Genomic DNA, 144,179 nt, shown 5'->3' with positions numbered 1-144,179 from the left:
TCAAAATTGCGAACGAAAGATTTGCAATATTGCGAAAAGACTTCTCTGTGCAGTTTCTGAGTAGCTCGAGACTTACTCTTCCAGTGCGATCAGTTCAGTGCTTGTCGTTCCTGGTTTGACGTCACAAACACACCCAGTGTTCGCCCAGACACTCCTCCGTTTCTCCAGCCACTCCCGCGTTTTTCCCAGAAACGGTAGCGTTTTTTCACACACTCCCATAAAACGGCCAGTTTCCACCCAGAAACACCCACTTCCTGTCAATCACACTCCGATCTCCAGAACGAAGAAAAAACCTCGTAATGCCGTGAGTAAAATACCAATCTTCATAGCAAATTTACTTGGCGCAGTCACAGTGCGAACATTGATCATGCGCAATTAGCGGAAAATCGCTGCGATGCGAAGAAAATTACCGAGCGAACAACTCGGAATGACCACCCATATGCAGACATTTAAAATAGCACAGAGTCCCATGCTAGATTTTGGCCAGACATTCAATCCACTTGTGGAGGAAGGACCAGTATAATGGGTAGAGTCCCTGTATGGATAATATTGGGACTGGTTTTAAAAGAGACATGGTCATTTTGTAGCTTATTTCCATCAATGCCAATGAGACAAAAAGACAAAACAAGTACTAAGACTTGTAAAGATATAAAGTGGACTGAGACAAAATATCAGCCTACCAGCTCCTGTCATTTTTCAAACACTGTCTGTAACATGGCAGTTAGGAACTGATTGGCTAGTACTTTATATCCATCCACTTTCTCTCTATCCAAAGCTTAGTACATGGACCCGCTAGTATGATGTCCAAGGAAACGCTAATGAAATTCTGAGCTACAGTAATCTGGAATACAAAAATGCAGAGATTTCTTCAAGCTTGTATGCACTGTGGGCACAGGACCAGCCTGCAGCACCTGCAATATGCTTTTCCTTTAATGCACTACCCTGACGCCGCTAGCCGCAGTGCTGCACGCTGTCATACATTACCACACTGCCCGGGGCTCTACCTGCCGTAATGTGTAAAAGGGGACTCTACCTGCCGTAATGTGTAAAATTTAACTCTACCTGCCATAATGTGTAAAAGGGGACTCTACCTGCTGTAATGTGTAAAAGGGGACTTTGCCTGCCGTAATGTGTAAAAGGGAGCTCTGCCTGCCATAATGTGTAAAATGGGGCTCTGCCTGCCGTACTGTGTAAAAGGGAACTCTGCCAGCTGTAATGTATAAAATGGGGCTCTGCCTGCCATAATGTGTAAAATGGGGCTTTGCCTGCTGTAATGTGTAAAAGGGGAATCTGCCTGCCGTAATGTGTAATAGGTGACTCTGCCTACTGTAATTTGTTAAAGGGGACTCTACCTGCCGTGATGTGTAAAAGGGAACTTTGCCTGCCGTAATGTGTAAAAGGGGAATCTGCCTGCCGTAATGTGTAATAGGTGACTCTGCCTGCTGTAATTTGTAAAATGGACTCTGCCTGCCGTGATGTGTAAAAGGGGACTTTACCTGCCGTAATGTGTAAAAGGGGACTCTTCCTGCCATAATGTGTAAAAGGGGACTTTGCCTGCCGTAATGTGTAAAAGGGGAATCTGCCTGCCGTAATGTGTAATCGGTGATTCTGCCTGCTGTAATTTGTAAAATGGACTCTGCCTGCCGTGATGTGTAAAAGGGGACTCTACCTGCCGTAATGTGTAAAAGGGGACTCTTCCTGCCATAATGTGTAAAAGGGGACTTTACCTGCCATATTGTGTAAAAGGTGACTCTGCCTGCCATAATGTGTAAAGTAGGCCTCTGCCTGGTGTAATGTGTAAAAGGGGACTCTGCCTGCTGTAATGTGTAAAAGGGGACTCTACCTGCCGTATTGTGTAAAAGGAAACTCTACCTTCCATAATATGTAAAAGGGGACTCTACCTGCCGGAATGTGTAAAAGGGTACTTTGCCTGCCGTAATGTGTAAAAGGGAGCTCTGCCTGCCGTAATGTGTAAAATGTAGCTCTGCCTGCCGTAATGTGTAAAAGGGGACTCTGCCTGCAGTAATGTGTAAAAGGGGACTCTGCCTGCCATAAAAGGGGACTGCCTGCCATACTGTGTAAAAAGGGACTCTGCCTGCTGTAATGTTTAAAATGGGGCTCTGCCTGCCGTAATGTGCAAAAGAGGACTCTGCCTCCTGCTGTAATGTGTAAAATGGGGCTATGCCTGCCGTAATGTGGAAAATGAGGCTCTGCCTGCCATAATGTGTAAAGGGGGACTCTGCCTGCCGGAATATGTAAAAGGTGACTCTGGCTCCCGTAATGTGTAAAAGGTGACTCTGCCTGTCATAATGTGTAAAAGGGAGCTCTGCATGCTGTAATGTTTAAAATGGGACTCTGCCTGCCGTGATGTGTAAAGGGGACTCTACCTGCTGTAATGTGTAAAAGGGGACTCTTCCTGCCATAATGTGTAAAAGGGGACTCTACCTGCTGCATTGTGTAAAAGAGAGCTCTGCCTGCCGTAATGTGTAAAATGGGGCTCTGCCTGGTGTAATGTATAAAAGGGGACTCTGCCTGCAGTAATGTGTAAAAGGGGACTCTGCCTGCCGTACTGTGCAAAAAGGGACTCTGCCTGCTGTAATGTGTAAAATAGGGCTTTGCCTGCCATAATGTGTAAAGGGGACTCTGCCTGCCGTAATATGTAAAAGGTGACTCTGCCTGCCGTAATGTTTAAAAGGTGACTCTGCCTGCCGTAATGTGTAAAAGGTGACTCTGCCTGCTGTAATGTGTAAAAGGGAGCTCTGCGTGCTGTAATGTTTAAAATGGGACTCTGCCTGCCGTGATGTGTAAAAGGGGACTCTAACTGCTGTAATGTGTAAAAGGGGACTCTTCCTGCCATAATGTGTAAAAGGGGACTCTACCTGCTGTATTGTATAAAAGAGAGCTCTGCCTACCGTAATGTGTAAAATGGGGGTCTGCCTGGTGTAATGTATAAAAGGGGACTCTAACTGCAGTAATGTGTAAAAGGGGACTCTGCCTGCCGTACTGTGTAAAAGGGGACTCTACCTGACGTACTGTGCAAAATGGGACTCTGCCTGCCGTAATGTGTAAAAGGGAGCTCTGCGTGCCGTAATGTTTAAAATGGGGCTCTGCCTGCCGTAATGTGTAAAAGCGGACTCTGCCTGCCATAATGTATGATAGGGGCTCCACCTGGCGTAATGTGTAAAGGGGGCTATACCTGGCATAATGTATGATAGGAGCTCTACCTGGATTAATGTGCAGAAAGGGGCTTTACATGGCATAATGTGTGACAGGGGCTCTACCTGGTAAAATGTGTAAAAGGAGCTCTATGTGGCCTAATGTGTGTAAGTAACACTACTGTTAGTGTGCCTTGAAGACTGAGGTTGGGAATGCCTACTCTAATGTATTTATTTCCTTCTGGTGTTATGGCCTCAACAATGCACGACTAAAAATGCAACAGGTCCGGTCAGGAACTAGTGGAGTTAACACAGGTAGTGTAAAGCACACACATGCATATACAGTGGTGGCAGTGGAGTATATGCTCTTCCTAGCAGTTGTGACACAGCAGTGGTTTGTAGGTTCTCTAGAGCCATATATGCAGTCTTCGATCAGAAAACTCTCAGTGGCACATCCTATTACAATGGAGGATGGGGAAGGAAGATGCGCTGACATGCTGTGCATCTAAGGTACGGATTCTCAGGGATTCCAATGGCAACAGAGGAAACTGCACAGAGTGCTCTCCTCCAACAAAATCTACCCCCATGAGCTCCCTAATTCAGATTTACAAGAATTTATTTGAAATCCTAATACGTTTTTACCCATATGCTGTAAAATATTTATACTGTAACCTGTATTTTAGCTCTGCTCTTTATTGTCATAAAATTTCATCAAAACTTGAAAATAAAGCATACTAAATTAAAACCACATTTGGCAGAAAATTGTCAATGGCATTTAGGAGAAGAATACAAATGTAGTAAATGTATAATACACTATCAGAGCTGGATTAAGTTGGGGGCAAAAGCAGATTTATTGAGATACCCATTTATCTGTCACTCATTGCCCACTACCTGCTCAGAGGGTAGGGAGCAGGCAGGAAGCATGCTACTGTGGAGAGACATGAGTGAGGAACTTATGAACCTTTAAACCTTGAAAAATGTCAGTATATACAGTATATTGCTTGGCTCAACCAGGGTTTCAATAATTGGATCTCAAGTTGCTTGCAAGGTACCCGTGATTGGAGAATGACAGTTGTAACAAGTTTAATATCTTTGTGCTGTTATACACAATGTTTTTCAAATTGGTCCATTTACATCAATCACATTTTTCCATATTAGTCGGAGCATCAGGCATACTGATGTTAGGATAATTACTTATTCCAGCATCTTATAATGTTGTAGCAATTATTTTCATATTTACAAAGTATGACTGTCTCATATTAGATATAACTAATGAAGAACACAGAATAATTTGGCTCTCATTTGATTCACTCTTCTAAGAACATTTAGATCTTCACACATATGTTGTTTCTCTATGCGCTGGGTTACTTAGCCCTTCAAAAAGAGCGTGTTTCATATTGATCTATCTATTCGGGGTGTAGTAAGCATGCCGGTGTTTGGGATCCCGACGGTCAGGATGCCAGCGCCGGAATCCTGACACATAATGGAATGCCGACATTGGAATCCCAACTGTCGAAATCCCAAACGTAAGTATGCCGTGGAGGGATAGGGTTAGGCTGCGGGAGGAGGATTAGGCTGCGAGGGAAGGGTTAGGTATAGGCTTCGGGGAGGGGGGGTTAGGGTTCCTTTCGTGTAGTGTCCCTTTTGGGATTAAGACCAGCTGCGATGCCGGGGTCAGTATTCTGACTGCCGGCATATTAACTACTGGTCTCCCATACCCAACACTATTGTAGAACATATTTTCAAATATTTTAAATAGTTAGCAGGTTTTGTTGTGTTAGGAAATTACTGCACAACCCTTTCTACTCATTGGTGTGCACAGCAGCATGTTTCATCAGGGTGTGCATCTAGGGAAAGTTAGAAAGGGTTGCACTGCCCAAAGACCAAGACTAGCGCTGTTTACACATCGTCAATAACCCTTCTCATCATCATGTTTCCCCTAATATCTCCCAATATCATAATTTCCCCCATCATTTCCCCAACTACATGACCTCATTTATCTTCCATGACCATATTGTACCATATACTAGTGTATTTCATATACAGGGTAGTACGTGTACAACTACGTCCGTAACTAGGAGTGTGCGAGTGGTGCCATCTGGCACCACACAGAGAGCAGGCTTCTGTGGGCCCCACTGCTACTGCCACGTGGTTCTTGCTTCTGGCTAGCAGGGTGCCTGACACAGCCAGTAACACTCTGGCAGTACCCCGTAGATCATCCTCCAGGTAAGCACCCTGCAGTATGTACAGCAACTCAGGATGCTCCAAGCAGTTCTGCACATCCTGGTACTTGGCTACCCTGCCCCGTTTGCACGACATCATGCATTTAGGGGTAGAGGTTGGCACAGGGTGGCATAGAGCCCTGTTACAGCACTGTGAACAACTGACTGCAATGCTTCATCCTCAGCTCCTCCAAAGTAGGTGGACAATTGGGACATGAAGTGAAATGTCAGGTGCAGCTGCTTCTCGCAATTTACTGATAGCTCTTTAGAATGTGAGGACCAATAATTTTGGCACAGAGATACCAATACAAGGGTGTGCTGGGGACCCTATGTGCCTGTTTCTGAGTCACATGCAATCCGCATTCAATGTTCATGTAGTTGAGCAATTATTTGCAACTGCACATGTAGTCCCTACGATGCAAGTGTTACACAGAGTGTATACACAAAGGAGCTGTTGCAATTGATTCAGACAGTATCAGAAGTGGGGTGAAAAAGTGATGGACCTTCCTGGGCGTTGACTAGTAGTGCATGCAAACATGCTCTGTTCAATGAACATATTATGTGAGTGTTACTGGAGTGTCACTGGAGAGTAGCTGCATTCATAGACGCACAGACACAGCATGGGAGGAAATACAGTAGTCAGATAGAGAAACTGCACCTACTTTAGGGCAAGTACAAGTTTCCATGGTGCAGCTGATGGTGGTGTCTAAGGACGCACCAATCAATGCTGCTTCATACACAGCTGTGTATATCTCAGAATTAGGCCGTATGTGCGTGCACCTAGGAATCCATTGCCGCTGTATGACAATGGAGATTGCATGCCTGTATGCTTGATTTTATGTACCTGTTAGCAATGGATGTGAGAGAAATGGCCAAGCACTACAGTATTTAGAAGGGCTGTCCACATGCTTTTTGGCCATGTAGTGTATATACAGTATGTGTATGTATAGATTAGAATATTAAAAATATATATATTTATTGCACTATAGCATTTGGGTTCATGACATATATATATATATATATATATATATATACTGTATATCAGGGCTGGCCAAACCGGTCCTCGAGATCTACCAACAGTTCATGTTTTCCAGGCCTCCTGGAGATCTGTAGAATTGTCAGTTAGGAATGAATGCAGTACATCTTAATTAGTAATGACTACACCTGTGCACCAGCTAGGTGGTCTGGAAAATGTGTACTGTTGGTAGATCTCGAGGACTGGTTTGGCCAGCCCTGCTGTATATATAATACAATTATTCTGACTGCTCTGTTGATATATATCAACAACTTCTAAAGCTATCTCTCATGCATGATGACACTATGATCTAGGCATAGGGGATCCACCTGTCTTACGTGCCCAGGGCCCCTAGGGTCTTTTGCAGCATAAAATGTTATCTTCTGCTGTAAGGGGAGTTATGAATAAGGTAAGAAGATTGTGCTACAAGTAAAATCAATGATTTAATGATGGCTCCCACCAGAATAAATGACATGAATAGAATCAATCTCTAATATTATTGGTAAGGCAGATGTGCACAACTTTAGGCAATGCAGATATAGAGGAGGCAGAATGATCTCTTTTCCTGGAGGCAAATAGCGAGTCTGACGGATCTTTGCTGGATCTGGCTTTGTGTGAAACAAGACTTAGTGGGTGGCAAGGCAAGTGGGCAGCTTTCATGGGAGTGCACGTAGGAGGTCATCGGCATGTAGCGAGAGTTCTGTGCCACAGGCGTAACTAGAACTTTCTGGGCCCAATAGCAATATCTTGAAAGATCCTCCCCCGGTTGGCACCAAGAGGTACAAAAAACACACATTTGCCCCCACATAAAAAAACACATAGGTCCCCACATGAAAATATTAAATCGCATAGCGGTATATTTACTAAGATTCGTGTTTTAACCTCGGCTGACATGGCCGTTTAAGATTGCAACTTTTTGAGAAACAAAACGCGGTCATTTACTAAACTACCATGTTTTTTTCAATTCCAGTTCACCGATGTCGATGTAATTCGTATTGCCGGCAGTGTATTACGGGAGAGAATAGTAAAACACTGCCAGACTAAACACAGTGAAGCCTAGCTGGATCAGTGAGATCTGTGCAGGGCTTCATTGTGTAAAAGTATTGAAACAGTTAAAAGTTGTTGTTTTTTTAAATTGCGTGGGTTCCCCCCTCCTAAGCATAACCAGTTTCAGGCTCTTTGAGCAGTCCTGGTTGTTAAAATACCGTGAAAAAATTGCACAGGGGTTCTCCATATTTTAACAACCAGCACTAGGCTCTTGTGCCGGTCCTGGTTCCAAAAATATGGGGGACAAAAGACAGTAAATATATAATGCCACAGCGGGGGGACACATTTATATTGGTCCCTGTGGTCGTGGCATTACCCTCGTCCCAACTAGTCGCTCCTGGTTGGGGTTCCCTGGAGGAGTGGGGACCCCTTAAATCAAGGGGACTTGTAGTTCCACAGCAAAAAGACAACATTGTTTTTTTACACATTTTTGGCTATTTGCCCTACATCCACCGCCCACGGATGGGGTGGACAGCCTCGGGCTTCACCCCTGGCCCTTGTGTGCCTGGATGGAGAGACCCCTTGATTTAAGGGGTCCCCAGTCCCCCAGGGAACCTCGACCAGGGGTGACTAGTTGGAGGGGTAATGCAGCGGTCGCAGTGACCAATATAAATGTATCCCCTGGCTGTGGCATTATGGGGGTAATTCAGACCATATCGCTCGCTAGTCATTTATTGCAGCGCTGCGATCAGATAGTCGCCGCCTACAGGGGAGTGTATTTTACAGGGGAGTGTATTTTAGCTTTGCAAGTGTGCGATCGCATGTGCAGCCGAGTGGTACATAAAGAGTTTGTGCAGTTTCTGAGTAGCTCAGGACTTACTCAGCCGCTGCGATAACTTCAGCCCGTTCAGGACCGTAATTGACGTCAGACACCCACCCTGCAAACGCTTGGACACGTCTGTGTTTTTCCAAACACTCCCAGAAAATGGTCAGTTGCCACCAACAAATGCCTTTTTCCTGTCAATCTCCTTGCAATCGGCTGTGCGAATGTATTATTCGTTAAATCCATCGCACAGCAATGATCCGTTTTGTACCCGTACGACGCGCATGTGCATTGTGGTGCATGCGCAGTTCTAACCTGATCGCAGCACAGCAAAAAAAGGTTGCGATCAGGTCTGAATGACCCCCTATGTCCCTGACTAGTGGAGCCTTGTGTTGGTTTAAAAAATACGGGGGACCCCTACGTCTTTTGTCCCACATATTTTTGGAACTAGGACCGGCCCAAGAGCCTGGTGCTGGTTGTTAAAATACGGGGAACCCCTGTGTAATTATTCCCCAGTATTTTAACAACCAGGACTGGCTCAAAAAGCCCCGGGCTGGTTATGCTTAGGTGGGGGGTCCCCACGCAAGTTTTTTTTTTATTTTTAGCTACAGTATTTCACACACTTTTAAATAGAGAAGCATGCACGGATCTCACTGATCCATGCATGATTCTCCAAACACGCCAGCCAGAAGCTGGTCTATTTGAAAGTTCTGTTTCTGAACGAATTCCATGCTTTTCCGGCAGTGTTTGGCTATTGTCGGCAGTCATTGAGAATACAAATCTTTAGTAAATTAGTGTGTAGATTACCATATAAAATAACAGCCACGTTTGACCGATGGGCTATTGATTCGTATTTGTGTGGACAGCAGTGTATCTCAATACAAATAGCCCCAACACTGCCGAGATTTGTGTTTAGTAAATTACTGAGATGACACTTAGAAAAGAAACTCAAACTCGAATGGATTCGGAACCTTAATAACTTTCAACCATAGACTTTGCAAAAGAAAAAAATCCACACATCCACCCCCACATGAGGAAAAACACACACATACTGTAGGCTTTGTATGGAAAAAAAAAAAAAAAAACACACCAAAAGACAAATACAAAGGCCCCACAGAAAAATAATAAAACACATAAATAGGCTTTGCAGGGGAAAAACCCACACACATAGGCCCCCGCATGAGGAAAACACACACACACATAGGTCATCACATAAGAAAAACACACACACAGATCCCAACAAGAAAGGAATAAAACACACCGACTAGTGATAGCAGACCCAATCCATGCATGACTGGGTGCAGGGGGGAGCATTGGCACCTGGACATAGCCCAGGCCCCACAGCAGCCGCATCCCTTTCACCCATGGCAGTTACACCACTGGTTCTGTGCTACAGTATTATAACTCGTGTACAAAGAAGGTAATCCTGTTTCTGACGGATCTCTTGCACCTAGCATGTAGTGCAAATGCCAATACTAATGATGATGATTGTGTGTGTGGGCGGAAAAACAGTACGCGGAGTGAATTCTCGCATGTAGGCGCATGGATTATTGAACAAAAAAAGAAGAGAGAGGTCCACCAGCGCTGTATGTATGAAACTCTGTACAGATATTCCTCTGTCTGAGATGTCCTATACACTCAATGAAGCAGAAGAAGCGGGAGACTTGATCAGACACATAAGAATGGCATTTGTCTCTTCAAGGTTTATCCCTTGGATGTATCCAACTCACCTGAACTCAGTGAGATGAGTTCATCAAAAGGTATCTTTAAACTTTCGCTTTATCCTTACATCAGACAACATGATGGTCATATGAAAACACAATCACCAATATCACATACCGTAATGTGTAATAAGGGGACGCTGTCTGCCGTAATGTGTAAGAAGGGGACGCTGTCTGCGTAATGTGTAAAAAGGAGACACTGTCTGCCGTAATGTGTAATAAAGGGACGCTGGCTGTCGTAATGTGTAAAATGGGGGACGCTGGCTGCCGTAATGTGTAAAAAGGGGACGCTGTCTGCCATAATGTGTAAAAAGGGGGACGCTGTCTGCCGTAATGTGTAAAAAGGGGACGCTGTCTGCCGTAATGTGTAATAAAGGGACGCTGGCTGCCGTAATGTGTAAAAAGGGGATGCTGTCTGCCGTAATGTGTAAAAAGGGGGACTCTGCCATAATGTGTAAAAAGGGATCTCTGTCTGCCGTAATGTGTAAAAAGGGGAATCTATCCACTGTAATGTGTAAAAGGGGCTCTACATGGTGTAGTGGCGCTACTGTGTGGCGTAACTTGAATAATGGAGACTACTGTGCACTGTAATATGAATTGGTATTATTTTGTGGCCACACCCCTTCCCCATGAAACAACGCCCCTATATTGTTTTCACGCTCCTGCAGCGCAAACTGCCCTTATGTTACATAAGGGGGGCGCCAATTACGTTTTTTGCACACAGCGCCAAAATGTCTAGTTATGGCACTGCATGGTGCCATCATTTTAAAGCCTTTTTAACAGATAACACAATGTTGGTAAAGAGGTACTAGATTACGGATTAGTGTGCTAGCATACAAATATTGGTATCTCAGGATACACAGTAGTTTATGCTGAGCTCAACTGATGCAACCAATGGATACTTGAGATCTTTGGTATCTATCGGAATGTAGCATGTTGCAGCAGATGAATTCTGTGCCCCACTAGGTTCACCATACTATCCCTTCAAACCAGGACACTCATGAATTACACAGATTCTGTGGCTGATTAAAACCAGGTGAATGCAGGCTTGAATTTGGCCAGCCACCGAACCTATATAATTTATGAGTGTCCCAGTTTAAATGGATAGTATGGTAAGCCTAGGCATACAAGATGAGGAGTGAGTAATAGTAGAGCCAATGGAGCGAGTATAAGAATTATGTTATACTGTACAAAGCCAGGGGTCTGGAGCCAGAAAGTTTCTAAATACAAAGCCAGGGGTAAAGTAGGGATGGGCATCAGTATTTGATGTTCGGAAATTATAATTCTTTTTAGTCCAATGTGATATTTTTGGTGAAGTAATTACTAGAGATTTGTGGGCTTGGATTTCCGAGATCCGAGCCCACCCAAACTCTGCCGATCCAAAGTAATCCGAGCGGCGGCTCAGTGCTGCTGACGTGTCTGTCCAGTGTTCATCCTCTGGCCAGTGACCATACACACCAGTGCTGCTGACATATCTATCCAGTTTTCCTCCACTGCCCACTGTCCATCCCAAAAAGTAGAAAAAAGTTTCAAAAAGTACTGTAGTTGATTTTGTACAACTTTTGTGTGCATCTTCATCGATATGGATCATGACAATCAGTTGAGAGAAGAGCAGGAGCAGCAACCAAATACTAGTTCTGCAGCTGCTGCCAGTCATGATAGTACATCTACTAAAGGTGGTCCAGGGGGCAAAAAGTTTAGGAAAGGGAACGTGAAATCAAATTCTTTCACAATATTAAAAAAAAGGGGTAGAGGTGTCACCTTAAAAGCGACAAATCAGTGCCTAAAAAAAGAACATTAAGGCACAAACTGTGTGTTAAGATTCAAAAATCCATGAGGAGTGTCTAGGGGTGTCCCTGTTAGCTATGTATGAATCTGACATTCCTTACACTATCCTCATAGAGAAGCCGCTTTCCCCTCAGAGCCGTCCAATTAAAGATGGTGATGAGGACATAATAGAAATTGAGGATGCTTGTGTGGAAGTGGAAGAGGATGAAAGGGATATGTGTGTAGTACTGCTATCTGACACTGAGGATGAGGATGTTAATAATATTGTTTGTGTAAGTCAACCACCAGTGGCTGCAGTCTCTGCCCATGATAAAAAGAAAGTATTTGTGATGCCTGGGCATAAAACCAAAAACACCACCACTTGTGTGTGGGATTATTTTTACCCAAATCCTGGCAATGTTTGTGAAGGCATCTGCTCTATTTATGAAGTCAAAGTTAGTAGAGGTAGGGACGTTAACATCTAGGCACCTCTTCCATGTTACGTCATTTGCAGCGAGTTCATGAAATGTCTTTTACAAGATTATAATGTAATTAACACCCTCATCATCAACCGCCTTATTAGTGATTGTAGGTAGTTTTTTCAAATAATTGATTTGTGGGAGCCCAAACAAACCAAACACACCAGCCACAAAAGTGTCAGTCCATGTAGCTGAAGTGCTTGGTTAGTTAAACTGTGCATGTCGTAGTTTTTAATATTCAACAGAAAAGTGGATGGGAGGGCCTAAAGACAATTCCATCTTTTACCACTTTTCTATTTATAATGGCTGTATGTTTGAGGTGCATTGGTGATGGCCTATTTTGCATAGACAAACACCTCTAATAAAGGTAAGGTTTCCTGCTGAAAAATATAAAATTGCCAACACTGGAATCCACCATTATAGAAGGCTCTTTTCTTTGTTGCATTGGACAGCAAAAGTCTTCCACATAGAATTTGTAGTTAATTTTTTTGAGCAAGAGTCTTTTTCACATTTAATTTGTTGCTACTTCAAATGTTTTTTTTTTTTTTTTTTTCAGTTGCTTGCATAGAGCAGAGAGTATTCTCCAGTGTGCTGGAGTAAGGTATATTCTATTCCCCATGCTCTCCCTATGTTATAGCTTCTTCTTGTGTAGGTTTTGATGGCTTGTTGCTGTTCCTCCATTTGCTGAAGCACATAAAAGGTGCAATTCCACCTGGGCAGTACCTCTTGCTTCAGTTGGTAGCATGGTAAATCTAACTGCAGTTGCTGAATGAATGGTAAAAATATCCAGAAATTTTACGGGCCACACACAGCATCTCCTGCATGCAACTCATTTTAAAAAAAATTCTGAATCACCAAGTTTATCAAGTGGGCAAAACAAGGAATGTGTTCAAATTCACCCAGTTGTACTGCTCTCACGATATTACATGCAATATCTGAAATGAGAAATCATCAGGAGAGTCTTAGTGGTGTAAGCCATGTTGCTATTACATCCCTAAGTTTTTGTAACAGATTGACATTGGTATCCCTCTTAGTGAAGCTGGTGATATAGAGAGTAGCCTGCCTGTGATTGAGCTGGCATCTTATGTTACAGTACATGCAGTAGCGGATCTTGCCACGGGCAAGCAGGACTTTTGCCCGGGGTGCCGCCCTCCAGAGGGCGCCGCACCATGGCAAGATCCGCTACTGTGCCCCCCGCTGAGTCCCGCGCTGGTCCCCCGCTGTGAAGGGAACTAGACGCTACGCGTCTAGTTTCCCTTCGTGGAGAGGACCTTTGCTGTGCAGTGCGCAATTACGTCATTGCGCACCGCACAGCATTGTGGGACTGACAGAGATGCTAAGGGTCTTAATTGACCTCTAGTGTCTGTCTATGCTGTGCTATGGGAGAGACGTCATGACGTCTCTCCCATAGATCCGAGGAGAGGAGCGGTGTCGGCGGAGGTCTGCAGGGGTCGGGAATCAGGAGCGGGGATTGTTAGTATTATTTTTTTTCTTTTAGTTTTTCTTTCAGCGGTGCTACAGGGAGCACAAATGGGGGCGTAACTGACCATGCCCCCATATGAAGCCACGCCCCTATTTTTTGCCCGGTGCGCCACAAGGGCAAGAACCGGCCCTGAGTACATGCTGTACTGCTATTTCTGCTGCTGCTGAAGACAATACACCCACCCAGTGGACTTTCACAGTCATGTACTGTAATCTATAGTTTGACCACTACAGCTTGTCCACAAATTTGTGTTTAAGAGGATAGTGGATATAATGGCATTTTGTAGGCCAAGAATTTTTTTTTAATGTCCAGGTACAGGCAAGTAATTCATTTTCTGTTAAAATGAAATCGAGATAGAATTTTGTAGCAGGGACATAATTAAAGTAAATTACCACCACTCCTCCCTCATAAATTATCTTGGTCAATCAAACAATTACATTAACTAATCAATGCTTCTTTCTTTCTTTTACAAGAACTGGGGCAGTATGGATGATGTAATGGTTAACATTACAGATCTGAGGTCATGGATTCAATTCCTACCATGGCCCTAATGTTGTAGCGTTTGTATATTCTCCCTGTTCTTGTATGGGTTTCTTCTGGGTGATCCAGTTTCATCCTACAATCCAAAAACATACTGGTAGGTTGATTGCTGACAACAAAAAGATTAACTCTAGTGTGCATTAGATGGGCCAGGATGCTGTCAATTTACCTACAATCAAAATCTTGACGGTCAAAATACCAACAACCATTGACGGACAGTCAAAATACCGACAAGGTCAAAATTCCGACATGGTCAAAATACCGACATTTAAAATGTCGACAGGTCAAAAAGTCGACTTGAGAATTTCATGATTTTTTCATTGAAACTGACTTGTTCATACTTTATCATCCCAGTGGACCTGGAGTGTGAATATAATAATGTGCCAAGCGCAGCGAGGCACTGTGCCCGAAGCAAGGCGAGCGCAGCAAGCCATACGAGGGGACGCGGTACACATATACGGTGTCCATGTCAACCTATGTTGACATACACACCAAAAACCAATGAAAAACTTGTGTCAACTTTTTAACCTGTCGACATTTTAAATATCGCTATTTTGACCTTGGCGGTATTTTAAATGTTGGTATTTTGACCGTTGGAATTTTGATTCATACTAAACCCGATTGGCCAAGTGGTGCTTATATGCCATCAAATTCTATGCTAATCTTTATTTCTTTCTTTTACAGCAACTAAGAAGAGAAAAGGTGATGAAAGAAGAATGTTCGATCATTACCGTCCCTAAGGTACCCATTGATTAACATTTGTGGAATTAAAAAATTAAATAAACTTACGAATCAATCCTTCCTTCTGATCTAGTTCTTAATTAATTAAAACATTCTTGGTTACTGTCTAGTGGATCGTACAGTTCATTAAACTACCATCCTATCTGACAATGCAGTGCCACTCTGTTTCCTATATGTTCCATTTTTGAAGTTGAACTGCCATGTATTTTTGCTGCCCACTGCTGTTGCTTAAGCTGGATACACACTAGATCAGTGGTTCTCAACCTCGGTCCTCAAGTACCCCCAACAGTTCATGTTTTCCAGGTCACCTAGCAGATGAACAGGTGTATTCATTACTCACTGACACATTATAAAAGACCCACAGGTGTAGCAAATTATTTCATTTGCAATCCTATGAGGAGACCATGAACTGTTGGGGGTACTTGAGGACTGAGGTTGAGAACCACTGCACTAGATGATATGTCGTCCGATCCGGTGGATCGAACCGACATATCGCACAAATGGTCTACTGTGTACCCGATACGCGCTCCTGTATGCTGTCAGCATCATTCTCTGTCAGTCCTACACGCAGGTCCAACGGAAGACATCGCTAGTGAGGGCCATGCTGCCGAAAGCAGCGTGGCCACCGCTATTGCTGCCGGTGTTGTAAGATGCTGTACCCAGCTTTAGCTTAGTCAGGCAGCTATCTCTGTGCAATCTTTTAGCCTAAACTGGATGAAAACAGTATTGTGAGCAGTCAGTTGGTCGAAATTGAGTGGAAATGACTGTTATTGAGGTTATTAATGCTGTAGGAACAGCAAAAAGGCCAAATTTATAAGATTTTACCAGTTTTTATCATTTAAAAAAAAATACATGCCCAAACCACAAACCACAAATACAGATCCAAACCAAAGCACGAGGGTTGGCGCACATCTCTAATTATTACCACTAAATATGATGTAAATCAATTCTGCTGTAATGATAGAGTTTTTTCCAGCCACCCAGCTGTTTGGATAAGTATAGTGTGCTGCGCTTGTGAATTAAAGCTGCTCAGGTTAGTGTTTAACGTATGTGGAATTGATTTGGACCGAGCGCTTGTGTATGCTGTTGTGATGTACTGAATGAATAAATAAGAAATAAATTTAAATAACAAACAGAAGTAAATAAAAATAAAAATAAAAATAAAAACAAAAACAAAAATAAAAACAAAATAAAAACAAGGGGAAGGGTGGGATGGAAGGTAGGGGGAAGTGCAATGTTTACAGCTCCTCTTGTGTATTTTTTGGAGCTTATGGACACTTTAGATGAAAAAAGGGGCTCAGTCTGTTCGTTTGTAGCAGAAAAAACTTTCCCTGACTTACCCTACTATCCACTATGGATGTGGTTCTGGTGTTGCTCTGGCAGGGCAGGGGATGGCTTCTCCTGCCTATGCTGTTCAAACCGGCTCCACTCTTTCTGGCCACACTATAGCCGCTGCGTCGTTCGCAAACCGGAAGTTCGGGTTTTTACTTCCGGTGTTCGGGCGCTTGCGGCGGCGGGCTCCGTGTCCTGTGTTTAAGGCTTCTTCTTGTACTCCAACGCGTTTCGAATCCGCAGCAGGATTCTTTTTCAAGGAGATGATAAAACTGTATATGAAAAATGTCCGTTTTATATAGTATAACTTTATTAGTAAAACCGGATATGCCCGTGACCGGAAGTGGGTTATCCCGGCGGCATCCTCATGGTAAAAAGCTTCCATAGGGAAGTAAGTGAATATTTCGAATAAATGAATCTTTGCACTTCATAAAAGGGGAAAAAAAGGGGTAAGGTAGAGGGTAAAAATAACTAAAAATAAGAATAACAATAAAAATAAATAAAAATGAAAATAAAAATAAATATAAATATAAAAATAAAAATAAAATTAAAAAATAAATATAAAAATAAATATGGTTAAGGTAGCATTTGTGTTACAGGAAGACATTTAGTTCTATGTCAATATTCAGACCGTATGGTTCTAGACTCTTCATTTTATATATCCATTCGGTCTCTTTTTTCTTCAGTGTTTTTACAATGTCCTCTCCTCTCCAGTGAGCTTCAATCTTTTGAATTCCAATAAATTTCAGCCCAGTGGGGTCCTGGTTGTGTTTTGTTAGAAAATGTGCTGAGACGCTGTGTGTTTTCAAGCCTCTCTTTATGTTGTACACATGTTCTGCTATCCTGACTTTGAGTTTGCGTTTTGTTTGTCCTACGTATTGTTTTCCACATGTACATTCCAGGATGTACACGACTCCTTCTGTGTGGCAGGTTACATGATTCGGAATTTCGAATTCTTCTTTTGTTATGTTTGACTTAAAGGCGGTTACAGGTTTAGTAGATGTCTTCTGGTTTCTACAACCAATGCAGGTCATGCACTGGTGAAAACCTTTTGTTTTTATTTGATTTTGTACTTGTTGCATTGGTAAAAAGCTATGAGTCAGTTGTTGTTTTAAGTTATTAGCTTTCCTGTAGATTATTTTTGGTTTTCTAGGGATAGATGCTTTTAGATCTTCATCAAGAGAAAGGATATGCCAATGTTTTTCAAGTATTTGTTCAACATCTTTATGATTACTGGTGAATTGTGTTATAAAGGTGACCGGTAGTTCTTTTTTGTCTTTTTGTTTGAAAGTCAATAAATCTTTTCTGTCCATGTTTTTCACTTTTTCTAATTGTTGTGTTAAATGGCTTTCTTTATATCCCTTTTGAAGGAATTTTGTTTTCATTTCATTTGCTTGATGTTCAAATACTGTCTGATCTGTGCAATTTCGTTTTAGTCGACGAAATTGTCCGCCTGGGATATTGTTTATCCATTGTTTGTGATGGTTGCTGTTATGTGAAAGCATATTGTTACCGTTTACTTTTTTGAAATGAGTTCTTGTTAGGATGTGGTTTGTTTCTATGTAAATTTCCAAATCGAGGAAAATTACCATTTCTTCACTATGTATAGTGGTGAATTCGAGATTCATACTGTTACTGTTGATGTGTTCCTTGAATTGTGATAGGTCTTCTTGAGTTCCTTTCCAGATGAAGAACACGTCATCTATGTATCGATGCCAGCTTATGATATTTGACAGAAAAGGGTTGTTATTCCAGATGTTGAGGTCCTCCCAGTATGCAACAAATAAATTAGCATAACTGGGTGCGAATGACGTTCCCATCGCTGTCCCGCACTGTTGTAGGAAGAAATCGCCTTCATACCAGAAATAGTTGTTGTAGAGAATGAATTCAATGCTGTCCATGATGAAATTGATTTGGGAATTGGTGATTGTCGTCTGAGAGCAAAGGAAGTGTCGAGTTGCCTCACATCCTGCATGATGATTAATTGCAGTATACAGGGATTTGATGTCGCTTGTACATAATATGTACCCTTCTTGCCATTCTGTATTATTGATTACTTGCAGTATATTTGTGGTGTCTTTAAGGAAACTTCTTTGCTTTCCCACAATGTCCTGAAGATAATGATCGATGTATTTTGATAAATTCGCAGAAACTGAGCAGATTCCAGATACGATGGGTCTCCCCGGTGGATTGTCCAGATTTTTATGGATTTTTGGGAGGTAGTAGAAGGTTGGGATTTTTGGATCTTTTATACAGATGTAGTCGTATTCTTTTTTGTTGATAATTCCCAATTCTAAACCTTCTAACATTTGCTCTCTTAGTTTTGCTGTGATTTCCTGTGTTGGGTCTTTTGTCAATTTTTTGTATGTTGCTTGGTCTGAAAGGAGTCTTTCTGCTTCTTGTTTGTAAGTGTCTAGGTCTAAGATCACCACGCCCCCTCCTTTGTCCGCTGGTTTTATTACCACTGTTTTATCTTCTTTTAAGTTTTTTAATGCATTTCTTTCGTCTTTTGTGAAGTTGAAACCCTGCTTTGGTTTGGTTGTTAGGTTTTCTATTTCCTTTTCCACGAGATTTTGAAAAGTGGTGATATGAGGACCTTTTATATGAGTTGGAAAAAAAGTTGATGTTGGTTTTAAATCTGTGTGTAAAAATTCGTGATCCGTTATTGGTATTCTTTCTTTTGGTCGTTCCTGATTTTGTGAAAAAAATTTTTTGATACATAATTTTCTTACAAACTTATGTGTATCGATGAACAGGTTAAATTTATTCGTGCCTGAATGTGGGGCAAATTTCAAGCCTTTTCGTAGAACATTTTCCTCGTAGGTTGATAATGATCTCTTACTCAAATTGAATATCGTCTCTGATGTTGATGGTGTATCTATCACTTCTTTCCTTGTGGTCTTTTGTCTTTTTCCTCCTCTTGTCCCTCTTTTTCTAAAGTGGTGTTCCTCCTCTTTTTGGTTGCTGATAGCACGTAATCGGGTGGTTTCTCTGGTCCCCAAACGGTGTCTAAAAAATCCTGGTCATCATCGTCTTCTTCTTCACTTATTTGGTCATCTTCCAGATATCTTTTTTTCGTATTCCTCCCCTTTTGATCTTCTTTTTGTTCTATTTTCTTCATTAGGTCATTTAGATCATTAGCTTCTTCTTTTCTTGCTTGTTCTACCCCATTTCGGTATGACTGTTTAATTAGTGTATAGGGATTGTTTGGACGATGATTAACAGTTTGTTGTTTCTCCCGTGTTGAACTCGTCCCTGGTTTTGGATAAGGTGTTTTTTTCGGAGTATACGATCTCTGTGGTTTGGTTCTGGATGCTAGTTGATCCCTCTGTGGTTGTCTTCTTTGTTCCCAGTTCTTAATAGGCTGTTTAAAGGCTTGTCTTCTAGTGTTTTGTTGATACTGGTAGTGCTTTTTTTCTTCCTGATCTCTCTTATACTTTTTCTGTTTTTGTACTATGATGGTATCTTCTAGTTTCTCCATTTTTTGATGGGTCAAATTCATCAGGGTTTTATAGTCTTCCATTGTGTGAAGGGGTTCAAATTTCTTTTCTATTTCAATAATTGCATCTGTGATGTTTTTTAAGGATATTTTTCTTTCTTCTATGATTGCATTAATTAATTGCTTTGAACAGTTGTCTAGAATCATGTTCCATTTGTTGTGGAAGTTTGGATCTGCTGGGTCAAACGTGCATTGTTTTTGCATCCGTAGGCCTTTGGGGATCATTTCCTGTTCCAAATATTTTGTTAGTGTTGTTAATTCCCACCATTGTTTGATTTCTTTTATATAAAGTTTTTCTAATTTTAGAAATTGGCTGCAGAAACGCTCATCTTCTACCTGTATTTCTGCTATTGGCAAGATATTAGTTATAGAGAAGATGTCATCCAAATTTTGACGTTTCTGATTGTATGTTTTGTATGCCATGTGTAGCTGCAGCTGCTATTTAGAAGATATGAAAAATGGATAAGTATAGTGTGCTGCGCTTGTGAATTAAAGCTGCTCAGGTTAGTGTTTAACGTATGTGGAATTGATTTGGACCGAGCGCTTGTGTATGCTGTTGTGATGTACTGAATGAATAAATAAGAAATAAATTTAAATAACAAACAGAAGTAAATAAAAATAAAAATAAAAATAAAAATAAAAACAAAAATAAAAACAAAATAAAAACAAGGGGAAGGGTGGGATGGAAGGTAGGGGGAAGTGCAATGTTTACAGCTCCTCTTGTGTATTTTTTGGAGCTTATGGACACTTTAGATGAAAAAAGGGGCTCAGTCTGTTCGTTTGTAGCAGAAAAAACTTTCCCTGACTTACCCTACTATCCACTATGGATGTGGTTCTGGTGTTGCTCTGGCAGGGCAGGGGATGGCTTCTCCTGCCTATGCTGTTCAAACCGGCTCCACTCTTTCTGGCCACACTATAGCCGCTGCGTCGTTCGCAAACCGGAAGTTCGGGTTTTTACTTCCGGTGTTCGGGCGCTTGCGGCGGCGGGCTCCGTGTCCTGTGTTTAAGGCTTCTTCTTGTACTCCAACGCGTTTCGAATCCGCAGCAGGATTCTTTTTCAAGGAGATGATAAAACTGTATATGAAAAATGTCCGTTTTATATAGTATAACTTTATTAGTAAAACCGGATATGCCCGTGACCGGAAGTGGGTTATCCCGGCGGCATCCTCATGGTAAAAAGCTTCCATAGGGAAGTAAGTGAATATTTCGAATAAATGAATCTTTGCACTTCATAAAAGGGGAAAAAAAGGGGTAAGGTAGAGGGTAAAAATAACTAAAAATAAGAATAACAATAAAAATAAATAAAAATGAAAATAAAAATAAATATAAATATAAAAATAAAAATAAAAATAAAATTAAAAAATAAATATAAAAATAAATATGGTTAAGGTAGCATTTGTGTTACAGGAAGACATTTAGTTCTATGTCAATATTCAGACCGTATGGTTCTAGACTCTTCATTTTATATATCCATTCGGTCTCTTTTTTCTTCAGTGTTTTTACAATGTCCTCTCCTCTCCAGTGAGCTTCAATCTTTTGAATTCCAATAAATTTCAGCCCAGTGGGGTCCTGGTTGTGTTTTGTTAGAAAATGTGCTGAGACGCTGTGTGTTTTCAAGCCTCTCTTTATGTTGTACACATGTTCTGCTATCCTGACTTTGAGTTTGCGTTTTGTTTGTCCTACGTATTGTTTTCCACATGTACATTCCAGGATGTACACGACTCCTTCTGTGTGGCAGGTTACATGATTCGGAATTTCGAATTCTTCTTTTGTTATGTTTGACTTAAAGGCGGTTACAGGTTTAGTAGATGTCTTCTGGTTTCTACAACCAATGCAGGTCATGCACTGGTGAAAACCTTTTGTTTTTATTTGATTTTGTACTTGTTGCATTGGTAAAAAGCTATTTTGACCTTGGCGGTATTTTAAATGTTGGTATTTTGACCGTTGGAATTTTGATTCATACTAAACCCGATTGGCCAAGTGGTGCTTATATGCCATCAAATTCTATGCTAATCTTTATTTCTTTCTTTTACAGCAACTAAGAAGAGAAAAGGTGATGAAAGAAGAATGTTCGATCATTACCGTCCCTAAGGTACCCATTGATTAACATTTGTGGAGTTAAAAAATTAAATAAACTTACGAATCAATCCTTCCTTCTGATCTAGTTCTTAATTAATTAAAACATTCTTGGTTACTGTCTAGTGGATCGTACAGTTCATTAAACTACCATCCTATCTGACAATGCAGTGCCACTCTGTTTCCTATATGTTCCATTTTTGAAGTTGAACTGCCATGTATTTTTGCTGCCCACTGCTGTTGCTTAAGCTGGATACACACTAGATCAGTGGTTCTCAACCTCGGTCCTCAAGTACCCCCAACAGTTCATGTTTTCCAGGTCACCTAGCAGATGAACAGGTGTATTCATTACTCACTGACACATTATAAAAGACCCACAGGTGTAGCAAATTATTTCATTTGCAATCCTATGAGGAGACCATGAACTGTTGGGGGTACTTGAGGACTGAGGTTGAGAACCACTGCACTAGATGATATGTCGTCCGATCCGGTGGATCGAACCGACATATCGCACAAATGGTCTACTGTGTACCCGATACGCGCTCCTGTATGCTGTCAGCATCATTCTCTGTCAGTCCTACACGCAGGTCCAACGGAAGACATCGCTAGTGAGGGCCATGCTGCCGAAAGCAGCGTGGCCACCGCTATTGCTGCCGGTGTTGTAAGATGCTGTACCCAGCTTTAGCTTAGTCAGGCAGCTATCTCTGTGCAATCTTTTAGCCTAAACTGGATGAAAACAGTATTGTGAGCAGTCAGTTGGTCGAAATTGAGTGGAAATGACTGTTATTGAGGTTATTAATGCTGTAGGAACAGCAAAAAGGCCAAATTTATAAGATTTTACCAGTTTTTATCATTTAAAAAAAAATACATGCCCAAACCACAAACCACAAATACAGATCCAAACCAAAGCACGAGGGTTGGCGCACATCTCTAATTATTACCACTAAATATGATGTAAATCAATTCTGCTGTAATGATAGAGTTTTTTCCAGCCACCCAGCTGTTTGCCCAATCCCAACTCTCTCATGTATGCATTTGGGGCTTTGCAAGATCTTGTTATATTATGATAGGCTCTCACAGACTCTCAGAGAATCTCAGCCTTCCTCCAAAGCAGTGGTGGCTGCAGCCCCTGGGTTGCAGCTCACATCACATCATGCAGTGGGGAGCTGGATAGCACATATGAACATACATGTAGGGATGTAACATATGTGCTTGTTGCATGTGTCCGGGGATCATCAGTGCTGCTTGTGTTGCAGCCACCACTGAACCTGGCATGCTGCATTCGGCTCCACTCTCCTTCAAAGCCCGCCCCCAGACTCTTGTGAAAATGGGTCAATGGGATCCTGGTGGTGGGCTTAGCATGAGAGTGAAGGGGCGTTATGCTGATGCTGAATGCTGAGTCTTGGGTTCAGCGGCGGCTGTAAGACCACATGCAGCGATGCCGATTCCCGGAGACCTGCAGCCAGCACATACAGTAAGTTACATACATAACTGTATGTATGTTCATATGTGCTATCCCACTCCCCCCAGGGGCTGCAGCCGCCACTGCTCCCAAGGCATGATGCAGACTGCAACTGAACCTCTGCAGCATCGAGTAATGATATGTGAGAATATCAATATATTCTAAACCTCCCCCATATTAATACTCATACACCAATCCTGTATAGATACAAAATATTGAATATCAATACAGGATTAACAAAGTTGCCAAATACAAAAAACAGAGGTCAGGAATATAGAATAATACAGTCAGGAGAGTTCTGGAGCCCACAACCAGGAGTCCAGCACTGAACACTGGGCCCGATTCAGCATGGAACGCTGCTGTGACAATGTTTGCATGCTGGGGCTTTTTGAAGTGTGCATACATGTAGCAGCCGCACTGCTAAATGCCTCTGCGAATGACTGCCTGATTGACAGGCAGAAGCTTTGTGGGGCGGGAGGGGGCATCACGTCTGTGCTTAGGGGGCGTCGACTTGGCATTGGGGGGGAGCTCAGTCAGCAGATGCAGCCACTGCGACCCAAAAGATGGTAGGTAGCCATCTGCCTTTGTAGCTAGGCTGCATAGGCAGAGGGCTACCCTAAACATGCAAAAGTATCACCTCTGTGCTTTCGCATGTTTGGGGGGGGGGGTGGATCCGGCATGCGGGGCGGACTTGCCCTGTGCTGGTCGGAGTATTAGATCTTATATGTGCTTTTAAAGCACATGCGGGGCGGACTAGCCCTGTGCTGGGCATCCCTCCGCATGTCAGGATGGCTGATCGTAGCCGTGCAAAATTTTGCATGGCTACGATCAGGTCTGAATTAGGCCGATAGACGGGAGGGGTCTGCAATAGTGCAGCTCACCAGTCAGCTGCTCTGAGGGAAACACACCTGCACAGCAGCTCCAATCTGACAGCACAAGTGAAGAGATGAAAGATTTTGGCCTTCATAGGAGACACAACTGGACTGCAGCTCAGCACTAATTAAAGCCAGAACACAGCAAGCAGTAGCAGATAATCCAGAAGAGTCACACATATAACGCAAATAAAATTGGGATAAGTAAAAACCTGGATTGGAACTGGGAATTTTCAGAAAGAATGGGCAAAGTCAAAGAAGATCAGTGTTCATCTGTATCTGTGTTTTGTGCACCTAATAAAAACAGCTTTGCAAATGTCACCTATGTTTAACGTGTGAAATGTGCCATCGGCCAAGCCCCGTCTGTTTGGTTCAAGATTAACACTGTGATTGCGAAGGTCAAATAATGTAGCTTCAAAAAGTGTTAAACTCCTTCATTTGGGAAAAGAAACATTTTCTATCTTATCTGCAGTAACATAGACAATGGTAATTTTTGTTTTAGTTAGCAAGTGGGAAAAGATTGCTCAAGCCTCATAGAAAATAGTGCTTTAGATGTTCCACTTATGCAGAAAGATTAGCCTCTCGCTTCCGTGATTACGAAGAAGAGTGGAATACTTCATGTGAAGTTTGCTTTGTGTGCTTTCAAGTGAATTATAATGCTTGAGTATGTTCAGCAACAAGATTTGCCATCAAATGGGTAGAAAATAGAAATGAAACTGCTAGATTGTCCTCTAATATAGACAAGGAAACATGCTATGTATTTGCTTGAAATATTTTCATACTCTGAATGGATGAAAGGAATACAATCAAATTTAGCAGCTGTTCAACATCTGAATGTAAATATATGAATCAGGCACAGAGGATTCAGTGCAAATCTAAATGGCATGAAATCCCTAACCACCAGTAGTACTATTTACTCTGTATTCTGCACCCATGTCACTGAAAAGCTTAAGCTAAAAGTATTCAAATTAGATTTAGGTCTAATTTTTTCACTATTGTAATAAGTCATCACTACAAGTCTGTTTACCCTGGGACCTCCCTCAGTTATTATACAATGTCACGGTCAGTATATAATGCCTTTATAAACATGAAACTGTAAGTGATTGTACTATGATAAAGATAGTATAGTATTTATTGCATCCAACTTCAGTTAGTCTGTCATCTCTTGTATTATTCCTAATTGCTTCATTTTCACAGTCACGTATTTGGTGGCATTAGATAACATTACCAAGAGAACATAGAAAATGCTATACTGGTAATTTACAAAGGACTCTAAGTGCTCATTTTGAGGCAGATTTAATTACTGCAGATGGTAACTAGGTAGAATTGTCAGGACATAGCACAGCACCTTTGGGAGACCCTCCCACTGAAAAATTATGTATTTGGAGAACAGCAAAATATGGGCAATAAAGAGACTTCATTTTTTTATATACTCTACAAACAAATAAATGCATTTGAGTCCTCATACACCCTACCTGAATACACCATGTGGAGCGAGGAGCCTGGTTTGAGTAAGACTCCAGGTCTCATGCTACTCGGGTTCTTCTGAGCATCTATTTCATGTACTTCTTACCTGAATTTACCTCTTACTCGCAATATCATGTGACAAAACCATTTCACAAGACTGTACTGTTTAATTTGATATCTGACTCTTTTATATGTGTATGCTACTAAGTCAGATTCTGTATACATGTTAGCACCGGGAGGTGCATGTCCCGGCCATTGCACCAGGACGTCGCATTTCCCGCTGACCCCCGCCCGGTGCCTAGCAACAGGCGGATGCCAGGCGCAAGGTCTCCTGGTCCCCGCCCGGCACCTAGCAACAGGCTGACACCGGGCGCTGGGAGCCGCTGGACTCCTAGCAGTAGGGATGCCTCAGGCAGATGGCGTTCTCTGTTGTTTAGGATAGATACGTGCAGCAGGGCAGCTGCACTTACTTAGCCATCAGGATCCTGATTGGGTATAACCTGTATTTATGCACTTCCTGTTCACTCCCAAATCGCTGGTGATAGTTTCTGCTACGTGTGTGAACCTGTCAGCTCTGTGAACTCTTGAAATTCTGATACCTTGCCTTGTTCGTTACCCTATTGGAACCAGCTCTCCTAGAATTCAGGTTTTGTGTGCAGCTACATACAGTATCTTGCCTTTGCATTTATTCATTATTATTACCACCTTGTGCATTGTTGCATCTATATTCAGTTAAGTTGCTTATATCATCATCGTACATTGCTGCATTTACATACCATCTATGTTTATTAATATTCCATCCTATGCATTGTTGCATTTTGTATTCATTCAGTGTGTACCATTATATCACCCTGTGCATTGTTGCACCTACATAGTTTGTTAATTATCTCTGTCTGAGTATTTTGCAGGGTTATCAAGGTCATGTCTAGTGAATGTCTCACTGTACTGCATTTACTCTTGCCCAGCCTCCAATAGTTGCCTTGTCCTTACATAAGACCTGGGAGCATCTGAGTACAGGGTAGACCTAATTCACCCTGGAAAGGCGGTTGCTAAAGGCAAAGTCTAGCATTGAAGGAGGCTAAAAGACTGCTGAACAAGGGGTAATTGAGTGAGAGTCATCTGGTAAAACCTGGTAACCCAGATACCTTAGTAGTCCACGTAAGAATACGGAGCACAACAGAACTTGTATTGAAAAAAAAGCTGTGACTGCTACATTATAGCACTTCATATATAGATACAGACCCAGTCACACTAGGGGTGTAAATACAGGAGGCAAAGGACGGCAGTTGCCTCCGGGAGCCAGTACTGAAAGGGGCACCCTGACCTTCTCTATTGCTCCAGGTCATGTTTTATGCTCCTCAGAGCAGGAATAAGCAGGGAGCCCAGGGGACATGTGCTGTGGTTCTTCCTCTCCCACTCTGGGTGATGCTGGGGTGGTGAAAGAGAATTTGGAGGGTGAATGTGATCTGTAGGAGGTAGGGCCCCTCCCACAGCAGCCGTCATCTATGGGGATAGATTTCCTCTTGTGCACACTCCTCCCACCTTAACATACCATCTTCCTCGCAGCTGTACAGGGGGCACAGGCAGCCTCACAGGGGGACAATGTCCACCATAGCAGATGACCTGGGCTGGGTCCCTCTAACTAGCCTAGGCCCAGGTAATTAGTACCCACCCCCCTACCATCTCGGCACTCCTACAGAGAGTGTTTGTATGGGTACTGCTGGGACAGGGTGTTGGTCGTGAATTTAAGCAGAGGGTGTGGGTCACCAACAACTATCTCGCCTTCGGGCTCCTAGTATGGACTTATGCCCCGGAGTTGTACACAGACAAGTGTTGCATATCAAATTAATCAGTGCAGTTTTGTGAAGTACTTTTGTTGCATCACATTGCAACTAAGATGCAAATTCGTGCAAAAAAGATGCTCTGTGCAAGCCAGGTATCATGAGAGCTGGCATGCCGAGAAGGGCTGTTTGGCACAATTGCAACAAAAATGTACGAGGGCACATCTTTAATGATATGAGCCATTTATGCTGAGGAGTTGCAAGTGTTTTTTTTTTTTTTCTCACAAACATGTATAAAATCACTATAAAGTAGATACACTTTAATATACTGTACTCCAAGATACTCTAGACACAAATATTTCCTGATATACAGTACACTTGCTGGTTATCATTTTGACATCTTTTATAAAGGTTGTAAAAATCAACCATTTGATACAATTTAAATGCCTCCAATACTTTGCTTATAGCTACTAACAGCCTTCTACACAGTCATGCCATCTTATTTGACACTTTTTGGGGGTTCAGGATGATTTCACCACTCTTTTAGGAACTTAACGTACAGTAGGTTACACAGTACAGAGTTAACATGTGACATTGCTGCATTGCCTGCAACTTGACATTTCTAATTGAAATGTGTGGATATGTACTGATGAAAATACAGTATGTCACCAAGTGTGCATTACATTAAGATGGGACTTCAAACTGTAGAACTGCTGACTATTTAAATTGGGCCATTTGAGTGGATTAAAATCATCCAATCAGATAAAAGCATTTACTTAAAGACTCTGGAGGCTGCGAATGTTTGGACAGGTCCGGAACCATGCTCATAGGGATTAGAATTGAAACCCTCCAATCCGCTACATAATAAATCTAGCTGATCAGTGGAGGGGCAGTGCCAGGCATTTCTCATTCTCTAAGATCTTCCATCCAACCCATTTCATTAGGGAGTTTACAGGATGCAGGAGGGTCACCTACTTTACCGGGAGTCCATGTGATAAGTTGGGTATCACCTAGAAATTCTGTGAGAATAGGCAAGTATGATCTATCCCATGTACACACAATTGCAAAATCAACCTGCCACCACAAATAAGCAATATAAAATCTCATTTAGCAAATGTCTCTGGGTGTGATTCAGTAAGGATCACTGATTTACCCGAATGGTCGGGTCCTGTGTAGAACGACTCCTGCGATCTCAGCGCAGGAATGTGAACGCCTCTGCCTTATTGACAGGCAGAGGCATATGTCGAGAGAAATGGGGGCGTGGGCAGCCGGCGTTTGGGGAAAATGGGGGACATGTTGTCTTCATTTTCTGGGAGTGGCGAGGCCAAGGACTACATTGCAAAAGGCAGTTTCCTTGGCCTCGCAAGCTGCCCTGCAATGGCAAGTGCATCGCAAATGCAGGGAGTAGGTTGTATGCACCTCCTCTTGTATTTGCATTGCTAAGGATTGCAAACCTTTCTGAATTTTACCCTCTAACAGCAAAATGATGGGATAATTCCCAGGATAGGGAGACTTGTGATACAAATATACCAGTAGTGCAGTGGCGGACCTATATTGAAATTAATGAAGCTAAAGCTTCAGGGCCCCGGCCCCTAATCCCGGAGGGGCCTTGTTGCACTGGTGCATTTTAACACCAAAAATTAGATTTTCACCTCTTGATTTTATGTACTGTATGGTTATCACCAATAACATCATGACAACCAGGCTGTACTACTACAGCATAGCTGCTATTGCAACTGGGATGCACATTGTTTAGTACTGCAGGAGCTGCTGGGAGTTGTAGTCTAACTCTTTGATTTGTGCTTTGCAAATCACAGAGCTAGACTACAACTCCCAGCAGCTCCTGGAGCAATTTTGCCCTATTGTCGCTGGTGCAAAGGGGCCACCATAGCAGTTCAAGCTTAAAAAATATAGGTCTGCCACTGCAGTAGTGTAATATTAAATATTGTAAAGCACAAGGATGTTGAATAACAGGCAGAGTATCAGTCAAATACGAGATTAAAGAAAGAAACAAAAAAAACCCACTCCTAATGGAGTGACTTTGATGTGCTAAGATGTACTGTAGATTTCTTTTCTTTTTTTTTTCAATTTACTTAATCACATGAATAAAGTGTGCTGCAATGTTGTTTATTACCAGTCGCAAGAACAGTATTCACACTAATAACATAAAACTTTAATAACTGGGAGCTGAACATATAGACAACTAGTTGTCAACAGCAAACAGCATATTTGATTGCACCATGGATAGTGGCAATATGCGGTTACATTTATGGTGCAGAATATTAAAATTTTATCAGCACACAAAGACATGCTAAGACATGAAACTGGTGACATTGTGACAACATTAATATATCATGATAATTATATTCAATTGTTTTCTTCTACTAGAAGGAAGATTCATAACGCAACCTCGGATTACAGACTCAAGGTTACAGTAGCTTAAAGGCAGTGTATTTCTAGAAATCTCTGTGGTGGATAAGGACATTCTCTTTGATGTTTATCATTCTGATGTTAGATCAAACAAGTAGAATCTGCAACCAACAATCTGAAAATCTGCACATTACGCCGGATTCTCATTTGGAAGTAAGGGAAAGTAACTATTCACCAAGGCACAATCCAAGGACGTAGCTACCATAGGAGCCGGGAGTGCAGCTGCTATGGGGCACAGAGCTGAGATGGGCCCACCTTCCCTGTCACAGTTACATGTGTTATATACAGGGGCGTAGATACCATAGGTGCAGGGAGTGTAGCTGCTATGGGGCCCAGAGCTGAGAAGGGTCTACTTTCCCTGTCAAAATTACATGTGTTATATACATTTTTCACCATTGGGTAGTTCAAAGGGGCCCTTACAAACTTTTGCCCTGGGGCCTACAATATATAGTTATGACCTGGGACCAGCTCATTGTAATGTAGTATAAAATGAACTGGAGAGTATTTTAATGTTACATAATATGAATTGGGATATGTCACAAAATGGATGTTATTCGCTCTCCCCAGTCGCGCTCTGTCTTACCACCGACGCAAGCCTTAGTGCAATCGCTTATCTGTGAGCTCCCCTGATGTCCTGTGCTGCCAGCAGCAGCGCTTGGGACTCCATGTCTGCACCTCTCCGCCAAGTGGCCATAATGGTTATCCATGGCCGCACCATGCCATGGTTCCCGCCACTTAGTTCCATGGACAGCACCATGACAGACTCCAGTCAACTGATCTTCCTGGAGCAAATCTGGATTCACTTCCGTATCATGTGAGCCGCTCATCTAGACAACTGCAAGCCCAGAGTATAAATTCCAAGTCCCAGCACTGGCAAGCTGTCAGCGCTTTGTTGTCCTTCAGTCTGTGTACAGCTCCAGAATCTGCAGCTGTATTGACTCCTCCAATTCCACCTCATTACTAACTGACGACCTGGCTGGTCTTAAAGGGCTATACCGCTACTAACACCACAGCGTGTCCAGGTGCACTGAAGTGCTATTCCAGTGCATCCAGAGACTTTTTGAAAACCTGCTGGGCTATTCAGCGCACTTCAGCATTCGGAAAACCTGCTGCTGCTGATTCTACACTCCTCAGCATCTAGAGAACCTGTGTGCTGATTCACCACTCCTCAGCATCTGGAAACCAGCAGTGTTGGTACTTCATCTCTCAGCATCCGGAAAACCCACTGCGTTGTCACAGTATCGTCCAGCAATTGGAAAACCTGTATTGCTGACTCCATCAGCATTCTCTATAAACTACCCCACTGGTTCCATCCAGCAATTGGAAAACCTGTATTGCTGACTCCATCAGCATTCTCTGCAAACTACCCCGCTGGTTCCGTCCAGCTTCAGGAAAACCCGCTGCGCTGGTTCCGCCCAGCCTTCTACAAACTACCCCGCTGGTTACATCCAGCCTCTGGAAATCTGCTGTGCTGGCTTCGCCCAGCCTTTTGCCAACTACCTCGCTGGTTCCGTCCAGCATTTAGAAACCCGGCTGTGCTGGTTCCATCCAGCATTCCTCTTCCCTGCATTCTCCTCCCAGCATTCTGACGCCCACCAGTTTTCACAAGACTCCCAGTTTTGGTGACAACCCAACTATCTATTGCACTGGTGGCTCACACATCAGTGTTCCAGTTCCCCATAGCTGGTCACCTTCAACCCAGAGCCTCTCTGCCAACCTGCCACGTCTGTATGAGCAGATCATTTATTAAGCCTGCCCAGTTCTGCCCACAATGCTCAAGACCAGACCCAGTGTTCAGTTCTAGTCCAGGTTCACAACCAACTACAACCGTGATAGTAAGCACAGACCAAATGGGTCTGGCTAGCGGTACTGGGTTAAGTGCAGACCTGCTTCAAGCAATAGCAGCTCGTCTGGAAGGACTTGAGTTGGTACAGCAACAGATGGTTAAAGGTTTACAGGATCTCTCAGCCTGACAAGACGGGATCCAGGCATCCCTGGCTACTTCTGTTACTTCGTCTACAGTTTGTGATCCGCCACAGAAAATTTCTGAGGTAACTAAGACCCTTCATCTCCAAACACTGGGAAAGTTTGATGGAACCTCAAAATTATGTAGGGGTTCCTGAATCTCTGTGATGTACACTTTACTCTCCAGCCTGAGAACTTTCCTACCTCGAAAACCAAAGTGGCCTTCATAGTGTTCCTGTTGTCTGGGAAAGCCCTTGAGTTGGAATCTCCACTATGGCAAAGGTCAAACCCCATCCTCAGCAATTACTCTAAGTTCCTGGAGTCATTTCAGGGAATCTTAGATGAACCTGGTCACCCTACTTCTACCTCCAATGAGATCATGAGGGTCCGTCAAGGCTCCAGGTCCATCGGTCAATACATTATAGAGTTCTGAACTCCAGTGGAAGAGGAAGCTCTCACTGCGGTTTTCTGGCAGGGCCTCTCCGAGGAAACTCAAAGACGAATTAGTGTCCCGTGACTTGCCGACTACTCAAGGACATTATGCCTCTATGCAATAAAATAGATCTCCGCACCCGAGAAAGGTGTCACGAGAAGTCTCGCCTTGAACTGTCTAGGCCATGTCCTGCACCTTGCCCCAGTTCTCGAGCCTCGGACGTTGAACCCATGCAGGTGATTCATTCCAAGCTCTTTGCCAAGGAAAGACAGCGTTGCCAACAACAGAACTTGTGTGTACTGTGGGCGGTCATCTTGTAACTACCTGTACCAAGCGTCCGGGAAACAGACGGTCCTACGTTCGGAAGGAGGGCCGAAGCTAGGAACAAAAAAAATCTCTCCAAGCAAAAAGGATTCTGTTATCTCTGTGTCCCTGCAGGTCCCCACTGGCCTTAAAACCATTCCAGCCCTTTTAGATTCTGGTGCAGCAGGGAACTTTATTCCAGTGGATCTGGTGTGCCAACACCACATTGCTGTTCGAAAACTACCTCAAGCTATCACTCTCACAGCTGTAGATGGGAGTGTTATCCCTCATGGGACTATCACGCAAGAGACGTGTTCTATGACTCTCTTTGTAGGAGTCTTGCACTCTGAAGTCCTTTCTTTCTTTGTCCCAAGTCTTCACAGCCAATTGTCCTCGGTACTCCATGGCTCCAGCAGCATAATACACAAGTGGATTGGATCAATATGCAAATTCTTTCTTGGGGACCCGCATGTCATTCTCAGTGCCTGCAAAAGGTCATTCCTGTCCGGAAATCTGAAATTCCCATTCCAGAAACTCTACCGGAGCCATACTTTTGCAGACATCTTCAGCAAAGGTTGGACAGATAAACTACCACCACATCGGGAATGGGATTGCCCCATTAACCCCCTACCAGGCAAATCACCCCCCAGGGGAAGAACCTACCCTCTTTCTATTCCTGAAACAGCTGTGATGGCCAAGTATATTAAGGAGAATCTTGAGAAAGGCTTCATATGACCTTCATCTTCACCTGCTGGTGCGGGGTTCTTCTTTGTCAAGAAAATGGATGGGGGTCTCCATCTGTGCATAGACTACCAGGGGTTGAACGACATCATGATCAAGAATCGTTACCTGCTACCCCTAATTACAGAACTCTACGACCGGGTCAAGGGAGCAACCATTTTTTCTACATTGGACTTAAGAGGTGCAGACAACCTTATACACATCCGAGCAGGTGACGAATGGAAAACTGCTTTTAATACTTGGGATGGACACTACGAGTATCTACTTATGCCATTCAGACTCAGTAATGCACCTGCTGTGTTCCAGTATTTCGTCAATTAGATAGTCCGAGATCTACTGTACCAATCTGTTGTGGTGTATCTCGACGACATCTTAATATTCTTCCGAGATTTGCAGTCCCATCGACAGCAAGTTCAAGACGTCCTCCATTGCCTGAGAAGTCATCAACTCTTCTACAAACTTGAGAAATGCTTTTTTTAAGTCCCTTCTATAGCATTCTTGGGATATATCATTTCCGGCTCCAGTCTCCGGATGGACCCTGAAAAAGTCAAAGCTATGTTAATTTGGAAAGAACCCACATCCCTTAAGTCTACTCAATGTTTTCTAGGGTTCGCAAACTACTACCAGAAATTAATTTGTGCTTCTCCACTTCGGTTGTTCCCATCTCAGCTCTCACCTGTAAAGGTGCCAACACTAATTCCTTGTCTCCTGAAGCTAAACAAGCTTTTCTTTTATTAAAAGAAGCATTTACCTCTGCTCCAGTACTGCAGCAACCTGATATTTCTCGTCTATTCTGTCTGGAAGTTGATGCTTCCTCTGTGGGGGTTTGAGCAGTCCTGTCTCAATGCTACTCTGATGAAAAACGACATCCTCGTGCATATTTTTCCCGGAACATACAGTACATCTAGAACCCTACACACCTCCACCATGCGTGGAAAATTGACTGCCCTTTGCTCACCATTATAATCACTTATTTTTTTCAATCTCTAAGTATATAAACAATGACATACAGGTATTCCGCATTGTGGGGGTTATTCAGACCTGGACGCAGCTGCACGTTCGTACGCAGCAGCTGAAACCAGGTGGTCTGCTCACGTGCACACACTGTTGTGCGCGAGCATGACTTTACACATTGCGGCCGCATCCAGGAAGGACGCGGCCGCAGTGTGATTGACAGCTGAGGCCGTCGGGGGGGTGTATGCAGTGATCTGCGTTCATCTCTATATAAGGTACCGTGTCCTGTGCTCCTCACTATAACTTCCCGCTTCTTCCCTGAAGCCTTCATGGACAGTGTTTGCACATGCAGGCTTTCACATATCGCTGACTGCTCCCATCACAGTGGGCAGTCCATTCGGCGGTAGCATCTGAGAGAGGGGGGGGGCACATGCCCTATGTTTCTCCACTGCTTTATCATGCACTGATGGTGAGGCCTTTGCTTTGGGCTGCCTCAGATTGACTTTCACAAGACTAATAAAAAGGGGTATGTGGTCAGTCACTCTTGCTTGTCATCACCATTCTGAGTGGGATGTTAATGCAAAGAAAAGTACTGTGGATATAGGCCCTCATTCCGAGTTGTTCGCTCGCTAGCAGTTTTTAGCAGCTGTGCAAACGCTATGCCGCCTCTCACTGGGAGTGTACGTTAGCTTAGCAGAAGTGCGAACGAAAAGGATCGCAGAGCGGCTACAAAAAAATGTTGTGCAGTGTCAGAGTAGCTTCAGACCTACTCAGCACTTGCGATGACTTCAGACTGTTCAGTTCCTGTTTTGACGTCACGAACACGCCCTGCGTTCGCCCAGCCATGCCTGCGTTTTTCCTGGCACACCTGCATTTTTTCGAACACTCCCTGAAAACGGTCAGTTGACACCCAGAAATGCCCTCTTCCTGTCAATCACTCTGCAGCCAGCAGTGCGACTGAAAAGCTTTGTTAGACCTTGTGTGAAACTACATGGTTCGTTGTAATAGTACGACGCGCGTGCACATTGCGCCGCATGCGCAGAAGTGCCATTTTTTTGCCTGATCGCAGTGCAGCGTACGAAATCTGCTAGCGAACAACTCGGAATGACCACCATAGGACAGTATAACAATAGAAACTCTTACACTTAATTTAGTGAACCAAAATAATTAGAACTTGTTATTAAGTTATTAGTTATTTTGCTCACTGACTAGTAGCTTATATATTTATGAATTACATTGAGAATTCCTCTGTTCTGTTGCATTTACAAATTTTCTGTCACTAAACAATTGAGGAATGTCCGTGGTCAGCTGCTCATGCTGGTCATTATTCTTTGACTTGTTTCCAGCTTGGTACTTGCTTAGTGATTGGTTAGTTACCTTACACATTTGTTTGGATGTCTAATCTTATGGTCCAATTAAAATGACATCTTTAGTGTAATTGTACTGTGGAATCTTTTATGTCTATGATACTGCATATTGCTGAAATAATAATAATAATTTGATTCATGTAGCACTCTTTCTTGTAGTAGTCCAGGCATTAACAGATAGAATGAACATAATACAGTACAGAAACAATGAAGTACAGAAAAACTTTTTATAAAATACAGAGAGCAGGGACATTAAGGAAATGCTTGAAAAAACAGGAAAGTCTTGAACTCTCTAACTGTACAGGGAATTGAGTTCCATAGAGTCGTAGCCACATGGCTAAAATCTTGACCCCCAGAAAAATTTCCGGGGGATTCTACAGTATGTACTGCTAAAGGTTCTTCATCTATAGATCGCAGTAATCGAGCAGGGCAGTATGGAATCAGAAGCTGTTACACGTATCTTGGGCCCTGGTTATGTAGGACTTTAAAAGTCAGTAAGCCAATCTTGAAATAGATTACCATCTTGCAGGTAGCCAGTGGAGGGAGCAAAGAATGGGTGTTATGTGGCTGCAACGGAGCTGGTTGGTTAGCAGCCTGCCTGCTGTATTTTGCACATTCTGTAAGTGGTGCAATTCTTTTGCTGGGAGACCAAGGTAGAGGGCATTGCAGTAGTCTAATCAAAATGATACAAATGCATGGGTGTACTACAATTGGCTGACTGTTGGGATCCCTGCGCCAGGATCCCGACCACTGGAATGCCGGCAGTGGGGCAAGCGCAAAAGAGTCCCTTGCGGGCTCGCTGCGCTCACCACCCTTTGGGCACGGTGGTTATTCTCCCTCCAGGGGGGTGTCACTGACACCCCAAGAGGGAGAATAGTTTTCGGTATCCCGGCAGTCGGGATCCTGGCGGCAGTATGCTGAGTGCTGGGATCCCGACAGCTGGTATATCGAGTGCCTCCCCAAATGCATGTATGACTTTCGGCAGATCTTCAGCGGGAATTAAATGCTTGATTCTGACTATGTTCCTCAGATGAAAGAATGAGGATTTGAGTGTGGCTGATATCTGATGTTCAAGTGACAAGTTACCATCCAGGACAACGCAGAGATTCCACACATGATCAGTGTTTTGTAATTAAATAAATAAATAAGTGTAAGTCCAGTTGGTTGGCTATGCTGAGGTCTTAATCGTTGTGGTCCTATTATAAGGACCTCTATTTTATCAGGATTCAGTTGCAGCCAACTTGCAGTCATCAGCTCCTGGAGCTCAGACAAACTACAGTGGTTTAGATGCAGAGTAGAGGAGAACAATGCAGCAGGATGCTAAAACTAGTTTCATACTTCCCAACTGCCACGCGTTTGTTAGGACTGTCCCTACTACTGATGCCAATCACTAGCTGGTGCCATGTCTGGTACTGCCAAAGGTGGTGCCCACATGGAAAAGGTGCCCACCATAATATAACACATAAAACATGTTGCAGAACCTCTGCAGAAGCATCCTAAAATCTCCACGGGCCGGGAGGAAGGAAGTCCCGTGGTACCCTGACATTAGAGGGGGGGGGGGAGGTCACAGTTAATGCAAGGGGCAAAGACCAATAAGTAAAGGGACCCCTTTGAAGTGCCACACCACCTGAAGAGAAAGGGAATGCCCTGTATTATAGAGGCCCTCCTCCAGATGCCCCCAGATAGGAAAGGAATCCCATGAGAGAGGTATGATGTTGCCTCATGCAAGTGACTGCAGCTGTAGTAACAAAGCCTGCAGTTTGAGAGAGAATGACGCCTGGCAGAGGACAAGAGGGGGAGTGCTTTTGGCTGTTACGTGCCTGCAGTGAGAAGTGTGCAGTGGCGAGTGCACCTGTACAGTGTAATCCTGCAGCAGACCAATGAGTGCCACGGTGGAAGAAGAGAGATCTCCTGAAGAAGGTGTATGTGGGGTGATGGAAGGAGAGAGGGTCCCTGTGTATTGGGATGTTTCCGTACGTTAGAAGTCTCCTATGAGGATTGAGACAAGTGCGATTAACTTCGGATTTGGGTGGTCATTCCGAGTTGATCGCTCGCTAGTAGTTTTTAGCAGCCGTACAAATGCTATGCCGCCTCCCTTTGGGAGTGTATTTTAGCTTAGCAGAAGTGCAAACGAAAGGATCGCAGAGCGGCTACAAAATAATTTTGTGCAGTTTCAGAGTAGCTTCAGACTTACTCAGTGCTTGCAATCACTTCAGACCATTCAGTTCCGGATTTGACGTCACAAACACGCCCTGCGTTCACCCAGCCACGCCTGCGTTTTACTGGCACGCCGGCGTTTCATTGAACACACCCTGAAAACGGTCAGTTGACACCCAGAAATGCCCCCTTCATGTCAATCACTCTGCGGCAGCCAGTGCGACTGAAATGCATCGCTAGACCTTGTGTGAAACTACATCGGCCTTTGTGAAAGTTCGTTGCGCGTGCGCATTGCACCGCATACGCATGCGCAGAAGTGACTTTTTTTTGCATCATCACTGCGCAGCGAACATTTTCAGCTAGTGATCAACTCGGAATAACCCCCTTGGAGTCCCCTGTATGTCGTATGGTGTCATTATTGGAATAACATGCTGTAGAACTACTGTACCCAGTAACATCGGATATGTGCTGTCTTCACTGCTGTGTGATATGCATAAGACTGTGCTGGAGGTGTTCATTTGGAGTGGAAACTACTGCATATCTAACCTTTTGTAACCATCAAGATTTAAGTATACATCATTTACCATCTGCTAAAAGTATTCTGAAGGAAGTTGGCGAAGAAGAGCTTGTAACCATTACACTTACTGTACTGGAGGATATGGAGGAGTGTAAATAAAGTTTTCTTGTCCTTGCATTACGAGATGGTCTAGCGCCAAACATTTCTTTCTTGCACTGCACCTGTTGTCCATGTGTATTCTCTCCATCAGGTACTTTATGCTTAGCACCCGTGTATTCGGGGGCCCTGCTGGTCACGGATGCCATACCCACGGAGTAGGCAGAACAGAAGAGAGCAATCACATAGGGGTGAGACACTATATTCAGAAACCCCAAGTAAGTGTGCCACAGTACCAGTAGGGTTTCAAAACTGTGCAACCTTTTAAAACCACGTTGCACTTAAGGTGGAGTGGATGTAAAATGTGACAGATTTAGATTTGAGAAGGGCGTGGCCAAACTCAAATCTAAATTGCAACGTAAAAATAAAGCTATTAGTCATTGTAGGCTACCTTAAAAACAGCCAATCATTACCTTGCATGCAACAACAAAAAATGTATTTGCACCCCTTGCACTGCAACATGGTTTGTTCCAGATACAAAATGACTTGCATTTTTCGCTATGCTCCCAATTCAGAATCAACCCCCAGGACACAGTGATTCAGGATCTGTAAGCAAATAGAATACCAGGTCCTAATAACAACCATCCTTCCTTCCTTCCTGCTCTTGTTGTTTAGAAGTGTCCTGGATGTGTTTTGATACAAATGTGCTATGTTTTGCAGATATGGAGAAACTCTTTATATTTAAGTGTTGAATCATCCAATCAACTTACTCCAAAAAATCATCTGACAAATTCACTTGACACATCAAATTAAAAAAAAAACCTTTTATGCCACCCTTGCGACCAGGGGCATTTTAAGAGAGGACGGGGCAGGGTTAGTACATATGCGATAAGTATCAATGCGGAATGTGGCGGAATGTTACTGCCATCTTAGTACATCCCGCCCCTACTCTTAAAGAATGTGTGTAGACCCAAATATATCACTCCTCTCCCCCCAAAAAATAACACCAGACCTCACCTTGTATTGCTTTCCCAAAAATTACCTTTGAACGAATTTTCCAAATGCACACTTCCCCACTGTAATCCCAGAATATAATTTAAGTTTATAAATAGCAACAGTCACCCCCTATGTACAGTAACTCCCACTCCATAAATAGTACCAAATTACTAAAGCTATTAACATTCATCCCCAATCAACTCCACACTCAGCAAATACGCACATGCTGTTATACTAAACAGTATATAATTAAACGTAAGTAGTCAGTATTTGTTTTTAACATTTAATTATATAGCACCAGCACAGTCCATTGCGCTTCACAAATGGGATCAAAATAGTAATAGAACAGTAATATAAACAAGACTGGGTAATAACAGACTGACTAAGAGGGTCCTGCTTGGAAGCTTACAATCTGTGGTTCTACACAATGGCTCTGACTAATGGGCAGTTATACATTGGTGCTCTTTTGCAGCACTGTACTACCTGGGTATTACAGTAAGGTACTGTATAACAATTACATTACCTACCTGGGAATGACTTGAAATAGATCATCAATACTCTTAGGGTCGGATTCAATCAGCTGCAGTAATTATTGCTACTAATTGAAATCTGCATTAAGTGGGGCTTTGTGCACTTAATGCAGCCGCAGCAAGCATGTTAACCCATAGCTATAGACACTTAACCCAGAATCTGTGGGTTAATACGCGAGCAAATGGCATTGTGAGTGAAAAGTTCTGGGCGTTAAAGTCTACGGTAGAGGATTGGCTTCTACTTCTGTCATAATGCCTTCTACCCATTAAGATGCTCAGCAGACTATTTTATTGCAGTCTTTCAAATGCAACTCTAATGCGTCTTAATCTTAGAGCCCATCTCACTATGTAACGTTTGCTAATTCCCTGCAGAGTGCTGTACTTAAATTGAAGGCTCTGATAATGACTCTGGTTGCTAGTCCAACAATGTGAGGTACAGACCCATCGTTTCTGCTCCTATGTGGCAAATTGTAGAGCACACACTATCTAGCACCTGGGATAAGTAGCTGAATCTTATCCGCTCTGTGCTGTCCACCTCGGTTGTCTGGGCCTCGCTACCTCTCCCAATAGAATGCTCAAAGAAGATGATCACTATTGCCCTCACACTAGTGGTGCTGACGGACTGACGGATAAGGCAGACTCTTATATAGGTAAGAGTCAAAAGCCTAGTCTGGTTCCTGATCACCCACGAGACAGTTTCTTGATCATTTGGGGCTCAAGCTACTATTAAATGCCTAAACTAGTAGTGCGTGTCTTCAAACAGACAGACATCGTCCCATTGTAAGCAGTGATATTAACCCCTTAACTGCCAGTAGTAGGACATAGCAAGCAATGGGGATTATAAAAGCAAAATCACTTCATAGAGTCATCAACCTGGTCCTATTAGGGTTAGTAAAGAAAATATACCACTGAAATTATTTTTATCTTTCAAAACTAGAAGGGCTACACAATTCATGATACATTCACCAGACAAATATTGAAATAATCAGGTAAAGGAAGTATGTTTTTATTTGCCCAAAAATAAACTGTGTAAACCACACACCGTGGAGCCTGGCAGACATATGGGTCTCTGGCAGGCTTGGACTGGCCCACAGCGGTACAGGGGAAACCACCGGTGGGCCACACTGCCTGAGGGCCCACCTCCTGCTCTAAGGATCAGGTTTCAGACTGTGCACTTGAATTATACATTATACATATGTTACCTTATAGTGGACTATGGTGTATTTTCTACAGTGCGTTGCTGTTATTAATCTGGTACATTATTATGCATGAATACTGCTTTTAAGTTTGAGCTATCAACAAAACACCAAAGGTTTAAAGCTGAGTTAAACAAAAGCCTGTTTGTGCTGTGCATCATGCAGATCTTTGTGCTGCTCATACTCTGCAACTGTGCAATTGATGGAACTTATTTTCTCTTTCTTCACCTTTCCTTCCTGCTGACCCTGGTTCATCATTGCTGTGATGTGATATCATGCAGCCCACCTAGAACCTTTGCAATCCGGTGGACAACTATGCAATAGACAGCACCTAGCCTTATGTATCAATGCTTATTTCCCTATAGATTGTAAGCGAGCAGGGCCTTCCTACCTCTATGTTTGTTATTACCCAGTTTTGTTTTATCATTATGTCCAATGCTAAAAGAGGGCAGTGGAATCTGCTGCGCTATATAAGAAACTTTTAACAAATAATATACAAATAAACTGTGGCTGTAACGTGGTGTGTTTTCTGGAAATATGTGTGTACAGGCTTGAGGATGTAGCATAGCAGAGTTTCCATACACATCAGTGGATACCTTACAACAGCCCAATTACATAACCAGTGGAGTGGTTTAATAAAAAATAAGAATTTACTCACCGGTAATTCTATTTCTCGTAGTCCGTAGTGGATGCTGGGTACTCCGTAAGGACCATGGGGTATAGACGGGCTCCGCAGGAGACTGGGCACTCTTAAAAGAAAGATTAGGTACTATATCTGGTGTGCACTGGCTCCTCCCTCTATGCCCCTCCTCCAGACCTCAGTTAGGGAAACTGTGCCCGGAAGAGCTGACTTGGGACGGGCTCCCAGCATCCACTACGGACTACGAGAAATAGAATTACCGGTGAGTAAATTCTTATTTTTTCTGACGTCCTAAGGGGATGCTGGGTACTCCATAAGGACCATGGGGATTATACCAAAGCTCCCAAACGGGCGGGAGAGTGCGGATGACTCTGCAGCACCGAATGAGCAAACTCAAGGTCCTCCTCAGCCAGGGTATCAAACTTGTAGAATTTTGCAAAAGTGTTTGAACCCGACCAAGTAGCAGCTCGGCAAAGTTGTAAAGCCGAGACCCCTCGGGCAGCCACCCAAGAAGAGCCCACCTTCCTCGTGGAATGGGCTTTTACTAATTTAGGATGCGGCAGTCCAGCCGCAGAATGTGCAAGCTGAATCGTGCTACAGATCCAGCGAGCAATAGTCTGCTTTGAAGCAGGAGCACCCAGCTTGTTGGGTGCATGCAGGATAAATAGCGAGTCAGTTTTTCTGACTCTAGCCGTCCTGGAAACATAAAGTTTCAGGGCCCGGACTACGTCCAGCAACTTGGAATCCTCCAAGTCCCTAGTAGCCGCAGGCACCACAATAGGTTGGTTCAAATGAAACGATGATACCACCTTAGGGAGAAATTGGGGACGAGTCCTCCATTCTGCCCTTTCCATATGGAAGATCAGATATGGGCTTTTACATGACAAAGCCGCCAATTCTGACACACGCCTAGTCCAAGCTAAGGCCAAAAGCATGACCACTTTCCACGTGAGATATTTTAGCTCCACAGTCTTAAGTGGCTCAAACCAGTGGGATTTTAGGAATCCAACACACGTTAAGATCCCAAGGTGCCACTTGAGGCACAAAAGGGGCTGAATATGCAGCACCCCTGTAACAACGTCCTAACTTCAGGCAGTGAAGCCAGTTCTTTTTGAGAGAAAAAGGGATAGGGCCGAAATCTTGGCCTTTATGGATCCTAATTTTAGGCCCATAGTCACTCCTGACTGTAGGAAGTGCAGGAATCGACCCCCCTGGAATTCCTCTGTAGGGCCTTCCCGGCCACACACCAAGCAACCTATTTTCGCCATATACAGTGAAAAAGTCTTGCTGTCACGTCTTTCCTAGCCTTTATCAGCGTAGGAATAACTGCATCCGGAATGCCCTTTTCCGCTAGGATCCGGCGTTCAACCGCCATGCCGTCCAACGCAGCCGCGGTAAGTCTTGGATCAGACAGGGTCCCTGTTGCAACATGTCCTGACTGAGAGGCAGAGGCCATGGGTCCTCTAAGAGCATTTCTTGCAGTTCCGGGTACAGAGTCCTTCTTGGCCAATCCGGAGCAAAGAATATTGTTCACACTCCTCCGTTTATTACAATTCTCAGCCCTTGGGTCTGAGAGGAAGAGGAGGAAATATATAAACCGACTGGAACACCCACGGTGTTACTAGTGCGACCACAGCTATCGCCTGAGAGTCCCTTGACCCAGCGTAAAACCTTTTTTATCTTTTTTATTGAGGTGGGACGCCATGTAGTCCACCTGAGGCAGTTTCCATCAATTTGCAAAACTGCGTGAAGACTTCCTGATGAAGTCACCACTTTCCCGGGTGGAGGTCGTGTCCACTCCCGGAATGAACACTGCTGACAGTGCGCTTACTTGATTCTCCGCCCAGCGAAGAATTCTGGTGGCTTCTACCCTCGCCACCCTGCTCCTTGTGCCGCCCTGGCGGTTTACATGAGCCCCTGCGGTCTGACTGGATCAGAACCGGTTGGTCGCGAAGCAGGAACTTAGGGGCGTTGTATATGGCCCTTAGTTCCAGGATATTGATGTGAAGGCAAGTCTGTTGGCTTGACCACAAACCTTGGAATTTACTTCCCTGTGTAACTGCCCCCCACCCTCGGAGGCTTGCATCCGTGGTCACCAGGACCCAGTCCTGAATGCCGAATCTGCGGCCCTCGAGAAGGTGAGCACTCCGCAGCCACCACAGGAGAGACACCCTGGCCCTGGGGGATAGGGTGATTAACCGATGCATCTGAAGATGTGATCCGGACCACTTGTCCAGTAAGTTCCATTGTCCTTGCATGGAACCAGCCGAAGGGGATGGCCTCGTATGATGCCATCATCCTTCCCAGGACTCGAGTGCAGTGATGCACTGACACCTGTTTTGGTTTTCAATGGATTCCTGACCAGTGTCATGAGCTCCTGAGCTCTCTCTATCGGGAGATAAACCCTCTTCTGGTCTGTGTCTAGGATCATGCCTAGGCGAGGCAGATGAGCTGTAGGGACCAACTGCGACTTCGGAATATATAGAATCCAGTCGTGTTGCCGTTTCACTTCCAGAGAAGGTGATACGCTGTCCAGCAACTGCTCTCTTGATCTCGCTTTTATGAGGAGATCATCCAAGTATGTGATAATAGTGACACCTTGGTTCCTCAGGAGCACCATCATTTCCGCCATTACCTTGGTGAAATTGGTAATGACAATCCCGTATCGCAATTCTGAGGTACGCCTGATGAGGTGGATAAATGGGGACACGAAGGTATGCATCCCTTATGTCCCGATTCATTTCAGGCTTGCAATGACCGCTCTTAGCGATTCCATCTTGAACCTGAACCTTTTCAGGTATATGTTCAGGGATTTTAATACAATATGGGTCTAACCGAACCGTCTGGTTTCGGGATTATAACATGGTCGAATAATAACACCCTCTTGTTGAAGGAGGGGACCCTTGACCACCACCTGTTGAAGATACAATTTACGAATTGCAGTTAACACTGGCTCCCTCTCTTGGGGGGAAGCCCGCCGGGTCCTCGGTGAGGGGGCATCTTCTCACAGTCCAGCCTGTATCCCTGCGATACAATTTCTATTGCCCAGGGATCTAACAGGGAGTGAACCCACTTGTGGCTGAACTTACGAAGGCGTGTCCCCACCGGGCCTAGCTCCGCCTGTGGAGCCCCAGCGACATGCGGTGGATTTTTGTAGAGGCCGGGGAGGACTTCTGTTCCTGGGGACTAGCTGTGTTGTACAGCTTCTTTCCTCTGCCCCCGGCTCTGACAAGAAAGGACGCACCTCAGACTTTCTTGTTTCTTTATTCGAAAAAGCTGCATTTAATAATGTCGTGCTTTCCTAGGCTGTGCAGGAAAATAAGGCAAAATATCAGAATTACCAGCTATAGCTGTGGAGACCAGGCCCGAGAACCTTTCTCCACACAATCCTCAGCCTTCCATATGCCTCTTAAGTCGGCATCATCTGTCCAATGTATATTCTACAGGACACGTCAAGCAGAAATCGACATAGCTTTTCTCTAGGACCCAGTATACTCATGTCCCTTTGGGCATGCTTTATAATTATATATCTATCACTTAAGACAGCATCTTAAAATATTTATATGCATACTAGGGTCTCAATCTCTGCTGATAAGGTACCTGTCCACGCTGTCACAGCGCTATAAACCCATGCCGACACAATCGCCGGTCTGGGTAGTATACTAGAATGTGCACACTATCTGCAGGATCCCTGAGAATAGCTAGTGCAAACAGGACACCCAAGGGGAAGATTCTCAACACATCCTGGCCCTAGTGGGGAAAGGATACAGCCTGAGAATTCTCTTGTGGGAAGCTGCCGTCTCTTGTCTGGAGATTCCCGCTCTTTTTCCTCATGAGAGGAGGGAAATTTACCTCAGCATTCTTCCCCTTAACATGTGTACTCTCGTGTCAGGGACAGATGAGTCATCAGTGATATGCAAATCATCTTTTATTCCAATAATCATATATTGAATATCTTTTAGCCCTCTTGGCTGTAACTTTGCATTATCGTAGTCGACAGTGGAGTTAAACTCCGTGTCGATACTTTGTTATTTTGGATAGTGAACATAGAGAGACTCTGAAGGACTCTGTGACATAGGGACAGACCAGGGTAGATTTCCTTTCTGTTCCCTAACCTTTTGTGCAATCATTTTACCTCAGCACTTACACATATCCAAACAGGTGTCGGTGTTGTCGACGGAGACACCGTCCCACACACATATCCGCTCTATCACCTCCTTAGAGGAGCCTTTTACCTCAGACATGTCGACACACGCGTACCGACACACCACACACACAGGGGATGCTCTATTTGAAGACAGTTCCCCCACAAGGCCCTTTGGAGAGACAGAGAGAGAGTATGCCAGCACACACCACAGCGCTATATAATACAGGGATGTACACTATACTGAGTGATTTTTCCCCTATAGCAGCTTATATACACAGTTTTGCGCCTAAATTTATGTGCCCCCCCCCCCTCTCTTTTTTACCCTTTGTGTACCAGGATACTGCAGGGGAGAGCCTGGGGAGCTTTCTTCCAGCTGAGCTGTGAAGAGAAAATGGCGCCGGTGTGCTGAGGAAGAAGGCCCGGCCCCCTCAGCGGCGGGCTTCTGTCCTTTTATGTACTTTAATGGCGCGGGTTAATGCACATATACAGTTTATCAGACTGTATTATGTGCTTTTCGCCAAGTAAGGTAATCTAATTGCTGCCCAGGGCGCCCCCCCCCCCAGCGCCCTGCACCCATCAGTGACCGGAGTGTGTGGTGTGCTAAGGGAGCAATGGCGCACAGCTGCAGTGCTGTGCGCTACCTTAATGAAGACCGGAGTCTTCAGCCGCCGATTTTCAACTTCTCTTCGTTCTTCTGGCTCTGCAAGGGGGACGGCGGTGCGGCTACGGGACCGGACGACCGAGGACTGGGCCTGTGTTCGATCCATCTGGAGCTAATGGTGTCCAGTAGCCTTAGAAACCCAAGCTAGCTGCAAGCAGGTAGGTTCGCTTCTCTCCCCTCAGTCCCACGTAGCAGTGAGTCTGTTGCCAGCAGATCTCACCGAAAATAAAAAACCTAACAAATACTTTCTTTTCTAGGAAGCTCAGGAGAGCCCCTAGGGTGCATCCAGCTCTGGCCGGGCACAGATACTAACGGAGGTCTGGAGGAGGGGCATAGAGGGAGGAGCCAGTGCACACCAGATATAGTACCTAATCTTTCTTTTAAGAGTGCCCAGTTTCCTGCGGAGCCCGTCTATACCCCATGGTCCTTACGGAGTACCCAGCATCCACTAGGACATCAGAGAAATAATAAGAATTTACTTACCGATAATTCTATTTCTCGTAGTCCGTAGTGGATGCTGGGAACTCCGTAAGGACCATGGGGAATAGCGGCTCCGCAGGAGACTGGGCACAAAAGTAAAGCTTTAGGACTACCTGGTGTGCACTGGCTCCTCCCCCTATGACCCTCCTCCAAGCCTCAGTTAGGATACTGTGCCCGGGCGAGCGTACACAATAAGGAAGGATTTATGAATCCCGGGTAAGACTCATACCAGCCACACCAATCACACCGTACAACTTGTGATCTGAACCCAGTTAATAGCATGATAACAGAGGAGCCTCTGGATAGATGGCTCACAACAATAACCCGATTTAGTTAACAATAACTATGTACAAGTATTGCAGACAATCCGCACTTGGGATGGGCGCCCAGCATCCACTACGGACTACGAGAAATAGAATTATCGGTAAGTAAATTCTTATTTTCTCTGACGTCCTAGTGGATGCTGGGAACTCCGTAAGGACCATGGGGATTACACCAAAGCTCCCAAACGGGCGGGAGAGTGCGGATGACTCTGCAGCACCGAATGAGAGAACTCCAGGTCCTCCTCAGCCAGGGTATCAATTTTGTAGAATTTAGCAAACGTGTTTTCCCCTGACCAAGTAGCTGCTCGGCAAAGTTGTAAAGCCGAGACCCCTCGGGCAGCCGCCCAAGATGAGCCCACCTTCCTTGTGGAATGGGCTTTTACAGATTTTGGCTGTGGCAGGCCTGCCACAGAATGTGCAAGCTGAATTGTATTACAAATCCAACGAGCAATAGTCTGCTTAGAAGCAGGAGCACCCAGCTTGTTGGGTGCATACAGGATAAACAGCGAGTCAGATTTTCTGACTCCAGCCGTCCTGGAAACATATATTTTCAAGGCCCTGACTACGTCCAACAACTTGGAGTCCTCCAAGTCACTAGTAGCCGCAGGTACCACAATAGGTTGGTTCAGATGAAACACTGAAACCACCTTAGGGAGAAAATGAGGACGAGTCCTCAATTCCGCCCTGTCTGAATGGAAGATCAGATAAGGGCTTTTACAGGATAAAGCCCGCCAATTCTGACACGCGCCTGGCCGAGGCCAGGGCCAACAACATGACCACTTTCCATGTGAGATATTTTAACTCCACAGATTCAAGTGGTTCAAACCAATGTGACTTTAGGAACCCCAAAACTACATTGAGATCCCAAGGTGCCACTGGAGGCACAAAAGGAGGCTGTATATGCAGTACCCCTTTTACAAAGTCTGAACTTCAGGAACTGAAGCTAGTTCTTTCTGGAAGAAAATTGACAGGGCCGAAATTTGAACCTTAATGGACCCCAATTTTAGGCCCATAGACACTCCTGTTTACAGGAAATGCAGGAATCGACCTAGTTGAAATTCCTCCATCGGGGCCTTACTGGCCTCGCACCACGCAACATATTTTCGCCAAATGCGGTGATAATGCTTTGCGGTTACATCCTTCCTGGCTTGATCAGGGTAGGGATGAATTCATCCGGAATGCCTTTTTCCTTCAGGATCCGGCGTTCAACCGCCCTGCCGTCAAACGCAGCCGCGGTAAGTCTTGGAATAGACAGGGTCCTTGCTGGAGCAGGTCCCTTCTTAGAGGTAGAGGCCACGGGTCCTCCGTGAGCATCTCTTGAAGTTCCGGGTACCAAGTCCTTCTTGGCCAATCTGGAGCCACGAGTATAGTTCTTACTCCCCTCCGTCTTATAATTCTCAGTACTTTTGGTATGAGAGGAAGAGGAGGGAACACATACACTGACTGGTACACCCACGGTGTTACCAGAGCGTCCACAGCTATTGCCTGAGGGTCCCTTGACCTGGCGCAATCCAATTTTTTGTTTAGGCGGGACGCCATCATGTCCACCTTTGGTTTTTCCCAACGGTTTACAATCATGTGGCAGACTTCTGGGTGAAGTCCCCACTCTCCCGGGTGGAGGTCGTGCCTGCTGAGGAAGTCTGCTTCCCAGTTGTCCACCCCCGGAATGAACACTGCTGACAATGCTATCACATGATTTTCCGCCCAGCGAAAAATCCTTGCAGCTTCTGCCATTGCCCTCCTGCTTCTTGTGCCGCCCTGTCTGTTTACGTGGGCGACTGCCGTGATGTTGTCCGACTGGATCAGCACCGGCTGACCTTGAAGCAGAGGTCTTGCTTGGCTTAGGGCATTGTAAATGGCCCTTAGCTCCAAAATATTTATGTGAAGTGATGTCTCCAGGCTTGACAAGCCCTGGAAATTTCTTCCCTGTGTGACTGCTCCCCAGCCTCGCAGGCTGGCATCCATGGTCACCAGGACCCAGTCCTGAATGCCGAATCTGCGGCCCTCTAGAAGATGAGCACTCTGCAACCACCACAGGAGAGACACCCTTGTCTTTGGTGACAGGGTTATCCGCTGATGCATCTGAAGATGCGATCCGGACCATTTGTCCAGCAGGTCCCACTGGAAAGTTCTTGCGTGGAATCTGCCGAATGGAATTGCTTCGTAGGAAGCCACCATTTTTCCCAGGACCCTTGTGCACTGATGCACTGACACTTGGCCTGGTTTTAGGAGGTTTCTGACTAGTTCGGATAACTCCCTGGCTTTCTCCTCCGGGAGAAACACCTTTTTCTGGACTGTGTCCAGGATCATCCCTAGGAATAGAAGACGTGTCGTCGGGATCAGCTGCGATTTTGGAATATTGAGAATCCAACCGTGCTGCCGCAACACTACTTGAGATAGTGCTACCCCGACTACCAACTGTTCCCTGGATCTTGCCCTTATCAGGAGATCGTCCAAGTAAGGGATAACTAAAATTCCCTTCCTTCGAAGGAGTATCATCATTTCGGCCATTACTTTGGTAAAGACCCGGGGTGCCGTGGACAAACCAAACGGCAGCGTCTGAAACTGATAGTGACAGTTCTGTACCACAAACCTGAGGTACCCTTGGTGAGAAGGGTAAATTGGGACATGGAGATAAGCATCCTTGATGTCCAGAGACACCATATTCTCCCCTTCTTCCAGGTTCGCAATCACCGCTCTGAGTGACTCCATCTTGAATTTGAACCTTTGTATGTAAGTGTTCAAAGATTTCAGATTTAAAATAAGTCTCACCGAGCCGTCCAGCTTCGGTACCACAACACAGCGTGGAATAATACCCCTTTCCCTGTTGTAGGAGGGGTACCTTGATTATCATCTGCTGGGAATACAGCTTGTGAATGGCTTCTGCTGCAGCCTTTTTCCTCTCCCTCTGCCACGGGGCAGAAATGAGGAGTCTTTTGCCCGCTTGCCCTTATGGGGCCTAAAGGACTGCGCCTGATAATATGGCGTCTTCTTATGTTGAGAGGCTACCTGGGGTAAAAATGTGGATTTCCCAGCCGTTGCCGTGGCCACCAGGTCTGTTAGACCTACCCCAAATAACTCCTCCCTTTTATAAGGCGATACTTCCATATGCCTTTTGGAATCAGCATCACCTGACCACTGTCTTGTCCATAACCCTCTTCTGGCAGAAATGGACAGCGCACTTACTCTTGATGCCAGTCGGCAAATATCCCTCTGTGCATCACGCATATATAGAAATGCATCTTTTAAATGCTCTATAGTCAGTAATATACTGTCCCTATCTAGGGTATCAATATTGTCAGTCAGGGAATCCGACCAAGCCACCCCAGCACTGCACATCCAGGCTGAGGCGATTGCTGGTCGCAGTATCACACCCGTGTGAGTGTATATACATTTTTAGGATATTTTCCTGCTTTCTGTCAGCAGGTTCCTTAAGGGCGGCCGTATCCGGGGACGGTAGTGCCACCTGTTTAGACAAGCGTGTGAGCGCTTTATCCACCCTAGGGGGTGTTTCCCAACGTGCCCTATCCTCTGGCGGGAAGGGGTATGATGCTAATAACTTTTTAGGAATTAACAGTTTTTATCGGGGGAAACCCACGCATCATCACACACTTCATTTAATTCCTCAGATGCAGGAAAAACTACAGGCAGTTTTTTCTCACCCAACATAATACCCTTTTTAGTGGTACTGGTATTATCAGAAATATGTAAAACATTTTCCATAGCCTCAATCATGTAACGTGTGGCCCTACTGGAAGTCACATTCGTCTCTTAATCGTCGACACTGGAGTCAGTATCCGTGTCGGCGTCTGTATCTGCCATCTGAGGTAACGGGCGTTTTAGAGCCCCTGATGGCTTTTGAGACACCTGGACAGGCACAGGCTGAGTAGCCGGCTGTCTCATGTCATCAATCTTTTGTAAAGAGCTGACACTGTCACGTAATTCCTTCCATAAGCTCAGCCACTCAGGTGTCGACTCCCTAGGGGGTGACATCTCCATTACAGGCAATTGCTCCGCCTCCACACCATTTTCCTCCTCATACATGTCGACACAATCGTACCGACACACAGCACACACACAGGGAATGCTCTGATAGAGGACAGGACCCCACTAGCCCTTTGGGGAGACAGAGGAAGAGTATGCCAGCACACACCAGAGCGCTATATATATACAGGGATAACCTTATAGAAGTGTTTTTCCCCTTATAGCTGCTGTTTTATTAATACTGCGCCTAATTAGTGCCCCCCTCTCTTTTTTAACCCCTTTCTGTAGTGTAGTAACTGCAGGGGAGAGCCAGGGAGCTTCCCTCCAACGGAGCTGTGAGAGAAAATGGCGCCAGTGTGCTGAGGAGATAGGCTCCGCCCCTTTTTCGCGGACTTTTCTCCCGCATTTTTATGGATTCTGGCAGGGGTTAAAATACATCCATATAGCCCTGGGGGTTATATGTGATGTATGTTTGCCAGCCAAGGTGTTTTTATTGCTGCTCAGGGCGCCCCCCCCCCAGCGCCCTGCACCCTCAGTGACTGCAGTGTGAGGTGTGTATGAGGAGCAATGGCGCACAGCTGCAGTGCTGTGCGCTACCTTGGTGAAGACTGATGTCTTCTGCCGCCGATTTTCCGGACCTCTTCTTGCTTCTGGCTCTGTAAGGGGGCCGGCGGCGCGGCTCTGGGACCGGACTCCGAGGCTGGGCCTGTGTTCGGTCCCTCTGGAGCTAATGGTGTCCAGTAGCCAAGAAGCCCAAGCTGGCTGCAAGCAGGCAGGTTCGCTTCTTCTCCCCTTAGTCCCTCGATGCAGTGAGCCTGTTGCCAGCAGGTCTCACTGAAAATAAAAAACCTAAAACTAAACTTTCACTAAGAAGCTCAGGAGAGCCCCTAGTGTGCACCCTTCTCGGCCGGGCACAAAAATCTAACTGAGGCTTGGAGGAGGGTCATAGGGGGAGGAGCCAGTGCACACCAGGTAGTCCTAAAGCTTTACTTTTGTGCCCAGTCTCCTGCGGAGCGGCTATTCCCCATGGTCCTTACGGAGTTCCCAGCATCCACTAGGACGTCAGAGAAAAAGCAGGTACAGCTGCACTCACTGTTATACACACTGGTAGATTGAGCGAAGCACGGTGTCTCAAGTTGTTCAGTCGTAGCCTCGGCAACCAACTTGGTACAGGGAATGAAGCTTCCATTTGCAGAGTAGCACATGCAGTATGTGCAGTAGCACACTCCACTTTCAACAGTGCTCACATAAGAAGCTCAGGGGCAGATTTATTAAGCCTGGTGAAGTGATAAATTGCACGGTGATAAAGCACCAGCCAATCAGCTCCTAACTACAATGTCACAGGCTGGGTTTGAAAAATGAGAGTTAGGAGCTGACTAGCTGGTGCTTTATCACCTTCCACTTTATCACTTCACCAGGCTTAATAAATCTGCCCTCAGTGAGGCTGTGGTGAATGAACTGCAGGCTATGCAGAGTTAGACGTCAGCATACATACATCTGATTCCAGGCATATCTTTTGCACATAGTTTAGGGCTGGTGCAGTGTTGTACAGTGATGCAGGGCCGTAACTAGGTGTGTGCCAATGGTGCCTTGCCCACAGCGCATATGCACTGTAGGCGCACCATCTGGCATCACCACCCGCACGGCCGCTCAATAAGAATGAATCTACCAGGACCCAGGAGGCGCCCACTGCACCGCAGCTCCGCACGAGTGAAGAAACAGGAAATAAACTACAGCTCCCAGCAGCCCTTGCTGCAGGAAACTGTAGTTTATTTCCTGTTTCATCACTCAATCACAGTGGGTCCGGCATGTGATGCTGCCCCCGCGCTCTTACTATTGCCGACCCCACAGCGCAGCACTGCAGGAGAGGAGACAGAGGTACAGCCCTCACTGCTGGGAGCTGAGCTCTCTGGCTGTCAGGGGGCGGAGCCAAGCTCATGCAGACGTTATAGGCCCTACACACATGCCGATATTCTGAAAGATATGAACGATCTCGTTCATAAATGAACGAGAACTCGTTCATATCTTTCAGTGTGGAGACTCCAGCGATGAAAGATGCGCGGCCCCGCGCTCGTTCATCGCTGATCTCCCGTCGGCTGTGCATGCAGGCCAATATGGACGATCTCGTCCATATTTGCCTGCACTTCAATGCAGCCGGGTGACGGGGGGAGTGAAGAAACTTCACTCCCCCCGTCACTGCCCCCCCGCCGCCGGGTTGCTCGTCGGCCGTATCGGCCGTCGGGCTCCTCGGCGGCGCATCGCCGAGTGTGTAGGGCCCCTTACAGACAGAAGGCCCACACTCTGGAGGAGCAGAGGTGACAGGACGTGTGTAAGTCTGTCACTCTCTTCCAGCTCTCTCCTTCATCTCTACCTCTGATTAACACTCCCTCCTCTCTTTCTTATCTCTCCCCCTGTGTAACACTCTCCCCCTACCTTATCTCTCCCACTGTGTAACTCTCCTCCTACCTTATCTCTCCCACTGTGTAACTCTACCCCCTATCTTATCTCTCCCCCTGTGTAACACTTCCCCTACCTTATCTCTCTCCGTGTGTAACTCTCCCCACTACCTTATCTCTCCCCACGTGTAACCCTCCCCCTACCTTATCTCTCCCCCTGTGTAACTCCCCCCCTGTGTAATTCTCCCCCCTACCTTATCTCTCCCCCTGTAGGCGCACCATCTGGCATCACCACCCGCACGGCCGCTCAATAAGAATGAATCTACCAGGACCCAGGAGGCGCCCACCGCACCGCAGCTCCGCACGAGTGAAGAAACAGGAAATAAACTACAGCTCCCAGCAGCCCTTGCTGCAGGAAACTGTAGTTTATTTCCTGTTTCATCACTCAATCACAGTGGGTCCAGCATGTGATGCTGCCCCCGCGCTCTTACTATTGCCGACCCCACAGCGCAGCACTGCAGGAGAGGAGACAGAGGTACAGCCCTCACTGCTGGGAGCTGAGCTCTCTGGCTGTCAGGGGGCGGAGCCAAGCTCAGGCAGACGTTATAGGCCCTACACAGATGCCGATATTCTGAAAGATATGAACGATCTCGTTCATAAATGAACGAGAACTCGTTCATATCTTTCAGTGTGGAGACTCCAGCGATGAACGATGCGCGGCCCCGCGCTCGTTCATCGCTGATCTCCCGTCGGCTGTGCATGCAGGCCAATATGGACGATCTCGTCCATATTTGCCTGCACTTCAATGCAGCCGGGTGACGGGGGGAGTGAAGAAACTTCACTCCCCCCGTCACTGCCCCCCCGCCGCCGGGTTGCTCGTCGGCCGTATCGGCCGTCGGGCTCCTCGGCGGCGCATCGCCGAGTGTGTAGGGCCCCTTACAGACAGAAGGCCCACACTCTGGAGGAGCAGAGGTGACAGGACGTGTGTAAGTCTGTCACTCTCTTCCAGCTCTCTCCTTCATCTCTACCTCTGATTAACACTCCCTCCTCTCTCTTATCTTTCTTATCTCTCCCCCTGTGTAACACTCTCCCCTCTACCTTATCTCTCCCCCTGTGTATCTCTCCCCCTGTGTAACTCTCCCCCTACCTTATCTCTCCCACTGTGTAACTCTCCTCCTACCTTATCTCTCCCACTGTGTAACTCTACCCCCTATCTTATCTCTCCCCCTGTGTAACACTTCCCCTACCTTATCTCTCTCCGTGTGTAACTCTCCCCACTACCTTATCTCTCCCCACGTGTAACCCTCCCCCTACCTTATCTCTCCCCCTGTGTAACTCCCCCCCTGTGTAATTCTCCCCCTACCTTATCTCTCCCCCTGTGTAACTCTCCCCCCTATCTTATCTCTCCCCTCTATCTGATCTCTCCCCCTGTGTAACTCTCCCCTACCTTATCTCTCCCCCTACCTTATCTTTTCCCCGGTGTAACTCTGCCCTACCTTATCTCTCCCCCTGTGTAACACTTCCCCTACCTTATCTCTCCCCATGTGTAACTCTCTCCCTACCTTATCTCTCCCCTTGTGTAACTCTCCCCTATCTTATCTCTCCCCCTATCTTATCTCTCACCCTGTGTAACTCTCCCCTTATCTTATCTCTCTCCCTGTGTAACTCTCCCCTACCTTATCTATCCTCCTGTATAACACTCTCCCCTATCGTATCTCTCCCCCTGTATAACACTCTCCCCTACCTTATCTCTCCCCCTGTATAACACTCTCCCCTACCTTATCTCTCCACCTGTGTAACTCACCCCTACCTTCTTTCTCCTCCTGTATAACACACTCCCCTGCCTTATCTCTCACCCTATATAACACTATCCACTACCTTATCTCTCACCTTCTTGTATAACACTCTCCGCTATCTTATCTCCCCCCTGTATAATCTCCCCTATCGTATCTCTCCGCCTGTATAACACTCTCCCCATAAAATCTCTCCCGCCATATAACACTCTCCCCCACCTTATCTCTCCCCCTGTATAACTCTCCCCTACCTTATCTCTTACCCTGTATAACACTTCCCCAATCGTATCTCTCCCCCTGTATAACACCCTCTCCTTCCTCCTCGTTCCATCGGTATAACACTCTCTCCTTCCTCTTCTCTCCCTCTGTATAACACTCTCTCTCCTTCCTCCTCTCTCCCTCTGTATAACACCCTCTCCGCGCACCCTCCGTATAACACTCTCTCCTTCCTCTGCGCTCCCTCCGTATAACACACTCTTCCTCGTCTCTCTCTTTGTATAACACTCTCTCTCCTTCGTCTTCTCTCCCTCTTTATAACACCCTCTTCTTCCTCTTTTCTCCCTCTGTATAACACTCTCTTCTTCCTCCTCTCTCTCTCTGTATAACACTCTCTCCTTCCTCCACGCTCCCTCCGTATAACACTCTCTTCCTTGTCTCACCCACTGTATAACACTCTCTCATTCCTTCCCGCTCCCTCTGTATAACAGCGCCACCTTTCTCCTGGATCTGATGCTCCGCCCCCCTGCAGCGTCTCTTGGGAGAGACATGACGACAGGGGTTTGAGGAGGAGGCATTCCAGCTCACAGTGCAGCAGCAGCCCAGTGAGTCCGGAGTCAGACCTCCGGTGACCATTTCCCCACCTGCCGTCAGTCACAGAGCTTGGGGGGGTGAGTGATGTTTGAAACAAGAATGTTATTTTAGATTTCTCTACCTGGAGTAATGTGTAAAATGGGACTCTATCTGGTGCAAAGTGTGTAAGTGGCGCTACTGTGTGGTGTAATTTGAGTACTGGCGACTACTGTGCAGCGTAATATGAATTGGTATTACTTCGTGGTCACACCTCTTCCCCTAGAAGACATGCCCCTATAGTTTTGGCGCGCGCCTGTTTTAAATATTGGGGGGGGGGGGGGGGGGCGCCGATGCTATTTCTTGCACACAGCACTAAAATGTCTAGTTACGGCACTGCAGTGATGACAATGGCTAGTATAAAACCAAAATGTACACATAGGCGCACAGCAAGATGGAGTACGATGCTGCATACAGGCAAATGTATGCTTTTTCTTTATATATATTCAGTACAGGAGCACTTATATTGGGTTGCTGTCCTTATCTGCATAAGGCACCAAATGTCGATGTGTTGGGGATTCCAGTAGCATACCTCACAAACATAGGGAGATCTAAAAAAAAGGGACTCATTTAGTACGGCAAAGTCGTACGCCCCTGAATAGGGGGCGTGGTCTAAGGAAAGGGTGCATGGCTTCGCGGGAATGCTGCGATCATGAGTCACGTACCCGTTTTTCCATCACTGTTGGGGCATGGCCAGCGCTCTGTGAGCAGCTGGCATGCCCCCAGCACCTCTGTCTCCTATGAATAGACGCTGTGTGCATGCGCACAGTGTCTATTCACCGCTGCTCTCCTAAGCAAGGCAGTGAGTGACAGGAGCCTCCCAACTGCCCCCACCCCCCACCACGGGACACTGTGGCCCATGGGTGTGACAGCGAGACAGTCCCAAAATATGGGACTGTCCCGCTAAAATGAGGACAGTTGGGAGGTATGCAGTAGACACTATTCTCTACCTGCTTTTGAGTCCTTTGTGTAAAATTTTCGGGGAGATTTAGTAAATCTTCTTCAGAGGACAAGTAGAGGTGTTGGACATAGCAAGTAAACTAATTCTAGCTATCATTTTATAGAATGTACTAGAAAAGACAATAGCTTGAATCTGATTGGTTGCTATAGGCAACACCTCCACTTGTCCCCTTCAGAAGGTTTGATAAATCTCCCCCAAATGTTTTAATACTAGGCTAGTGCTAGAGGACTTATTTACTTTTCTGCACTTATGTTTCTTTTATCTTTATGATCCAACTGCCATACACAGCAAAGAAAAAACGTCCCCCCTACACAAACACAGGACTCTGCTGCTTCATTCACACGGAATTAAAAGGAAACAGATGATGAAGCTCTTACAGATCAAATTGGTGCATGAATCATTTTGTCATTTGTCTGCTGTCATATTGTCCATTAGCACACCCATTTTTTCATACGGATCAGTAATCCTTGTTTTTAGCCCACTGTGTAAATGGACTGGAATTTGCAAACTTACGAGTACTGATCTTCTCCCATCCAGTGGCCACAACACTGTTCACCTCTGAATCATGAAGGACAATAAACTGTGCAAACATGTATGTATTTATATGCAATGCACGCACACCGTTTTCTGCCACTGTTAAAAACGCATCATTAAGTGTTAGAAAAATTGCCAATTTTTCAGAGTCACTGACCAGAAAAAAACAAAAGAGCAAATTACAGAATCTAGACAGTAATATTGTAAAATAGATCTATTTTCTGTGTCTTTTCACTTCGCCGATATCTTCAGTAGAACTGCTCGGAGTTAATGTAGTTTATGACCCCAGAAAGCTTTCAAAATAGCATAATTTAAATGCTAAAGCTTTTTAGTGAGCATTAAGCATATTCAATGCAACACTAAAAGGCTTCGCTATTATTGAAAACCAGCTCAGTCATATTTCCTTTTACTTAGAAAAGTGAGAACGGCTTGCCTGCCTCATAGGGAATAAACTTTACTCAGAAGAACAATACCTTAACAGATTAAAGAGCCTCATAAATATGGATGTCTCCACTACTTGTGTGCCTGTGCTTCCTGCTTCAGATAAATCTGCCTTTTTATGCTTGAACCAAGGATATTTGTGCTCCTATCAGTCACATCACCTGGTAACCCTTTCTGTACCTGAGGGATTATTGCAGCAAGTTGTCATGCTGACATGCGCTGGCTTTCTGTCACCTCAGCATATATCTTGTGCTTTATGTTTCTAAATGTGGCTCACACGATTTAATAAAGGCAATTCCTGTGTTATATACCCTCTATAAAACACACTCTGTACCCCGTGCATCTCACTGAATTCTCTCTTTTTTAAGTGTAAAATGTAAACGTCTTTGCCAGTGCTGCATAACTGGGCAAGTAGTCAAAAGGTCAACAGTAATTTCGACATTCATAATGTTGACATAGCGAAGTCAACAGTTAGGATGTTGACACTGTTAAAATGTCAACAGGCAATATGTCAACATTCTCATCTAGTAATGTTGAAATTGTCAGAATTGCCACATTATGGTTAGGCTGTGGGTGGGAGTGTTAGGGTTAGGCTGAGAGTTGAGGTTAGGGTTGGCTGCGGGGGGAGGGGGTATGTGAGAGGCTCAAGAAGTAAGGTTTAAGGTTAGGGGCAGGTTGGACTGGTCCACAAGGGTATAGGGGAAATCCCCAGTGGGCTTTGCTCCCTGAGGGCCCACCCCTCCTCTAAGGATCAGGTTCCAGACTGTGCACTTGAATTATGCATTATACATATGTTACATTATACTGCACAGGACTGTGGTGTATTTTCTACAGTGCATTGCTATTACTCATACTTACCTACATTGTAAGTCTCCTCTCCGGGAGAAGCCCGGAGAAGAGACGCTGCATGTGACTGTCTTCCGGGGGCGGGGTCGGACTGTGACATCACTAAGCCCCGATTTGCGGGTCCGCTGGAAGGGGGCGGGGCTAAATTGACGCGATTTGCGTCATTTTAACCCCTTCTCCACCCGACGGACCCGCGGGAGGTTATCTCCCTATCCTGCTCGCATCACTAGGGTGCGAGCAGGATGCGGGAGACCTGCCCACTCTTCCGGGGTGCGGGGGGCTACCCCAAGAAACGGGAGCCTCCCGCAGCTTCCGGGAGAGTAGGTAAGTATGCTCTTACTACTCTGGTACATTATCATGCATGCACTAGCAGTATTTCTCTTACGTCCTAGAGGATGCTGGGGACTCCGTAAGGACCATGGGGAATAGATGGGCTCCGCAGGAGACATGGGCACTTTAAGAAAGACTTTAGATCTGGTGTGCACTGGCTCCTCCCTCTATGCCCCTCCTCCAGACCACAGTTTGATACTGTGCCCAGTGGAGACTGGGTGCTTTTCAGGGAGCTCTCCTGAGCTTCCTGACAGAAAGTATATTTGTTAGGTTTTTTATTTTCAGGGAGCCTGCTGGCAACAGACTTCCTGCATCAAGGGACTGAGGGGAGAGAAGCAAACCTACTTCTGTGAGTTTCAAGGCTCTGCTTCTTAGGCTACTGGACACCATTAGCTCCAGAGGGAGTCAGAACACAGGTCTCACCCTGGAGTTCATCCCGGAGCCACGCCGCCGTCCTCCTCACAGAGCCAGAAGATAGAAGCCGTGTGAGTATGAGAAGAAAAGAAGACTTCAGAGGCGGCAGAAGACTTCATGATCTTCACTGAGGTAACGCACAGCAGTGCAGCTGTGCGCCATTGCTCCCACACACCTCACACAATGCAGTCACTGTAAGGGTGCAGGGCGTAGGGGGGGCGCCCTGGGCAGCAATATAAACCTCATTTCTGGCAAAAGAGATATATATACAGCTAGGCACTGTATATATAAAGAGCCCCGCCAGTTTTTATTATATTTAAGCGTGACAGAAGCCCGCCGCCAAGGGGGTGGGGCTTCTCCCTCAGCACTCACCAGCGCCATTTTCTCCACAGCACAGCTGAGAGGAAGCTCCCCGGACTCTCCCCTGCTTATCCACGGTGAAAGGGGGTTTCAGAGAAGAGTGGGGGGGGGGCACATAATTGGCAGCAATTAATAGTATTACAGCGCTACTGGGTAAACACATTGTGTGTTTCCTGGGGTATTAGCGCTGGGTGTGTGCTGGCATACTCTCTCTCTGTCTCTCCAAAGGGCCTTGTGGGGGAACTGTCTTCAGATAAGAGGATTCCCTGAGTGTGTGGTGTGTCGGTACGTGTGTGTCGACATGTCTGAGGTAAAAGGCTCTTCTAAGGAGGAGATGAAGCAAATGTTTGTGTGTGTGTGTGGTGTCTCCGTCGACAACGCCGACACCTGACTGGATATGTGGAATTAAGTGCTGAGGTAAATTTATTGCACAAAAGATTAGAGAACAGACAGGGAATCTATCCATGTCTGTCCCTATGTCGCAGGGACCTTCAGAGTCTCAAAACGCCCACTATCCAAAATAATAGACACTGCATCATCGTAGTCGACACTGGAGTCAGACTCCGTGTCGGTATCAAAGTTACAGCCAAAACTGGCAGAAAAGTATTCAATATATGATTATTGTAATAAAAGATGTTTTGCATATCACTGATGACCCATCTGTCCCTGACACGAGGGTACACATGTTTAAGGGGAAGAAAGCTGAGATAACATTTCCCCCCTCTCATGAACCAAATGAATTGTGTGAAAAAGAGCGGGAATCTCCAGACAAGAAACTGCAGTTTCCCAAAAGAATTCTCATGGCGTATCCTTTCCCTGCTAGGGCCAGGATACGATGGGAATCCTACCCTAGGGTGGACAAGGCGTTGACACGTTTACCCAAAAGGTAGCGCTGACATACCAAGATACAGCTACTCTCAGGGATCCTGCATATAGCATGCAGAAAAGTACTTTGAAGTCCATTTACACACAATCTGGTACACTACTCAGACCGGCGATTGTGTCGGCAGGGGTTTATAGCGCTGTAGCAGCGTGGACAGATACCTTATCAGCGGAGATTGAAACCCTAGATAAGGATACCATGTAATTGACCCTAGGATATATAAAAGATGCCGTCTTATATATAAGACATGCTCAAAGAGACATTGGTCTACTGGGTTCTAGAGTCAACGCTATGTCGATTTCTGCTAGACGTGTCCTGTGGAACATGCAATGGACAGGTGATGCCGACTAAAAGAGGCATATGGAGGTCTTACCTTACAAGGGTGAGGAATTGTGTGGAGAAGGGCTCTCGGACCTGGTCTCCACAGCTATAGCTGGTAAATCTGATCTTTTGCCTTATATTCCCTCACAGCCTAAGAAAGCACGACATCAAATGCAGTCCTTTCGGTCGCAGAAAAACAAGAAAGTACGAGGAGCGTCCTTTATTACCAGAGGTAAGGGCGCAGGGCACAGCTAGTTCCCAGGAACAGAAGTCCTCCCCGGCCTCTACTAAATCCACGCATGACGCTGGGGCTCCGCTAAGGGAGTCCGCCCCAGTGGGAGCACGTCTTCGACTCTTCAGCCACATCTGAGTTCACTCACAGGTGGATCCCTGGGCAATAGAAACTGTTTCTCAGGGTTACAAGCTGGAATTCGAAGAGGTGCCTCCTCGCCGGTTTTCCTTATCGGCCCTACCGGCTTCTCCCCCAGAAAGGGAGATAATATTAAATACAATTCACACATTGTATCTCCAACAGGTGGTGTTCAAGGTTCCCCTCCTTCAACAAGGAAGGGGATATTACTCAACCCTGGCTGTAGTCCCGAAACTGGACGGTTCGGTCAGACCTATTTTAAAATTAAAATCTCTGAACCTATACTTGAAAAGGTTCAAATTCAAGGTGGAATCGCTCAAAGCGATCATCGCCAGCCTGGAAGGGGGGAAGGGATTTTATGGTGTATCTAGACATAAAGGCTGCATACCTTCATGTTCCCATTTATCCACCCGATCAGGCGTACCTGAGAATTACGGTACAGTATTGTCATTACCAATTTCAGGATAATTGGCGGAAATGATGGTGCTCCTACGCAAGCAAGGAGTCACAATTATCCCATACTTGGACGATCTCCTAATAAAGGCGAGATCAAAATAGCAGTTGTTGAACAGCGTGTCACTTTCGCTGAAGGTGTCACAGCAACTCGGCTGGATTCTCAATATCCCGAAGTCACAGTTGGTTCCTATGACTTGTCTGCCCTTCTTGGGTATGATTCTGAATACGGACCAGAAATGGGTTTATCTTCCGATAGAGAAGGCCCAGGAACTAATGACTCTGGTAAAAAACCTATTAAAGCCAAAACAGGTGTCAGTGCATCACTGCACTTGGGTCCTGGGAAAGATGGTGGCATCTTAGGGGGCCATTTCCTTCGGCAGGTTCCATGCGAGGACTTTCCAATGGGATCTACGTAACAAGTGGTCCGGATCACATCTACAGATGCATCAGTTAATCACCCTGTCCCCTAGGGCCGGGGTGTCTCTCCTATGGTGGCTGCAGAGTGCTCACCTTCTGCAGGGTTGCAGGTTCGCCATCCAGGACTGAATTCTGGTAGCCACGGACGCGAGCCTCCGAGGTGGGTGAGCAGTCACACAGGGAAGAAACTTCCAAGGTCTTTGGGTCAAGTCAAAAAACTTGTATTCAAATCAACATCCTGGAGCTGAGGGCCATATACAACGCCCTTCGGCAAGCAGAAACATTGCTTCGCGACCTACCGGTTCTGATCCAGTCAGACAACATCACCGCACTGGCTCATGTAAACCGCCAAGGCGGCACAAAGAGCAGAGTGGAAATGGCAAAAGCCACTAGGATTCTCCGCTGGGCAGAAAATCATGTAAGCGCATTTTCAGCAGTTCATTCCGGGAGTGGACAACTGAGAAGCAGACTTCCTCAGCAAACACGACCTGCATCCAAGAGAGGACTTCTTTAGGAAGCCTTCGCACAGATTGCAAGTCAGTGGGAACTGCCACAGATAGACATGATGGCGTCCCGCCTCAACAAGAAGCTACAGAGGTATTGCACCAGGTCAAGAGACCCTCAGGCAGTAGCTGTAGATGCCCCAGTGACACCGTGGGTGTTCCAGTCGGTCTATGTATTTCCCCCTCTTCCTCTCATACCCAAGGTGTTGAGAATGGTAGGAGGGAGAACAATCCTCATTGTTCCAGATTGGCCACGAAGGACCTGGTATCCGGATCTGCAGGAAATGCTCACAGAAGATCCATGGCCTCTTCCTCTAAGACAGGACCGGTTGCAACAGGGGCCATGTGTATTCCAAGACTTACCGCGGCTGCGTTGGACGGCATGGCGTTTGAACGCCGGATCCTAGCGGATAAGGGTATTACGGATGAGGTAATTCCTACGCTAATAATGGCTAGGAAGGACATGACATCTAAACATTATCACCGTATATCTTGGTGTGAGGCCAGGAATGCTCCTACGGAAGAATTCCATCTGGGCCGTTTCCTTCACTTCCTGCAAACTGGAGTGAATTTCGGCCTAAAATTATGATCTATTAAGGTTCAGATTTCGGCCTTATCCATTTTCTTTCAAAAGGAATTGGCCTCTCTCCCTGAAGTACAAACTTTTGTGAAGGGAGTACTGCATATTCAGCCTCCTTTTGTACCTCCGGTGACGCCTTGGGACCTTAACGTGGTGTTAAGTTTCATTAAGTCACACTGGTTTGAACCACTTAAAACGGTGGAGTTGAAAAATCTCACTTGGAAGGTGGTCATGTTGGAAGAAACATTTGTGATGATCCGCAACAAGATACCCCCTTGTTTGTGCCTGGATGACACAGTTACACACAAAATGAACACACGAGGGGGGTTAATTCTTTAAAGAAAACCAAATACCTATGATTACTCGGGTAGATTCACCATAATACAGGGTTGGTGTTGCTCCCCAGAGTCAGAAAACCAAATATTCTAGAAAGAGAAAAGAAGACTCTATCTTGGGGGCACTCTTTGAAATATAAATAGGGCCAGATATACCCTTAGGTATCATTAAAATATAACCTTTAATTGTACCTTTAAAATTAATAGGAATTTGAAAAGGAAAAATATATAAACACACACACAGGTTTATTCATATACACCTTGGGATCACTTGTCTATCACAAGGAGTTCAAAGAACACTGATTGCTCACTATGGAGCTTATTGGTTCAGAGAACACTGATTGCTCACCGAGGAGCTTGTTTTAATTATTTTTATTCAGATTTTTTTATAACCAATTATGATCTCTCACTGTTTAAACAACCATATCATGAATAGGTATTGATTTACCGAACGTCAGCTCCTATATTCTCAAACACATGTAAAATTATAAAAATTCAAAATTTGCCCAAATGGTATATACACAGTGTTGAGAGAAGCAGAATGCCCATCATATTTATATGGTATCTTATGCGCTCATTAGTAGCCCGACATAAATAGTTGGTATAGAGAGAAAAAAGGAAAGAGTAAAAAAGATGATCAGTATGCCATGGTACATTGCTTCTACTGTCTCACCGTCATCAGCTCAAGGTTTTTGTTAGCTCAGCGGCCGGTGGATGAGAGGGCAGCGACCTTGAAATTTCTGACCAGAAAGAGGATAAGTGGCCGTACTGCTTTCCCTGTTAGAGCGGATGGAATGTCTCGATATCCTAGGACATTGCAGGACACTGCACCGCAATCCAGGGATGAGTGTTAACCAAAATTGAGTACAATTCCTGCCTGTTTAATTTTCAGGTAATTGCAGGGAGATGATAGGGAGTGGTTCAATGTTAAACCAGTGCCGTGCACATTCTCACATAGAAATGCATTTATTCAAAAAAGCCGTTCTCCACACAGGCTATTAGCAAAGTACTTTCCCAAATTTATTTTCAGGTATACTTTATCGGTATACTAATATTGTTAGGCTCACTTAACATAATTCATTATTTTCTCTAACATTTGACCATAGGTCACTGAACAATATGTGTTGGGCTAAAAGGTAGCAGCAAACCCAGCTAGAATGAAAAGTTTTTATGACCGCAAACCCAGTCCAGCCGCTGAGATCTCTTTTCGTCATGTACTCTGGTCACTAGGACCGGTGCAGCGGACGGCAAATATGAAAACAGCAGCAAGGACGCTGCACCACAATCCGTGGATGAGAGCTAGCTGAAAATAGGAAGATTACCGTTCTAAAGGCAGCAGGACTTCTGGACGGAGCAGCGTATGTTGGTTGTAGGACCAGTGATTCTAACTTTCACAAGGCGACATTGCCATGCTGATTCCAGCCGTGCCAAAACGCGTTTTCACCCGTAGGCTTGCTCACTTCACTGCACTAGCTCTCATCCACGGATTGTGGTGCAGCGTCCTTGCTCTGTCCTATGATATCAAGGCGCTGCAACCGCTCTAACGTGGAAAGCAGCACAGCTACTAATCTTTTTTCCGGCCAGTAATACCCGAAGCGCTGCTGTTTTCATATTTGCCGTCCGCTGCACCGGTCCTAGTGACCAGAGTACATGACGAAAAGAGATCTCAGCGGCTGGACTGGGTTTGCGGTCATAAAAACTTTTCATTCTAGCTGGGTTTGCTGCTACCTTTTAGCCCAACACATATTGTTCAGTGACCTATGGTCAAATGTTAGAGAAAATAATGAATTATGTTAAGTGAGCCTAACAATATTAGTATACCGATAAAGTATACCTGAAAATAAATTTGGGAAAGTACTTTGCTAATAGCCTGTGTGGAGAACGGCTTTTTTGATAAATGCATTTCTATGTGAGAATGTGCACGGCACTGGTTTAACATTGAACCACTCCCTATCATCTCCCTGCAATTACCTGAAAATTAAACAGGCAGGAATTGTACTCAATTTCGGTTAACACTCATCCCTGGATTGCGGTGCAGTGTCCTGCAATGTCCTAGGATATCGAGACATTCCATCCGCTCTAACAGGGAAAGCAGTACGGCCACTTATCCTCTTTCTGGTCAGAAATTTCAAGGTCGCTGCCCTCTCATCCACCGGCCGCTGAGCTAACAAAAACCTTGAGCTCATGACGGTGAGACAGTAGAAGCAATGTACCATGGCATACTGATCATCTTTTTTACTCTTTCCTTTTTTCTCTCTATACCAACTATTTATGTCGGGCTACTAATGAGCGCATAAGATACCATATAAATATGATGGGCATTCTGCTTCTCTCAACACTGTGTATATACCATTTGGGCAAATTTTGAATTTTTATAATTATACATGTGTTTGAGAATATAGGAGCTGACGTTCGGTAAATCAATACCTATTCATGATATGGTTGTTTAAACAGTGAGAGATCATAATTGGTTATAAAAAAATCTGAATAAAAATAATTAAAACAAGCTCCTCGGTGAGCAATCAGTGTTCTCTGAACCAATAAGCTCCATAGTGAGCAATCAGTGTTCTTTGAACTCCTTGTGATAGACAAGTGATCCCAAGGTGTATATGAATAAACCTGTGTGTGTGTTTATATATTTTTCCTTTTCAAATTCCTATTAATTTTAAAGGTACAATATTATATTATATTTTAATGATACCTAAGGGTATATCTGGCCCTATTTATATTTCAAAGAGTGCCCCCAAGATAGAGTCTTCTTTTCTCTTTCTAGAAGGTGGTCATGTTATTAGCCTTGGCTTCGGCTAGGCGAGTGTCGGAATTAGCGGCTTTATCACATAAAAGCCCCTATCTGGTTTTCCATATGGATAGAGTGGAATTGCGGACCCGTCCTCAATTCCTGCCAAAAGTGGTTTCATTTTTTCATATGAACTATTGTGGTGCCTGTGGCTACGCGGGACTTGGAGGATCCCAAGTCCCTTGATGTGGTCAGGGCTTTGAAAATTTACGTGGCCAGATCGGCTACAGTCAGAAAAACAGAAGCATTGTTTGTCATGTATGCAACCAACAAGATTGGTGCCCCTGCTTCAAAGTAGACTATTGCTCGCTGGATCTGTAACACGATTCAGCAGGCGCATTCTACGGCGGGATTGCCGTTACCTAAATCGGTCAAGGCCCATTCCACTAGGAAGGTGGGCTCTTCTTGGGCGGCTGCCAGAGGGGTCTCGGCGCTACAGCTGTGCCGAGCTACTACTTGGTCGGGTTCAAACTCCTTTACAAGTTCTATAAGTTTGATACCCTGGCTGAGGAGGACCTCCTGTTTGCTCAATCGGTGCTGCCGAGTCATCCGCACTCTCCCGCCCGTTTGGGAGCTTTGGTATAATCCCCACGGTCCTTACGGAGTCCCCAGCATCCTCTAGGACGTAAGATAAAATAAGATTTTAAACCTACCGGTAAATCTTTTTCTCGTAGTCCGTAGAGGATGCTGGGCGCCCGTCCCAAGTGCGGACTACTTCTGCAAGACTTGTATATAGTTATTGCTTAAATAAGGGTTATGTTATAGTCTCATCGGTCTTGGACTGATGCTATGTCATTTTCATACTGTTAACTGGATAGTATATCACAAGTTATACGGTGTGATTGGTGTGGCTGGTATGAATCTTGCCCTTGGATTAACAAAAATCCTTTCCTCGTACTGTCCGTCTCCTCTGGGCACAGTTTCTCTAACTGAGGTCTGGAGGAGGGGCATAGAGGGAGGAGCCAGTGCACACCAGATCTAAAGTCTTTCTTAAAGTGCCCATGTCTCCTGCGGAGCCCGTCTATTCCCCATGGTCCTTACGGAGTCCCCAGCATCCTCTACGGACTACGAGAAAAAGATTTACCGGTAGGTTTAAAATCTTATTTTTCTATATCTACCCTCTGGGTACTGGGTACTGGTCACACCCCTAAGCATTGGGCCCCTTACACTGCATTTCACGGTGGGCCCTTAATGCCCCAGTCCAACACTGGTTAGGGAATAGGGTTAGAGATAATGGGGAAATACTTACCCGGATGCCGGAAGATCAGTGGTCTGTGCCAGAAGTGAGGGTAACATGTCTGCAGGTACACTGTAGATGCCACTGGAGCGGCTTTAGCCACCAGGAGCAGGTAGCAAGCAAGGGATGATATGCCAACATTCTAAAATGTCTACATGATGAATGTAGTCAATGTCAACCCACATAACTGTTATAGGTGTATTATACATGTGTAGCATTCACATGAATGATCTGTTTATCCATAGGGACACAATAAATAAACTGCGCCCAGTTAATATTTCATATGTTGATATATAGTTTTCATAGTGGTATACACAACACATTCTACAGTATACCATTTTGGCATGTAACAGTATTACATCATATATTGTATTTGTAACAGGCTTTATTGTGGTTGCTATCTGTTATACCAATATTCCAAATAAAGAGATATTACTGGCAAAAAAAGAAAGAAAAAGATTATTAATTTCTCAAATAGCGCTGAGTCTGACCTTAGTTTGAAGGTGACACGGGCAGCCTTGTTTTAGCCAAATGGAAAATTCATACTATAAATGAAAAGGATGTAAATACTTATACCTGCACTTCCTCACTTATTCCCATCACTTACAGTATGTGCAAACAAACATAGCAAATATAGAAAACTTCTATCAAGCGACAAAACTAATTTATGTGCTGTAAGTCACAACCACATGTATACTGTATATAGATGTAGCCACACTCATCCATGCTGCCGATGTGTACACATCACAGCATGGATGACACAACTAGTGTGCCCGTGAATGAGATGTGCGCATGCATACACTCTCGCACGCAATTTCTATGGGCGGCAGAATGCCGCGTTGCGTATGGCTACATCTGTAAACGTTATATGTGCACATTACAGTACCATAAAAAATATGATAATATATGCTGTCCCAGAGCACAGGATCCCGAATGCAGACAGCAGCATCCCAATGTTCAAAATACCAATGTATTCTGGTATTTTAATTTTTAACCCTAACCATCCTCCCCCCAACAGCCTAACCCTATCCCTATTGCCTGACCTAAACCCTAACTCTAACCTCTAAGCAGTATCCACGTACAGGTTGAGTATCCCATATCCAAATATTCCGAAATACGGAATATTCCGAAATACGGACTTTTTTGAGTGAGACTGAGATAGTGAAACCTTTGTTTTCTGATGGCTCAATGTACACAAACTTTGTTTAATACACAAAGTTATTAAAAATATTTTATTAAATGACCTGCAGGCTGTGTGTATAAGTTGTATATGAAAAATAAATGATTTGTGTGAATGTAGACACACTTTGTTTAATGCACAAAGTTATAAAAAATATTGGCTAAAATGACCTTCAAGCTTTGTGTATAAGGTGTATATGAAACATAAATGCATTCTGTGCTTAGACTTGGGTCCCATCGCCATGATATCTCATTATGGTATGCAATTATTCCAAAATACGGAAAAATCCCATATCCAAAATACCTCCGGTCCCAAGCATTTTGGATAAGGGATACTCAACCTGTATTAATAAACACAGAAGATGACTAGACTCGGACCTGCGTAACACAGCCACCGAGAGCGGCAGTAGTATCAATAGTAATTGGGGTCTTGGGAATGTTTCGTACCACAGTGAACCATGGAAATTTTTCCATAGTTGTTCCCTAAGTAGTGGGGATAATTTACAATTTCAACAATCGTGTTTTCGGCGCACGACACACCGGTGTCAGAATCCTGACACACAACAGAATGCCGACACTGGAATCCCGAAAGAACCCAGAACACTGATAGCGGAATCCTGACCGTTGGGATCCCGATTGTCCAGACAGCGGGGTGGGTAAGTACTATCCTGGAGATGGTGGGGTTAGGTTTAGGTGACCCCCAGGGGACTTAGGGTTATGTTGCGCAGGGGGGGCAGATGGAAATAAGTTTAGGGTGCAGGGTAGGTGTGTAGGGTTAGGCACCACCAGGGGGTGGGTGGGGGTTAGGCTGCAGGGTTAGGATTAGGGTGTGGGGAGGACGGGTTAGGTTTAGGTGCCACCCGGGGGTGTTAGGGTTAGGCACCTTTAAGGGAGGGTAAAGGGTAGGGTAGGAGAAGGGTTAGACTACTTACCGCCCCTTGTCTGGCTTTTGATTGTCGAGATTTCATACCCAACCCGGGATAGAGGGGAGGAGGAGCACAGGTTACTTACTGTAGTGTGAGGCCAGCTGATGGTCTTGAATGGAGGGGCCCTGTCATCATCCACTGTCCCTCCATGTTGGGGGCAGAGCTAAAGGTGACGAGCACAATGCATCACTGCATCTGTCCCCAACTCCCCATCAGCACTGGTGTCTTTGTCCACACCCACACCACGACCCCCTCGCCTAAAAGCAGCAATGTTAGCTTGTTTCAATGGGTGATTCCCTCGCACCCCATGCACCCACCCACCCACCCACCCACCCAGATGCTGTTCAGCAGCTGTGGACTAACTGCAGGCAGGAGGAAATGGCAACTGTAAATTAAAATTAAAACTTTTTACATATTTTACTGATGGGAAGAGGCTCTAGACGGTTGTCTATACAGCAATGTGGTAAATCCAGCCATGAGCACCAGTGTACATGGATATCTACACTTGATCTTAGCCAAAAGGCCATGAATTTAGCACTTGATTCTCCTGAACTCCCTTTCAGATAAGGATCTTATGCAAATGTTTTACTTCAACTGCACAACCCTTCTCCATCTTTATAAGCATACTAGTTACCAGCCTGTGAAAATGACAGAACAACATAACAGTAATGTCAGCGCTGGCGATTGTGCGCCTGGACAGAGCAACACATGAATTGCTCCATTAGGCACCATCTCTTTGCTGCTGGGGAGCAAAACACTTGAATTCCCCCCACAGAGGTGAGGAACAGTGTTAGCCTTTTATTATATTGGATGAGACATGATTGATTATTATTATTTATTTATATAGTTCCACCAATTTATGCAGTGACTTAAATGAATAGGTTATTCATATAAGTCCTTGCACCATTGGAGCTTACAGCCTAAATTTACCTACATACATACAAGTGTGTAAACACACATGCACACTAGTGCACACTAGCATTGCTTACTAGATTGGGTTTCTGACGGTTCACAGTTCACTGGTTGCCGTCTGTCACCCCAGCACTGCGAGCACCTGCATAGTGAAACTGCAGGCTGCGGCTCTTGTGGGTACGGTCTCAGTGTGCTTCCATGTGCAAAGTGCTTGATCACTGCCCCACCAATGGCACACACTCTCCAGGGCACCTAAAGCAAACGGCCAATCAGCAACCAGTGGCATATATAAAAGGACTTGCTTGGTGGCTGGCTGATTGCCACTACAATGTCGCTACCTGCCTGAAGAGTGTGACTAGATTGTGCTCCACAGTGTCCTAACACTGTTTCTGATCCAGCATTCTCGGCCCCAGTCCAGTATACAACTCAGCCAGTCCAACTCCATTATCCAGCACAGCTGATCCGAGCCTTGCATCCAGCTCAGTCTGTCCCATCCTGGTATCCAGCCAGTACGATATTCAGCACAGCTGCTTCCATATTGTACTGGTCCCAGTACGATATTCGGCACAGCCGGTTCCAGCTCGGCATCCAGCTCAGCTGGTCCCAACCCAGCATCTAGCACCGCTGATCCCACCCAGGCATCAAGCACAGCTAGTCCTTGCATGGTTTCTAGCACAGTCTGGGAATACATACTAACCCTGATCTGACAGAACCTCAGTGATGTGAGACAGTAGTGCTAATCACTATGTCACCACACTGCATTAGCCCTTTGCATCAATTATTTTGTACATCTCATGGCCACAGGCTCTTTCCAATCTGTAAAATCTAAAACATCAGGGATTATAGACCCAATATGTTTGTGGTAAATCTACTGATGCCAAGTGTTAAGTGCTAAAAACAATTTGAGGATCACCAATATCTGTTTTCCCCACCAGGAGTTAGAGTGACAGGACCTAAAAGTAGCCTTTTATAGGCCTTCAGGTATGTCGAGGGGTATATTTACTAAAAATCGACTGCATCTATTTTAAATCAACCAGACTAGAACCAGCATCCACATAAAATTGACTGGACTGGTTAGATAGATTGTTGGGAGGGGCTGGGAATGACCCGGCGGTCTTGGTGCACATTGGCACCAACGACAAAGTTAGTGGTAGGTGGGATGTCTTTAAGAAAGATTATAGGGACTTAGGCCCGAAACTAAAAAAAAGGACATCTAAGGTAATATTCTTTGAAATATTACCAGTGTCACGCGCTATCCCAGGGAGCCAGAGGGAGATCAGGGAGGTAAATGTGTGGCTTAGAGACTGGTGAAGGAAAGAGGGGTTTATGTTCCTGGAACACTGGGCGGACTTCTCAGTCAGGTGCCATCTTTTTTGTCACAATGGACTGCACCTGAATGAGGTGGGGGCTGCGGTGCTGGGGGAAAGGATGGTTAGTAGTTTGGAGGAGCTTTTAAACTAGGAACCTGGGGGGAGGGTTTAGCTAGAAACTATGGGTCATGCAGTGAGAATAGTAGGGATGGTGGTAGTGAGTTAAATGGGGGGTGGAGATGGGGGGAGGGAAAGAGCAGCCGTCAAGGGCAAGGGTATTTACATGAGTTCTAAAAATGGTATTAACGAAGGTATTGCCAAAACATTAACTAACAACAATCTAGTGTCATCATTACAGCATATAGAAATGATGTATGAAGCATAAGGGCGTACTTATAATAAGCATAAGCATACTTATGTCAGGGCGGAGAATTTAGACAGAAACATTGGGTTGATCAAAGAGAAGAGTAAGGTGGGCAGTATTAAGTATGGTGGATGTGGGGGTGGAGAGGGAGCGAGAAGGACAGTCAGTAAGAGTAACTCTAGGGACGCACTAGTAAACCATGATAGGTTAGCTTTAAAAAAACAAATGGACAATGGAACCGCTAAACTAAAATGTATGCTTGCAAATGCAAGAATTCTAGCAGGTAAAATGGGGGAATTGGAATTGTTAGCATCAAAGGCTGAGTATGACATTATAGGTATTAAGGAATATGGTGGGATGACTCTCACGACTGGGTTGCTAACTTGGAGTGGTATTCTCTTTTCAGGAGGGACAGGGCAAGCAAAAGAGGAGGAGGTGTATGTCTTTATGTTAAACCATCTCTTAATCCATACTTAAAGGAGGTTGTTTATGAGGGGAATGGCGATAATGTGGAGTCACTATGGGTAGAAAGCTCAAGTGGGGGTATTGATGCAAAAAAACTAGCCATAAGCACGTGCTACAAACAGCCGGATATTAGCATACATGAAGAAGAACGTCTCTTGCAGCAAATCGAAAGGGCTGCGGGATTGGGGGACATCCTAGTGATTGGGGATTTTAATTATCCTGATATAAATTGGAGTAATGATTCAGGTGTTAAAGCGAGGGGCAACAGGTTCTTAAATATGTTAAAGGATCACTACTTGTCTCATTCGAGGACCCAACTAGGGGTAAAACTGCTCTGGATCTAGTAATTACTAATAATGTGGACATTATATCAAACACTAAAGTTAGGGAGACTTTGGGTAACAGTGATCACTATATGATCACATTCAATATCAGTTTCAGGAAATATAGCTATAAAGGTTTCAACCAAAACATTTAACTTTTAGGAAGGCTAATTTCAGTATGCTGAGATGTGCACTTAACGACATTGAGTGGGAAGTTTTGTTTCATAACAAGAACACTTCGGAAATGTGGGATGCTTTAAAAGGGTTGCTAGATAGCAATATTCACAAATTTATTCCCATGGGCAGTAAACGCAGGAGTACTAAACTCAAACCGATGTGGCTTAACAAGAAGGTCAAATCAGAAATAAATAACAAGAAGCATGCTTTCAATGCCTTTAAATCTAATGGAAAGGAGAAGTCATTCAAGTATTACAAGGAATGCAGCAAAAAAGCAATAAGAGCAGCTAAAATGGAAAATGAAAAGCAAATCGCTATAGAGAGTAAAACCAACCCTAAAAAGTTTTTAAAATACATAAACAGTAAAAGGTTAAAAAAGGAGAACATAGGTCCAATAAAAGATGAATTTGGGGTATTGATAAATGATGACGAAATAAAAGCGGAAATACTGAACAAATTTTTTTCATCAGTGTTCACCAGAGAAGAACTGATGGTGGGAGGAGTGCATAACAATAGTGACAGTAATGATTTGTGGTTATATACTTGTTTAAGTGAAGAAGTAGTCTGGGAGAAACTAAGCAAAATTAAGGTTAATAAATCACCTGGTCCTGATGGACTTCACCTGAGGGTTCTTATGGAGCTTAGGTCAGAACTAGCAAGACCCCTATAAATTGATTTTCAATAGTTCAATTAGATCAGGCATGGTACCGAAGGATTGGCGCATATCTGAGGTAGTGCCATTATTTAAAAAGGGATCCAAAAATCATCCGGGTAACTGCAGACCGGTTAGTTTGACATCTATAGTGGGGAAAATATTGGAAGGAATTCTAAGGTATAGCATACAGGAGTATCTACAGACCGCTAAGATTATTACCAAGAACCAGCATGGGTTTGTGAGGGACAGATCATTTCAAACTAACTTAATTAGCTTCTACGAAGAAGTGAGCAATAATCTCGACCAGGTAAAGGCAGTGGATGTGGTCTACTTAGATTTTGCAGAAGCCTTCGATACAGTGCCTCACAGGAGACTGATCATCAAATTAAAGGAGCTTGGCCTAGGAAAAACTGTTTGTACATGGATAAGTAACTGGCTGGATAACAGGGTACAGCGAGTAGTGGTCAATGGGAGGTCCTCAAGCTGGACCCCAGTAGTCAGCGGAATACCACAAGGGTCTGTACTCGGGCCACTTCTGTTCAACATATTTATCAATGACCTAGAAATAGGCCTGGAAAGCACAGTGTCAATCTTTGCAGATGATACTAAACTGTGTAGGGCAATTAATTCGGAAATAGATGTGGAGTCTCTGCAGAATGATTTATCTAAACTTGAAACGTGGGCGTCTAAATGGAGAATGAGGTTCAATACAGAAAAATGCAAGGTTATGCATTTCAGGACTAAAAACAAACTTGCATCCTACATATTAAATGGGGAAAGTCTAGAGGTAACAGTATTGGAAAAAGATTTGGGAGTACTCATTGATAATAGGCTTAATAACCGTACACAATGTCAAAGCGCAGTAAAGAAGGCAAGTATGGTGCTAGCGTGCATAAAACGGGGAATTGAGACAAGGGACGAGGATGTAATCCTGCAGCTGTATAAATCATTGGTACGTACGCACCTGGAATATTGTGTTCCGTTTTGGGCACCACTGTATAAAAAAGATATCAGTGAACTCGAAAGGGTTCAAAGACGAGCTACTAAATTGATTAAAGAGCTAGAGGGACTGGATTACGAGGAAAGGCTTACTAGGTTGAATATGTATACACTGGAAAAGAGGCGTCTTAGAGGAGACATTATTAATATCTTCAAATATGTAAAGGCACATTACAAAGAGTTATCAGAGGAATTATTTATTAAAAGAACACTGTTTAGGACATGTGGGCACTCGCTGAGGCTGGAGGAGAGAAAATTCCGTACGCAACGGAGGAAAGGGTCCTTCACTGTTAGGGCAATAAGGATTTGGAATTCCCTGCCAGGGAAGGTGGTAATGGCGGACTCTGTAATGCATTTAAAAAAGGATTGGATACATTTCTGATTGAAAATGATGAAATCCAAGGTTATAACATTTAAAATATTGACGTTGTTAATTCGGGTGTAACATGATTTATAGTTGTTAACTAGTCATAAAACATTACTTCAGCAGGTACATTAGACTCAACATAACTTTAATACAGATTTAACACGATGGGCATTTTGCCTCTATTCAACCTCAATTACTATGTTACTATGACTGCAGTGTTTCTATTCCAAATAGCTAATTTAATAAAAGTTGATATGAAGTTGCATTTTAAAATCGCTGGGTGAGTTCTATTTGAAGTTCTAAAAATGTTCTATTCACAAAAAATCAACCAAAAATCGATCACAAATCAACCCAAAATTATACAAAAGCATTCCTATTGGCCAAAACAGGTCACATGCACTGTATTATCCACAAACACTTCCATTCCTGTGCTAATATACAGATACACAATTTTTTTTGCCCCACATTATTCTCTCCCATGTTTGTTACCAGTGGCGTAAGTTTGTCCCAGATGCCCGGAGACAAGATAAATATTAGTGCTCACTCCTCGTTAAATATATGTATGTATGTATGTATGTATGTATGTATGTATGTATGTGTGTATATATATATATATATATATATATATATATATATATTTACACATGTAGTGTTCTGGGGAAAAAATGTGCATATGTACAGTATATGTATGTATATATATATATATATATATATATATATATATATAATCATACAAATTCAGCACTCACCTAATATTAACACTTCAAACTGTAATTCATCTGAATTCAGGGAATGTTAGTTCCAAAATATTGCAATAGTTTGTTAAGCTGACCAGCCCCTTCACGGCCTTCCCATTTGGTCAGTCCCTACACTGACTTACACAAATCTGAGCAATGCTCACAGGCATCTTTTAGATTTTAAATGCACAGCATGCTTATATCATGTGTTTAGGCCCTATCCCACTCTTTTAAAGAGACAGGAACCACACCCAAGCATATCAGTAAAAACACCTGGGGAATTTAACATTTAATTTACATATGGACAATAGGGGTGCAAGAAAGAGTGTGACCACAAAAATTTTATATAAACAATAGGCAAGAACCCACAGCACTCATACATCCGCGGTGCCAGTGGTATTGTGACCACACTATTTAAATAAAAAAAATCATACAAATTCAGCACTCACCTAATATTAACACTTCAAACTGTAATTCATCCGCGGATGTATGAGTGCTGTGGGTTCTTGCCTATTGTTTATATAAATTTTTTGTGGTCACACTCTTTCTTGCACCCCTATTGTCCATATGTAAATTAAATGTTAAGAAATTCCCCAGGTGTTTTTACTGATATGCTTGGGTGTGGTTCCTGTCTCTTTAAAAGAGTGGGATAGGGCCTAAACACATGATATAAGCATGCTGTGCATTTAAAATCTAAAAGATGCCTGTGAGCATTGCTCAGATTTGTGTAAGTCAGTGTAGGGACTGACCAAATGGGAAGGCCGTGTAGGGGCTGGTCAGCTTAACAAACTATTGCAATATTTTGGAACTAACATTCCCTGAATTCAGATGAATTACAGTTTGAAGTGTTAATATTAGGTGAGTGCTGAATTTGTATTATTTTTTTCTTTAAATAGTGTGGCCACAATACCACTGGCACCACGGATGTATGAGTGCTGTGGGTTCTTGCCTATTGTTTATATATATATATATATATATATTATTTATTTCATTGTCATTCATATTAAATCACACCTTTCTTAGCAGTCATATCCAGGATCAGAACTCACAACATGTAACACTGAAAGAAGACACCTTACTGATAGAGCTATTTGCTCCTGCTTAGCAAGTTGCAGATTCTAACTACATGAAGCTAGAATTATCAGTTCAAAACCATTGCAACTAGGCAGATCCATGTAGTGTGCAGCCACACACTATATAGATCTGCTCAGTAACTCACAATGCTAATTATTTCTCTGATAATTATTTTACAAGTGTTATACCCAGGATTAGATCCCACGTCCTATTACACTGGAAGCAGACACCATACTGATGGAGCTATTTACTCCTGCTTAGCAAGCCTGCTGATTCTAACTATATGAAGTAACTTGTAATTGTCAGAGAATTAACTTCATGTAGGTAGAATTCTCACACTTCCCATGATGGAGCAAATAGTTCATCAGTAAGATGTCTGCTTTCAGTGTAATAAATTGTGGGTTTTAATCCTGGGTATGATACTTTTAAAATGTGCATCTATAATAAAGAGGGTGTGACTTGTAGAGTGCAGGAAGGAAGAGATAGCAGCAGCTATCAATTAACTTGTATGGTGTTACTGAACACACAGAATGGGAGGAGAGGTGCCCCCCTACAGAGCAGGAGCCTGGCAGCAGCCGACTGCATTGCCTCCCAGATTTACGCCTCTGTTTGTTCCATCATATTAAATGTTCAGACAATTGTACATGACATAAAATCAAATAGAACTGCCTCTGATGGTTCTATTGAAAATGGTGATTTTGTATCGATTTTTTGTTCTATTAAGGTTCTATTTTCAAATCGACTGTAAATGAGCTTTTCCTATTGATGTCTAAGGGGAAGTACTTATGATCTATTTGATGTTCTATTTGTGTGTGTAGTTAAATTTCTGGTGATTTTGAGGGGACTTTGAGTAGGTTTTGGCTGCAGTAAATACCCAAATGTGAAATGTACCACCAAATCACCTCAACATGGACTGAAACTGAAAAATTACCTTTAGTAAATATGCCCCCTAATGTCCTGTGATGCATACAGTAGATTGCACACATATTGGGCTGAGAGCACTGCAAAGAGCTTTAGATCAACTAACTGCTTTGTTGTCTATATCCTTTACATATAATGAATTCAGGATGTGGGCGTCACTTTTAGTTACTGACACCTTGAATCCAGACTCCTATTCACCATAAATATAATAAGTCATATGTATTTACTAGGACTTAATTTTGTACTAATAAGAATAGCACACACATTTGATTATTTGATCAGAAATGCTATAGATCTGTGTGCACTGGCCCTGTATAAATACTGTTTGTCACCCTCCAGAGTACGTATATATGTTTGGAGGGATGGGCCATGAGATGGAAGTGGGCCATGACCTCTAGCTCATCCTCTCTTTACAATGAAAGAGCAGACTCCTCAAAAAATACTACTTCTTCCTCTTGGTCATTACTGTTGCCGGGTATTGGTGATGTAAAGAGAATAAATTATGGAAATGTTAGAGTTATGTTGAATTTTGTTGCTACCCATACCTGTTTACTGTCCTGGAATGTCAGGGACACTTCCAAATTATGGTGATATCTCCCTGACTCACTCCTGGGGGAATATTTGTTGCAGTTCCTCCTTATATATAGACGATTTAAAAAGTCTATACATATATAACCATGTATATATATATATAGAACCCAGCGCTCCTATCGAAACTTATCTATTCCACCAGTTGTTGCTTATTTCATTGGATCTTTATGCATCTATTTAATTACACAGTATATTGTAAAATGCTGCTCCCATAGGTAGTACTGTTCTACCAATAGTAAACCAATTTTTAGAGATAATAACACTTGTTATCAAGGGAGCGCAAAAATAAAATATACAAACTCTTTATTTTTTAAAAAGTATATAAACAGAAAAAACCACATTCAATAAATACATTGGAGTCAACATACATAAGCACCGCTATCCATATCTATATGAGAACCAATATCTATTTCATATTGCCCTTAATGACAACGGAAAATGTCTATTAAAGTGTCCAAGAAATCCTCATGGATAAAGCTGTTGTAAATTATAATCGTTACTTTCCAGTAGTAATTGATACTTAGAATTCTTTCTTGTGGATGAACAGCAACAATTGTAACCACCGCCTCTATTTAGTTTTACTGCAGTTAAAAGTTCATATGCAACTCACGTGAGTATTAGAGGAAAGCAGTCCGCCGCAGTCAGAGGAAATTCCTCTGACGAAACCGCTCTTGGATAACAGCGGAGAAACGCGTAAGGAAGGTGCTTTACCGGACACTCTGAATGCTGAGGTTTTAAGCCCGTTCACAACAAGCTACACTGCGGCAGACGTCTATTGCTAAGACAGAGGTGGGGGAAAAAGCAATCTGAGGCTGAGCAAAAGGAGGTCTCTACCCCACCCGAGGGAGAAATATTCTAACCGCGAGTGTCATTAAGATCCAGCCACGGATAGCGGGGGTCGTAGCATACCGCTGTGATTCACCAACTACCACAGAGTCCTCCCCCTGCTTTCCTCTAATACTCACGTGAGTTGCATATGAACTTTTAACTGCAGTAAAACTAAATAGAGGCGGTGGTTACAATTGTTGCTGTTCATCCACAAGAAAGAATTCTAAGTATCAATTACTACTGGAAAGTAACGATTATAATTTACAACAGCTTTATCCATGAGGATTTCTTGGACACTTTAATAGACATTTTCCGTTGTCATTAAGGGCAATATGAAATAGATATTGGTTCTCATATAGATATGGATAGCGGTGCTTATGTATGTTGACTCCAATGTATTTATTGAATGTGTTTTTTTCTGTTTATATACTTTTTAAAAAATAAAGAGTTTGTATATTTTATTTTTGCGCTACCTTGATAACAAGTGTTATTATCTCTAAAAATTTATATATAGACGATTCAACAATATAGAGATGACCCACCTTCTGTCCACATTTCCGCTCTCTTCTCCTTTGACAATTTACCTCTGACCCAGAGTTTGTTGTCAGAGAACCACTTCAGGTCGATACCTGTGGCATATACTGTATTGCAGCCCAAACCAAATGCCTTTCTACAGGCATACTACCCATAATGCACATTTTCTTGTACAATGAAAGTACAGTTTTCCTCACACTGTAGGTGAAATGCACATTGTGCTTTAATATTTTTTTCCCAATTCCTAATTTCTTACCTCTTCATGTCTTTCTCCACTCTCCTCGACTGCATTTTGGGATCCCCCAAACTGCTCCTCTTTTTCTTCACTTTGTTAAACTTTTCAACCCCACTCCTTGCCCACTGTATCCTAGGAAGAAAACACAGAAAACCAACAATAAACTTGCAAACACAGGCACACACCACACACACAAATAAGACAGTGAACAATAATTTACAGGGCAAATCCAAATTCACAGAGCCATTGCCTCCTTCAACTATCTCCTACAACATTAGACAATAAGTATCCTTAGATGTGGCAGGTGAGGTAGAGTTTTCACATTTGAGTTTGTAAATGTGAAGATGTTTCTGTAATTTTTCAATGAGATTTAAGAAGGCTGTTTTTGTCATTAAAACTGAAACTGCTTTATATCCTGCGGAAAAATTAAAAATGGGCACGTTTTCAAAGTCTTACAGCATTATATAAACCGCCATAGTCTCCTTTGGGCAAAACATAGAAGACTTTCAAACAACATTATAGTTCCAACTTCCAATACAAATAAACATGTTAATAATATATCTAGCACCATTGTATTTAATGAGGCCAGTGATGATGTTCATTGATTGTTTTGGAGCTAAAGTTGTTGCTAATGACAAATGCGAAGTGAAAACTACTGTATATGTTCTCATTCATTACCACTTTTAGGCCAGTATCCACTTAGATGCGTTAGTTTACCGCATGGCAAAACGGTCTGAAATAGCTTGATAATATATCAGATTAAGTTCCCGGACCCATGCATTATCACAGGGGTGTATCTAGGTGCCCCAGCGCCCATGGCAAAATAAGGGACTGCCCCCCCCCCGGGACACAGACGGGAAGTTACAGGGGAGGGGAGGGACACTGAGGGGGAGTTGCAGGGAGGCTGAGAGCAGGGACACTGAGGGGGAGTTATAGGGAGGGTGAGGGCAGGAACACTGAGGGGTAGTTATAGGGAGGGTGAGGGCCGGAACACTGACAGGGAGTTACAGGGAGGGTGAGAGCAGGGACACTGATGGGGATTTACAGGGAGGGTGAGAGCAGGGACACTGAGGGGTAGTTTTCGGGAGGGTGAGGACCGGAACACTGAGGGGGAGTTATAGGGAGGGTGAGAGCAGGGACACTGAGGGGTAGTTATAGGGAGGGTGAGGGCAGGAACACTGAGGGGAAGTTACAGGGAGGGTGAGGGCAGGGATACTGAGGTGGAGGTATAGGGAGAGTGAGGGGCACTGAGGGGGAGTTACAGGAAAGGGTGAGGGCAGGGACACTGAGGGGGAGTTACAGGAGAGGGTGGGGGCAGGGACACTGAGGGGGAGTTATAGGGAGGGTGAGGCCATAGATACTGAGGGGGAGTTACAGGAGAGGGTGAGGGCAGGGACACTGAGGGGGAGTTATAGGGAGAGTGAGGGCAGGGACACTGAGGGGGAGTTATAGGAATGGATGAGGGCAGGGATACTGAGGGGGAGTTATAGGGTGGGTGAGGGCAGGGACACTGAGGGGGAGTTATAGGGTGGGTGAGTGCAGGGACACGGAGGGGGAGTTATAGGGTGGGTGAGGGCAGGGACACGGAGGGGGAGTTATAGGGTTGGGTGAGGGCAGGGACACTACACTGACGGGGAGTTACAGAGAGGGTGAGGGCAGGGATACTGAGGTGGAGGTATAGGGAGGGTGAGGGGCACTGAGGGGGAGTTACAGGAGAGGGTGAGGGCAGGGATACTGAGGGGGAGTTATAGGGTGGGTGAGGGCAGGGACACTGAGGGGGAGTTAGAGGGTGGGTGAGGGCAGGGACACGGAGGGGGAGTTATAGGGTTGGGTGAGGGCAGGGACACTACACTGACAGGGAGTTACAGAGAGGGTGAGGGCAGGGATACTGAGGTGGAGGTATAGGGAGAGTGAGGGGCACTGAGGGGGAGTTACAGGAGAGGGTGAGGGCAGGGACACTGAGGGGGAGTTACAGGAATGGATGAGGGCAGGGATACTGAGGGGGAGTTAGAGGGTGGGTGAGGGCAGGGACACTGAGGGGGAGTTATAGGGTGGGTGAGGGCAGGGACACTGAGGGGGAATTATAGGGTGGGTGAGGGCAGGGACACTGAGGGAGAATTATAGGGTGGGTGATGGCAGGGACACTGAGGGGGAGTTACAGGGTTGGGTGAGGGCAGGGACACTGAGGGGGAGTTATAGGTTGGTTGAGGACAGGGATACTGAGGGGGAGCCTGCAATACACACTTCCCCTCCCTTTCCTCCCCACATAGTAACACCCAGTGCAGCACTCACTCGAGTTAAGCTCCCAGACCAAGACCAGTTCTCACGCAACACACGGGCTGCTTCCCTGTCCCGGAGACACAGTCCCCGCATTGCCCCAACCGGGAGACCAGCGGCAGCTGAAAATACCTTAACATGACTCTCTCGCTCCTTCTGTACAGGGCTCTTACACAGCAGCTAAAGGAGCGGGAGGTACTGGTGGGCGGGCAGGCATAGATGAAACAGCCTGACAGACCAGTGAAACAGGCAGCAGCAGGAGGTGGTGCTATACGTGGCTGCATATAGGGGCAGATAGGGATGGAAAACCAGCCCGGGAAATTTCTGGAAGCAGCCCTAGTAGAGGCAATACCATAAATAAATGCATGTACCCCCCACAGACAGAGTACCCTGAAACCTCCAATACCTACATATATCCAACAGAAACACAATACTAGGAGAGATAGGCAGATGGGAGAAAGCGACAGATAGGGAAGAGAGACAGACAGATGATGTGAGAGGACAGTGGGAAGAGAGACACAGATCAAAGAGACTGACAGGAAGAAGAAAGATACAGAGAGCAGAGTGACAGAGGGAGGAGAGACAGATGGACAGTAAAGATACAGACGGAAGGGAGGGACAGTCAGACAGAAGATACAGACAGAGGGAAGAGATAGAACTAGAGATGAGCGCCTGAAATTTTTCGGGTTTTGTGTTTTGGTTTTGGGTTCGGTTCCGCGGCCGTGTTTTGGGTTCGAACGCGTTTTGGCAAAACCTCACCGAATTTTTTTTGTCGGATTCGGGTGTGTTTTGGATTCGGGTGTTTTTTTCAAAAAACACTAAAAAACAGCTTAAATCATAGAATTTGGGGGTCATTTTGATCCCAAAGTATTATTAACCTCAAAAACCATAATTTACACTCATTTTCAGTCTATTCTGAATACCTCACACCTCACAATATTATTTTTAGTCCTAAAATTTGCACCGAGGTCGCTGTGTGAGTAAGATAAGCGACCCTAGTGGCCGACACAAACACCGGGCCCATCTAGGAGTGGCACTGCAGTGTCACGCAGGATGTCCCTTCCAAAAAACCCTCCCCAAACAGCACATGACGCAAAGAAAAAAAGAGGCGCAATGAGGTAGCTGTGTGAGTAAGATTAGCGACCCTAGTGGCCGACACAAACACCGGGCCCATCTAGGAGTGGCACTGCAGTGTCACGCAGGATGGCCCTTCCAAAAAACCCTCCCCAAACAGCACATGACGCAAAGAAAAAAAGAGGCGCAATGAGGTAGCTGTGTGAGTAAGATTAGCGACCCTAGTGGCCGACACAAACACCGGGCCCATCTAGGAGTGGCACTGCAGTGTCACGCAGGATGTCCCTTCCAAAAAACCCTCCCCAAACAGCACATGACGCAAAGAAAAAAAGAGGCGCAATGAGGTAGCTGTGTGAGTAAGATTAGCGACCCTAGTGGCCGACACAAACACCGGGCCCATCTAGGAGTGGCACTGCAGTGTCACGCAGGATGGCCCTTCCAAAAAACCCTCCCCAAACAGCACATGACGCAAAGAAAAAAAGAGGCGCAATGAGGTAGCTGTGTGAGTAAGATTAGCGACCCTAGTGGCCGACACAAACACCGGGCCCATCTAGGAGTGGCACTGCAGTGTCACGCAGGATGTCCCTTCCAAAAAACCCTCCCCAAACAGCACATGACGCAAAGAAAAAAAGAGGCTTTTTACTGATATTTGGTGTTTTGGATTTGACATGCTCTGTACTATGACATTGGGCATCGGCCTTGGCAGACGACGTTGCTGGCATTTCATCGTCTCGGCCATGACTAGTGGCAGCAGCTTCAGCACGAGGTGGAAGTGGATCTTGATCTTTCCCTAATTTTGGAACCTCAACATTTTTGTTCTCCATATTTTAATAGGCACAACTAAAAGGCACCTCAGGTAAACAATGGAGATGGATGGATTGGATACTAGTATACAATTATGGACGGGCTGCCGAGTGCCGACACAGAGGTAGCCACAGCCGTGAACTACCGCACTGTACTGTGTCTGCTGCTAATATATAGACTGGTTGATAAAGAGATAGTATACTCGTAACTAGTATGTATGTATAAAGAAAGAAAAAAAAACCACGGTTAGGTGGTATATACAATTATGGACGGGCTGCCGAGTGCCGACACAGAGGTAGCCACAGCCGTGAACTACCGCACTGTACTGTGTCTGCTGCTAATATATAGACTGGTTGATGATAAAGAGATAGTATACTCGTAACTAGTATGTATGTATAAAGAAAGAAAAAAAAACCACGGTTAGGTGGTATATACAATTATGGACGGGCTGCCGAGTGCCGACACAGAGGTAGCCACAGCCGTGAACTACCGCACTGTACTGTGTCTGCTGCTAATATATAGACTGGTTGATAAAGAGATAGTATACTCGTAACTAGTATGTATGTATAAAGAAAGAAAAAAAAACCACGGTTAGGTGGTATATACAATTATGGACGGGCTGCCGAGTGCCGACACAGAGGTAGCCACAGCCGTGAACTACCGCACTGTACTGTGTCTGCTGCTAATATATAGACTGGTTGATAAAGAGATAGTATACTCGTAACTAGTATGTATGTATAAAGAAAGAAAAAAAAACCACGGTTAGGTGGTATATACAATTATGGACGGGCTGCCGAGTGCCGACACAGAGGTAGCCACAGCCGTGAACTACCGCACTGTACTGTGTCTGCTGCTAATATATAGACTGGTTGATAAAGAGATAGTATACTCGTAACTAGTATGTATGTATAAAGAAAGAAAAAAAAACCACGGTTAGGTGGTATATACAATTATGGACGGGCTGCCGAGTGCCGACACAGAGGTAGCCACAGCCGTGAACTACCGCACTGTACTGTGTCTGCTGCTAATATATAGACTGGTTGATGATAAAGAGATAGTATACTCGTAACTAGTATGTATGTATAAAGAAAGAAAAAAAACCACGGTTAGGTGGTATATACAATTATGGACGGGCTGCCGAGTGCCGACACAGAGGTAGCCACAGCCGTGAACTACCGCACTGTACTGTGTCTGCTGCTAATATATAGACTGGTTGATAAAGAGATAGTATACTCGTAACTAGTATGTATGTATAAAGAAAGAAAAAAAAACCACGGTTAGGTGGTATATACAATTATGGACGGGCTGCCGAGTGCCGACACAGAGGTAGCCACAGCCGTGAACTACCGCACTGTACTGTGTCTGCTGCTAATATAGACTGGTTGATAAAGAGATAGTATACTACTAATATTATATATACTGGTGGTCAGGTCACTGGTCACTAGTCACACTGGCAGTGGCACTCCTGCAGCAAAAGTGTGCACTGTTTAATTTTAATATAATATTATGTACTCCTGGCTCCTGCTATAACCTATAACTGGCACTGCAGTAGTGCTCCCCAGTCTCCCCCACAATTATAAGCTGTGTGAGCTGAGCAGTCAGACAGATATATAATATATATAGATGATGCAGCACACTGGCCTGAGCCTGAGCAGTGCACACAGATATGGTATGTGACTGACTGAGTCACTGTGTGTATCGCTTTTTTCAGGCAGAGAACGGATATATTAAATAAACTGCACTGTGTGTCTGGTGGTCACTCACTATATAATATATTATGTACTCCTGGCTCCTGCTATAACCTATAACTGGCACTGCAGTAGTGCTCCCCAGTCTCCCCCACAATTATAAGCTGTGTGAGCTGAGCAGTCAGACAGATATATATAATATTATATATAGATAATAGATGATGCAGCACACTGGCCTGAGCCTGAGCAGTGCACACAGATATGGTATGTGACTGAGTCACTGTGTGCTGTGTATCGCTTTTTTCAGGCAGAGAACGGATTATAAAGTAAACTGCACTGTCCTCACTAGTAAACTCTCTCCACTCAGTCTCTACACTTCTACAGTAACAGTACTCCTCCTAGTCAGCTCCAGTAAATCTCTCTCAGTCTCTTATAATCTAAATGGAGAGGACGCCAGCCACGTCCTCTCCCTATCAATCTCAATGCACGTGTGAAAATGGCGGCGACGCGCGGCTCCTTATATAGAATCCGAGTCTCGCGATAGAATCCGAGCCTCGCGAGAATCCGACAGCGTCATGATGACGTTCGGGCGCGCTCGGGTTAACCGAGCAAGGCGGGAAGATCCGAGTCGCTCGGACCCGTGAAAAAAAACATGAAGTTCTGGCGGGTTCGGATTCAGAGAAACCGAACCCGCTCATCTCTAGATAGAACCATGCCTGGTCATATCACTCGGGCAGTGCTGGAAATGGGGTACAGACAACTTGAAGTTCTGCATGCAGTGGCAGAAAGGAAGATGCACTGCGCATACGCCAATCTATGAAGAAGAAAAAAATAGCTTTGTCTTCATTCGTCAGCATTGTTTCAATGTGACAAACAGTGCTGCTAGGTGTTTTAGGCAGCAGCTTCAATACTGAATTCACGTAAATAAAAAAACGTGGCGGGCGGTAATGTTAATTAACATAATTAAAAATTAATGTTGAGAAATGGGGGACATGGTGAGGGAAAGAAGGTGTCAGAGAGACATGGGGCGATAGAGACAGACACGGGTGGGGGGGGCAGAGAGACAGAGGGGTAATGGATACAGACACGGGGGTGGTGGTGTCAGAGAGACAGAGGGGTAATGGATACAGACACGGGGGGGGGGTGTCAGAGAGACAGAGGGGTAATGGATACAGATACAGAGCGGGGGCTGTCACAGAGACAGAGGGGTCATGGAGATAGGCGCGGGGGGGTTGGTGTCAGAGAGACAGAGGGGTAATAAATACAGATACAGAGCGGGGGCTGTCACAGAGACAGAGGGGTCATGGAGATAGACACGGGGGGGGGGTTGGTGTCAGAGAGACAGAGGGGTAATGGATACAGACACAGGGGGGGTGTCAGAGAGACAAAGGGGTCATGGAGATAGGCACGGGGGGTTGGTGTCAGAGAGACAGAGGGGTAACAGAGACAGACACAGGTGGAGGAGTGTCAGAGAGACAGAGGGGTAATAGAGATAGACACGGGGGGGTGATAGAGACATGGGGTGGGATTTACTAAAGGGAAAATGTAAATTTTCATATGTACTAACCCCCGACCGCCGCGTTTTTGCCCCATACGGTATCGCCATCTTTTTATGGCGATACCCTATAGAAGCCTATGGGACTCTTACCGCCGCTGCCGGATCCCGCCGCCGCCCTGCGCCGCTCACGACGACCCCCCTCCCCCGGGCATACCTGTGTGCTGCTGCTGGTGCGGCCCCCCTCCTCCTTCTCCACCGCAGCACAGCCTTGTCTTCCGGCTGCAAGGGGGAGAAGGAGGAGCCCGGGGACTCCCTTCGCACGTCACCTCCCAGGTCTGGGAGGTGACGGAGACCCCCGCTGACCCCTGCAGACCACCACAGACATCATCGCGGGGGGCCTCCTATACCGCATTGCGATACTAATCGCATATGTTAGTACATATGCGATTAGTATCACTGCGGTAGTTGGCGAGGGGCGGCGATGTCTTATAGTACATCCCGCCCATGGTGAGGAAAAGGAAGAGTCAGAGAGACAGACAACATAGGGGAGAGGAAGAAGTAAGGGGTGGGCTGGAGAAATAGGGCAGACAGACTTGTCTCTGATCACCTACCCCCTCTTCTACTGCCACTGGCCATTCCCAGTGCCCTCCACAAGGCTCCGCATCAGACATCTGCAGACTCCGTGGCCGTGCTGCAGCTTCAGTGATCATAGCAAGTGTAGAGGCAGGGGTGGGGCAACAGCCACACATACACAGTGCAGCGCACTACAAATGCTGAAATGCTGACTGCTGTTAAAGACTGTACGCTGCCTTACTATTTAAAAAGGCAGCATGCAGCACAAGTTCTCATGGCACACAGATTTACTAACAGCGCGCATCTCGCATCGGCACGGCATGGCAGGAGCGGACATCAGGGAGACCAGAGCTCTCGCTCTTCCCACGTTACACCTCCAATTGCCGTGAGCTAAATGTCCTCTGATGACAACTGCTCCGATGGATTTAAAGTCCCACCCCGCTGATTTAACATAAGCTGGCAGCAGCTCGCAGGCGGCAGCTTCCGCTGCCATTTTCTGAGCAGAAGCCGCCTCTAGTGACCATCAGCCATTGCCCAAATCTGAGAGCTCCGATCGCGGTAGCGGCAGTCCCTGGCTCAGCGCACAGCGCTGTATGTGCATCGGCCCAGCAGAAGTGGGGTAGGGCCGGCACACCGGTGACTTGCATGGTGGTGTACCTAGCTGTGCACGGCCCCTGGCTGCATACGGCGCCATCTGTTGCCGCTACTCGCTTCATTGACCTGTCAGGTTGTTTCACATGCGGATAAATTCCCTACCCGCCAGTGTCTCCTTGTCCCCGTGCTCTGTAATCCACAGCTGCGCTACTGTTAAGGTGAGCCGGCTGGGTTCCCCCCCCCCCCCACTTTATACAGCTCTGGGCCGGCGCGGGTGGCACATCCAGGCAGCTCCCCCTCTCGGCCAGCACCCCTGGCGAGTGCCATCCTCGCCAAACAGTAGATATGCCCCTGCATTATCATGCAAAAACGTATCTCTGTTGCCTGCTTAGGCACCTGTAGCATAATGTAGAGGGTTGGGTTGTCTCACCCTTGATGTCCAATCTTGGTATACTAATATACCTCATCAGAAAGGAATTGAATCTGTTAAATATTACTTGGAAAAAGATTCTAAGATAACCCAGGGATGACGTGACTTTGTTTTGGAAGCCATTCTTTTTATTTTAACTCACAACTATTTTTAATTTAACAATGAATATTTTCTACAGCGCCATGGGACGGCCATGGGGACCAGGTTCACGCTTAGTTTTGCGAATCTCTATATGGGCTGCTTCGAGGAGGAGTAAATCTGGAGCGGCCCATACAGAGAGAACCTGGTCCTTTATGGCCGTTTCATAGACAACTTGTTTATTATTTGGGACGGTGGTCAACAAAAAGCACTTGATTTCGTAAATTATTTAAATAACAATAATTATAATTTGATGTTCACTTATCATTTTGATTTTTTGTGCATGCATTTCCTAGTTATCACATTCTCAATTCAAAATGATGTTATTATATCTACGAACTATATAAAACCAATAGGATCTGGTAATTATTTATATTTTTCCAGTGGTCATCACAGACCATGGGTAAATAAATATCCCAAAAAAATCTTCGATGCAATTGTACAGTTGACTCTGAATTTTTGTCTCAAGTTCGTGATATGCTTGAAAAGTTTGTATTAAGAATGGTATCCAGATCATTTGTTGAAGGAAGCATGGGTTTATGTGAACTACATTCCTAGAGCTACTCTTTTGGAATCTATAAATACAGAACCAGTTGTAAATAATGAACTGAACAAGGATAAAACTAAAAACAATAATAAACATGGGAAAAGTGTCACCAATGACATGTGTAGTGATAATACTTTAAAAATTCAGTAAAATTTATTTAAAAAATTCAAGAAAATCATAAACATCTTAGTGATATTTGGTGGACCCCTTTCTTTGAAAGTAAAGCATTCATAACCTAGAACCAGAAATAACGACACTGAGACTTGAATTTTGGCAGAAAATTGCTAGCTATTTATTTGTCCCTATCCATTAGGAAACCTGTAATAAAGAAATTAATTTAATATGCCGCTCCAGCTGGCATATGGTGGCGGCCCAAAAGAACGGCTCAATTAATCTGAATTAACTTTAAATAACTAACCCTATAAATTTACTAAAACTTACTATAAACCGGTAATAGGTGACAACTCAACCCCCACAGTGACTACCCACCGCTCCTGGGTGCCCTGCCGCTGCCTTCCCGGACGGGTGGTCAAGCGGCCATAAGTCGATGGAGGTGAGTGCACCTAAACCACAACAAACTGTAAAAACACTACAGTTTTCCCTACAATACAAAACTGCCGTTCTTTTCCGCCAATAAATAGCCAACGAAAACAGCCAACAACTTAAAGCCAAAGCCCACGTGCCACAAATTCTTAATACCAGGGCGGGAGGGTGGGAAAGCAAATCACCAAGAGACTTAAGATGGCCTCTCCTTCCCTATATATAGCAAACCCTCCCCCTAAAGAAGGCTGTACTTTCCTCACAGCTAGGTCCACCCCTCCCCAGATGTTTAACTCTTTCCTCTCCTATGCAGTCAATACTCTCTCCTAAACATCTTAGTGATATTTGGTGGACCCCTTTCTTTGAAAGTAAAGCATTCATAACCTAGAACCAGAAATAACGACACTGAGACTTGAATTTTGGCAGAAAATTGCTAGCTATTTATTTGTCCCTATCCATTAGGAAACCTGTAATAAAGAAATTAATTTAATATGCCGCTCCAGCTGGCATATGGTGGTGGCCCAAAAGAACGGCTCAATTAATCTGAATTAACTTTAAATAACTAACCCTATAAATTTACTAAAACTTACTATAAACCGGTAATAGGTGACAACTCAACCCCCACAGTGACTACCCACCGCTCCTGGGTGCCCTGCCGCTGCCTTCCCGGACGGGTGGTCAAGCGGCCATAAGTCGATGGAGGTGAGTGCACCTAAACCACAACAAACTGTAAAAACACTACAGTTTTCCCTACAATACAAAACTGCCGTTCTTTTCCGCCAACAGCGAAAGACTCATCCCCAAAGTCTTTCGCACCGCCACCATAAACCTACCCTAACTCCTGCAAAGCGAAACCTAGATCCTCCAGAAAAAACATCATCCCCTCATTGGATAGATGTACTCCATCGCGCCGGAAAAGGTGGCTGTCTCTGAACCGTATCCTCGGGTGGCGAACCACCCTCCCACCGTGGGACAGCACCCACTTTGCCACCGCTCCGTTCACCTTTTTCCGGGCCTCATCAATCTGGCGACCATCCGCCACACCCCTCCAACACAATCTTGGCACCATCATGGAAAAAACCAACACACAATTGGTCCATGCCGCGGTCACACTTGCCAGATCCTGTATCATGGCCCACCGCAGATCCAAGGATGTCCTCTTCCCCAGGTCGTTGCCACCTAGATGGACAACCAAAACCCTAGGGACTCCATGCTTGCTGGCCTGACTCACTAACCTACTCCTCAGCTCACCCCACATCATTCCTCGCCAGCCAAGCCATCTGACACCCTGTGTTCCTAGCAATGCCTGAGACCCTTCCGAGGCCACAAACCTGGCCGCCCAGTAAATGTAAGAGTGGCCAACCACCCAAATGGGCAAATAGTCTCCGAACCATCCTGAAGGGAAAAAGAGGGGTAGAATTGATTACTAAGAGGCTTATTAATTGTTTATACTGAAGGATCTGCCAAAAAAGAAAACTTTAGATCTCGCCATTGCAGCAGTCACGGCCTAGCCGACTGCACCATGTTCCGTTGCCAATTTAAAGCTCAATTAAAGACACAAAGGGGAAGGATCAAATAAAACAAACGAAATAAAAAAAGGGGGGGGTTATAAAATGGGAAACACATGTAATAACTCAGCTGGAGGTGAAACGTAAAGACCTGCTGAGGGACTCTGATTAGACCAAATTAGCCGAATTATAGATTAGAATTCAGTCCGTCAAGTCAGGCAAAAAATCGCAAATAACTCCAGACCCCCGCTGCCGACTCATGCCAGCAACGGCGAGTAGCTAATCCCTGAGTAGGATAAAAAAGGGGGAACACCAACAGACGCACAACACCATAAAATCACAGAACTGGAACAACGTAATACATTGCCATTTAAACAAAGCCCCAAGCGCAAACCGACCTCTCATGTGACGGGGCGAATATATCGTCTGTAACTTGACGACTTCCATCGCCCCACCGCTTAGATTTCAGTTCTGGAGCAACCCGCCGCAGCAGCCGACGTCGCTGCGCCTATGCGAAAGGAATGGGTACCGAAAGCAGTGGGTGGGAGGCCCAAGCCCGCCAAACAACGACTCAGCATCCAACGAAACTGGTATTTCGTGACTGGCAGCCCATCATAATGCAACAGCCAAGACCCCTCCTTAACGGGTCGCACCACCACATATTGCCTTGCCAGCCAACTGGGCAAACGCTCTCCTCTAGCGCTGGAACCATTGTAACCCAGCGCCCTCTCCCCACTTGATCCGTCTTGGAGCGTCGCAACCTGCACAGCAAGGACCTCTCACCCACTACCACGTCCCCGACCAGCATGCGCGAATCTGCTCTCTTGGAAGGCGCTACCAACTCAGAAACTCGAAAGGCCCCGTGGTAAGCCATTGAGAACGCCAAACTAAACAAAAGCGTCTCAAACCTGGACGACGCGACTCGCCCTACCGCCTCGATGACGGCTGGCAACAAAGCCGCATCGATGGGCCGCCTCCTGTCCGGTGGCGACGGCGCAACTCGCGCCCACCCTTTCATTGCCTTCCGCAGAACCTCGCTTTTCGTTACGTCAGGGACGCCTCGCAGCTTGCAGAAAAATGAGATGCCTGCCAAATACCGCGATACCACTGCTCGTGACCTACCGGAGACGTAAAGCTGCCACATAAAAGAAAGCATCAGCCGATGCCTACTCTTACCTTGATGCTGACGCCCTTGGACAAACTCCTCCCATTCACTCCAAGCTTGTTCGTAAGCCTTGAGCGTGGCTGGCGCTACTGACCGCAACGCTAGACCCTCCAGTCCGGCCCGATCACCTGCCAAACCTAACCGGGACAATGAAAACCTTGCTCGTTGGCCTCAGGTGCCAACAACCAACACCTCTCCCACTGTCCTCGCGACAAAGCGTCGACAATCCCATTCTCCAAACCGGGCACATGTTGCGCGCGGAACCACAGGTTCCTACGCAAGCATGTCAAAAGCAATTGCCCTAGCACCCGCATAACCACCAACGACTTTGCCCTCTGGTTATTAATCGCATGCACCACGCCCAGATAATCGCATCTAAACAAAATGCTGCGATTAGCCAGCCGATCGCCCCAGACCTCCAACGCCACCATAATGGGAAAAAATTCCAGAAGCAAAAGGTCCTTCGTGAAACCCCCGCGATGCCATTCTGCCGGCCACGAGGCCGCGCACCAAGATCCCTCCAGATGGCAACCGAATCCAGAGGCGCCCGCTGCGTCGGTGAACAGCTGCAACCTAGCGCTGTCCGCCATTGGGGCCTGCCATATACACACCCCGTTGAAGTCCTCGAGGAACGAGGCCCATATTGCCAAATCCCTCTTAATCTCTGAGGACAAACGCACGAAATGGTGCGTTCTGGCACACCCCGCAGTCGCCCTTCACAGCTTCCGGCAGTACACACCTAAAAGCGAACTCAAATAAGCCGGAAGGCGCCTGGAGCCTTCTTAGGAACCACCCCCACTGGAGAGATGACCAAGTCATCCCCCGAAGGAACACGCCGCGTTGTTAAATGTGAAACATTTTCCTTTTGTGGTGGCACGCTTCCCTGCGCGGACTGCCGACCTACCTGACTTGGCCAATCCGCCGTCCGCGCCGAACCACTGGGAGGACGACCCTGCGTGGTGCCCGTCCGCCCCCGGCTTCCGGGGCTCCTCCGCCTGTAGCGAAGCCCGGGTGACCTTGAGCCCAACCTCAACGTCCTTGAACCCGAAGTCCATGACCTGCAAACCTTCCTGTTGTTCCCTGAATTCCTGATCGTACCTGCGCCACTCCGATCCCGAAGACGTGCGCTGCATGTCATGTACGAGATGCAGGTACCTAATTATATTCGTGTGCTCTGCCGGCCTGTCCTCCAGGTAAGATGCCGCGAAGACCCAGAACCCGGCCAGGCAATTATCGAAGGTACGGAATGCCTCAGCCCCGATGCCCTTCTTTGCGCCGCCACCTTATACTCTTTCTTCGCGACCTTCGTCAATACGAACACGTCCACGAAGTCCCCCCTCCAAATCTTCTTGCGGCAGCTATCTCGCAGTCCCCGCAGTACAGCAGTATAGACGAATCGCACGACACCGGGCAAATTGCGAGCTTCTTGGCCCTACGCGCTTCCTCGCTAAGCCGCTTGCGCCTGTTCCGCTGCCCTCTTGGCGAATTTATGCCCGCTTCTTTGCCCTAGTTGTGCTACTGACTTCGGACGCCTGTGACTACATTGAAGATGAGGAAGAGGAAGAACTACGCGAACTAGAGCTCGTGGAGGAACCCGAATACCGACTGCACCACCTTACCTGATGCCGCCGACTGCCCCGACATGGAATCTTCCGGCGCGTCCAAATCGTTGCCTTCCTCCTCGAAATCTGCCATCGCCTCATCCCCGAGCTCCCTTGAAAAAGAGGAAGAAGCGGAGGACCCCTCCAGCACTCGCGGCACATGCCGCGGCCTCAGTGCTGGGGGCGTTGCGGCCGTGAGCTCCCCCGCGTCCTGCCCTGGACCCTGTTGTAATTCTGCGGCGACCGTCCCGAGCTCACGGCAGGCGCGTGCCACCCGCTGCGCCGCCATAGCCCGCAGCCCGCCGGAACGAACAGCCGTTCTAGGGGAGGCAGCTGCGGCTAGCGGCCCTAACACCTTCACCGCTGTGGCCAGGGCCGAGCCAGCGCTCCGGAGGGGTCGTGACTGCCCCAAAACGCGGTCCTGGGTCCTTCGCCGGGGCCCGCGTGCGACCACGCACTCGCCGCCCGACATGCGTGTGCCGGGCATCCGACGCACGCTGCCCTTGCGGGAAAGCGGAGGCACCGCTGTCGACGCCCGCACTGCCCTCGCCTCCGAATTTGTCCCCTCTTCCCGTGTATCGGAACTATCCGATGCCGCAGAGGGGGGGGGGGGGGGGGGACCGCCGCGAGCTCCTGCGGCGCGTGCAGCAGCCCCGCGGCCACTAACCCATTCCCTGTCCCCCCTCCTCCCCCGCAGGCCGCTAGATTCCGGCCCTGGGGGAGTGATCTGAAAAGACCGGGAACCCCGCGCGTGCGCGTCCCACCGCTTCCGGTCCGTGCTCTCTCAGCCGAAGCGTTTGGGGATGACGCCGTGCGAGGCCCTGCGACAGGCCTCGCTCGGCTGGCCACCGTCCCCCGCCCAGTGCCCTCCCCCCGCCTGGAACCACTAGCCGGCCCCGGCAAGGGGGAAGAGCTGGGCATCGAACTCAGTCTCCGGTCCCTGGATGAGCGCCTGGCGCGGCGCGCTCCCGCGGGCACCCGGCACTGGGGCTTCCCCGGCCATGCCCGGAGGCAAGGGCTGCTGCCCGCCCACCTCCGGGCGGCCTGACTCCCTCTCTGATCCTCCTCGTCGGCCGCTCCCGCCAGTCACATCCGGCCCGGCTTCCGCCAGATCCCTCGAGGAGGCCCTAGGAGACGGGACGCCGTCCCCAGGGCCAGCCAGCTCGCCCCCGGAACCAGCCCCCACCGCCCGATGAGCGGTAACGTGGGCGAGTGGCAGCCAGAGCACTGATGTGTGACCTAAATGCAGGGAGCTGACAATAGAGATGGCTACTGACTCTCTGTCTCAACACAGTGACTCGAATCATCAGGAAGTGTGAATGACTCGAGTCACTCACTGTTTCATGAGTCGAGACAGCAGCAGCAGCAGCTTCTCTCAGACAGAGGGAGGAAACTCTGTGTCCTGTGTCCTTCAGTCAGTGTGTTCTGCTGTCTTTAGCTGTGATTGGCCAGAGGCTATACCAGGTGACACCCAGTGGGAGGGGGGAGGGAGCAGTCACGACTCACCAGTCAGTGAGTGCTGTGCTGCTGTGCCTGATCCATGTCATGAATCATGCTTCATCCTGAGTCTGCCAGTGAGGGAGACAGTTGTACACTGTGTAGACTCAGTGACTCAGTGAATGGATCTGATTCATCCTGAGTCTGCCAGTGAGTGAGACAGTTGTACACTGTGTAGACTCAGTGACTCAGTGAATGAATCTGATTCATGCAGCAGGAGGTGGAGCCCCTGTGGTACAGGGCTCTCGGCTCAGTGCTCACTGATCCTGCTCAGTGTGATTGTGGGTGGCAAACTCCCTGGAGGCTAGATAGTGGATAATATAATAAATCCAAGGCCACCTAAAATCATCCAATCAGCAAAGTATGCAAGATAAAAAAAAAAAACGTTTTTATTTGGTTTAGTTACAGAATGAATGATGTGTTTCATGGCTGTTAAGCTTTCTCTCCTCAGCCAAAAGTAATGTCATATTCTATAACTAGTATGCAATAAGTGGTTATTAATAATATATCAACATAACAGTAAATCTATGTTAACATATTATTAACAATCAGGGCATAAGCAGCTGCCTCCCCCAGATACACTGTACAATCACTGCAGCTGAATAACTCCATGAGTCCAGCACTGATCCTCCAGCACTGGCAACTCACTGATTCATGTGCAGTCTCTGCAACACATTCCACTACAGATGAGTCATGACTCATGTGCCGAGACACTGACTCCAGACACTTCACTGAACTGAGTCATGTGTCTCAGCTCAGCTCAGTGAATCACTTTGCCCATGACTAGCTGACAAAACACTGAAATGTATAAATCCGGAAAAGAAAATGGGGGGATTCTGCAAAGCAGCACTTACCCCAAAGCAAATCACCAAGAGACTTAAGATGGCCTCTCCTTCCCTATATATAGCAAACCCTCCCCCTAAAGAAGGCTGTACTTTCCTCACAGCTAGGTCCACCCCTCCCCAGATGTTTAACTCTTTCCTCTCCTATGCAGTCAATACTCTCTCCTTCAGACCAACATTGAACTTGTTAAGCAAGACCCAGTTCTAAACAAATGTTTAGCAGAAAAAACACTGGTGATATTTAGAAGAAATACAAACCTTAAAGAAATGATAGCACCATGGTATCTCAAACCTTTTTTAAATTGATATCAAGCCTTCATGGGTACCTAGGAAACCAATGGGCAATTATTGTTGCAATAAACCAGTTTGTTTGACATGTAAATACATGAAAAATAGGTCATTATAAGTTACCTCCACCATGAATGGAAGCATACATCAAATTAAACAGTTTATTAATTGCAATTCAGAATACTGTGTATATGTGCTAAAATGCTCATGTTCATTACAGTACGTTGGAAGAACGACTAGGTCACTTAAATCTAGATCTAGAGAACATAGACTGAACAATATAAATAGAGATGAGCGGGTTCAGTTCCCTGAGAACCGAACCCTCCCCGAACTTCACTACCCGAGCTGGTTCCGAGCCTGACTCGGGTTTTCCCGCCTGACTCAGAAACCAGAATGAGGCAAAACGACATCATCCCGCTATCGGATTATTGCGGGTTTTGGATTCCATATAAGGAGTCGCGCGTCACTGCCATTTTCACTCTGGCATTGGAGAGTGTAGCGAGAGGACGTGTCTCTGTCCTCAGTGTCTGTGCGGGAGGGAAAGTGGGGTGGCAATTCCAGTGCTGTCTTGTGCTGCTCAGTCCAGTGTAGTGTCTTATGCTGCATCAGTCCAGTCACAGTGGTGGTGACCTTTGCTGCCACATGTCCAGTGTAGCTGTATAAGTCCAGTGCAGTGGTGCTGTGTTGTCCTGCATCAGTACAGTGGTAGTGTCTTGTGCAGCATCAGTCCAGTCACAGTGGTGGTGTCCTCTGCTGCCATATGTCAACTGCTGCTGTATAAGTCCAGTCCAGTGGTGCTAGGTTGTGCTGCATCAGTCCAGTGGTGGTGTCTTGTGCTGCATCAGTCCAGTCACAGTGGTGGTGTCCTCTGCTGCCATATGTCCAGTGCTGCTGTATAAGTCCAGTCTGTCACGCTCGGCGTAAGTTGGGGTTCCGACAACCGAGTTTTGGTTGAAGGGACAGCTACCTGTGAGGAGAGTAAATGAGGTGGCTGAATGTAATTCCTCCTCATGGGGTGGAAACCAAACTAAGTGATAACGTTTGCCGGAGGGCGTAAAGAAAAGGACGACTTCGTAGGAAGATAACTAGTTTTAATGAATAATCAGGCTGTACACGAATATTGGGAGAAATAGAAGAAACTGGAAAAATTAGAGTCTATGATTAAATGACTTGAAGAGTGAAGCTGAAAAACTCCGGTAAAGAAGACCTGAAGACTATGTTTTATGATTAAAGGACGCGGCTGAAGTACTTGGACTTTGAAGAAATTAAGACGTGGTTTATGATTGAAAGATGAGGCTGAAGAACTTGGACTTTGAAGAAATAAAGACTGGTTTGTGATTGAAAGACGAGGCTGAAGAAATTGGACTTTGAAGAAATGAAGACGTCTGCGGGAACCGCCATTAGCACCTGGAGCTCCTCAACAACCTGGGACCCCATGAGTGCTTCCATGAGTAACAACGGACTTAGACAGCAGGACTGAAGCAGCGTTTAGGTAACCGATGGATGAGAGCAACCGGGACCAGGGAACCAGAAGTAACCTGGGAGCACAGAGCTGGAGAACCTTTCATAAGGAGTTAACTTGAAGCACTGGCACTCTACCTCTGAGCCAGCCCTCTTTTGTAAGGGGAGAACACGCAGAATTGGCTAGACACAGATTGGGAACTTAATTGGTAATACTCTGGTCTCCAACATGGCTGCCCCCAGCACAGGAGACATACTTAGCTGTTAGCACACAGCTTTATCCAGCTTCTGTCTCTGACACACTATACTGTGTCACCACTAGAGGACCTCTCCAGACCCTCGGCTTCCTGCCATTGGCAGCCGCATATCCGTCCAGGAGGACCCGCCGCCAGCAGCTCCCTGCCGCCGCAGTTGTGCCAACCAGCGGGACGGTAACCCGTGGGAGCACCCGCCGGAGGTAAGGCTCCAGAGCCTGACACAGTCCATTGCAGTGGTGCTTTGTTGTCCTGCATTAGTCCACTGGTGGTGTCCCTATGCTGCTGTATAAGTCTAGTGGTACTGCCGTATATGTCCAGTGATACTGCTGTATATGTCCAGTGATACTGCCGTATAAATCCAGTGGTACTGGCATATAAATCCAGTCTAGTGATACTGCCGTATATGTCCAGTGGTACTGGCGTATAAATGCAGTGATACTACCGTATATGTCTAGTGGTACTGCCATATAAATCTAGAGGTACTGGCATATAAATCCAGTCCAGTGATACTGCCATATATATGTCCAGTGATACTGCCGTATATGTCCAGTGGTACTGCCGTATAATTCCAGTGATATTGCCGTATAATTCCAGTGATACTGCCGTATATGTCCAGTAGTACTGCCGTATAAATCCAGAGGTACTGGTGTATAAATCCAGTCCAGTGATACTGCCGTATAAATCCAGTTATACGGCTGTATATGTCCAGTGGTACTGCCGTATAAATCCAGTGATACTGCCGTATATGTCCAGTGGTATTGTCATATAATTCCAGTGATACTACCGTACAATTCCTGTGATACTGCCATATAATTCCAGTGATACTGCGTATAAATTCCAGTGGTACTGCCTTATAATTCCAGTGGTACTGGCGTAAAAAGCCAGTCCAATGGTACTGCTGTATGAGTCCAGTGGTACTGCCCTATAATTCCAGTGATACTGCCATATAATTCCAGTGATTCTGACGTATAATTCCAGTGGTACTGCCGTATAATTCCAGTGATATTGCCGTGTAAATCCAGTGATACTGCCATATAATTCCAGTGGTACTGGCATATAATTCCAGTGATACTGCCGTATAATTCCAGTGATACTGCCGTATAATTCCAGTGATATTGCCGTGTAAATCCAGTGATACTGCCATATAATTCCAGTGGTACTGGCATATAATTCCAGTGATACTGCCGTATATGTCCAGTGGTACTGCTGTATATGTCCAGTGGTACTTCCGTATAAATCAGTAGAGTGATAATGCCGTATAAATCCAGCGATACTGCTGTATATGTCCAGTGGTATTGCCGTATAAATCCAGTGATGCTGTTGTATATGTCCAGTGGTACTGCCGTATAAATCCAGTGGTACTGGCATATAAATCCAGTCCAGTGATACTGCCATTAATGTCCACTGATACTGCCGTATAATTCCAGTGATACTGCCGTATAAATCCAGTCCAGTGGTACTGGCGTATAAGTCCAGTGGTACTGCTGTATAATTCCAGTGGTACTGGCATATAATTCCAGTGATACTGCCGTATAATTCCAGTGATACTGCCGTCCAGTGGCACTGCCATATAATTCCAGTGGTACTGCCATATAAATCCAGTGATACTGCAGTATAAATCCAGTGGTACTGTTATATAAGTCCAGTGATACTGCCATATATGTCCAGTGGTACTGACGTATAAATCCAGTGATACTGCCGTATATGTCCAATGGTACTGCCATATAATTCCAGTGATACTGCCGTATATGTCCAGTGATACTGCAATATAATTCCAGTGATACTGCTGTATATGTCCAGTGGTACTGCTGTATAAATCCAGTGGTACTGGCGTATAACTTCAGTCCAGTGGTACTGCCGTATAAATTCAGTCCAGTGGTACTGCCATATGAGTCCAGTCCAGTGGTGCTGCCATATAAGTTCAGTGGTGCTGTCCTGTGCTGTATATTATTTACTCCAAACAAAGGGGTTATTAATATTTAATCCAAATAATTTTTCCAGGGTTTGCCCTGTGTGGTGTAGAGGTACGCTCTCCTTTGCTACATTTTGTTATATAAGTCCAGAAAAATAATGGAGAACAAAAATTTGGAGGATAAAATAGGGAAAGATCAAGAACCACTTCCTCTTGCTGCTGCTGCCGTTGCTCTTGTTGCTGCTAGGAGTCGATCATCATCCCAGAGGGGAAGTCGGAAGACCACTTGTACTACTTCAACAAAGCAAATGACTGTCCAACAGTTCTTTGTGAGGAAGATGAAATATGACAGCAGTCATCCTGTTGCAAAGCGGATAACTGAGGCCTTGACAGCTATGTTGTTGTTAGACGTGCATCTAGTATCCACCATTAGTGCAGTGGGACTGCAGTGCCAACCCTAGATGGGCCAGGTGTTTGTGCCACACACTTGTGTCGCTTAGCTGAGCCATCCAGCGACCTCATTGCACCTCTTTTACTTCTTTGCAGGATGTGCGGTTTGGGGACTATTTTCTTTAAGTGCCATCCTGTCTGCCACTGCAGTTCCACTCCTAGATGGGCAGGGTGTTTTTGCTGCACACTTGTGTCGCTTAATTTAGTCATACAGCTACCTCATTGCACCTCTTTTTCTTCTTTGCATGATGTGATGTTTGGAGCCTAGTTTTTGAATAGTGCCCTGCCATCCTGTCTGACACTGCAGTGCCACGCCTAGATGGGCCAGGTGTTTGTGCCACACACTTGTGTCGCTTATCTTAGCCATCCAGCTACCTCATTTCACCTCTTTTTCTTCTTTGCATGATCTGCTGTTTGGGGCCTATTTTTTAAATCTGCCATCCTGTCTGACTCTGCAGTGCCACTCCCAGATGGGCCAGGTGTTTGTGCTGAACACTTGTGTTGCTTAACTTAGTCATACAGCCACCTCGGTGCAACCTTTTGGCCTAAAAACAATATTGTGAGGTGCAGGGGCGGATCCAGAAAAAAATGAAAGGGGGGGCACCATGATAGGGGAACGGTAATAGTTATATTTACATGCACCTAAGGCACATGTGCTCCCAGATAAGATGAGTGGTATCACAGGGGGCGTGGCCTCACAGAATACGCCATCAGGTAATGATTGGCTGTAGGAGCGCATCCTGGTTTATTGCCAATGTTTCACCCTGATGAAAAGGCTGATTGGGCCTTGAAATGTTGGTCACCTGTTCCATTAGTTATGGGAGCCTGGAAGGCACCCCAGCACAATATCATTATTGTAGTTTTTAGTCGGTGGTGGCAGGTGCAGCATACCTTGTTTTGGGCACTGCAGTGAGACTCAGACTGCAGTACACGAACTGCCCATCTTTGATTAGCAGAAGCAGCCAGCTGGATCTCCAACAAGCAGCATAAGACTTCTGCAGGACAGCCCTGTCACAATCACACGGGCCGCCTTCTCAAAGCTGAGCTGAGTTTGACTGCACCTAGCATGGTGGTAAAGGAAGTGGAGGAGGAAGTGCTGGGAAACTGTACGCTGCAGTGAGGGCTTATGAAGCCTTCTGCGCCATCATAAGTAACAGTCTTACTCGATGCTGGCATTTGAACCCCGCGCCTTGGCTAGACTCTGGCTGGCTGGCAGTGGGAGATGTAGGTTGCAGTGTGAGCAGGCGGAGGCTGAAGCTGAAGCACCAGCATCCCCATTGGTTACCACACGGACTCGCTGTCAGAGCAGCAGCGGGTCCTAGTGTCTGCCAGCTTTTTTATCAAATCTGACTGACGGAAATAGCAGTAGTGCTGCTGCTGCTGTTCTCCTTTTGAAAAAAAGAAGTCAGAAACGACAGGGGGCACGGGCCCGAGTGTCGTTCCCCCCCCCCCCTCCCGGATCCGCCTATGGTGAGGTGTGAGGTGCTCAGAATAGACTGGAAATGAGTGGAAATGAATGTTATTGAGGTTAATAATACCATAGGATCAAAATTACCCCCAAATTCTGTGACTTTAGCTGTTTTTATGTGTTTTTCCCCCCAGAAATCATCCAGATCCGAAACCAAAACCAAAACACAAAAGGGTGGTTTTGGCAAAACCAATCCAGATCCAAAACATGAGCATGGAACCAGAACCAAAACACAAAACACGAAAAGTGCCCGCCGCACATTTCTAATTGTAAAGAAATTGCAAACTCTTAGCGTCTCATGCCATTTTTCTAGGGTACACAATGGAGAACCGGCATCTTTAACCATTGTTGGTGTGGAGCAATTCACCAGCACCAAGAGGAGGGTTGACAGGTTTAGGAGATTATGCATTGGAGAATCCTCCTGGATTTATAAATTGGATACTTTACATCCACAAGGTTTAAATGAAGCACTGGTCCACACTTGTTTAGATTAATCATGTTGGGTATTTTTCTATGTGCACATACTTCGATACATTTGTGTGTACATAGTTGTAATTAGTGGCTCTACATAAGTGTTTAAAAAAATCACTAAGTGATACATCAGGGAAGGTGAAGGTGTGTTTTCTTTAGTGTTGTTGTGGAGATTTAGTTATTCAATTATATACAAATTCCACATCAGGGATAAGCGCAAAATATTATGCGCACGTATATATTGTAGTACAGCCGATGTAATATGATCTAAACCATGAAAGATACCTTGCTGGATATTATATTAAACATTGAATATTAATAGCATTATGTGCACAGGTATTCGGTGAATCTCATTTAAATTTAAATTGTGATTACTTAGGAATATATTAGTGTCTGACGATTGTTTTTCACAGGCTTTACTAAGATAAGCTGAAGGCTGCATAAGCCTGAGGCCATATAAGAGCCCAATTTTTTGTGATTGGTTGTTTATGACTAAGCAGTTGCTAGGTAGATTAGTGTTTTCTCTGGTATTTTTCCTATAGGATTATAGGGCTGTCCGTCAAGGGTTTAGGGGTTGGTCTTGGAATAATATATAAGCCATGGTCATGTGCCTCAGACTTCCTCTTGCCATTTTGGAATGGCCCAGGAAGGCTGAGTACTGCTGGAATTATATATTGTTCATAGTTGTTGCCTTTTGTGTGGGTTCTTATCTCACTTCTAAATATATGTATGTTTGTTCCCATCACACTGTTTCTATCCCCCCCCTCCCCGTTCTCTCCTTCCCACGTGATGTTCTTTATTGCTCTTGGTATTGTGGCTCCTGTGCCCCCCCCCCATGTGCAGCGTCCCTGTGGGTCCTCCCCCCCCCCCCATCGCTTGTCTGCGGGCACGGGATTCCAGCGCTCTCGGTGGTGTAGCGTGTCCTCCCCGGTCTCCATCACGGCGCCTGCTGGAGCGCAGCGGGGTCGGACCGCTGCATCCCACGCTTCTCCCCCTGCTGCTTGGCCGGGCGGCGCGGTGCCCCTGTCACGGCGATCGCTGGTGTGTGCAGCCGCGGTCACGGGGAGTCGTCCCCGGCGCCCGTAGGGCTGCGGGGCTCCCCCTGCCGGTCCTGCTTCTCCCGGCGCGTCTGCTGCCTCCTCCCCGTTGCGGCCCCGGCTGACGGCTCCAGCGCACACGGGGGCCTGGCGGCCCGGGGTTGGCTGCGGGGAGGGGGGGGCGCGTGCTGTGTGTTTCTGGTGATCGGGGTGTAGCTGGGGGCAGCGGCTCTGCAGCGTCCCCACGGCTTTCTGCTGCGCTGGGGGCAGCTGTGGTGCTCCCTCAGGCGGGGGGGTCTGGTTTTTGGGGTCCCTCGCTGGATGTGGGTGGGATAGCCCGGCCTGGGCCCCCTGGGTTTGGCGCAGGTTTCTGCTGGCGGGCGCCTTTTCCTGATTGCGTTGGGTGCCCCCCCCCCCTTTTTAGTGGGGGCCTCACCTGCGTGGCCTCACCTGCGTTGCCCCCCCTCCCCTTCTCACGCTTGGCTGCTCCGTCATCTCCCCTCCCGTTTCTCGGCTTGCAGGTGCCCCCGTATTGCAGGCTGGGACAATGCGCATTGTGGCGGCGCGGTCGTCTTCAGAAGCCTCGTTCCGCCTGCCTGGCCCTCCTTCTGGTGTTTCGGCGCCAGCGGGGTTTGCCGGGGGGTCAGGTCCCTCCATTTTTTCCCGGAGCTCGTACCTGGCCCGTTGCTCGGTCGGTTACTGCGTCTTCCATGGCGCGCTTCCCGGGCCTTCCGTATGCCTCCCCTCACTTTGCCCCCCTTTTTTCTCAGTTTCGGCCCCTGGGGTTCAGCCTACACGGTCGGCCATCTCTGGAATTCCCCCGCGACGGCCCCTCCTGGCCAGTTTTTGCAGCCTCCCAGCTCCCGCTCATTTCCCCACCTTTCCTCCTATGTTTTCCCGGGCTGCGGGCTATTTCCCCCCCCAGGCTTCCGGCCTACACCATTAGGACGCCCCGTGGGTCAAGGCAGCCCTCCTGCACTATTTCCACTTGCACCCCCCCCCCCGCCTGTGCCTCCTGTTTCACTGCCGGAGCGCTGGTGCTCCCTGCGCTTGTTGTCCCCTCTGTTTTGTCTGCGCAGGTGTCTGCGGGTCCGGGGGAGTCGGGGCGTCTGCACTGAGGAACCGGAGGCCGAGGAGGGATGCAGCGGCAGCGAAAGACGCACCGCCGAGATCGGTGGCGGCAGCTGATGGTGTTCCAGGTCCTTCAGGCAGCGGTGAGCATGCTGTTGTTTCTCCTTATTGTTACAGTACTTTTAACTTCTGTAGTGTTCCTCTGGATCCCCTTGGCGCCCGCGTTAGTTGGCTAGGCTAATTGCACGGTGCATGGCGTTAAGCGTCTCGGAAAGGCAGGGCGCCGGCGGCTGCTGTTCCCTCCTCCCCCTGCGGTTCGCCCGTACTTTCATCTGTGGTTACGGTTTTTGGGTCTTACGGTTTGTGGCATCGGGTCGCGACCTTCCGCGTATCCCCACATGGTGCAGTTTTGTGTCAGCGCACGCAATTTTATTCTAGGTGTTCAGCAGTGGCATAACGGTTACAGTGTCCGCCTGCAATGCGTGCACCCCGTGTTAGAATCCTGGTGAGGCCAGAAAGTTTTTGTTTACGCTTGGGGAGATTACGACGTTAAGTCCATAGTGATCGGGGTGGTAACGTCATTTTCCTTGGGGTTGGGGTTGTGGTTGGGGGTCACCCGGCAGGCCGGACCGCACAGTGGGGCCCCAGGTCGCAGGCCCCTCGCAGTTGGCGCTTCTGATTTGCGTTTGTTGGTTGGGGTGGGGTTTTTTCGCCCGTCCAGTTACGGTGCCCCAGCCACGAACGGGTAACCTGCCCATGGTGGCGCGCCGGCGTTTTATGTACGGTCACGCTGTCCCGCGTCAGGTCCGGCGGAAGGTGGACGCAGATCCGGCTTGCGGCTCGTGTGGGCTCTATGCCGTTTTTTGGTCGTGTTTTTCCACGCTTCCCCTGTGCCCCTATCCCCGGCAAGTTTTCGGGCCTCGATTAGGTGCCAGTTTTAGGCTGACAGGCGGGTGCCCCTGGGTTTTTCTGTCTCATGTGCCTCTTTTGAGAAATTGGGAGGCATTTTCGGTTTGCAGCTATCCTTCTGTAGGTTGCCAGGTCTTTGTTCGGGGTCCGGGGTGTTCCCGTTGCCCTGGTACACTGCTTGGGCCCTACCGGTTGCCGAGTTTTCGGGGGTTGGCGCTGGGCACAATTGCGGGTTGCTGTCGCTTCCCCGCTGACAGGGTACCGTCACTTTTGAGTTTTAGTAACGACTGCTTGGGGTAACGCGACGTTCGGCTTAGGCGGGTGCAGTCGTTGTTAGCTCCCCCCCTTTTGCCAGCAGGTTTATACCCATGGGTGGCGTAGTTTGCAGGACACCTACGGGCCGCTGCGGGGCGGCCAGGTTGCGTCCCGCGGTTTCCCTTCCCGCGAGATCGGAGATGTTTTGGTCTTCATTCCTATGGTCTTTTTATGGGGAGGTTTTTGGGCCTCCTCCTCCTTGTTCCCTCAGGTCCCCTCAGGTTTTGCGACCATTGCGACATCTGCTTGTCTGCTGGCGGCACGGTTTTCCCATCACGCTCCCGGAGACGGGATGGGTTTGCGGATGCTTTGTCTCATTTTCAGTTTTATAAGTGCCGTGAGTGGGTTCCTGGGGTGGCGACATAGGGTTTCTCATGCTCGTCTTCTGTCGGGTGGATTGTCCAGGCGGGTTGGCTACTCGGACTACGCATGCGTTGGCTCCTTCCTCGTTTGGGGCATCTGCTGCGTCCTGGTGTTTTTTCAGTAGGTTGGATACAGCGGGTATGTCCCTGGTAGACGGTTTGATGGTTTTCCTGTTCGAGCGTTATTTGGGAGGTAGGTCCTAGGCGGCCATGTATCCTGCCTTTGCGGGCATTTCCTTCCGTTCTAGGCTGCGCGGGCTGGTGGACCCCGCCTGGTCTTTCGTTAGCACTTTAGGGTTGTGGCTAGGGTGCGCCCGCGCCTGCGGATACACGTAGGCCTGCTACGTGGCAAATTTTGGCGGAGTTGCTGGGTGTGCTGCCTCCTGTCGCCGAGTCGGTGTTGGAGGTGGCCCCTGTTTAGATTAGCCTTTGCTTTGGCTTTCTTCTGGGTTTTGCGGGTAAGCGAGGGGTGGCGAGCAGCAGGCATTTCGGGATTCCGGGGCCTTTCTCTGTAACGCGGGTTGCAGGGTGGTCGGTTGCTCTGCAGGATGGTGTGATCCAAATCGGATCAAGCAGCTGGGGGTCGCTGGGTGTACTTGGAGGCCCAGGAGGTGGTGGGTGTCTGCCCGCTGCGCCTGGCGCATGAGTATAGATGGGCCTCCGGGGGGGCGACCAGTTGCTGATACAGGCGCTCGCTGGTCCTCTCACTAATGTACAGTGTTGCTGCTGTGTTTGGGTTCGGTACCCATTCCTTGCGGAATGGGGCGGCTGACCATGCGGCAGCCACAGGGTCCCCCACGGCAGCTGTTCAGGAGCTGGCCCGTTGGCGGTATACTTCTTAGGTCCTATTCCTTGCGGATGGGGGAGGCTGCCATGCGGCAGCCACAGGGTCCTCCACGGCTGCTGTTCAGGAGCTGGCCCATTGGCGGTATACTTCTTAGGTCCTATTCCTTGCGGATGGGGGAGACTGCCATGCGGCAGCCACAGGGGCCTCCACAGCAGCTATTCAGGAGCTGGGCCGTTGGAGATGTACTTCTTAGGGCCTATTCCTTGCGGATTGGGGTGGCTACCTTGCGGCAGCCACGGGGTCCTCCTCGGCAGCTGTTAAGGAGCAGGGCTGTTGGTGGTATGCTTCTTATAGGTCCTATTCCTTGCGGACTGGGGCGGCTGACCATGCGGCAGCCACAGGGTCCTCCACGGCAGCGGTTCAGGAGCAGGGTCATTGGGGGAATGCTTCTTGCAGGTCCTATTCCTTGCGGATTGGGGAGGCTACCATGCGGCAGCCACAGGGTCCCCCTCAGCAGCTGTTCCAGTGCTGGGCCGTTGGAGGTATACTTCTTAGGTCCTGTTCATTGCGGATTGGGGAGTCTGCCATGCGGCAGCCACAGGGTCCTCCACGGCGGCTGTTCAGGAGCTGGGGCGTTGGAGGTTTACTCCTTATAGGTCCTATTCCTTGCGGATTGGGGTGGCTGCTGTGCGGCAGTCACAGGGTCCTCCACGGCAGCGGTTCAGGAGCTGGGGCGTTGGGGGTATACTTCTTAGGTCCTATTCCTTGCGGATGGGGGTGGCTACCATGCGGCAGCCACAGGGTCCTCCGCGGCAGCTATTCAGGAGGTGGTCCGTTGGAGGTATACTTTTTAGGTCCTATTCCTTGCAGATGGGGGTGGCTGCCGTGCGGCAGCCATAGGGTCCTCCTCGGCAGCTATTCAAGGGGTGGTCCGTTGGAGGTATACTTCTTAGGTCCTATTCCATACGGATGGGGGTGGCTACCATGCGGAAGCCACAGGTTCCTCCACGGCGGCTATTCAGGAGGTGGGCCGTTGGAGGTATACTTTTTAGGTCCTATTCCTTGCGGATGGGGGTGGCTACCGTGCGGCAGCCACAGGGTCCTCCACGGCAGCTATTCAGGAGGTGCTCCGTGGAGGGATGCTTACTATAAGCCTTCTGCATGTGGATAATGTTTAGTTGCGCCTGTTGCGCTAACCCAAAAACTTGTTTACCCGTCGGTTTTTGAACGGGTAGCGTTCAGGAATCGAGGGTGTGAAGTGAATTTTAAAATTTTCCTCCGAGGGGGCCTAATTACAATTGGCTCATCAAAGGTCCGCGGGAGGTTTTTTGAGTTTTCTCCTTCACTTGGGTTAATTCTGTTATCTGAAATAAAAAGACAAAGTAGATCTATTCGGGCGCACCCTGCAGCTGAAAAATATGTTGCTCTGGAGGTATCACCAACCTCTATTATAGACAGAAATGGATACAAAAATGGGCAAACATATAACATCAAGCGCTGGAAGATAAAATTCACACCTTCCCTTATGAATGTGAAGAGAAAGGTTGCAATTGAAGGCGTTTTCCTCTACTTCTTAAGGTGGAGACTCCAATCCTCCATTCACATCAGGAATCATGACATGTAAAAGAATATGATACAATGGTGTAGTGTGTCTTCACTAGATCACACTTCACCCCAGTGGTTCTTGATTAAATGAACAATGGGTGTTGAGCCTCCACCAGATCTTCAGAAAATTAAATAAACAAAGAGCGTACCCAGACTCACAATAGAAATGTATGTTGTAAACATGTAAAGGTATCTTTGTGTGAATATATAATCAGAAAAGACCGTCTAAAGGGCGTACCCCAACTCACAGTGACTAGGGGTGAATGAAGCCTATAAAGGTTTCTTTTAGTGAGTACTTCGAATCACAGCGTACCCCAACTCACAGTTAAACAGGTGTTCGTAATCATATCACGGTTTCTTTCACTCTCCAAATATCCAGACAGAAAGATCGATGCAAAAAAGGATTTATTCCATAAAATATTCATAAAAATATTCCCACAGGAATGTCCAAATAACAAATGATAAAACTTATTTTTAAAAAAGGAGCAAAGATGAACGATCACACCACCTGGCTTGGACACCTGGTGTATATCACCTGAGCATGCAGATTCCGGAGTTCTTATCGGTGCATCCAGGGTCCAAAATCCGGGTGGGGAGAAAGCACATCAATGATGAAAAAAAGCTCCTGTCTGCTGCCAACGAGTTTAAATCTCTACAAGAGATTTTTATCAAGGCCTTGTAATTACAATTACTTGGTGCGTAGGACAGCTGATGTTTTGGGTCATGGCTTTTAGGTGGTCAGGCATCCTCTGTTTGTACTGTGTCAGCCGCAGTTTCGACAAGGAGGAAGGGGTTCGTCTTCTCCGGCTGGAGTTTTGCAGGTTTTTCTTACCTGGGGTTTTGGTCCTTTCAGTTAGCTTTCTTATTTTCCTGGTTTTTATTGGTTTGGATGGCGGGCGGTTTGTTAAACCTTGGTGGCGGGAAGTCGCTACCAACCAGCGGTCAGATGGGCATAAGTGGTTATTGTGGGGCACCCTCTTTAGAAGGACGACAGGTGTGTCCTTACCTTGCGGTTGGACATTTAGACGTTCCCCTGCGGGAACCGAACGTTTGCCAGAGAAAAGAGTGGTGAGTCCTGCACAATGCGGGTTATGCAGGGAGGAGGCGGTGTTGTGGTTTAGTCCCCTCCTCAGTTTTTGTGTTTCAATCTAAATGACTGGAGCTGGTGTCTGGTAGCGACTTTTTCCTTTGCCATCCTCCAATATAAAACCAATTCAATTACAATTATAGTTCAAAGAACAGGTCAGCGATCAATAAATATCGTCTGACCTTTAACTACAGCTAACCGTGTCCGTGTCGTTATTTTAGTGTGTCGTTATTTTAGTGGTAAGCTAGCTTAAAGAAGTGTTTATGTCAATCGCAATAAAATTATGTGCGCCTTAGATAAGCTGAAGGCTGCATAAGCCTGAGGCCATATAAGAGCCCAATTTTTTGTGATTGGTTGTTTATGATTAAGCAGTTGCTAGGTAGATTAGTGTTTTCTCTGGTATTTTTCCTATAGGATTATAGGGCTGTCCGTCAAGGGTTTAGGGGTTGGTCTTGGAATAATATATAAGCCATGGTCATGTGCCTCAGACTTCCTCTTGCCATTTTGGAATGCCCTCCCACCCGCCCTGACTATATTTTTTCCTGCATCTTGTCTTTTTCGGTGGGCTCTTGACAGCCAGATTGGCGGGAAGTCGCTACCAACCAGCGGTCAGATGGGCATAAGTGGTCATTGTGGGGCACCCTCTTTAGAAGGACGGCAGGTGTGTCCTTACCTTGCGGTTAGACATTTAGACGTTCCCCTGTGGGAACCGAACGTTTGCCAGAGAAAAGAGTGGTGAGTCCAGCACAATGCGGGTTATGCAGGGAGGAGGCGGTGTTGTGGTTTAGTCCCCTCCTCAGTTTTTGTGTTTCAATCTAAATGACTGGAGCTGGTGTCTGGTAGCGACTTTTTCCTTTGCCGTCCTCCAATATAAAACCAATTCAATTACAATTATAGTTCAAAGAACAGGTCAGCGATCAATAAATATCGTCTGACCTTTAACTACAGCTAACCGTGTCCGTGTCGTTATTTTAGTGTGTCATTATTTTAGTGGTAAGCTAGCTTAAAGAAGTGTTTATGTCAATCGCAATAAAATTATGGGCGCCTTATTTGTTTTATAAAGTGTTGCTTTACTAAATGTTGCTTTTACTAATCGATGTGAGACATGTATACAGTACATTTACATAGAAAAAACCTTTAGACACATGAAATGTTCTCAAGTGATTATGTGTGGCTAATTAAGTTAACAAGTTCACCTGAATTTAATTTGATCTGCTATTTGGGTATAAATATCGAGCAGGGGGAGGAAGTGACATGTCTTGAGAAAGTCTCCAGGTTGCTGGGAGACGAAACCAGTTGACGCTTACTCCTTTTGTCCATTTCTCCCGCTGTCGGATTCCCCGCTCTCTATTCTCCAGCCTTATCAATGCCACATACACGTGGACTTCCCCTGACGCATCTCCTGGCTCTCAGTGTGGAGCATCGTTCACCAGCTATACGACAGTGGACGTCGTTACCTGTTATATCCAGCTCTGCATTCTACCTGGATAAATCACGGAAGGTTCAAACACACAGAGAGTGCAGCCAGCATTCAGCTTTTCAAAATGGCATAGAATACCTTCTTTCAATAGAATATCACCGCAAGTGCATTTTGCAAAGGACCCTGGATTGCTACAACACAGGAACCAGCACAGTGGTAAATATCTGTGACATTTCTGTGACTGCAAGCCGCTTTTAACCCAATAACCACCAAATACATGTACTTTTGAGAGCTTAACAAATAGCAGAGTTTATTGTAATAACCTCTCTGGGACCCCAGTGAGAGAGTAATCAATAGTCTTGGGAGAGAATGTTATTTTAATGTTTAGCAATTTATACTAATAAGCACTGGATAACATACAGTATGTGCTGCAGCACTATACCCAATAGCAGTTGCCTATATGAGATACTAATGTACTTAAAGTTTGTAAACTTATAGCTTGTTTACTATATTATATGTGTGATATTGTTGTTTGTGAATCTATCTATTCATATATAAACTAATTTTTATACTATTGAGCTTCACTGAGTCTTTCATTCACGGGAGACAACACAATTTGGTTTTTATATATTTTTTTGTAATTGCCCTTCTGAGCGCAGTGATTTTTTTTCTATATACCTGTACCATAATACCTGATAAGCACCACTTATCGGGGCTATAGGATATTCCCAAGATGACCCATTATCTGCCGTAAATTACCACAGCTAATTGGATTCCAACAAGGTGTGGATCATTAGATCTACACTAAAAAGGACTACAGTCAATTGGCTGACCACAAATGGTAGACTGGGTCAAAAGTTCGACACGGAATAGTTAGACAGTAGAAAAGGTCAACAGGGTCAAAATGTTGACATGAAAATGGTCAACACAAAAAGTCAACACCATTTTTTTTTTTGTGTGTGTGTGTGTTTTGTCACTTTTCTGCCTCATAAATGCCCCATAAGTGTATTGCTTCGCTCGTCATGCTTCGGGCAAGGTGCCCCACTCTGCTATCGCTGCACTTGCTGCAGGCTGCTATTCCCAATGGTAGTACACATAAATGGTAAAGTATAAAAAAGTTGAACTAAAAATAACAAAAAAACAAAACTTGTGTCGACCATTGTCATGTCAACCTTTTGAACATGTTGATGTTTTAAACTGTCTACCTTTTACATGTCGACCTTTTGAACCTGTTGACCTAGTGCATGTCTACCATTAGTGGTTGACCTAATGACTGTAGACCTTTTTAGTGTAAATTTATAGACCTGATACCATTCCAGCCAATGTCTATAATAGTTTCACATGAAAACTCCAGCCATGGCTATCTGCAACTAAACTCAACTGCTGGGAATATTAGGCCCAGGAAAATATCCTGGAGCACTCTACTTAAAACACTTAAGCAAAATGACAGCGTTAGAATGCATGCCGTAGTGTTATGAACCTGTGCCATTTTAGTAACTGATGACTTATGCCAGTGGTTCCCAAACATTTTTTTGAGTCAAAAGATGAAAAATGGAAAGCGTAACCTTATCCTGCGCTCGTCACTGTTGTTACAAGTTTAATCAGTTCTCATGCATTGTCGCTTGGCAGTTTGACATGGAACAAAAAAACTTAGAAATGTGTATATAGTGAAGCACAGTTTAATATGACACATATATACATCTAAAACCATTTAAAACAGAATTGACAATTTACATAAACATGCGAGGATTACGGGATTTCTGGGATCCCCTTTAACAAAAACCTGCATGCTGGCTGAGAACTGTTTGGCCACAGTTCTAATTAATGGCCTGTTCATTGTGATATGCTGCTAATAATCTTTATGTAAATTGTCAATTCCGATCGATCGCTGCGATAAACTGCAGCGAGCGATCGGGTCGGAATGACCCCCCTAGTGCAATCATTTAAAAGGTTGTAGACATGTAACATTTGTTTGCTGATTTCATGCCTTGTTATCAGCCTGATTCTTTAGTTGGTGTTACTTTATTAATAATAATGATGATTTTATTTACATAGCGCTCTTTCTCCAATTAGACTCTCGGCACTTAACAGAATTAACATAAGAAATCAGTACAGAAACAATGAAGAACAGAAAAGCTTTTCATAAAATACAGAGAGAATGGAGATGTTAAAAAGACAATTATGGATATGCTTGAGTAAACAGGTAAGTTTTGAGTTCATTTTTGAAGGATTCTAGACAGGGGCCCTCTGGAACTGAACGGGGAAGTGAGTTATTGATTCTTTTTTTTCCCTTTGAACTGGGAGCATTACCCCAAATAACACTGGCTAATTTATTTATTTTACGTTTTTTTTTCTCCACTCTCCCTAACTATGATCTCTAACCACAGCTAGTTATTGAAATAATGAATTCCTGGAGCTACAGTCTGAGTGAATATTGCACAATTATTTAGTTTCATTACATTTCATGCATTTAACCCCCATTCTTTAATAGTGGTTCTCAAATTTTGAGCTCAGGACCCCAAACAGTTCATGTTTCCCAAGTCAGCAATGGATCTTTAAAGTGTGCCAGTTGTTTAGGTGTCCTGTGGGCCCAGGATTGAGAAACACTTCCCTAGACTGTAAACTGTTATGAGGACCCTCTTGTTTCTCACTCTGCACTATCCTTTTCTACAGTGTGTCTCGTTTTCATGTTACATTGTTGTTGCCAATACATGCTCTTTACATTCCAGCTTTCCCTGCTCTATGGTCAGTGGCGGATCTACATTTTTGGGTCCCGGAAGCTTGAACTGTTACAACCAGCAACAATAGGGCAACACTCATTAAGGTCCAAAGGCCTTGCTGCCTTTGCAAGGACCTCACAGCCCAAATGATGGAGAATGGGGTGGTGGTGTGGAATCACCTCACAGTCCTACCCCCTTTCAATAACCCTTCACAGAAACCCCACTTTATTAAACACCTCACAGCACTTTTACTCCTCTCTTCTATAAACACTTTATAGCACACGCCGCTCATCGCCAGAAAAATGACCTTATTAGATGCCTTCTTGTCCTAGGCTACTTCTCACCTATCATTGGGGGTCATTCCGATGTAATCGCATGCTGCTGTTTTTCGCAGCGCAGCAATCAGGTCACTACTGCATATGCGTATGCACCACAATGCACAGACGCATCATACGGGTACAAAGTGGATCATTGCTGTGCGATGGATTTAATGAAGAATCCATTTGCACAGCCGATCACAAGGAGATTGAAAGGAAGAGGGTGTTTGTGGGTGTCAACTGGCCATTTTCTGGGAGTGTTTGGAAAAACGCAGGCGTGTCCAAGCATTTTCAAGGCGGGTGTCTGATGTAAATTCTGGGACCGGACAGGCTGAAGTGATAGCAAGGGCTGAGTAAGTTCTGAGCGACTCAGAAACTGCACAAACTATTTTTGTACCGCTCGTCTGCACATGCGATCGCACCATTGCACAGCAAATATACACTCCCCAGTGGGCGGTGACTATGCGTTTGTACGGCTGCAAAAAGTAGCTAGCAAGCGATCAACTCGGAATGACCCCCATTGCTCCCAGCCTCCTTCCTAGGACGGAGGCTCCACCATTCCTGGGAATGTCACAAAGAGAACTTCTGCAGGCTGTCAGGAATTGTAGTGTAAAACGGATACAGACCCTATTATCCCTCCCCACCCCGTGAATTTGCTTCCTTTGTATTGCCCGGAGTCTACATTCACCCGTAAACCAATGTGCACGAGGCGCAATGCCAGCTGGCCGGCCTAATATTGGGAATGGAGAGAAGGAACCCGGACTCCCCGGGTATTGTCCTTGGGGACTTTAACAAGGGAAATTAAACTTCAGATCTCCCCAAATATAAACTGATAATTAAAAAGGAGAAGATTTTGTTGTTACAGCATCAGTAGTGTTTTACATGTGGCTCCATGAGCGGCTCTGTGACCTCTTATTCCTCTAATCCCGGCATATATGCAGAAACTAAAACTTTCTAAACCTGTCGTGAGGTGAACCAAGAATTGGAGCAATGGAGAAGCAGTTGGGGGAGGACGCCAAAATAACAGTACTCTGAGAAGCTGTGATGTACTTCTGTGATGACTCCTCATAAGCTGTGATGACTCCTCGTAATTCTGGAAGGGACTTAGGGAGATTGCAAACTGCAAAACCAAATATCTCAAACTGTATAAATATCCTCAAACTGGCAAATGACCTGAATGAGCTCTATTGCAGATTTGACAGACAATGGATCAGTCCTGACTTTGATTCACATACTCAGCCTATCCCCCCAGTTACTGTATCACACCCTTTCTTTCCAGTCTGGACAGAGACAATGGGGGTCATTCCGAGTTGATCGCTAGCTGAATATGTTCGCTGCGATTAAGTAAACAACCCGCACTTCTGCGTATGCGGCGCAGTGCGCACACGCGACGTACTTTCACAACGGCCAATGTATTTTTACACAAGGTCTAGCGAAGCTTTTCAGTCGCAATGGCCGCCGCAGAGTGATTGACATGAAGTGGGCGTTTCTGGGTGTCAACTGATCGTTTTCAGGGAGTGCTCGAAAAAACGGAGGCGTGCCAAGAAAAACGCAGGCATGGCTGGCCGAACGCAGGGCGTGTTTGTGACATCAAATCCGGAACTGAATGGTCTGAAGAGATCGCAAGCGCTGAGTAGGTGTGGAGCTACTCTAAAACTGCACAATTTTTTTTTTGGTAGCCGCTCTGCGATCCTTTCATTCGTACTTCTGCTAAGCTAAAATACACTCCCAGTGGGAGGCGGCATAGCGATTGCACGACTGCTAAAAACTGCTAGCGAGCGATCAACTCGGAATGACCCCCAATATCCTTTTGCACATAATGGACTCAAATGGCCACCTCCCCTCCCCCATTAAACCTCTCTCCATTCAGAAAGACATTAACAAACATTTAGGAGACAGAATCCATGTAAGGCAGCTGGACCATATGCTGTCTCCTCTCTATGCTGAAGCATTGTACAGACCAGCTGTCCCCCGTGTTCACAGACATCTTCAACACTTCACTTATTGCAGGGTACCTGTCTGCTTCAAAACATCTACCATTATCCCGGTTCCTAAAAAACTGAGGCTGACAGTCCTTAATGACTACAGACCAGTTGCTCTGACCTCTGTGGTAATTAAGACTTTTGAGCACCTTGTGCTGACCCACCTTAAGGATACCACCAACTCCCTTTCTTGACCCACTGCAGTTTGCCTACAGCGCCATATTGTCAGTAGATGATGCAGTTAACAAGGAACTCCATTTCATGCTTCAGCATCTAGAATTTCTCACAACACCTATGCCAGGATCTTGTTTGTGGATTTCAGCTCTGCATTCAACACCAGCTGAACATGCCTGAGCCCATCTGCAGGTGGATCATTGATTTCCTGACAGACAGGAAGCAGTACATGAGGTTGGGTAAGTTAGTCTTGGGGTCAGAGACCATCAGCACTGGAGCCCAACAAGGATGTGTGCTCTCTCCCCTGCTCTCCTCTCTCTACACAGCTGCGCCCTTAGCCAACCATCAGTCAAACTCTTGAAGTTTGCAGATGACACAACCCTAACTGTGTTAATCTCCAATAGGGATAAGTCTGCTTACAGAAGGGAAGTTGATTACCTGCAGCCAGAACCACCTGGAGCTGAATGCTCATAAAATTGTACAGATGGTAGTAGATTTCAGTAGGAGCCCAGCACTGACTACCCCCCTCATTGTGTGTGACTTCCCAGTTAGCTCTGTGGAGTCATTCAGATTCTTGGGGACTATAATCTCCAAAGACCATAGGTGGGAGGAGAATGCACAGCAGAGGATGTTCTTTCTGAAACAGATGTAGAAATTCAGCCTGAGGCAGAAAATGATGGTCCAGTTTTACACGGTCATCACTGATTCCATCCTCACCTCATCGATCACCATCTGGTATGTTTCTTCCAATGCCAAGGACAAAGGCAGACTTCAGCAGATCATATGGCCGGCTAAGAAGGTTATCGGCTGTGACCTTTCATCTCTCCTGGACCTATATCACTCCAGGACCAGGATCATCGCTGACCATTCCCACCCCAGTCACCACCTCTTTTCAGAAGATGCCATCTGGAAAAAGGTTTAGATCAAAACTTCATGCCAAATAAAGTCTCTTCCCCATCACGGTGGGGCTTTTGCCTCTCACTGACTATGGGATTTACCCCCCCCCCCCCCCAATTTACCCCTCCACCATTATTTATACAAGTGCAATTATTATATTGTATTCATATTTATTGTAATTTTTGTTTTTTATAATGTTTAGTTACAGTATATCTTCTTTATGCATCAACCTCACACAGTAAATTTCCTTATATGACCAAATGTACTTGGCAATAAAGAGAATTCAAATCACAGAGATAGACTACAACTCCCAGCAGCTTCCATGGTACTAAGGTGGTCATTCTGAGTTGATCGCTCGCTCGCAGTTTTTAGCAGCCGTGCAAACGCATTGTTGCCGCCCACCGGGGAGTGTATTTTCGCTTTGCAGAAGCACGAACGCCTGTGCAGCAGAGCACCTGCAAAAACATTTTGTGCAAAACAAGACCAGCCCTGGACTTACTCTTCGTGTGCGTTGAATCTAGAGACAGAGGGACAGCTTTTGACATCACACACCCGCCCAGCCACGCCTGCGTTTTTTCTGCCATGCCTGCGTTTTTCTAAGTACTCCCTGAAAACAGTCAGTTAACACCCAGAAACGCCCCTTTACTGTCAATCTTCTTGTGGCCGGCAGTGCGAAGAGAAAACGTCGCTAGAACCTGTGCAAAACCACTAAGGACTTTGTACCCGTATGTCACGCGTGTGCATTGCGGTGCATATGCATGCGCAGAAATGCAGATTTTTAGCCTGATCGCTGTGATCAATGGCAGCTAGCGATCAACTCATAATGACCCCCCCAAGTGAGGTGCATTTGAGCTATGATAGCAGCTATACTGGACTAGAAGCCTGGTTCTCATGGTGTTATCGATTTTGTTGCTTCAGGGCCCCTCCACGATTAGGGGCCCTGAAGCTTAAGCTGTTTCAATGTAGATCCGCCACTGCCTACTGTATGGTAAATCCTTTATTTTCATTTTATGTTTTCACTTTCATCACTACTATTAGAAGTTTAATTTCATCTTGTATCAATACAATGAATGATTATTTGGATCTAGGCAAAAGAGTGAGCTTGAGAGTTATTCTAGTGGTACACTGGGGGAGATGTACTAAGCCTTGGAGAGTGATAAAGTGGAGAGAGATAACAACCAAACACCTTCTGTCACTTTACTCTTGTGTTTAAAAAATGACAGCTGGAGCTGATTGATTGATTGATTGGTTGGTTCTCTCTCTCTCTCTACTTTATCTCCCGCCAAGGCTTAGTACATCTGCCTCACTAGCTCTTCCTTATGTTCAAAAAATCTTGCTTCATTGGATGTCTGAGTTACCTGCTAATAAAATAATAGGAAAAGGCTCATTGCAGTCTGGACATATCAATGCTTAAAGTTATTAAATAGAAGATATGTACAGTAGAACATTTGTGCCAGGTGTAAGTTTCACAGCCACAGATATTTTCTTCCACCTTTGCCCTCTTAACACTGAATGCTGTATAATTATTCAGAGAGAATTATTGCTGCTGTAAATACCCTCTCTTTCTGAATGGTTATAGTTTATCCTGCGTGCTAATTAGATTTAGACCCTCAAAGCAATCAATGGATTTTCATCTGGGTCCTACCAAGCCAGTCATGGACGGTAATTTACAACCTTGGTTCTTCTAAAATCAATACAGATTTGTGCTTCATTGGGAAAGCTGTATAACAAGGATGACAGCAGGCTCACTAAACAGCTGACATGGAAGCAGAACCCCATCTGGTGCTGCATTAGATCCAGCACAATTAGTAGGAGACTATGGTATAATCAGCAAGAGAACTGATACACGACTGAGCGTAGAATGCGAGAACGATGCGATTTTTACATTGCACTCTGAGGATTCCATTTATTGATTTGCCACATCTATAGTGCTTATGATTGTCCAGAATATATATTCATTAGAAGTAAAAAAGATGGGATATTGTTAAACTGACCATCCGCCTCTATTAATCAGAGAAACTCCTTGTGAGATGTATTGTATGTTTACTTCGACTCTAATAAACAGTCTCTGAACTCAATACAAATCAATGTAAGTATGCAAAGGACCGTGTTAATCTTCTTGCCAGATTTATCTGCCAGAATTTTTAAGTTGGGAGCCATTATCTGTTGCAATCACATAAGCCACCACAAGAAGAAAGTAAAGCATTTGTTAGCGAGATAATGCAAGCAGCAAACATTATCATGCCCACCCCATCCCCCGCTCATTTATGAGCCTCCTCAATGGTTTATTTGCTCATTTATACAGTAACCCATTAAACCACCACTTATCAAGGTGTACACTTCTTAGTTACCTGCTCCCAGTCTGCCCAGTAATCGATTTGCTTGGTCTGTAGACTCGCATTTCAATGGTGTTTCTATGTTTCTATGTTTCTCTGACACCCTGGATGTGCTATACATAAATCTCATTATAGTGTAATTGGAATCACGTGGTTTTCAAGCGTTGTATCATTTATGTAGCAACGTAGTATAAAATTAATCCCATAGCAGTATATAATATCCCATATCATAAAACAAATGGGATGTAGTTATTTGACTGGCGGTCAGGATCCTGGCAGTCAGCATACCAATGCCAGGATCCTGGCAGGGGGCCGAGGGCTATTTCCACTCATGGGTCTCCGCAACACCCATAGAGTGGTAATAGAACCTGTGGCGAGCACTCGCCCTCTGCCGGCATTCTGGCAGCCGGATCCTGGCGTCGGTATGCTGACCTCCGGGATCCCGCCCGCTGGTCAAACATACCCAATGCAAACAAACTATATATTTTGGATAAATATAACAGTCAGGTAGCGTTTTTCTTTACAATATAAATACTACAATTAACAGTCAGTTAATATGGTAAGCAATTCAACTCAACAATGCATTCTCACAATACTTTAACTAGCAGAGCTTGCCCAAATATAAAATAACTCACATTACCATTCAAGTAAAGTCTATGTGTACTAGCCAGACACTTAGTATTGCTGTACTGTGAATAAAGTATAATCAATCCTCAGTGTAAGAGTTAGCTCTCCTGGCTCTACAATGAATGCTATCTGTTGTTTTACGATTATCTTGGATGGTGCAAGCTCGGGCCTGTTTGAAGTTATTTTCTTAATCCTTTTTGTAGAAAAGGCTGTAACTCACTAAATTCAGAAGTCAAAGTTTATCTACTCCATACTTGCCTACCCTCCTGGAAGCTATGGGAGGCTCACAATTTTTAGGGTAGTCCCCCGGAGCTTGGAACAGTTTGTGGAACTCGCAAATCCCTCCGCATCCTGCCTGCTTCCCAGTGAAGCCGGTAGGGCCAGGTAAAAAGCATTGAATGATCTAAAGGGGGGTGGAGCAAAAAGACACAAATTATGTAATTTAGTCCTGTCCCTACCCTTGGACCTGTGAATTGCGGGCATTTCCCCATCTAGGGGGTGGGCCCTGATGATGTGACAGTCTGGACCCGCCCCCCAAAGTGACCTGTTGCATCTTATCTCCGGGCTTCTCCCAGATAGGAGAAATAAAAGGTAGGGAAGTACAGTATAATCTACACGGGATCAATATAATTTACCGTCGGCCGGGATGCCAGCTGTCAGTATACCGACAATGGCATCCTGGCTGACAGTATGCCGGCAGCTGTGGGCTCGGTGGCGCCACATGTTCTATTCCCACTCTATAGGTATTGTGGACACCCACGAGTGGGGATAGCCCCTGTTTGCTGGAATTCCGGCTGTTGGCATTGTTGGCTGTCAGGATTCCCACATCAGTATCCTGACCACCAGGATCCTGACAGCTGGCAAATTAACTGCATCCCTTCTACACACTGGATCAAATAACAGTACTGTAGACCCAGTAAGGCAAGCAACACTTAAGATGGGAGATACTTATAGACTGTGGTAGTCCAGATACAGGTAAAATTTGAGTTTTACAAGGTTTTGCAAAAAATGAGGGATGAGCGTCTGCCACTTTCCTCCTGCAAACCACAGCTTTTTTTTTTTAATATATATATTTCTGTGGGTTCCGGGGAGGGGGGATTGAGGACAGGTGCCAGCATTCAATCAGAGACTGCAGCCGCCCACCCCTTGCCAGCAACATCCGCTCGCCCTTCACCAGCTGCAGCGTCAAACACGCACTATGGAGGTAGCGGCAGCAACTGGAGCACCACTAGCAGCAGCGCTAACCCGGGCAGCACCATGAGCCGGAAGATGGTGGTAGCAGCGGGGAGTAGTAAACCTCCTCGGCATCCTGGCCAGCGGTAAGATGTCGTCCCTTTGTTGTGAAGGTGGGGCACCCACAGTCGTGACTGCCTGGGGTCACACCACAGGGAAGTGGTAGTGGCCAAAGTGTGCACTGGCTGGTGAAGGAGTGTGATTGGATTTATGTATGTATGTATGTATGTATGTATGTGTGTATGTATGGAGACAGTGTGTATATATGAATGTATGTATGGAGGCAGTACATGGATGTATATATGTGTGTATGTATGGAGGCAGTGTATGTATGGCTGTATATATGTGTGTGTGTATGTATGGAGGTAGTGTATATATCTATGTATGTATTAGAGATGAGCGGGTCCGGTTCTCCGAACTTCACCTATTTTACACGGGTCCAAGGCAGCCTCGGATCTTCCCGCCTTGCTCGGTTAACCCGAATGCGCCCGAATGTCATCATCCCGCTGTCGGATTCTCGCGAGATTCGTATTCTATATAAAGAGCCGCGTGTCGCCGCCATTTTCACTCGTGCATTGGAGATTGAATGGAGAGGACGTGGCTGCGTTCTCTCCCTGAAAAGCTCCGTAATCTGTGCTCAGTGTGCTGCAAATATCTGTGCTCAGTGTGCTGTAAATATCTGTGCTCAGTGTGCTTTATTGTGGGGACTGGGGACCACCAGTATATAATTATACTTATAGTAGACAGTACAGTAGGCCATTGCTGTATCTTGCAGCTCTGTGTCACTGCAAGTATCCATTCCATATCTGTGCTGCATTTTTGTGAGCAGTATATATAGTATTACAGTGCAGCATTTTGGTGACCAACAGTATACATATATAGTACAGTACAGTAGGCCATTGCTATTGATATATTACTGGCATATAATTCCACACATCATCACGTCATCATCATTCCAGTCACAGTGGTATCTGGTATCTACAGTATCTAGTAGTATCTAATTCCAGACATTACTGCCGTCTAATTCCAGATATATTACTGGCATATAATTCCACACATTAAAAAATGGAGAATAAAAAGTTGGAGGGTAAAATAGGGAAAGATCAAGATCCACTTCCACCTCGTGCTGAAGCTGCTGCCACTAGTCATGGCCGAGACGATTCAATGCCATCAACGTCGTCTGCCAAGGCCAATGCCCAATGTCATAGTAGAGAACATGTAAAATCCAAAAAACAAAAGTTCAGTAAAATGACCCAAAAATCTAAATTAAAAGCGTCTGAGGAGAAGCGTAAACTTGCCAATATGCCATTTACGACACAGAGTGGCAAGGAACGGCTGAGACCCTAGCCTATGTTCATGGCTAGTGGTTCAGCTTCACATGAGGATGGAAGCACTCATCCTCCTAATAGAAAAATGAAAAGAGTTAAGATGGCAAAAGCACAGCAAAGAACTGTGCATTCTTCTAAATCACAAATCCCCAAGGAGAGTCCAATTGTGTCGGTTGCGATGCCTGACCTTCCCAACACTGGACGGGAAGAGGTGGCGCCTTCCACCATTTGCACGCCCCCTGCAAGTGCTGGAAGGAGCACCCACAGTCCAGTTCCTGATAGTCAAATTGAAGATGTCACTGTTGAAGTACACCAGGATGAGGATATGGGTGTTGCTGGCGCTGAGGAGGAAATTGACAAGGAGGATTCTGATGGTGAGGTGGTTTGTTTAAGTCAGGCACCCGGGGAGGCACCTGTTGTCCGTGGGATGAATATAGCCATTGACATGCCTGGACAAATTAAAAAAAAAAATCACCTCTTCGGTGTGGAATTATTTTAACAGAAATGCAGACAACAGGTGTCAAGCCGTGTGTTGCCTTTGTCTAGCTGTAATAAGCAGGGGTAAGGACGTTAACCACCTACAAACATCCACCCTTATACGTCACCTGGAGCGCATTCATCAGAAGTCATTGACAAGTTCAAAAACTTTGGGTGACAGCGGAAGCAGTCCACTGACAACTAAATCCCTTCCTCTTGTACCCAAGCTCCTGCAAACCACACCACCAACTCCCTCATTGTCAATTTCCTCCTTAGACAGGAACGCCAATAGTCCTGCAGACCATGTCACTGGCAAGTCTGACGAGGCCTCTCCTAACTGGGATTCCACCGATGGATCCTTGAGTGTAACGCCTACTGCTGCTGGCACTGCTGTTGTTGCTGCTGGGAGTCGTTCGTCATCCCAGAGGGGAAGTCGGAAGACCACTTGTACTACTTCCAGTAAGCAATTGACTGTCCAACAGTCCTTTGCGAGGAAGATGAAATATCACAGCAGTCATCCTGCTGCAAAGCGGATTACTCAGGTCTTGGCAGCTGTGTTGGTGTTAAACGTGAGTTCGGTATCCACCGTTAATTCACAGGAATTAGAGAATTGCTTGAGGTACTGTGTCCCTGGTACCAAATACCATCTAGGTTCCACTTCTCTAGGCAGGCGATACCGAGAATGTACACAGACATCAGAAAAAGAGTCACCAGTGTCCTAAGAAATGCAGTTGTATCCAATGTCCACTTAACCACGGACATGTGGACAATTGGAGCAGGGCAGACTCAGGACTATATGACTGTGACAGCCCACTGGGTAGATGTATTGCCTCCCGCAGCAAGAACAGCAGCGGCGGCACCAGTAGCAGCATCTAGCAAACGCCAACTCGTTCCTAGGCAGGCTACGCTTTGTATCACCGCTTTCCAGAAGAGGCACACAGCTGACAACCTCTTACGGAAACTGAAGAACATCATCGCAGAATGGCTTACCCCCAATTGGACTCTCCTGGGGATTTGTGACATCGGACAATGCCACCAATATTGTGCGTGCATTACATGTGGGCAAATTCCAGCACGTCCCATGTTTTGCACATACATTGAATTTGGTGGTGCTGAATTTTTAAAAAAATGACAGGGGCGTGCAAGAGATGCTGTCGGTGGCCCGAAGAATTGCGGGCCACTTTCGGCATTCAGCCACCGCGTGCCGAAGACTGGAGCACCAGCAAACACTCCTGAACCTGCCCCTACATCATCTGAAGCAAGAGGTGGTAACGAGGTGGAATTCAACCCTCTATATGCTTCAGAGGATGGAGGAGCAGCAAAAGGCCATTCAAGCCTATACATCTGCCTACGATATAGGCAAAGGAGGGGGAATGCACCTGACTCAAGCGCAGTGGAGAATGATTTCAACGTTGTGCAAGGTTCTGCAACCCTTCGAATTTGCCACACGTGAAGTCAGTTCAGACACTGCCAGCCTGAGTTAGGTCATTCCCCTCATCAGGCTTTTGCAGAAGCAGCTGGAGAGATTGAAGGAGGAGCTAAAATGGAGCAATTCCGCTAGGCATGTGGGACTTGTGGATGGAGCCCTTAATTCGCTTAACCAGGATTCACGGGTGGTCAATCTGTTGAAATCAGAGCACTACATGTTGGCCACCGTGCTCGATCCTAGGTTTAAAGCCTACGTTGTATCTCTCTTTCCGGCAGACACAAGTCTGCACATGTTCAAAGACCTGCTGATGAGACACTTGTCAAGTCAAGCGGAACGTGACCCATCAACAGCTCCTCCTTCACATTCTCCCGCAACTGGGGCTGCGAGCAAAAGGCTAACAATTCCGAGCCCACCCGCTGGCGGTGATGCAGGGCAGTCTGGAGCGAGTGCTGACATCTGGTCCGGACAGAAGGACCTGCCAACGATTACTGACATGTCGTCTACTGTCACTGCATATGATTCTGTCACCATTGAAAGAATGGTGAAGGATTATATGAGTGACCGCATCCAAGTAGGCACGTCAGACAGTCCGTACGTATACTGGCAGGAAAAAGAGGCAATTTGGAGGCCCTTGCACAAACTTGCTTTATTTTACCTAAGTTGCCCCCCCTCCAGTGTGTACTCCGAAAGAGTGTTTAGTGCAGCCGGTAACCTTGTCAGCAATCGGCGTACGAGGTTACATCCAGAAAATGTGGAGAAGATGATGTTCATCAAAATGAATTATAATCAATTCCTCCGTGGAGACATTCACCAGCAGTTGCCTCCAGAAAATACACAGGGACCTGAGATGGTGGATTCCAGTGGGGACGAATTAATACTCTGTGAGGAGGTGGATGTACACAGTGAAAGGGGTGAGGAATCGGACGATGAGGAGGAGGTGGACATCTTGCCTCTGTAGAGCCAGTTTGTTCAAGGAGAGATTGATTGCTTCTTTTTTGGTGGGGGCCCAAACCAACCTGTCATTTCAGTCACAGTCGTGTGGCAGACCCTGTGGCTGAAATGATGGGTTTGTTAAAGTGTGCAGGTCCTGTTTATACAACATAAGGGTGGGTGGGAGGGCCCAAGGACAATTCCATCTTGCACCTCCTTTTTTTAATCTCTGCATCATGTGATGTTTGGGGCTAATTTTTTTAAGTGCCATCCTGTCTGACACTGCAGTGCCACTCCTAGATGGGCCAGGTGTTTCTGCCGCCCACTTGGGTCACTTAGCTTAGTCATCCAGCGACCTCGGTGCAAATTTTAGGACTAAAAATAATATTGTGAGGAGTGAGCTGCGCTCGCCACGCTTCGGGCTCGGTGGCGACCTGTGGTCGCCATGGGTTCTATTCCCACTCTATGGGTGTCATGGACACCCACGAGTGGAAATAGTCCCTGTTGGTCGGCATGCCGACCATCGGGATAGTGAGCCGTCGGGCTCGTGGAGGAGGTCATGTGACTGTCGGTCAGCTGACCGGCGGTCACATGAATACCACCCGTCACTGCATATGATTCTGTCACCATTGAAAGAATGGTGGAGGATTATATGAGTAGCAGCATCCAAGTAGGCATGTCATCCAAGTATACTGGCAGGAAAAAGAGGCAATTTGGAGGCCCTTCCACAAACTGGCTTTATTTTACCTAAGTTGCTCCTCCTCCAGTGTGTACTCCGAAAGAGTGTTTAGTGCAGCCGGTAACCTTGTCAGCGATTGGCGTAGGAGGTTACTTCCAGAAAATGTGGAGTATATGATGTTCATCAAAATGAATTATAATCAATTCGTCTGTGGGGACATATACCAGCAATTGCCTCCAGAAAGTAGACAGGGACCTGTGATGGTGGATTTCAGTGGGGATGAATTAATACTCTGTGAGGAGGGGGATGTACACAGTGAAAGGGGTGAGGAATCGGACGATGAGGAGGAGGTGGACATCTTGCCTCTGTAGAGCCAGTTTGTGCAAGGAGAGATTGATTGCTTCTTTTTTGGTGGGGGCCCAAACCAACCAATCATTTCAGCCACACTCGTGTGGCAGACCCTGTCGCTGAAATGATGGGTTTGTTAATGTGTACATGTCCTGTTTATTCAACATAAGGGTGGGTGGGTGGGAAGTCCCAAGGACAATTCCATCTTACACCTCTTTTTTTTATTTATCTTTGCATCATGTGCTGTTTGGGAACTATTTTTTTTAAGTGCCAACCTGTCTGACACTGCAGTGCCACTCCTAGATGGGCCAGGTGTTTGTGCCGCCCACTTCGGTCGCTTAGCTAAGTTATCCAGCGACCTTGGTGCAAATTTTAGGACTAAAAATAATATTGTGAGGTATTCAGAATAGACTGGAAATGAGTGTAAATTATGGTTATTGAGGTTAATAATACTATGGGATCAAAATGACCCCCAAATTCTATGATTTAAGCTGTTTTTGAGGGGGTTTTGAAAAAAAGCACCCAAATCCAAAACACACCCGAATCTGACAAAAATTCTTTAGGGAGGATTTGCCAAAACGTGTCCGAATCCAAAACACGCCTCTTTTTCCGGCCAGTATACGTACGGACTGTTGACATGCCTACTTGGATGCTGTCACTCATATAATCCTCCACCATTCTTTCAATGGTGACAGAATTATATGCAGTGACGTGTGGTATTCATATGACCGCTGGTCAGCTGACCGACAGTCACATGACCTCCTCCACGAGCCCGACGGCTCACTATCCCGATGGTCGGCATGCCGACCAACATGGACTATTTCCACTTGTGGGTGTCCACGACACCCATAGAGTGGGAATAGAACCCGTGGCGACCGCAGGTCGCCACCGAGCCTGCAGCGTGGCTAGCGCATCGAGCCCGCAAGGGGCTTGCTGCACTCGCCCCTCCCCACCGGGATCCCGGGCGTCGGTAAGCTGACCGGCGGTCAGGAGACCGCCGGTCACCAGTACTACACCCGCAGTGACAGTAGATGACATGTCAGTAATCGTTGGCAGGTCCTTCAGTCCGGACCAGATGTCAGCTATCGCTCCTGACTGCCCTGCATCACCGCCAGCGGGTGGTTTTGGAAATGTTATCCTTTTCCTGGCAGCTCCAGTGGCGGGAGAAAATGAAGGAGGAGCTGTTGGCGGGTCACGTTCCGCTTGACTTGACAATTGTCTCACCAGCAGGTCTTTGAACATCTGCAGACTTGTGTCTGCTGGAAAGAGATACAAAGTAGGCTTTAAACCTAGGATCGAGCACGGTTGCCAAAATGTAGTGCTTTGATTTCAACAGATTGACCACCCGTGAATCCTGGCTAAGCGAATGAAGGGCTCCATCCACAAGTCCCACATGCCTAGCGGAATCGTTCCGTTTTAGCTCCTCCAATCTCTCAAGCTGCTTCTGCAAAAGCCTGATGGGGGGAATGACATGACTTAGGCTGGCAGTGTCTGAACTGACTTCACTTGTGGCAAGTTCAAAGGGTTGGAGAACCTTGCACAACGTTGAAATCATTCTCCACTGTGCTTGAGTCAGGTGCATTCCCCCTCCTTTGCCTATATCGTAGGCAGATGTATAGGCTTGAATGGCCTTTTGCTGCTCCTCCATCCTCTGAAGCATATAGAGGGTTGAATTCCACCTCGTTACCACCTCTTGCTTCAGCTGATGGCAGGGCATGTTCAGGAGTGTTTGCTGGTGCTCCAGTCTTCGGCACGCGGTGGCTGAATGCTGAAAGTGGCCCGCAATTCTTTGGGCCACCAACAGCATCTCCTGCACGCCCCTGTCGTTTTAAAAAAAAATTCAGCACCACTAAATTCATGTATGTGCAAAACATGGGATGTGCTGGAGTTTGCCCACATGTAATGCACGCACAATATTGGTGGCGTTGTCCGATGTCACAAATCCCCAGGAGAGTTCAATTGGGATAAGCCAATCTGCGATGATGTTCCTCAGTTTCCGTAAGAGAGTGTCAGCTGTGTGCCTCTTATGGAAAGTGGTGATACAAAGCGTAGCCTGCCTAGGAAAGAGTTGGCGTTTGCGAGATGCTGCTACTGGTGCCACTGCTGCTGTTGTTGCTGCGGGAGGCAATACATCTACCCAGTGGGCTGTCACAGTCATATAGTCCTTAGTCTGCCCTGCTCCACTTGTCCACATGTCCGTGGTTAAGTGGACACTGGATACAACCGCATTTTTTAGGACCCTAGTGACACTTTTTCTGACGTCTGTGTGCATTCTCGGTATCGCCTGTCTAGAGAAGTGGAACCTGGATGGGATTTGATAACTGGGACACAGTACCTCAAACAAATTTTTAAGTGACTCTGAACTAATGGTGGATACCGGACGCACCTCTAACACCAACATAGCTGTCAAGGCCTCAGTTATCTGCTTTGCAAAAGGATGACTGCTGTCATACTTAATCTTCCTTACAAAGGACTGTTGGACAGTCAATTGCTTACTGGAAGTAGTACAAGTGGTCTTCCGACTTCCCCTCTGGGATGACGATCGACTCCCAGCAGCAACAACAGCAGCAGCACCAGCAGCAGTAGGCGTTACACTCAAGGATCCATCAGAGGAATCCCAGTTAGGAGAGGACTCGTCAGACTTGCCAGTGACATGGCCTGCAGGACTATTGGCATTCCTGTCTAAGGAAGAAATTGACATTGAGGGAGTTGGTGGTGTGGTTTGCGGGAGCTTGGGTACAAGAGGAAGGAGGGATTTAGTTGTCAGTGGACTGCTTCCGCTGTCACCCAAAGTTTTTGAACTTGTCAATGACTTCTGATGAATGCACTCCAGGTGACGTATAAGGGAGGATGTTCCTAGGTTACTTAACGTCCTTACCCATACTTATTACAGCTTGACAAAGGCAACACACGGCTTGACATCAGTTGTCCGCATTTCTGTTGAAATCATTCCACACCGAAGAGGTGATTTTTTTCGTATTTTGACCAGGCATGTCAATGGCCTTATTCATCCCACGGACAACAGGTGTCTCCCCGGGTGCCTGACTTAAGAAAACCACCTCACCATCAGAATCCTCCTTGTCAATTTCCTCCTCAGCGCCAGCAACACCCATATCCTCATCCTAGTGTACTTCAACAATGACATCTTCAATTTGACTATCAGGAACTGGACTGTGGGTGCTCCTTCCAGCACATGCAAGGGGCGTGCAAATGGTGGAAGGAGCCACCTCTTCCCGTCCAGTGTTGGGAAGGTCAGGCATCGCAACCGACACAATTGGACTCTCCTTGGGAATTTGTGATTTAGAAGAATGCACAGTTCTTTGCTGTGCTTTTGCCAGCTTAACTCTTTTCATTTTTCTAGCGGAAGGAGTGAGTACTTCCATCCTCATGTGAAGCTGAACCACTAGCCATGAACATAGGCCAGGGCCTCAGCCGTTCCTTGCCACTCTGTGTCGTAACTGGCATATTGGCAAGTTTGCTCTTCTCCTCAGACGCTTTTAATTTAGATTTTTTGGTCATTTTACTGAACTTTTGTTTTTTTGGATTTTACATGCTCTCTACTATGACATTGGGAATAGGCCTTGGCAGACGACGTTGATGGCATTGAATCGTCTCGGCCATGACTAGTGGCAGCAGCTTCAGCACTAGGTGGAAGTGGATCTTGATCTTTCCCTATTTTACCCTCCAAATTTTTATTCTACATTTTTTAATGTGTGGAATTATATGCCAGTAATATATCTGGAATTAGACAGCAGTAATGTCTGGAATTAGATACCACTAGATACTGTAGATACTAGATACCACTGTGACTGGAATGATGATGACCTATGCACAGTGACAGGACACTACCACAGCACCCTACAGCAGCAAGATGCAGCACAAGACACTGGACTTTTAGTAATGTACTGTAGTATACTGGTCACCACAATGCAGCACAAGAAAATGAGTAGTGATACTGAGGACTGATGAGGATACTAGAACTGACACTGGGCAGCGAGAACAGCACTGGACTATTGTACTGTAGTATACTGGTCACCACAATGCAGCATAAGACAATGAGTAGTGATACTGAGCACTGATGAGGATACTAGAACTGACACTGGGCAGCGAGAACAGCACTGGACTATTGTACTGTAGTATACTGGTCACCACAATGCAGCAGCAAGACAATGAGTAGTGATACTGAGCACTGATGAGGATACTAGATCTGACACTGGGCAGCGTGAACAGCACTGGACTATTGTACTGTAGTATACTGGTCACCACAATGCAGCACTGATACTGAGCACAGATATTGAGCTGATATTGAGCTTTCCACTCAGAGAACGTAGCCACGTCCTCTCCGCTCAATCTACAATGCACAAGTGAAAATGGCGGCGACGCACGGCTCTTTATATGGAATCCGAATCTCGCGAGAATCCGACAGCGGGATGATGATGTTTTCCCTCGTTCGGGTTTTCCGAGTAAGGCGGGAAGAACCGAGGCTGCCTCGGACCCGTGTAAACCACATGAAGTTCGGGGGGGTTCGGTTCTCGAAGAACCGAACCCGCTCATCTCTACTAAAAACTGGTGTTGATGCGCACCCCCGTGCAAAAACACAGGTAAATTTAGCTAGTGGAAAATGGGTATTACCTTCGGGTTGGCTACTTCAGTGAATGAGTAATCTAATCTCTCCCTGTCTGCAGAACTCATGCTGGGAGTGACAGACAGTCTGCAAACTACTTGCCACACATAAGTGTATTCAAACACTTTTAAAAACACTTGTATAGTACAAGTAGTTGCAGACTGTCCCTCACTCCCAGCATGAGTGACACCTCACAGACAGGGAGAAAGGGGACCCAGGGGGTAATGTGCACTGCAGGTATGGCAGATATAACATTTGCAGAGAGAGTTAGATTTGGGTGGTTTATTTTGTTTCTGTGCAGGGTAAATACTGTTTGCTTTATTTTTACAGTGCAATTTAGATTTCAGTTTGAAAACACCCCACCCAAATCTAACTCTCTCTGCACATGTTATATCTGCCCCCCCTGCAGTGCACATGGGTGGTCATTCCGAGTTGTTCGCTCAGTAATTTTTTTCGCATCGCAGCGATTTTCCGCTTAGTGCGCATGCGCAATGTCCGCAGTGCGACTGCGCCAAGTAAATTTGCTATGCAGTTAGGAATTTTACTCACGGTTTTTTCTTCGTTCTGGTGATCGTAATGTGATTGACAGGAAGTGGGTGTTTCTGGGCAGAAACTGGCCGTTTTATGGATGTGTGCGGAAAAACGCTACCGTTTCTGGAAAAAACGCGGGAGTGGCTGAAGAAACGGAGGAGTGTCTGGGCAAACGCTGGGTGTGTTTGTGACGTCAAACCAGGAACGACAAGCACTGAACTGATCGCAGATGCCGAGTAAGTCTGGAGCTACTCAGAAACTGCTAAGAGAGGTGTATTCGCAATATTGCGAATACGTCGTTCGCAATTTTAAGAAGCTAAGATTCACTCCCAGTAGGCGGCGGCTTAGCGTGAGTAAATCTGCTAAAAGCAGCTTGCGAGCGAACAACTCGGAATGAGGGCCATGGTTTTTCCCAACTGCTAACAAATTTGCTGCTGCGATCAACTCTGAATTAGAGGGCCAGTCGCCAGTCTCTACCATCAGTATACATCAATCGGGGACTTATATTTTGTAATGATTGCTGTGTGCTGCACCGTTTGTTTTGTAGTTAATAGTGGCAGGTCCACCACTCCCTCGGGAGTTGGGATCCAATGACAGCAGCCCTATCAATCAATCTCGGCTGACATCGGCAGTGTGTGATTGCAACGTTTTGAGAGAAAAACAAGGTAATTTACTAATCTACCATGTTTTTTCAATTCGAGTTCACCGATGTCGATGTAACTCATATTGCCGGCAGTGTTTTACGGGAGAGAATAGCAAAACACTGCCGGATTTAATTCAATGAAGCCTGGCTGGATCAGTGAGATCCGTGCAGGGCTGCATTGTGTACAGTAATTGCAGTCTGCGGCCAGGGGTGACTAGTTGTGGGGGTAATGCCACGGCCGCAGGGACCAATATAAAAGTGCCCCCCGGCCATGGCATTATGTCTCTGGCTAGTGGAGCCCAGTTCTGGATTAAAAAATACGGGGGACCCCTACATCCTTTGTCCCCCGTATTTTTGGAACCAGGACTGGTCCAAGAGCCCGGTGCTGTTTGTATAAATACTGGGGAACCCTAATCAATTTTTCCCCAGTATTTTAACAACCAGGACCGACTCAAAGAGCCCAAGGCTGGATATGCTTAGGTGGGGGGAGCCCACGCAATTTTTTTAACTCTTTCACACACATTTGCATAGAGAAGCATGCACTGATCTCACTGATCCGTGCATAACTATCAAAACACGCCAGCTAAAAGCAGGTCTATTGAAAGCTCCATTTCTGTACAAATTCCTTGCTTTCCCGGCAGTGTTTGGCCATTGTCGGCAGTGATTGAGAATACAAATTCTTAGTAAATTCCCATGTTGTATAAAATAACAGCCGCATTTGATCGATGGTCTATTAATTTGTATTTGTGTGGTCGGCAGTATATCTCAATACGAATAGCCCCAACACTGCCGAGATTTGAGTTTAGTAAATTTCAGAGATGACACTTAGAAAAAACAAACAAACTCGAATGGAACCGGGACCTTAGTAAATTTCCACTATGCTGTTAACACCTGATGCACCATAAGAAAAGGTACAAATATACAGTATAAAAGGCATGATGACGTGCGGCTCTGGCGCTTCTCCATCCCTGTCTCTTTGGATGCCTAGAAGTAGCTGAGCAACCACCACTGCACTGCCAAATGATTGCCAGCTGCCACAGCACATCAGCTATAGGTGCTCTGGGGAAGGCGTGTATGGGTGGGGGTGCTGAGTCAAGGTAGGGGGCCCCGGAGACATCAGTATACTGGGCCCCATGATTACCGTCACTGGCCCTGCCTTTTGTCTAAATGGCAGAGGTCCATGACCTAGTGGAATTCTGCTGCGCTATAGCTCCTCCTATATGTGACAGCCCATGCAGATCAGTGAGTAACCAGCATAGCTAACCTGACTGAAGAAAGCAATGAGGATAGGGTCTGCCAGCAAGCAGTAAGGCATACCTCCCAACATGACCCTCTCCAGGAGGGACACAATGCTCTGCTTCTGGATTTTTCTCTTACTTTATGATTGCCATCACCTGTGTTGAATAGGTGAATGGATAAGAAAGGTGTTTCAGCATAGGTGATGTCAATCATTAATTAAGAGTGAAGTCCAGGAGCAGAGTATTCTGTCCCTCCTGGAGAGGGTCATGTTGGGAGGTATGAGTAAGGTGATAAGTGTCACGCAATGTACCACCTCCCCCCATGAATGTTGGATACTTTAAGGGGAATCCAATGAAGGGTGAAAGCTGCCGTTTTAACACATCAACATGTACACACCGCCCTTACTGCTCTCACGTTGCCTGAGGCTGTTGCCATTTCACCTGACTTAGGACACGTAGCGTTTCTTTGCCACCCTGATCTCTCTAGTTAGGGTGTTCCTTGTCTGTCTGTACTTGATTTTATCCTCACTCCTCTGCGCCTCCTCCTTGGCGAGGCGTAGGTGCTTAAGATTATTGGTAAACCAAGGCTTGTTGTTAGCATAGATATGAACAGTTTTTGCCGGCACACATAAGTCCTCACAAAAATTAACATACAAAGTAACAGTATCGACAAAATCGTCAAAGTCAATAGCGGCGGACTCGAAAGCATTCCAGTCAGTGCAGTTGAAGCATGCCTGCAGTCTCAGTTCAGCCTCGCTAGACCACCTCCCTAAAGACTTGGCCTCTAGCTTAGCGGATCTTATTCTCTGCTTGTAAGTGGGGAGCAAGTGGACCAGACAGTGGTCAGAATGCCCCAGAGCCGCCCGGGGGACAGGGTGGTAGGCGTGTTATGGTTGTGTAGCAGTGGTCCAAGATGTTATCACCACGCGTGGGGCATTTAACATGCTGGCAGTATTTGGGCAATTCCTTACTCAGATTGGCCTTGTTGAAGTCTCCTAATATGAGGGTCAGAGAGTCCAGGTGCTTACGCTCTACATCATTTAAGCACTTTGTAAGTTGTTGCAGCGCTGACTTAACACAAGCCTGTGGGGGGATAAATACCCCTACCAGAATGAATGAAGCAAACTCGCGAGGGGATTAGAAGGGTTTGCAGTTGATAAACAGGGTCTCCAAGTCAGGGCTACATGATCGATGCAGGACCACAGTGTCGGTGCAACAGCCAGTGTTGATGTAAAAACAGATTCCCTCCTATAGTTTTCCCCGACAGCAGCTCCGAGCGATCTGCCCTATGCAAACTGAAGCCTGGCAGGCAGGGCCGGTGCAAGGTTGCTAGGCACCCTAGGCAAAGCTACATAATACTGCCCCTTCATAAATGTACTAATGCGGGATGAGAATAGGCCATGAGAGGTGCGAGATGCAGTGCCGCTGCCGGCATTTCAACACCACTGCAACAGCAACTTGTACCCTTCACCTTTAATTGGATTCCCCCCTTAAAGTATCCAACATTCTCGGGGGGAGGGGGTACATTACCTTAATACTTGCTGAGAAATCCTATCTTCACTGCTTTCTTCAGTCAGGTTAGCTCTGCTGGTTACTCACTGATCTGCCTGGGCTGTCACTTATAGGAGGAGCCATAGTGCAGCAGCATTCCACTAGGTGATGGACCTCTGCCATTTAGATAAAAGGCAGGGCCAGTGACAGAAATCATGGAGCCAAGTATACTGATGTCTTCGGGGCCCCCTATCTCAACCCAGCACTCCCACCCATGCACGCCTTTCCCAGAGCATCTATATCTGATGTGCTGTGGCAGCTGGCAATCATCCGGCATTGCAGCTGTGGTTGCTCAGCTACTTCTAGGCAGCGGGATCCAAACAGGCAGGGACAGAGAAGCGCCAGAGCTGCACGTCATCATGCCCTTTATACTGTATATTTGGGTCTATTTAATGGTGCATCAGGTGTTAACAGCATGAGTCACTGCAGCTGTGGAACTCGGTCCTGGCTGCAGTGCTTAGCTTGCTGTGTCTACTCAGTGCTGCCTTCCCTGGTATCCCAGCGCTACTGGTTCCCATTACACAGCCCACATCCTCTGGACCTGACATTTCACTGTACACGAAGCGCCAATTGGTGCAATTAAACTTGGTGCCACCGTACTGTATTGTAACAATGGTAGCTGGCTGGCTATACCGGTCTCACCAGTATGTGGCAACTCGATTTCTCTTGTTCAGCGCACTGGGGGTAAATCTGATTGTCTGCCTGCAGAGCTGTCGAATCGCTGCTTTGGGAGGCGGTGTTCCTGGTCCCCTTGCAGGCAGCACTGCTCTCGTACATAGTACTGCAGTCCAGGGGCTAAGTCCCGGCTGCAGCGGCCCCCTACAAACCGCCTCCTGGTGCAGCTTGCAAGGCGTTAACACATACATCACCGTAGCCGCCAGAGATGGTGTGGGGCTGCGGCACAGCGAAAAACATTTAAATAAACATTTTTTACACACCTGGTGCTGGTAATACATGCTGACACTGGCACCTAGCAACCCCTAAGCATTTTGGACCTAGACTCAGGGTTCCTTGGTACCTTGTTGCCGGGGCTGACAAAGGGGAGGGGTGTACAGAATGCAATATGGAAAGAAACATGGGGAGGGGAGGAAATAGGAAGGATGGACAAATGTATTATCTGACGCATAGGGCTGCTGTCGTGGGTCCTGCCACCATTAATTACAAAACAAAGGGTGCAGCACACAGCAATCATTACAAAATCTAGGTCCCCCATTGGTGTACATTGTTGGTAGAGATAGCGACTGGACTCATTTCTCCCTGTCTGTGAGGTCTCACTCATGCTGGAAGTGAGGGACAGTCTGCAACTACTTGTCAATATACAAGTGTCTTTAAAGTTGTTTGAATACACTTATAAAGTGGCAAGTACTTTGCAGACTGTCCCTCACTCCCAGCATGCGATCTGCAAACAGGGAGAGATCAGGTTACTCACTCACTGAAGCAGCCGACAACACAGCCAGTCTCATGTAATGATCTCCATCCTGTAGTAGCCTCACCATGTCTCCGTACAGGTGGCCCCCCCTTGCACTGCCACTGAGGTCACTTGCCAAGCCTGACCCATCCTCACGGCAGGGTGTGTGCAGCAGGGGCGACCCCTTGTGCAGGTGCCACACAGTTTTTGCAGTGTATGCATGTTGCGATCATGAAGGGTGGAAAAGAGAGGGGGGGGGGCGGGGTAGGTGAGAATATATGGGGTATGCGACCGCAGCCAGTTTGGGGGGTGTAATTGTGGGTGAGATGGGTTGTAATGTGTGGGATGCAATTGTGGGGGGCAGGTAACATGGGATAAGATCATGGGGGGCTGAATAGGAGGGTGCTGTTGTCGTGGTGCGGGGAGGGAATATGCGGATGCTATCGCAGGGAGAGAGGGGTGGAGGGGTGATTGCAGAGAGAGGATCATACAGTGTTGTAGTTCAAATGTACGGAGAACCTATCACCAGCATGCTGCTTACTTTATCTGCATAAAACCGATGGGTTACACTTACTGTGCTAGCTGGTTACAGTTAAGCGGCCGTGACATCCCTGCTCCTCTTCTTTTAAGGAAGAGGAGCAGCTCAACTAATGAAAGAATAAAGGAAACATTCATCTGCAGCGTGCGGCTCCGCCCTCCAGTGGCAGCCGCCCATAGGCAGCTGCCTAAAGCTGCCTAGTGGTGGCGCCGGCCCTGCTGGCAGGGACAGAGATTTGTCAGGCACTCACCCGCTGAGCCAGGTCTCAGTAAAGCACAGGGCAGCTGACCCAGCAATGCCGGCCCCGGCGTAGTCAAGAAGCATCTGAAGTTCATCCATTTTGTTTGCCAGGGAGCATACATTAGCCAGCACTACCGCTGGGAGAGCTGACCTGAACACCCTCCTTCTCCATCTGACCAGGGCACCCGCGTGCCTGCCTCTATGACGCTGCTGGACCGGGCCTCCAGAAGCCACCGTGTGCGTTGCACCCTCCAGCTTGACTGGCAGTACCCCATGCTTCCTGAGGGCCAGCCATCACCTCCATCTCCAGCCTCCCCGAACGGTTGCCGCCTGCCCAGCCGCACCTATCGCTCCCCGCCAGCCACGGCAGGAGAGTGCTGCCCGAACAGCCGCACTTCCGGGTAAGTCGGGGGATGCGCTGACTGGTTCAACAGTGGCCACAGCTGCAGGGGTCTGCTAGCCTCGCCTCCAGGGTCGGCAGCCGCAGTGGGTGATGTCGCCTGCACAGGGGCTCCCGTCGCTCTCATCCTCCAGCCGCTGGCAGCTACACTTCCTGGTTTGCCATGGGTCACGTGGTTCGGGCCTCTGCAGGCACTTCCAGGGTCAGCAGGGGACTGTGTCTTCCACGGGGGGAAGGCCCCAGCCACCTTTCCCCGCTCATTGCTGCATCAGAAGGAGGGCCTCTTCCCGGGGTCTTCGGGCCAGCTCTTCATTCAGTACTATCATTCCAGGCATTCTACGCCCTGAACTGCGCAGCTCAGGGGTACCAGAAACGCTATGTTCCTGGATGGTGAATTTTTTTTAACGAACATGGAGTAACGGGTCAAGATGGGGAATTTCACCTCTGGCGTTAGGTCGACTAGCACGGGTGCCCCGCAGGGATGTGTTCTTTCCCCCTTCCTTTTCTCACTGTACACACCAACAACTGCATTTCTGAAGACAAATCTGTGAAACTCCTCAACTTTGCGGACAATACCATGCTCATTGGACTCATCAGAGATGGCGAGGAGTCGACTTATAGGAGGGAGGTTATGTGGCTGGCCACCTGGTGCAAGGCAAACAATCTCGAGCTAAACACACTAAAAACAGCTGAAATGATTGTCGACTTCAGGAAACACCCCCCTCCACTCCCCCAGTCACAATTGCAGACAATGCAATCCTCTTCTACTCGGCAATCATTCAATCCGTCCTCTGCTCCTCGATAATAGTGTGGTTTGGCTCTGCCTCAATCCATGACAAAAATACTGTAGGTACAGTGGGTTGTAAGGTCTGCTGAAAAAATCATAGGAACAAATCTTCCGGCAGTCGAGGATATCTATCGGGCAAGGGTTATGAAGAGGACGGGGAGGATTATTGACGACCATTCTCATCTTGGTCATGATATGTTCCGACTGCTACCATCTGGCAGACGGTACTACTCGCAACTAGCGCGAACTGCTAGACACAGGAACAGCTTCTTTCCCCAAGCAATCAAACTGTTCAACTCGGCACTCGCTTAGCATTACTCTCATATTCAGATCAGTCATACGTCAACGTTCTTCTTCCTCTATGTTTTTTTTGCTGTATATCATATGCTGTATGAGAGCTGTACCTATCGGAAACCAATTCCTTTTGTATTGTGTATTTTGTACTGATATACTTGGCAATAAACTGAGTCAGATTTTGACACCTGGGAAGTCCTGAGTCCCTGCGCACAGCCTCCACCAGGAGAGGGTATGTTAGACGCACCACCGGCTTGATTCGATTTTAATTACCCTGTGTTGGGTGTTGTATAATTTTATAAATAAATGTACCGCTTTTTTGAGCTATACATTTGTTTTCTGACTTTATATATGCTACGTTAATGGATGAAATCAGCAGGGTTAACACGGAGAGTATACTAACTAAGTGGAGATATTCACGGTTCACTGAGTCTGTCGGATACCCCGCAAGAGAGCGAGCAGTGAATGAAAGGAGAAATCCCATAGTGATGATAATTATACCTTTATATGCAAGAACCAAGGGGGTGACATTGTAAGTGTTATTCCTATTGTATATAAGTGCACTGGAAAATACGTGGGAGTTTGACATTAAAAACTCCATTGATTATACACAGAATCCTGCTATATAAAAGGTCATTGATTGTAGTCCATGTGCAATTCCAGTGCTGAGCTTACCACTGCATGAATACATGTTACTTGGTTTTGGTGTGGTGCACACCTGTGGTTAAGCACAGCTGTAGGAATTTAAGAGCGCTAGTTTAAGAGAGATGTGTCTGCACAACAGATATCACAGCCCCAGATTTGAGAGCATGTAATACCCACTCAACACCCCTTCTCCAGTGATAAGAGAGAGACTTCTAAGCCAAATGCTTTGGTTCAGCTCATAGGCCCTCATTCCGAGTTGATCGCATGGTAGCTGTTTTTAGCTGCCGTCCAATCAGATAGTCGCCGCCTATGGGGGAGTGTTTTTTTGCATCGCAAGGATGCGAAAACGGTCAGTTGACGCCCGGATCCGCCTCCTGCCTGTCAATCTTCATGTGTTAACCGCTGCAAACACTTTCATTGTAGGACTCGTTGTTGCCTGGCGATGTCCGTTGCAGGGCAACGACATGCCTGCGCATTGCGGCCTCAGCGCATGTGCAGTTCCGACCCGATTGCACGGCTGCGAAAAAGTGCAGCGTGTGATTGGGTTGGAATGACCCCCTTAGTACAGGGAGCAGCAACCGGCAGCATGTATACTGAGAGTCATCCTGCTTAGCGCTCAGGACAGTGTTACAATTTGTACGATAACAGGATTGTAAGAACCTCACTGACTATTTATATGCACTTCAAAGCCACATAACCTGCCAGTAAGGAACTTGCATTACCTGGTTAATGTGCATGTTTGTTCATGAACCCTGCTTATTGGATGCTAGAGACATTACATTGCGTCTAACTGTTCATGCATTCCCTGCCAACTGTTGGATGCAAGAGAAATTATTTTGCTTTCAGTTACTAATGCATAAGTCACCCATGCCTTTATTCTGACGCACTTAACATTAACACTTAGCTAGCTTATCACTATGAAATAACCACACGGACACCAACTGCTAGATTTAAAAGGTCAAACTGGTATTTATTGTTTGATGACCTGTCATTTAAGCTAAATATTGGAGGATGGCGAGAAAAGGCGCTACCAACTCACCAGCACCAGTCAACTATAATAAACCAATAAAACTAGGAGGGGACTCACAACCGCCTCCTTAACATAACCCGCACTGCACAGGACTCACCCCCCTTACTCTAGCAGAGTCTTGGACAAACCCGCACGGGAACATCCGTAGTCCACCCGCAAGGGGAGGGCACACTCGCTGTTCTATCAAAAGGGGGTGCCCCACAGTGACCACTTATGTAACTTTTGACCGCTGGCTGGTAGCGACTTTCCGCCACAACAAGGATTTTCGACAGCAAAACCCGCAGACCGCCATCCAACCAAACCAACGGAAAAAACTCAACCCGACAAAACTCGAAAGATATTTTCTAAGAACACACCAATACCCGCTGGGGAAAGGTGCACCTCATCCTCCCTATAAAACTGCACCTTGCGAAGAACCAAAAACGGGTGCCTAACAACCAAACCCCCTATCGCCTGCACATACACTCACACTGCAGAATTAACTTTCTTCCTAGCTTTTCTAATTGCAGAAAACAAACAGCACACCGCCATTGGAAAAACGGGGAACTATGTCAGTAACGCGACCAAGTCCGCCCTGATACTCAGAATGAGGTCGATGCCTTTGATTCGACCCATATCATTCCCCTTGATGTGAATAAAATCCAGCCAGGCCGCCCCCACCTTCCGTCGTGGCGAAACAGCAGACTAAGTAACCTCTAACACCCTAACATCTGACTACCTTGTCCCCAAAGACCTCACCCGTTCGCCCCGCCATAGGATGCCTCCCAAGCCGCTGTAAAGGAAAATTCCTACCGTCAGCAAATTATTCAAACACCGCAACATAACGAAAACATGCACAATAAAGAACCCAAGTGAAGGAGAAAACTTAAAAAACCTCCCGTGAACCGTGAGTGAAATGCCAATTGTAATTCGGCCCCCTCGGAGGAAAATTTTAAAATTCACTTCACACCCTCCATTCCTGAACGCTGGCCGTTCAAGAACCGACGGGTAAAAACGCGTTTTTGGGTTCGCACAACCGGCGCAACAAATCACAACTTAACATCTGAACTTCCCAACAGCCAGGTCGCAAAACCTGCCAACTAAAACCGGGCTACCGCGACCCAGGCCGGCGTCCTACCCACATAGGCAGGCCCCAACTCACCGTGGACAGCGTTCAGGACTGCCGCCACCAGGCCACCTCGGCCACCAGCGAAACCGAGGCAACAGGCCACCGTAACTCCTCGTCAACGAGCTTCCACAGGAAGGGCAGAACCGGCAAACCCCCCTCTGCCGCCTCAGGAACCAGCTCCCGAAACTTACCAAACTCAAAAACGGGACAGCGCATCAGCGACTCTATTGCCAACCCCCGGGACATTGCGCAGCCATTAAATGCATATTATGCCTCAGGTATTTTAGCACTACCAAACGCAACAGGCACAAAGCTTGCGGAGAGGACGAACGTTGGTTATTAACAGCGTGTACGACACCCAGATTGCCGCAGCGGAACACCATAATCCGATCCGGCAAGCAGGGTACCCACAATTCAACCGCCACCAACAACAGGAACAATTCCAAAAGAAGCAAGATCTTTGTGAAACCGCTGGAAACCCATGACAACGGCCAAGGGGCGGCGCACCCCTCACTCCTGAAAAAAGCCCTGAAGCCCGAATCGCCGGCAGCATCATTAAACAGCTGCAACTCGGCGTTGGAACAGCGCTCCGCTGGCCCTAACACCTCCCGGTTAAAGGAAACCAAAAACGTGGACCCGATTTGCAAGTCTTCCCTACTTTCGCGCGAAATATACACCGTATGGTGAGGCTTGCGAACCCCTGCCATAGACCTCTCAAGTCCACGGCAGAACATGCGCCCCATGGGTATGATCCTGCACGCAAAGTTGAAAGACCCCAGTAATGACTGTACTCGTTGCAACCTGACCCTAAGGCTAAAAAGGCATTGCTCTATGAGACCCACCAATTTGTGCAGGAAGCCGGCAGGGAAGCCGGCAGCAACCGGCCTCCGCATCGATTTAATGCCCAAATAACTGGGGTAAACCGTGGGCACCTCGATCTTACCCGAGGCCACGGGCACCCCCAGCCGCTGAACAAAAACGCTGAGCCAAACCCAGGACGTCCCCGCCAACCGGACTGTCCCTTGGACCCACAAAGAGAAAATCGTCCCAGTAGTGTGTAGCAGTAGTGTGCAGTAGTAGTGACCGGAGGCAGACACCACGCACCAACGCAAAAAAGACTGAACTTCTCAAAATAGGCGCAAGAAACAGAATAACCCATCGGCAAGCACCGGTCAACATATAACTCCCCCCCTTAACCGAAAACTGAGGAAACGAAGGGAATCGGGGTGA

At 46.3% G+C, this 144,179-nt stretch overlaps 1 long non-coding RNA gene across 3 annotated transcripts; it reads left to right on the top strand.

Moving 5' to 3' along the window:
* The first annotated feature begins 54,173 nt into the window (after positions 1 to 54,173).
* Positions 54,174 to 120,535, top strand: LOC135065396 (uncharacterized). 3 transcript variants are annotated; one of them, XR_010251683.1, is made up of 4 exons: positions 54,174 to 54,273; positions 56,239 to 56,418; positions 114,509 to 114,638; positions 120,105 to 120,535. It is a non-coding gene; the product is annotated as an uncharacterized LOC135065396 (long non-coding RNA). The 3 variants fall into 3 exon arrangements; XR_010251696.1 differs by lacking the exon at positions 120,105 to 120,535 and adding an exon at positions 115,165 to 118,644; XR_010251690.1 differs by lacking the exon at positions 54,174 to 54,273 and adding an exon at positions 54,469 to 54,724.
* The last annotated feature ends 23,644 nt before the right edge of the window (positions 120,536 to 144,179 follow it).

This window comes from Pseudophryne corroboree, chromosome 1, assembly GCF_028390025.1.
Source record: "Pseudophryne corroboree isolate aPseCor3 chromosome 1, aPseCor3.hap2, whole genome shotgun sequence".
Classification (NCBI taxonomy): domain Eukaryota; kingdom Metazoa; phylum Chordata; class Amphibia; order Anura; family Myobatrachidae; genus Pseudophryne; species Pseudophryne corroboree.
Note: the sequence above shows the minus strand (reverse complement) of the source record. Positions and strands in the feature narration are given on the sequence as shown.